The following is a 144,179-nucleotide window of genomic DNA, read 5'->3' as shown; positions in this document are numbered from 1 at the left end:
TATCACAGCCAGATGCAACATCAAATCTCAAGTCTTGATCAAAAAGTGTCAGAAGTCTCATCTCAACCTCTCCTCCCTGACTGATGCTTTCCCCAACTCATTAGCATCAGCACAGTATGGTCCCTGACTGGCTAGCTGTCAAATGTGTCTTGGTCACCCCTGGACATTGGCCTAAGTATTTAGTCTTGTAGGTTGACATAGTGATAGAAAGCTAAGTGTCAGTAGAACAGTAAAATCACTGAAATCCTTTCCACATTGTTACCCTCTCTTGTGGACCAATAGAGAGATGGGATGTTCAGCATGCAGCTTGATATGAAGTGGGCAAAACATAAGTGAAACTGTTGGTTACATTCATAAACTGTGCTGTGAGTAAAGTAGCACCAACCATGTAAAATGGTGTTAACACTGACAATAATGGTCCATACAGTTCAAGGCTTCCACATGAAACATCTTCAGCCAGTCTCCAACCAAGATGACATAAAGTTGACATTTTTAAAGGCGATGCAGGAAATTGAGAGGTTCTACTTGTTCTGGGCTGAGTTTTGTCACTGGTTTTAATGAGAAAGGTTGTGAAGGCCCAATAATCAGGTGGACGTGAAGGAAGGTATTGAACAGCAAGTTTAGGGACTGAAGAGCCTAGGAGACCACAAGCCTAATAATTATTTATTCCAACTTGGTGTTTTCTTTGGCATGCTTACAGAATTACTGTGGCCTCCTACTGAACATTCAAAGCTGGAGAACTCCCCATCTGTTGCTGTTAGCTGTGGTCCCAACTGTTCACATTTTCAGGAGTGTGCCAAAGCATTGAGTCACTCATTTATTATCTCCAGCATACTGTTTTCAAAAGCGTTTAGGGAGCTCAGTCTCACAAAGTCATTGCTTAGGCTAGTCCTTGATACTGAAGACTTAAAAAGGGAAGTTTGGAATTTTTTGTTGTTATTTATCTTTGTAGGAGGTGATATAGCTATGCGTAAGTCAGGTTTACACAAATTATGTTTTCATCCTTTATAATGAATTTATTTTATCTTGCCAAGCACTTCATCTGGAACTTGTCTTCTCATTTTAGTTAGTTGTCCTCAGCAAACAGTCTCTTTGGACTATCATTGAATATCACAAATTGCAATTTATATTAATTATATGTTTATGATATTGCCAACAGATACAAAGCATGAGACACTGTGCAAACAAATGTAAGATGCAACACCAAAGAGTTGCAAGCTAAATAGACCATTGATTTGCTGTTTGTTCTTGACTACATTACTCAATCTCTTGCAGCATTTTTGGTCTATTTGTTATAGAGTTCCTTAAAGTCTAGCTTCTTTAAACCTGGCACGTACTAACAGGTCAGTGACCTAAAGTGTGTACTGTGTCTCACAAGTGTACCTGCAAGATCCATTATCCTTACACAAGATAGAGGCATATAATCCAAGCAGACATGCAAATGTATGTTTCAAATACTCAAATTCACTCATACGGCCAGCTACCAATACCTCAAAAATAATTTGAATCAAAATTACATGTATATGATAGGATAAAACAAGCAGCACCTTTCAGGAATCTTTCTTCATTTCAGAAGAGATCAGAATCTATTCCCTTCTAATCCAGTTCAGGCTAACACTACTTGATGCATAGATATATAACATTTTGCTTGCTTTCATCTGTGAAGGGTGGTGAAAAGATCCCTGTACCAAGGAAGATCAAGGCAGACCAAGGGTCTCAGCCTATATGGTACCATTCAAACATAATATGGACATCCAACCAAGATCTGAAGGCAGAGTATGCCATCTGACACTTTATCCAAATCAACAGGCCATCTCAGCTTGGATGTGCATTTATGCAAAAAGAGATACAGGGCTTCTAGATCTCAGCTGGCTCATGCAGGGCCAATTTGGATTTGCTTTCGCTGCACTTCAGAAGGTTACTGTATACACATAACCTTGGACAGTGGAGTGGGAATACCTTATTTTAAGAGTATTTATGTGTCATTACAATAATATATGCAGACTTCAACCTTTAATTAAGCAAACACATTCTTGCTTTTCTGTAACTGAAGAACTAAGGCACTGGGTGGTTCTGTGACTTAAGTCCAGTAGGCTTGAAGTTAGTGCCTAACATCAGCTACTGGCTGATCACACGATACTTCTCCTGCCCATATACCTTTACAAGAAAAATTAAAATTTACATGACAACATGAACCATTCCAGGTAGTTTGGCAAAGGCTATCAAGTATGATTTCTTTTGCATATGAAAATTTTCCATTTGTTACAAAGGAACTATTTCATCCATATAACCATCAAGTACTTACAAATTTGATTAATATTTTATATGAGAGTAGCAGCATTGAAGCCAATAAAGTTATCAGAAATATGCCATTATGCACATCTGCAGGATTCGTCACAAACTCTACAAGCAATAAATCCTACTCTTCTCCAAAAAATTCCATGGGCAATGGCAATTAGTGTTAATACCATCATGTCACAGTCCTGCCTCAGTTCCTTGCCACAGACACCATGCCAGATGTCCTTGTCTGACATGGTACCTGTCTAAAATGTCATGATTGTGGCCTCCCTGTCTCCCATTTACATTGGGATACATCTAGCCCACATGATCCATGAGAACTCATGTGAGAAAAAAAAAAAGTCAAAAGATTCAGGACTGTAACAGTAAAGCCCAGATAATGTGGTGAGTATGGAAACAATGGGCGTGTATTCTAAATCAGTTACTGTCATAGCATGAAGTGAATGGCATATGGAACACACAAGATTTTGACAAAATTAACACCTATCCCTCCCCTCAGTGTAGGACTTGGACCTCAAAGGCTGCTTCCACAAGATGCAGGCAAAAGAATAATTTGATTTAACTTGTTGCCACTACCATAGTTCTTTCACATCACTACCCCATCAGCTAAACTTGTGTGAAATCACCTGATGGAGTCACACAAATAAAGCATTAGTCTGAATAATACACCGTAATTCTGGTACTGTCTGCTATTGCCCAAAGCAAAAAAAAAGTGTTTGATCTCTATTACCTTAGTTACTTCTATTACCTTAGTTCCTAAATAAAGTACTGAAGAATTTCCCTCTGCAGATTCTTTTTATTTCTAGGTAAAGCATATTTCTGTGCATGATTCAAAACGACATGGCAGGAATTTTGCTAGGACCTTGCACTAAAATGCTGTTGTCTTAACTCTTTAGTCAAATAGCGATACAGCCAAAATCTTTAGGATGAGATGCCTGCCTGAGCAAAGAGTGGGAACTGGGGGATGAGGGAACAGGAAAGTCTGCTATCCAGCAGTGATGGACAAAGGCTCTCAACCCACAGGGCTCTCTATTCCATACCACAGAGGGGTCATTACCCTCCATACTAGGTAATCAGCTACTTTCAATTGCTCATAATCCATCAAGACTTTCTGCTGAATTCAGAGACAAGACGATTTTTCCTGCTAAGGATCTGGCTTTAATTCAACTAAAAGAAAACAGGAGTTTTTAAACAAGTTCTCTGATGTTATAACTGGATAACACATAACTGTAAGAGACAAGTGCTTCATTCTAAACTCAAATTGCGCTTCTGTGCAGTGGAGTGAGAATACTGCCTTTGTTCCAGGACAAATACAGGCCTAGATGCAGAAGCTTCCATAGCAGGGCTTGTATCTTCTAACATTGTAATTCTAACTTGTTTCTTACAAGTTTCTAGTTTTGGAGGTCACATATAATTGCCAGTCTCATGTGCATGTAAAGTATCTCTACTTTAGTTATAATTAGCATAAATAATTATAGGTACATAAAAAGGCAAGGAACAAAAATATTTCATAAGAAAGTATTCTTTGTGCCATATGTTCCCGTACACCAAACTGATTTTCAGTTCACACAACCTCTTTCATTTCTCCAATTACCAACCTTAGCTTAATTTGGAGCAAACATACACAGCGGGTGAAGATGAGAAAAGGGCACTTGCTTCTGACAAACATTGTGAATCTCCCTTTTTTTTTTTAATACTGAACCATAATCTGCACAGATGATCAGGTAATTAAAGCATAATGGAATGTAGGGTAAATTATAATGACTGGTATGGCTTAGGAAAAAGATGCTTTGGAGGAACATATTAATGCCTGAGAACAGGAGACAGTTATTATGCCTTACCAGGCCACTGACAGATGGCTACAAATTATAAACTGTTAAGGAATTTTCAAACTGAATTGGGCATAGTAATCTTCATAAAAGAACCATCAAGAAAATTCTTTATCCTAATTAGAACAAAGGTAGACTTGTGCCTCAAACTGCAAGATGTAATTGTCTAGTCATGGGGAAAAATGTATTATTCATCTTCTCCCAAGGCACTGAATCCCTTCCTAAATATGATCCTCTGTATACGCAAGCATATACCAGTTGCTTTAGGTTAATCCCTGTCATGGCGGCCATTAAATTTCAAATTAGTCTTAAACAGTCATCCTTTTCCTAAACTCTACAATGATCCAGAGCAAACAGCCTGTGACAAATCAACACTGCATGAGACAAAACAGGGGAGCCAATGTGTGTATATTGGCAATGCTGTTGCTGTCTCAAGCCCTTATGCAGACTGAGAGGTGACCATATCAAACGCTAAATGCATCCTCTGAGAGGAGGCTTTTAGAATAAGCACAGAAGATTTCAGTTTAGTGAACCTAATGGTGGAATAAAGGCTTGGGAAGCGGACAAGAGTTAATGCATCTGTCCGTTTTTACTCATTTAAAAGCTATGGCTAAATGAAGAGCTCCACAAAATGGTTGCAGATATGCATAATTGAGTCTAATAAATGTTTTAGTGTTTTATTAGTAATTCTTAGAGTAGGACTTCACTGTAATGTAATATTACAGACAATCTTTACTATATAATCTCTCCCAGTAAAATTTAGCTGACAATCCTATTTCATTTCTTCCTTTGGCATCTTGTTTAGATTTCCATCTTAAGTAGGGCTTTAAGATACACTTTGGCAGAAAGCTTCCCTGCAGAGAACGTCCCATTTAAAAATTAATACCTTGCTGCCTCCACTAATCAAAACTGTAAGAGTTTACATTAGTGTTTTAAGACCAGAGTGCATGGTTCATTAAAACGCGACTTCACTGGGCTTAAATCAGAGGTGAATGCAAATGGGTGCAAGGGAGGCTGAGCTGCTATTACTTTTATTTCTTTCCTACTCCCACAGAATCTGGTCCATACAGGTTGCAACCTTTACACGTGACCTTTGTAATTTGGCCCACTACATGTAGGAAAAAAGTTATCTCTGCTGTTCTATATTTTATATTATCCCATGCTAAAGGAGAATGCAAGTAACTCAGGGACCATTCTTTTAAATTAATGCCATTGTGCTTTGACTATCTCACACCATTCTGCTAGACTCTGAAAAAGTAAATTCTAAAACCCTAGTGTTCATTTCAAAAATGCTATAAAACAAGATTGTAATATACATAGCTTAAGAGATGCAGATTATATACTAGAGAATGTTATGAAGATATACATTCCCCTACTTAAACTTCAACAGATCATCTCTGAATTTGGCTTATGAATCCAGAAATATCACACTCATAATGTATAGATCTATCATTCTACTTTCACCACTGTAGATTATCATGATATTTCTTCCCCATATTTCTAACTCGCTACATGAAACTTCAGTCTATGTACACTAAAGATGAAATAATTATTCTTTGCAAGTATGTTGTCAGCATTGACAAAGGGCTCAGTTGACCTATCTAGAGATTTCCTCTGAAAACAAAATCAGCTCAAACCATGGATATTTAGGACTCAAATTTACCTCTGTGAGAAGAGTTATTTACTACACAGTCCTTGTCCATCCTGCAAACATTTCATCCCTCTAAGGCAGAACTAAATTTCCTAAACAAGGGTCTCAATTCAAGTCACTGTACACTGTTCAGCACCTCAGAGCTGCCTCCACTTCCAATCTGTCACCACCCTGTAGGTGCCTCAGCTATGCAGATTTACTTATGAGACAAAATTCCTTCAGAATAAGTGGACACTCCCTCAAGAGAGAGAAGCCTCTTTCTCTGCTCTACTCCAACTAGAATGAGATTAGACAGGGCTCACGCAACATCTGTTATACCAGATGGATTCATCACTGGCCAGGGAGAATAAAGTTATTGAAAACACTGCAGGAATCAAGTAGTGCATTTACTGCTCAGAGGCTAGATCTGACTTCCTAGTTTACCTTGACATGTCCTAGCAGAAAGAATTCATGAGGTCCAGGAGCACCAGTGATGGAAAATTTTCTTAAAATCACCTTCCTTTGCATAGGTTTTCATCTTAATTTGTCTACGGAATGTGTTAATTTTCTAAACATCTCTTCATTTTATTAGTTAATGCATTGATACTGATTAAAATAATTAAAGAACTATATGCTTAGTTATGGAAATTGTCTTCACCAAGCTGATGTCAACACATCAACTTGTTGCTATGTCAATACTCACCTTGCAACTTTCCATATGAAACAATTTTAACAAAATCAAATACAAATATATTGGGTTTGTCTTTAACTAAGGCTGCCACCTTATTCTAGAAGACAAAATTACTTCTGTGCCAGCATACCTAGTATGCAACTCATTTACATCAGCTGTGTTTCTTAAGTCTACTTTTTTCCTGACTGTATGTCTGTAGAGTTAAGGGTTGAGTTTCTCATTTAAGCTCCCTGATTCAATTGGACAGATTGTGATATAGATTGGAAAGACCCTTTGCCAGGTGAACATTTGATGCTTTTGGTAGCCATCACAAACAAAACCATTTTATTACTCCAAATGCAAAACAAATTCTTACCTAAAATATTCCAAACCTTGCATAACTGAACTTCAAATGGTGTCTATTCCATCTGTGGCTGGTGGAGGGTTCTCTCCAGTGGAACCTGTCCACTTTGAAAGCTCCAAAAGCTGTGATCCTCTTCTTTTCCATTAAAAAAACAATGCTCAAGGTTTGTGCTGCCATCCAGAGGGACCTTCACAGGGTGAAGAAATGGGCTGAAAGAAACCTCATGAAGATCAACAGAGGGAAGTACAAAGTCCTGCAGCTGTGGAGAAACAACCACAGGCACCAGTGTATGCTGGGGAACCACCAGCAGGAAAGGAGCCTTACAGAAAAGGACCTGGGGGACATGGTGGACACCATGTTGAACACAAGCCAGCAATGTGCCATTGCGGCAAAGAAGGCTAATGGTATTCTGAGCTGCATTAGGAGGAATGCTATCAGCAGGTCATTGGAAGTGATCCTTCCCCTCAACTCAGCACTGATGAGGCCACACCTGGAGTGCTGTGTTCAGTTCTGGGCTGCCCAGTACAAGAGAGATATGGACATACGGGAGAGAGTCCAGCAAATGATCACAAAGATGATGAAGGTACTGGAGCATCTCTCCTGAGGAATAGCTGACAGAGGTGACACTTCAGCCTGAAGAAGAGAAGCTTCAGGGGGGATCTCCTAAATACCTGCAGGAAGGGTGTACAGAAGATGGAGTCAGGCTCTTTTCAGTGGTGCCCAGTGACAGGACAAGAGGCAATAGGCACAAATTGAAACACAGGAAGTTCCCTCCGAACATCAGGAAACACTTCTTCTATGAGGGTGACCGAACACTGGCACAGGTTGCCCAGCGAGGTTGTGGGGTCTCCCACTACAGAGATATTCAAAAGCCATCTGGACATGGTCCTGGGTAACTGGCTTTGGGTGGTCCTGCTTGAGCAGGGATGTTGGATCAGATGACCTCCAGAGGTCCTTTCCAACCTCAACCATCCTATGATTCTATGAAAAAAAGTTTCAATAACAGCTTCCCTAGCTGCTCAGACTTCAAACTAGATTTCCACATATGGTCATGACAAACTGATAGAGAGGTAAGACTAAGAGCTTTTTTCCAGGACAGCAAGTTCTGTCTCCAGCTACTAAAGGCAACAAAATGTTTTTAAAGGAATCTATGAGATTAGTCTGTGTGGTGGGTTAGCCTTGGTTAACAGCCAAACTCCTACCCAGCTGCTCATTCTTCCCTTTCCCCTCTCCATTCAGACAGGGGAAGAAAAGGCAAACAGGAATGAGAAATGTCATGGGTTGAGATAAAGGCAGGGAGATTGCTTACTATTTACCAAGACAGGTAAAACAGACTCAGTGCAGGGAAAATTACTTTATTGCCAACTAAAATAACCATTTAATTATTGATTCAGGTAATGAGAAACAAACAGAAACATTAAAACAACACCTTCCCCCTACCCTCCCTCTTCCCAGGCTCAGCTTCATTCCTTCACTCTATAGCAGGTGCACCCATCCTGACAGAGATGGGTCTTCCTGGCTGTTGAGACATAGTGGCTGCTGGTTCCTTTTTTGTGTCCTCATTCTCAGGTGTTTACAATAATTGGGCCCTTGGCCAATGGGCACTGATATTGACCACAGATCAGATTCAGCTTGGGTACAAATGGAGTCCCTTGGGGGGAGCCATTTTGAGCTAGTCCCCTTTAGAGCAGCATGGCTGCAGTCAAGGGTGCTCCTCTTGGGTTGGGATGCTGCCCAAAACAAACTCCTTGAGGTTAAGAGCCCTTAGGTGAGTGATTGAACATTTTAGATTGTGGTTAAATCCTAGAAATGTATTGAATTGATTGTGAAGTAATATTTTTTTTTTCCTCCCATGGACATTCAGATCTGCTGTTTATGAATAATTGCTGGAGTGCCAACTGAATATTTGGAGTGCAATTTGTGAGCCTCCACAACACACTCTCAACAATTTTACCTTCCCCTCACCCTGAGTAGTGCAGGGGGATGGGGAATGGGTGTCGGAGTCAGCCCATAACAGCTCTTCTTGGCCACTCCTTCCTCCTCACTCTTCTCTACTACAGCATAGGGTTCTCCATGGGCTGTAGCCTTGATATCTGCTCTGCCATAGAGTGCCTCTTCTTCCTCTGACCTTGTTTTCTCTCCTCCTCCTCTCCCTGTGGAATTTTCTGCCCTTCCTTAAAGACATTTTCCCCGAGGCACCACCCCCTTGGCCGGGGGGCTCAGCCGTGCCCTGCTGTGGGTGGGTTGGAGCCGGCTGGAACCGGCTGTGTCCGGCACGGGGCAGCCCCGGCCGCTCCTCACAGAGGCCGCCCTGCAGCCCCGCTGCCAGCGCATGGGCACCTGCACCCAACACAGCCTGGCATAATCTATCTCATTTTGGAAAACTATGTTGCATTTTACCCCTTTTCACCTCCAACTCTTCAGTTATTGTTTTCATCAGAATTACTGCCTTTCTTCAATAATAAAAGTTCAAAAGCATTGAGAGAATTAGTTATGGAATAGCTGTAAGTAACAAGGTACAGAAATATCAGTTACAAGGGGATAGTCTTACAAAGCTCAGATACCAGTCATGGTACCATCTTAAGAAGCTAGGATAGATGCCCAGTGTGTAAGTACAGAGGATCAGCACTGCTTATCATTAGACATACTCCTCTAGGTGCATAAGTAAATCATAAATAATCCCATGCAGATAAAACAACCCATTAGAGATGGATGTTGATTAACTGTATAATACAGGAGGAGAAAGGACAGTTCTCTGTTGCAGGAAGAGATTAATTCTTTGGAAACTGACAGCTATTATTATTGAATGCCTTAGTTTCACTTTATAGTAGTCTTGCAAAAGTCAATAGAACTATTTGCACAGGAAAATGAGCAAATTTTGTTATTAAATCTCATTCTCTGGTTCATGTCTCACTCATTTTTTTTTATCTGTCAGTATATATATATATTTTTTTTCCCTAAATACAGAATTCCAGGGCTCTGAACATTCTACAAGTTACCAAAGTCATTAATCTGCTTGAACAAGATTAACAGTGAAAAGAAATTAGTAAAAGTTGGAAACACGACCTTTTGGTTTTGTGTTATAGATATCACTTGTCATGTGGCACTTGTCAAAGGCATTTCTTTTTCTTTTTTAATCAATGTGGACAAAGAGTGTTGGTATTCCTGCAAATGGACTGCAAATGATTGTTGTATTTTGATTAGACTGTTAAAGTATTCACTGGCCTAAGAATAAATTCTTAGTTCAAGTTATATATATGCATATACATATATATATATGTATGCATGTACGTATAATGTGTTCCCTTTTGGCCGTAAAAAGATTTTGAGTGCATCATCTGCTGCTTCTTGCCTGGGAGAGCTTTCTGTCAGCTGTTGGCCATAAGTGATGTTATTTCAGTTTCCTGACTGCTTCTGTGAAACACACCTTCACGAGGGCAGTAGTCTGCTACAGGCACCAGACACAAAAACTCTAGCCTAAATGAATTACCTGTAACCACTTGGGAAGGCTCCAAATTAAGGAGGAATTGAACTGAGATCATGTCTGTGCTCAACATAAATTCACCCTAACTGTCAGAGTGGTATTTCTGCATGGTACTTTTTATTCCTGGGGCTTCTAAGGCACTTCACCTATGAAATCTGCATGTTAATTATTCATTAAATTCTAGGTTCATCTTCCTGATCTTTGAAACACAGTAGTTATTCTACAGGACACAGCAACAGAGAACAGAGAGCGTGGGTGGAGAAGTAAATTGTTAATTACATGAAAAGTGAATCATCAGGCAGAACATAGTTACACAGATGAATGTATTATTTCCCAGCTCAAAACCAGCACCTTCAGCAACATAACACCTGTGAAATTGTCCCATGTATCAATTTGTTAATAAAAAAGTGTGTCCTATTGAATCACTGACACTTTTTACAGCACATTGTACTTGACGGCCATAAAGCTCTAAAGGGGGCATGAACTACCAGTAAAACCCTTGCAATGAAAACAATCTTTCCCTTAGATTAATTCATAATGAAACCCTTCTATTTTGACATTTTGAAGTAATTTTGATAGCTGGAATAGGGAACTAACTAAAACTTTCTCAGAGGCCACAAATTTCCATTAAAGAGACAAATATTCAAGAACAGTAATGAGTCCTTGGCATTTAGTACAACAGCATTTTAGTATGACTGGTCATGCCCTGGGAGAAGAAAAATATCATTTCTCCCTCCTCAGTTGGAAGAAAAATGATGAAGGAGAAAGCTGCAAAAGAAGCCACAACACAAGCTTTGTCAGGGAAAATTTACATGTCTACAGTTTTAATGCAAAAGGCTTTCTGCATTCTTCTGTTTGCAGATTTTCGTGTCTGAGCTGGCAATTTGCCTGAAGGACTGCTCCTCTGACAGAATTATTGTCAGGGAGGTCAGCTGTAAATTTCAATCAGTCAGTGAGGGGCACAAGGAAAACATTGTCATGAATATTTCCCTGCAGCTTGGCATCAGATAGAAACACTGACTGTATGGCTCTAAGCATAAATCTTCAAATAATAATTCACCCTGGAAATTCCTAATTTTAAACAGCCTGCTACTTAGGTGCAAATTCTCCACTGATAGCTGCTTTTCTCTGCTACGGAGAAGAATTTTGACGCATTTACTGGAGCCAATGAACTTCTTAGAAGAGAGAAAGCAAACATTATTTTATTACAGATATTAAACCCCAGGAATTACTGTGATAATCACTTGCTAAGCAATCAATTAGGAGGAACTATGATTATAGACATAAGAATTATATTGTACATCCATATAAATTATATCTGAAATAAGACTAAATTACAATATGTGCATCCAATTTTTGGTGTTGCCAGCTCATAGATTTTAATCATGGGCCTTTATCTTAAAAACTTTAGATTTGACATTGTCTGTACACACCAGACCATTACTACCAATTTACATTAAGTTTAAAAAGCAAAGCCAGAAAAAAGTCAGGAAAAAAACCCCTTCTGGTTACAGGGAAAAGCTTGAAAATGAGCCACAAATCCAGAAGGGTCAAGAGGATATTGTCAGAAGGCATAGATCTGAATGTGTTATTACACATCTAAATGTATCATGATAAGTAACTCCTATTATCAAACTCATGACATGATTTTGAGTCCTGACTCACAGCTTTTAAGGCCTTGAAGGAACAGTTTGGGAATTTTAGTCCTCACATGGCTTGGCAGTATTCAGCCCTAAAATATTATTTCAGGCCCATCCTTTCATATCAGCTTCCAAATTATGACCAGATTCAAACTGAGTTATGTAGGCAAATTGAGAAATGACATCATTTTCTTTAAAATCCTGCTTTGTTGAAAAATATCCTCCCAGAGATCCCACTTTGCTTTGGAGGTGGGAAGCAGCTTTCAAAATTCAAACGCAAGATAGTGGGGTGTAAAATGGGAGTGAAGGCCATTGCAAGGGTAGGGGTAGCTACTTCCACCTCACTCAGCAATTGAGCCCATCATCTCTGTGCATCTCAAGCCTCAAATTGATAGCAATTGAAGACAATGCAAGCTCTGCTGAACTCGGTCTAGTTTATTGATGTCTGTCTTGTACTGGGGTGCTCAAACCTGCCCACAGTATTTCAGATGTGATATAACAAGTGCTGAGTAGAGGAAGACAATGCATTGCTCAACTTATTGGCTGTGCTCCTAGTGTTACAGCCCTGGATGCTGTTGGCCCTCACTGCTGCCAGGGCCACTGCTGGCTTACCTTCAGCTCACCGCCCACCAGCACCCCCAGGACCTTTCCTGCACAGCTGCTCCCCAGCCAGGTAACTCCAGACTGTGTCATAGCAAGGGGCACTTCCTTCTCAGGTGCAGGACTTGGCTGAATTTCATTAAGTCATTATTGTACCATTCCTCCAGCTTGTCTACATCCCTCTGGATGGCAGCCATGCCCTTGAACGTTTCAACTAGTGTCACCCAAGTCTGGCGTCATCTACAAATTTTATGAGTGCTCAGTCACTTCCTCCAGGGTGATAGATAAAGGTATTAAACAGATGAGTCCCATCCTGCTTTCTGCAGGTTTTCAGACACCTTTGGTGCAAACCATTGTGTGCTGGCTGCACTAGGACTTCGGTTCAACCATGTAGGTTCTTCTGTATGTCTTTTGAGAAGACACAACCTGAAACAGGGGAAGTGGGATTAACAATTCTGGGTCAAGCTGGCAGAGAATTTGGCACAAAACTTACTAGGTTGTTCTCCCATGACAGTTACACAAGCCCTGAATTATGATGTGAGTGAGGAACAAGGCCTTGACTCATAGCACAGCCCCCACTACGGGCAGCAGTATATCACTCTGACCCCTGTAACTTTGAGGGTACAGCCATCAGCTTTTAGCCAGTTTTGCATATTCTCGCTTAAAGACTGAAAGGGCGAGCATCTTGGGCAGAAAGCTAAAGACAGTATACGTAAATCCTCACAGATAGTTTCAAACACAGCCCTCCCAGTGCAAGGGAGCTCAGAAGCAGGTTCACACAAGGTCTGAATGTCAATGTTTGGAAGACGTTCTCATAGTTCTCATATGGATTCTCACAGTGCTGTTTAGTTAACTTCAGTCCTGCTCTGCTGACACAAACCCAAGGCTTATGTTAACAGGATAAGCCAAACTGTTTTCACTTCTACTTATCACTTAAGACAAAAATAACTTGTGTGGTTCATTCTGTCCTCTGGGTACAAATGTCCTGTCTTGCTTGGTGGTTTGAGGATTCAGGAAACAGAAACTGAAAGGGAAAGGCTGTTGCTATTGTAGTAAATGATCTTTTACATCCTTCTCTGCTGCTCTCTAAAAAATAATCAGCTATTGTTGGATATATACAAGAGCTAGGACAAAAGCTAAGGATCAAAGTTTCCCTATACCAACAAAGGATGGCTGGACAGAGTGGAAAAAAGAGACATCTTCCTTAAGGATCATCCTCCTGTTTCATAGGGACATGGAGGGGACTTTGCAGTGTTGGGCCAGGATCTTCAATTGGCCAAAACCTTGACGTGAAATTATGCCCCTTCTTCCACTTGTTAGGACACAATTAACATAAATCATATAACTATTAATAGCGAAAATCCATCTACAGAGGGAAAAAAATATTTTCTTCAGACTGTTAACAAACGTATTCCCTGCCAACAACATATTTACATGGAGAGCATGAACTGCAGGGTCCCCACATAGTCTCTCTCAGCCCATCCTGCCCTACACTACAGCGTGTTCTCTGGGAGCGCATGGCCCAAGCTGTTCTTGAGAAAAGCACATGCTACCTTTTCTCCCCTTTTTAGGGTTCCCATTTGAAGCAGGCTGCAGCAGCAAAATGTCTTTTTCTCCCCCAGGTACACAGACCTTTTTTTTTCTGTAAACAAAACATATAGGAGTTCTTGCCATCACAAGAAAACATACGGAAACAAGAAGAGCTGGCACCTCTCACAGGAGGAGCTGGGAGGGAGATAGAGGGGTCCCAAATAATTAGTCTCATGCTGGTTCCCAGACTCGGGATATTTTTTAAGTGGAGCAAGAGTCCATTTTTTACAGCAGCATGCTATGGATTGCTGTGAGAATATTGCTATATGCATTACTTGAATTAGGAACTAGAAATAAATTAAACAGCCTCACCCTTTGTATGACAGAGCTCATGAAAAATCACTGAAAAGGCTATCAGGAAGCAGGCAAATTTTTGAAAAATGCTTTCCCTGTGCTTGCAAGGTGGAAGCAAGCTTCGTACCAAAATAATGTTTATATTGTTTTCTTTCTGCTGAAGGGCTCAATTATTAATGTTGTGCTAATAAAGCCCACTTCAACCATCTGAATAGTCTCATAATAAATCAATTAAAGGACCAATTTATCACAGTGTCATTTTGACACTTGGCCAATAGTCAAGAGGAGACAAAGGAATGTTAGCGAATAACAGGAAAAATCTATAGTGTCGACTCCTTTTTGTTTCTTTTGTATGACTATAAGTAAGACTTCTTGTATTTTGAATTAAATTAATTTTAAACAATTTTCTCTCTTCTCCTTACCTTAAGTGTTGAGTGGTTGTGATGAGGTTAAATGCCTGAAGTGCAAGATGAGGTTCTGCTGTTAAACACTAGCACGCTATTCAAGCAGCCAGGGATGCACAGGTTGTCATTTACTAGTAAAGGGCTACCTGAAAAATAGGTTACCTTGAACCAAATATGATTTGCAGAAAGGATTCAAGCCTACAGTGTTCATTCCTCCTTCAACAGTAAACAGATCGGACAGAAAAAGAGATCTAGCAGGCTACATCTACATTGAAAAGTAGTGCTGCACAATGGGAGAGATTTGTAGAGACAAATATTTGGTGCTGAGAACATGGTATGTGTGCACAGTATTTTTATTTTGAAGGTTTTCATGCAGATTACCTCTGGTCTGGTCCAATAGACTGAACATTCCCTAGTGGCTGGAGCACATTAGCTTTGCCTCTGGAGCACACCTTAGATTTCATTTCAGTTCACACAGTCTGAAACTTCTCCACAGTCAGTGCAACTCAAAGCATGGAAAGTAGAAACAGTCAGAAGATTCACATCAAAAGCATGTTCCTGAATTGAACTTAAACATTAATATAGTTGTCTCCGTATAGTCTGTCAACTAAGAGGTTCTGGCATGCAAGAGAATTTCTTGGCCATCTTCAGTAGCATAGCCAACGATACTTTCTATTTGGAAACTAGGCTTCCTACTCTGTTGTGATTAAGGGATATTGAAAGACTGTGCTTGCGAAGACCAAAAGTAGGTTTCTGCATCTGTGCAACAGATTATTTTCCTGAAAAAGAGAAGTTAAAATCAGAGCTATAAGAATGTAATGCAGAACAGGTTTACCTGAAGGCAAGCTTGCATCCTATGTAAGTGCAGATGAGCTGAAGATTTAAACCATTTAAACCAGTTTGACTACTGTGCCTAAAACAAGTCGACATCAGAATATCAGTTCTGGAATATACTGTAACAGCTGTCTCTGTGTTGTTATCTATCTGCAGTCAGAAAGAAAGTATGATTTTTTTTTTCCCCCTCGCTCTAGACCTATGCACAACTAGCCATACCTTTGCTATCTTTCAGGTGAAGTGCTGAAGAGAGTCTAGTGAGTCTATGGCTACATCTGGAGTCTGTTTACCTTTTAAAATACTGTGCCATGAAACCCCTTTACACCATAGACAGATTTGCAATAGGTAAACTCATTTTCAAACAAATTGTAATACTGTTTAAATGTGATTGAGTTGCATGTTCTGACATGGAGGACAGGACAGCTAAGGAACCCCAGACGAAACCTTTGAAAAAGCAAAGAAATGGGTCTGCTGGCAAAAGTATCCCCAACAGTAGGACTGGTTCACCCCCACTCTGAGAAAAATTTCAATAGCCATTGTAATGTTTGAAAAGCTCATAAGTTTCCTGTTCAGCTGATAAGTTAAACTACAGATATTCACAAGGACGTCTTATCTTTGTTTATTTTACACTACTTGCTTTATGGAATAGTTGTATCCAGTGTTCTGAAAATCTAGAATATTATTTTAGACAGTGAAATAAACAAACAAATATTTAAAAAAAATACTACTTTTGGGAAAATATAAGTCATGAACTTGTGGGGTTACAGATATAGCTGAGAAATTTAGTCATTTTAAAGTTTAAAGAAACTATTAGACTGTAAACACAATTTCAATATTTTTAAATGTAAGAAAATATAAAGACAGATAAAATATTTTAGAAATTAAATGAATTGTTCAAAAGTTGGAAAAAATTGTATGTTCTCTGTAGTGTTTCTAAGATCTATGCTGAAAAAAAAGTACGTATTTTTAAATACCACCTTCAAAAGAATTTGCTAGATGCTTTTATTAAACTTTCTAAGATAATAGGAAAAAAAAAGGCTGCACCAAAACAAGGATTCAAGCATAAGGTATCTGCCTATTGGACCTATGTGCTGGTCCTTGCTCTAAAAAACAGATCGGCTTTCCTTTTTGCCTGAAACATTTTTTTTTCTGTCCCAAAGTGCAGGTCTCAGCATTCAGAGTCAGATCACTTAATCACAATAATTCAATTAAATATTTTTACTTCTGCAGTTTTACATTGCCAGTCATTTCCTATTTCTGCCCACACAACTCCCCTCCTACATGCTGCACGTCTTGCTTTTGAATGCTCCTATAAATCTCCAGTTAATTTATTCATCGTTAATAGTACTGTATATGTCTTCAGTTTTAAAATGCACTTAAGACTCAAAATTTAATTTGAATCTGTCTTAATCTTGTTATCTGTGAGTTTTATAACCAATCCACAGAGTAAAGCCATAACTAAATTTTCTCTATCTTAACATAATAGAGAAGACTCCTACACCTGTGTCTGCCAATGAGGTCCCTTCTTCCCTTCTCTTCTCCCCACTGCTGTCACAAAAATGATGGTGTCTCTTTCTGAGAACCTCTTTTCATGCATAGTTGCTACAGTTGGGTCATATAGGAGCAGGATTTGGCACATAAGTGTATAATTAGTTTAGCTTACACAACATGCATGGATATGTAAAGAATAGAATTTTGAGGTTACCACATTCACACTTCAATCATTTGCATGTAGTTCCTCCATTTCTTTTTGATCCATAAGAAACTGTGGAGTTTTGGCCACTGAAGGTCATCAGGAATGAAAAAAGCTGTAAGAAATAGTTTATCTCACCCTTGAATCAGAGGATAGATAAGGTGACCCTTCAAGTTTCCTTCCAGCACACATTCTATGGCCATTACAGATTTGCACTGAATACTCCGTTCTGGAATAGTTGCCATTATTGACATCTTATCAATACAAGTCCAAGGGGAGTTTAATTATTACTCAATAGTAAACAACTCCTGTTCTAAACTGTTGGAGAGGGAGAAGCCGGAATTTCTTTTGTTCATTGGAAGGGATTTGAAAGAGGGAGCCCAAACTATCACATTAATGTCTTTTATTGTATCACATACTTTAGCACTTTTTTAGAGATGTATTGCCTAGATTGATAGTTTAAAAGGAAGCTGTTTACAAATATGAAGAAAGATACATCTGCAAATATTTCTTCTCAACCACACTGATACAATATCTCATTTGGAATTTGTGAACGGTTTATACATCAAATTTTTGTTCATATGAAGGCTTAAAAAAAGTATTGAAGAGTACTTCTGTTCATTAAAAGAATAAAGGGGTAAAAGAACAAAGCTATATTAAAAAACCCTTATCACCATGGTAACTAAACACAGGCTAAATTTGTAACCAAATTCTTCTGGAAGGGCAGAATAGTTCACTATCTCTATATCACCTAATCAAATATTCAAAAAAAGCACCAAAAAAAATTTATAATTTCTCAATAACTAATAAACACCTGAATACAGAATTTTACAAAAAGTAATGAAAAGCCATAATTTCAAACATGTTTCACAGAATTACAGAATCATCTAGGTTGAAAAGGACCTTGAAGATCGTCCAGTCCAACCGTTAACCTAGCACTGACAGGTCCCAACTACACCGTATCTCTAAGCACTATGTCAACCCGACTCTTAAACACCTCCAGGGATGGGGACTCCACCACCTCCCTGGGCAGCCCATTCCAACACCTAACAACCCGTTCTGTAAAGAAATACTTCCTAATATCTAGTCTAAACCTTCCCTGGTGCAACTTGAGGCCATTACCTCTTGTCCTATTGCTTATTACTTGGTTAAAGAGACTCATCCCCAGTTCTCTGCAACCTCCTTTCAGGTAGCTGTAGAGGGCGATGAGGTCTCCCCTCAGCCTCCTCTTCTCCAGACTAAACAACCCCAGTTCCCTCAGCCGTTCCTCGTACGACATGTGCTCCAGACCCTTCACCAGCTTCGTTGCCCTTCTCTGGACACGCTCGAGTAATTCAATGTCCTTTTTGTAGTGAGGGGCCCAAAACTGAACACAGTAATCGAGGTGCGGCCTCACCAGTGCCAAGTACAGGGGTAAGATCCCTTCCCTGTCCCTGCTGGCCACGCTATTGCTGATCCAAGCCAGGATGCCATTGGCCTTCTTGGCCACCTGGGCACACTGCTGGCTCATGTTCAGCCGGCTGTCAATCAACACCCCCAGGTCCCTCTCTGACTAGCAGACAGAATCAATGATATTTACATGATATCATCAAACATTTTCAGACAAGCACCTTTGTTTTAAACCTTTCACAGGCTATTTGTGAAGAAGAAAAATATATTAAGTTAATGATTACATTACTTTCAAATAACAGTGTAACTAAAGGCTAACTACCTGTGCTATATAAAATACTTCCCAAAAATTGTTTATAGAGGATCAAAACTGTTATCAGTGTTTTATACTAAGAAAAAAGTAGCAGATGTGTTTGATTGGCAGAAATGTATAATGAGTGATTAGTTGCTCACCTTACCTACGCACCACCTACCAGTGATCCAAATATATGAGAAGTTATGGTGGACATGAATTTTTTGAAATGCCACAGAGTGCAAATGCCTCTGATCAGTAAAGAGAGAAAAAGATCTATCAGACTAATTACTACCAAAAGGCAAGAAAGAGATACTAGATTAATTTCTTTGTCCATTTAGGATTTGACCTTTCAGCTGAAGGTCAACAAAGGCTTCCATCTAATGGCAATTTCAGTGGCAGTCTCTGTGACATGCCCATCCATCTGTGGCCTTCTACCACTTGCATCTTCCCAGTAACTGAATACCCACTTTATTACTAGGACCTGGATTGAACTGAGCAACACATTTTAATGAGTTACTACCTATTCGGCACTCAGAAAAGGCTGAACTTCTCTACTTCACTGAAATATATTGCCTGCTGCCCTGTACTTTATGCATCAAATATTAATGTGGAGCATAACAATTTCCCCACAAAAATAAATTAGTTTGGTACTCATCACTTCATGGCACACTGGAAATGTCACTATTTCTAGGTGCTATTTAATATGCAGAGTCTGTTTTTTAGTTCTGGTACTGACCAAGCAGTTATGAATGAAAACTTTTTTTTATGGTCCCATTGGGCCTAATATAATGGAAATAAGTTACTCATCTTACATTGTAACAGATCTGTATTAGTTCAAATTCCTAACAAAACCCCAGAAAGAAATTTCTCAATAGCACTGGTGGCAAGTTTTCTTTCAGTACTTCCTAACAATCAGCTGATTATACCTCATGCCAGATGTTGGACCTTCTTTCCTCAGGGTCAGTGTAGAAGTTCCTTCATTTTAACTTCATGCAGGCTAAGATGTTACTTCATATATGGTCAGATACCTTTCCACTTACTAATGAATATTTCAGTATTTCATATTAAGTATTTATTGGAGCAGGAAACAAAAAGATGATGTTTTCCTTCCCTAGTGGGTCCCCTAACTGCTAGCCTGTACAGAACCAGTCTGTTCTGCTTTCTGTCTTTCACTCAATGAATATTTAAGTAGTGTGTACAAAGTGGATTTATTACAAGACAATAAAACTTCAGGACTAGTGGAAAAACATTGTACACACTGATTCTTAAATCAATGGTCTCTAAAAGAGGAAGGGGAGGGAAGACATACACTTAATCATGTTAGATGACATCTAAATATGTATCAGAACCTATCTCTTCCAAAAGCAAATGTCTGTTTTGTCAATACTGACAAGACTTTTAAATAAGATAGGAACTAAGTGACTTGAAACTACCAGAATTTAGGCAGTGATGAGTAAAATTTAGTTGCAGAGTCAGCTTCAGTGACTGCAAGTCTAATGGATATTCTGTGAACATTAGCAAGAGCTAAATGTTATACTGAGGCACTTAGAGGAACATATGAGTACATCTTCTTTTTGATGTATCCACAACAGGGTGTCTAGACTCAACAGGATTTATCTGATTGCTACAGAGACAGCAAATAGGTTTCTGTTTCTTAATGATCCTCAGTATAAAAGACATCCTCAGGAGCACCGTGGAATTAATTCTCACCTTTCACTCATTCTTTTATGGGTGATTTCCAACTCCAGATAAAGTGCAGGTAAGTGAGGGCTAAGGAAATATTTTGAAGGAAATGTTCTGAGCTCTTGAATGGAAAAGAATTTTCTCTGGTTTTAATTATTTCTAATTTTGATGAGAAAAATAATGTCAAGTGAAGCATGTTAAGAATTCAAAATCATTTAATCAGAATGCACTACCATAATTCAAATCCACACCATGAAACAATGTATAATCTCAGATTACAACAGCAAGTTATTTTAGCACAGCATTTCAGAGGTTCTATTACGACCTCCAGGAAGCAGTAAACTTCTTGAAGCAAATTTCATTAAGATTTTGTTTTCAAAAGTGCAAAAGGAAATAAAGTTCTTAGAAGACAGGCTCACTGTCACTATCTATGACATCAAGAAGATGAAGACCTGAATTTGTTCTGCCACTGCAGTCTCACCTCACTGGATAAGGGTAAAGCAACACAGTCAGGATAGGGAACACTCCATTTTCTTTAGTGCATGACTGAAACATAGAGCTGGAAGAGAGCCTGTCCAGAGTCAAAACTACTCTGTATATGATAAGGAGCTATATGATAAGGAGACAGTGAGGCAGGTGAAGTAGCTTGAAGAAACTCAGACTCCTGAGAAAGAGGAAGCGCCTGTGGAATTATCACACAAATTTACTGAAGCCTGATATGGGACTGAGTAACTGCTAGTTATGCTAAAAGCCTACTTGGTTGTCAAGCTGCCATAAGGAATATACAGTGATGGACAGGTAAAACTTGACGGACAGAAGGTCATGGAAAAGCCTTCACATATTTGAAAAGACAGTCTTGCAAAAAGTCAGTCCTCCTCAGTACCAATTTTATATTGAGAAATTACTGTGTGAAATATCACTATCAATAGCCAGGAGGCAGGCCTCTCGAGAAGTCAAAGATAGCAAACACCTTATTCTCTACTGCTGCATAAAACCATATGCATGGGAAGTATCTACTCATTAACAGAAAATATGGCACTAGTAATAAAATGGACAAAAGAAAGCCTCAGACAGAGCCCACACACTGAGTAAACAACTTTCATTAAAAATTTACCTTTTCCTGATTGAACAATAGAGAAAAGAAGAATATGTATTCCAAGTGCAGATATTTGGCATTCTAATGCCATTGTTTTTTATAAGGAAAACAAAGAAAAGACAATTTAAAGTAGCTTTTCTCCCTAGAAATCAAAAGATGTGGGTCTGAAAAGAAAGCTACAGGTCTAAGCAAGTCTCAGGGAATAGAAAAAGGTGGTCATCAGGCAGATTCAGTTCTCAGCTGCTATGAAAGGAAAAGATTAAATGGTGTCTCATCAACTCAGATACCCTTGCCTGGAATGCCCAATTAACCTGTCTGGAACAAACAGCATCCAGAAAGAGAAAGGATGGGGAAGGAGTCTTGCAGAAAAGAACTAGACACTGTACATTCTGTTCTTGCTTTCCTTGGACACAGAGGCAAACTTTCCCTGTGAGGAGCATGTCAAAACATGAAGTGCAATCTCTCCACACTCAGGTAAAAAGGTTTGTTGTCCCATGAATTCCTCTATTTTTGACAGTCAAGGACTGGAGAAGTTCTCTTGGATCTATACCAGGCTTCTATCACACCTTTTGGCTAGCTGCAAGAATATGGCCCTTTTAGAACACTATATATTTTAATTTTAAAAATGCTACTTATAGATTATTCCTGCTATATTAGACTGAAGACATGTTAGTTGAATCCAAGTTAACACTGCAATCGATCTACTCCTACAAATTATTAAAAAAAGGTGTAGCCATCTTCTAAAATATTCAGCCAAGTAAGGTTTTTATTTACTGCTGTTGGTTAAGTTCCATAGTTGGGATTCATAACTAAAATACTGCTTTCCCTAGCTCTCAGCCTAAAAGCCATTTAAATCTTCCTGCATACTTTTAAGTTTTTATATGACTGAAAGACCTTTCTCATTCCCTCTCCCATTCAGGTATCCCTAATAAAGCATTCAAAAAAGTAATCAAACAAACCTTATAGAAAAATCTACAGATGACAGCTCTCCTTAGATGTCTATACAGATAGGAAATATGTATATTCCACTTTTCAAAAATATATTTAAATGAAAGGAATTTTCTTTCTGGCACCTTCCTCATCTGGACTATCCAAGTATTCTTAAAAGTGCACACACATGCAAACAAGCAAAGAATTTTTTTTCTTTTGAGTGTCAGTAAATGAAACAGAAAACAAAAAAGGGAGATGGAGGAGGAATTATGATGTAAAATAAAAGGATGTGCAAGCTCTTAAAATCTTTCTGATTTTGTACTTGTGAATAGGAGTGACTCTTACAAGTAGTGCAGTCAATACAAGACTTTATGCTGATGAGATTAGGGGGCAAACAGAAAATATTTGAAGGTTGATAGAGTTTATAGTGGTGGTGGTGGTACCTTTCTTCCTCAGGATAGCTTGCTGTTGTGTGCCAGGGCTTGAATCTTCTCTCTAATTACTTGCTGACCCAGTGAACAAAACACATTGGTCACACATCCAAGTCTTACGCGTTGTGATTTACTCTGCTTTGGAGCACTATGCTATGCCATTAGACAAATTATCCATAGCACTTTCTAAAACCATGAGTCAATGAGTTGGATTACTGCCAATTCAGAAAGTCCTGCTAAAACTAGCTGTTAAAAGTTATTCAGTGGAGCTCCTGAATTTTCTAAAATTATCTGGACCTGAATTGAAAGGTTCCATTTCATTTAGAATGTGCTTTGGTACCCTTTTTGAAAACAAACAAACAAAAATATCATACTTTTTAAATAACTGATTGCAAAAACCTATTATAAGAGATGTTTGCTACATATAAAGCATCCCCCTTCTCATGACAGAAGTTATAATTTTTACTTGCAAACAAGACCATCTGTAACTCTTGACCTTAAGACCAGCCAATAAATCACAGTTTAGCTCTTTGGAGAGGTTATCTTATACAGTTTTCTTATATTTTATTTATTTTAATGAGTTTAACTTTCTGTATATACCCTAAATTAAAATCTGATTTCTCAAAGTACAGAATACCTTATTGTTCCCACAGGAGTTAGAGGAGTTGATTGGTTCTGCATATACATATACTGATAGGGATCCCTCAATGTCAGCCAGCCAATTAAAAAAACCCAAACATCATCATCATCATGAAATGGTAAAATAAACACACTGAACTGTACTGGTTTATGGTTTAGATGCCACCATGACACTTTCAGCTGTGGCCGCATGCACTGTAGCATGAACTTTGTAGGCTGTGTCAGCTTCCTGTGTTGCTGGGGTGAGTACGTGCAGTAGCTCCATTCAGGACATACAACACTTGCAAATTTTGCATCTCCTTAAACTGGTAGCTTTGAACAACATAGAAATTTCTCCAGGATTAAAAATACAATCAAAGAAGATATATGTTATAGAAGAGAATATTAGAGATTCTTCCATTCCTCAGAGAAAAAAAAAAAAAAAGCTTTCTCAGGACTCCTAAGAAAAAAGGTGTAGGAGTTAGCTTATTGAGAAGGGAGCTTCAAAAAGAAAGACTTCTGTTTTCTCGGAACAATCTAACCTTTCACATTGAACAGTAATTTTTAACAAAATCTAAGACAGACAGCTGAGTACCAGATTAGAATTTACAAACATCTTGTGTCCAGAATTGGAACAGCTGAAGAATAAGTAATTGTCTTCCCAAATACATAACTAAATGAGTATACAATTCCCATATCACTATTATTTCAATTTCAATTCTTGCTGCCCTCACATTTCTAATTTTATTTATCAACCAGGACTTTACAGAAGGATTAAAGAAATCTACAGACAGAGCCATAATCAAAAACATCCTGCTGACTGATTCGATAGCCACAGGTTCTCCAAGCCAGACATTACTGAAAAGTGGAAGTTCTTTTCTTTATGTAGGTGGTTTACTCGGATGCAACCACTTCAGATAGAGATACTGTGTTCTGATTCATGAAATTCCAAAAAGGAATTCCAAGAGATAAAACAGCCAAGGAATTTCTAGAACTTTTAAGAAAAAACATAACAAATATTTCTTCCTGATTAATGTTCACTTTTTTGGCCTGTTTGATTGCTAATGGAGCAGGGAAGGAGACAGATAATTTAGATGTGCCTACATGAACTACTCAGGCTATAAAAGGAAATCTTGGCTTATTTAACATGGCTTGATCATTGCAAGTGCTCAAACAGTCTTTTGAGAAGAAAAATTATTAATTTATTCTATACAGATCACTTATTTCAATTTTTAAAAAAATCCAGAACTTTTGAAGACTCAAGTGGTATTCAGTAAAAAGGATTGGTTCCTCAGAGAGTCAATACTCTTCCTAACATTCAGAAATTCTGGTGCAATAATGGAGATATGAAATATGGCTGAAGGCCCAAAGATCCAAACCTGTGATAGAAAAACAAAGCCAGGTTATTCTTTTTTATATAAATAAGTGGTAGTTTAGACTGAAACAATACTCTCAATAGAAAAGGAAGCACTGGAGAGAATTCTTTAACTCAGTATTCAGGTAGACTTCTTCAGCATGACAATAGTCCTCTCACATGTGGCTTCTATGGAGCTGTTACAAATAGATTTTTGTGAAGTACCACATTTTAGAATCACTACCACTGAATACCTTAAAAACCCAATTGTATCATTAAAACCTTAATCTAAAGCCCATAATAAGCTATAATAATGAAGGATGTGAACAAGGTAGGAAAAAAATGTTTAAATAACAAGTGTGTCGTTTATTTAATAGTGACCAAATATAAGCGGGCTTCAGCTTAATTTTTACTTGAAAATAATAAAAGTCCCTGCACTGTGGGACTGAGTAATATAGGAGCAGAAACCATTTGTCTATGCTACAGGAATCCTGAGAGATGTAGATCATGATTGGATTCCATTATTGCTGACATTTCACAAAGCCATTAAAACAGAGAGCTCTTATTCCTAGCACTTACAGTCAACCATCAGGTAAATCTAGTTACAGGTGAAGAGTGCAAATTTAGAATGAGATGAGGACAGGAAGGCTGTGGGAGCATTTGGGCCAGCATGTAAGCATTTGTAACAGCTAACACATACAGGAATACATATATGTGTGCGTATATATAAATGTATATATACACACACACACATACAAGCATAAAGGCACTTGTCATGAGCATTTCACAGCTAGCCATGGGTTCCTAATTTATTTTGTCAAGGTCACTAAGGAAGAGTTGACATTGAAAATGAAGACATTAGCACCTAAGGAGACCATTTATCTCGAGTAGAGGATAAAACATGAGACTGACCAGATGATGAATCGAACCGAAAGTGAGAACTGACAGAATGTGAGCAGACAAAAGAAAGGAGGAGTTTTCAAGAACCTTACTACTAAGCAGAAAAGGGTCAGAAATATGAAGATGGTAGTCATTTTCTGTGAAAGAGGTTTGTGGATTATAGCAATTGTGGATTGATTTTCACAGAATGGACTAAACCACCACACTAAGGTAAAAAGGGAGCTCTGGAGGCCACCTGGTCGAACCCCCTGCTCAAGCAGGTCCACCTAGAGCCAGTTGCCCAGGACCATATCCAGATGACTCCTGAATATCTCCAAGGAGGGAAACTCCACAAACTCTCTGGGCAAAATGTGTGCCAGTGCTTGCTCACCCTCACAGTGAAAAGTGTTCCCTGATGTTCAGAGGGAACCTCCCATTTTTCAGTTTGTGCCCATTGCCTCTTGTGTTGTCACTGGGCACCACTGAAAAAAGCCTGACTCTGCCTTCTTTGCAACCTCCCTTCAGGTATTTCTATACATTGAGGAGATCCCCCCTGAGGTTTCTCTTCTCCAGACTGAACAGGGTCAGCTCTCTCAGAATTTCTTCATATGAAAGGGGCTGCAGTCCCTTAATAATCTTCATGGTCCTTCAGCCATGTGGCCACTTCAATCATTAGTGTTTATTTTTAAGTTTTTCTGTACTTTTTTCAAATACTGGGATTTTTTATCTTTCTCCTTTTGAAGACTGAAGCATTTTGGCCATTGAAATTGCTATGCTATTTTCCAGTTATATGATCAAGGAAAACTATCTTAAATTACAGATGTTTCAATGATTTGTTGTCTTGTGATATACAACATCCCTTCCCAAACTGATCTGAAGTGGACTATGAAATACAATTATTCAATAGTCCTCTTACTTCAAAGCCCTGTCCAAAAGCCAGTGTACATATATGAGCTCAAGTACATAGTACTTCCAAGCTCCTCCAAGGAGGAGCGGGGGTTTACTTTTGCATCTAGAAACTACAGCAGAAACAGCTGATGGGAGTTGCATTTCATTTGCAGCAGATTCCCACATGAGCTCTATGTAGAATAATGCTGCATGACATTTTAAGATTGCTGTGAATCTTTGAATCAGACCAGAGCCTTCAGGAAAAGAAGACTCAGGAGACACAAAAGCCAGGCTTATTTTCTCTTCCCATAGTAATAATTTGGTATTGTCATTACCACTTTCTAAGAGAAATAAGGTTGGCCTGTTGTCCTAACCCCTCAGTCAACATTTTCTGGAATCAAAACACTATCTTCCTACCTATTTCAATAAAATGGGATTCCAAGAAGAAGTGAAAGGTTGTTAAAAATATAGTCTTCTGCTGTTCATGAATTCCTATGGTAACAGGAATTGAGCATGTTTGACAGTTTTTCGGTATAATGAAAGAGTGCAAAAATTTTAGCTGTAACACCCATTCAAACAAAGCAAATAATACTAGCCTTCAGAGTGAATCTTCACAGAACAAGAAAGAAGATTTAATGAGATTGTTATTAGTCATCCTGCACAAACACTTTAAGGAACAGAACTTATAAAGAAAGTGCTGTGTATGAGCCATGGCTTTAAAATGAACAGTTGGATCTACATTTGCAGTAATGAAATTCAATACAAATAAAAGAAAGTATGACAACTACTGTTTTTCATCCCTCATAGCTTCAGCAACTCAGAATAAAGGGTTAAATCATTCTGCAGCATCCAGCAGCACTTGAGACACAGGGATGGTCAGGCTGCCATGGCAAAACAGGCTGCATTTTTTCTGATATTTAATTTCTGCATTGTTGATTCTGACCTTCCAGTAAATGATGCTCTGAAATTAGAGTGCTGGGAGCTGCAACAAAAGGATGTGGCCACTCGTCCGTTTCTTCACAAACACGTAAAATCCTTAATGGTGCAGTCCAGAGATTTAAGTCATGATATTCAAGCATTCCTGCACCAAGTATAAGGTGTAGATTTACACAGTGTTGAATTATGTACTTTGGCTCCTTGCAAAGCAAATAGGGATAGCAGCTTAAGAAGGAGGCACACAGCTGCCTACTTTCTGACTAGGGTCAAGGAAGGTATCCATAAGAAGTGCCAAAGTCAGTCATACACAACATAATTTCTTCCTGAAAACTTAGGGTGCCCATGGGAAACAGTTTCAGAACATGACACACTTTAATTAAGACACACAAAAATATTTTAGCCACATACAACCTAGGGCAAAAGAGAAAGTATTTGCATCATCATGATAAGGTAATAAATTAATTCAGGCAGGATACAGCAGACAAGGGGTCAGTTCTTTCCTTGGCTGAAGGCCTTTTCCCAACATACCGCTTCCTGGGCAGTCCTCTAAACTCAGCACTATAGCATAACTGATCAGGGTTAAGGGAGAATCACTTCTTGTCCCTCCTGTTGGCAGTAAGACACCATGCAGCAAATATTTAGATATAGATAGCTAAAAACACAGCTAAAGGCTGCTTTTAAGCCCCACAGATTCTTGGAGCCTGATCCCAGAGAGGTTCAGAACAGGCCAAACACCAGCTGTTTCACCCCACAGGTGAAAAGGCCAGGGATATTTTATTGCCAGCACATTTTACCACACAGTCATTGCACAATATGTTCTATTGCCACCCAGTTCACTATGTTTGCACCAACACCAGCCCCTTTAGGTACTTCACAGGTATCAGACCTCTCAGAAATGACAACTCATTTTTATCATTGATTCCAAAGACAAAGGATGCAAAGAGGTTACTTTGCCAGTATGGATCCATTTCTTGACCATCCCACTTACTGTGTTTTAGTTCACACTGCAGAACAGTCTTGGCACGTACAAACTGTAATTTTTTCTGAATGAAACAAAACCAGAAGATGCTCATTCTGAGTGAACCTCATGAACTCCAACCACAAACAGTCTAGAGGATTGTAACTGCTTTAAACAAACTCTTCCAAAATGCAACACAAGGGTCTTCACAGTAGCCACTAATGCAGACAGTCAAAAGAGGAGGACTCAGTCTTTTGGTTCATGAAGATTGATCCAGAGTTAGTTTTTGCTATAGAAGCATCTGATCTGAACTCTTTCTTTCAACCAAGTCCAGTAAAAATTAGATTGGAACAGAAACTTCAGGGATGCTCTTGTGAATCTTGGAGGAAATTTAATGCTGCCAGAAATTGGGAAGAAAATATAGTCAAAACATGAATTGAAGTCATAGAAAATTGTACTCAGTTCTTCTCTCAGACTTCCTTTATAGCTTCACTTTTGTTTAAGGATGATAATACATAATTTTTTAGGTAATTAAGCACTTAGAATCTTCAACCCCTTACAAAATGCCCATATTCTCCACACAAAACATGCACAGAAACAGACACAACTGTGTGATGTTCACAGGCAACGAGTTACACAGAGCTAACATAGATGGCAACTAAGGAGAACGAAAAGATCCATTCAAGTATTAATTAGTGTACTGAGTCTGGCTGTGATGGAGTTAACTTTGTTCATAGCAGAGAGTATGATACCGTGTTTTGCATTTGTGACTAACAGAGCATTAATAACATCCCAGTGTTTTGGCTGCTGCTGTGCAGTGCTTGCACAGCATCAAGGCCATCTCCATTTCTCAGGCTGCTCCCCAGTGAGTAGGCTTGGGGTGGGCAAAAATTTGGGAGCGGACAGCCAGGGCAGCTGACCCCAACTGACCAAAGGGATATCCCATACCATATGACAATGTGCTCCACAATAAAACCTTGGGGAGAAGAGGAGGCAGGGAGAACATTCAGAGTTATGGCATTTGTCTTCCCAAGTAACCATTATGCACAATGAAGCTCTGCTGTCCAGGAAGCAGCTAAACATCTGCCTGCTGATAGGAAGTAATGAAGAAATTCCTTATTTTGCTTTGCTTGGATGCACAGATTTGTTTCACCTGTTAAACTGTCTTTATCTTAAGCCACAAGTTTTCTTGGTTTTTCTCTTCTGATTCTCTCCCCCATCCTGCCGCAGGATGGTGAGGGGAGTAAGTGAACAACTGGGTGGGTGTTTATTTGCTAGCCATGGTCAATCCACTACAGCTAGGCTAGAAAGAATGATCTTCAGTATAAGTGGCCAAGCACACTACTAAAAGAGACAAATGTAAACCCTTCCTTTAGTAAATATTTATTTTAATAGAGTAGAACAACCTCAGATAGCAGAGGCTGAAATGCTGGCTAAGACTGCCACCAGCCTGAAAGACAGAACACACAACTGGGATATCTGAGGACAAGGCTATGGCTGAAATCAGACCAAAAGGAAATCCAAAACCAAACCTTACACGTGAGGACTTCACCTACAGTCATCATACCTAATCTATATTTCCATGTGTCTCTTTCTCCACTTACCGTTACTCATGTCTAAACAGTAGATGAGGTTATAACAACGCTTAATCTGTCTAGGCTGTAAACCAACCAAATGTGATACAGCTACATTGGACTGGCATTGTGTCCAAGCCAATAAAACTAGGGGATGTGAAGAGAAGGAAAAGAAAAAGAAAAAAACCAAGCCTTCCATCATGGTGTAGGGACTACTTTAGAGCAGCAAACCAGGCAGATGAGAGGAATAAGGATTTTTTTTTCATACCTATTGAAATATTCTGAAGTGCTCAATATGGTGATAATTTAGTACTTAGACCTTCTTTGTTGAAACAGAGTAAAGTTTCTTCATCAGTGTCTTAGAGTGAAAAATAGTAGACCACCTCTTCCAAGTTGGAGAAAACAAAAAGAGGAAGATTTTCCTATAGTTGGATTCATATAAATTGGAAAAAAGTTAGTTGAAAAGGTGACAGTAAGAGGCAAACTTGTACACAAGTGATTACAGAATGATACTGCTAATGCATTTTTCGTTAGGCAATGAAGGAGAAGCAGAGATTTTTAAGAATGCAGTTTTCAAAACTAATTTGCTAGCTAGGAGACAAGGATAAGATTAAGGTGGAGAGGGGAGACATTTTTCCAGTTCTTAAAGAATGATAGTAAAAGCACAGAGGAAAAGAATTCTTGAGCAAATAAAGGACAAGAACTCATGAGCTGTTCAGCAGCTTAAAATTTGAAAAAGCAGCACATGAAAAGAAAATGCATTCAAATGAGAGTCAAATGAGAAAGTCCAGTGCAAAATGAGATATATGTTGTTCCTTGCTAATAATCACAAAGAATTTTCCATACATATGACAGTCACAAGAGAAAGAGCAGAGAAAGTCAAAAAACAAATGAGGCGAGAATTCTGGATGGAAACAGAGAGAAAAGGCAAGACCCAAATGAACGAGTGGATATTGAGAAAATGTTTCAGAAAGCATCACTACACATTTGTCATATTTTTATCTCATTCCCTGAGCTTTCAGAAGCCTGGACGAGACAGATGTTTGGTCTGACCCACACTACAGCTATCTTTGTGTTCTTTATCTAATATACTAGAACTCATGAAGATCAGGGCCATGAAGAGAAGAAACTCCAGAAAAGATGAAAAAGGTCATTATCTGTCTTTCATAGGGGTACAACAAGGAGTCAAAAATCATAAAATAGCTTAAAGTCAGTTCCCAAGAAAAGACTGGAATGTATAAGCAATCTTATTTGTAAGCAATGCACAGACAGCTGAGGTGAATGTTTATCCTGTCAAGACTAAGTCATCAAATCAGTTGCATTTTCTTCTACAACAATTTTCTACGTTTTTTTTTTTACACTTTCTTCTATGAATAACATTTTCTTGCTATCCTTAACTGAACAGCTCTTGTTATCAGTGTCCCAATGTGAAAACAGGAACACAAGTGCTCTCTAACAGGGGGGTGAGGAGGGAGAGGGAAGGTATATCACTTAAGTGCAGCATATTATCACATTTTCATTTTCTCTATTTGCTTAACTTTCAGAAATTCTGTCCCCAGTCAGCTTGGTTCCATTAGCAATTTTATGTCACTAAAATAGATTTACAGATTTTCAGAGATCTATTTTTTTGTCCCAATTTATCTTCATTGCTCAGCAGTCACCAGCAGTGGATATTCAGCCTTGGTCTTCCCTCTTAAAGAGATATCAGTTGAAGCCAGAGTTGCAACTTTACCTGCTCCTTGACAAGATTTGAAAAAAACATGAATTACTTGTTGTACAAACCACTATAGTGGGGGATTAACTTCAGATGGGCCACTTCTTCCTATAGTGTGAATTCAGCCTCTGGAACACCCATAACCTGGGACACCTATAACTACTTTAAATCAACATGGAAATACCACAATGCTATAAAATGTAGTCCAACACCCCTGCCTTCATTCTCCTCACTGACTCTCACCTTTGGGAAGTAACAGATAGACTACCAGAAAATCTTGAATAGCAGGTTAAAAGCATTGTCCACCAACAAGAGGATTTCGGAAGACAGATGTTAATTAGAGGTATAGGCTATAAAGCGTGCTGGTTAGTACAACTGCAAGACTTTCTTTAACAGTTTAAGCACATGGAAACATAATGCAGGATCTTGCAGCTTCTTGACATAGTTAAGACAGGCACTTTCCTTCCAAACAAAGAACAGGCTAGACAAAGATCTCCCCTGACTCACTCTATAACTTTCCTAAACAACAAATTCCAATACTTCACTGTTCTTGTCATTAGAGTTCTCAGTTCATCCAGCCTGTCCCTGTAACTCATACTTTGACACCTAATCATTCCTGTCACCCTCCCAAGAACTTTCTCCCATTTACTTACATGCTTCTGAAATGCAGTACACAGAGCAGCAGGAAGTATTCCAGGTCAATCTGAACAATGATTTCACAGCTCTTGCAAGTCAGCTATTCATTTATGTGTTGCCATCAATTTGTTAAGGGATGAAAAAGATAGTAGCCACAAGCTCTGCTTGTTAAGCTTGTAATGCACAGTAATTTCCAGAGCCTTTTCTACACGAGAAATGGTAGCCGCTTGTTCTTCACTTCACTTGTTTCATTTTGGCTTTCTGCCTGATCACATCACCCGTTCCTGTCATTTGTTGGGACATTTAAATTTTATTATTTTATTCTACAGTGCTTCCACTCCTCCCCAGACTTAAACTATTTGCAAGTTTCTTAAATCTACCCTCCATTCTATCATCCAGGTCCATCCATAATGTTACTATCATATAACACCAGATCCAGGAGAGACACATTTTTCCTAGTTTATTAATGATCAGTTAATATCTTCCAAGTACAGTTCTCCAATTACTTCTGCATTTACCCACTAGTTTCCTGAGGTTTCCTGAGATCACTTATCAGAATCCCATCAGGACTGTCAAAATGCTTTCTAAGGCCAGAACTTTCTTCTCTGCCCACAATGCTCTATCAATTGCTACTTATCTGCTGGCAAGCTTCCAGGTACTTACCAATTATTCAACTATTTCTCTTGAAATCTGACAGGGTTAAACTTTTCTGACTACTACTACTAGTTTCAGCTCTCCAGGTGAAAGAAACACTAGTCTTGCTCTTTTTTTCAGTGTTCTGACACATCATCACTGAATTCCCAAAAATAAATGAAAGGGTCTGACATCTCATCAGTCTTTTTTTTTTTTTTTTTTTTTTTTGAGGAGGGGATGGGGGGGTTGGATGAGAGGGCATAAGGGCTGAAGCAGGGAGGAATGTTTTATTTTAGGATAAAGTTCAACAGGCTTAACCAATCTTAAAGTATCTTACTGAAGTATCTTCTTAATCTGTTCAATCTTTATTCAAAGCTACATTTTACCATTTCATGACTGGATTAATTCTTTCAGCCACCAGCCCACAGGAGTCAGCCATATGACCCTTTCAGTGAAGCCTGGCACAATAAAAATCTAGTAAGTCCTCTGATGGACCCACTCTGAGTCATAGAGGAGTCCTTTCCCATTCTCCTACTGATGTTTATAGGATTACCTTTTACTGTAAAGTCTTTCACCTTTGTCTCAAAGATGATTCTGGGCTCCTTCCTGGGGCATGAAATTCAGCCTGACTTACTCCATAGCTAGCTGTAGGCGCAGCTGCTCAAGCACTGCAAACGCATTTACTTTCTAAGGAACAGGCGGGTGATGAGGAGCCGGATCTCTGTCTGATCAGTTCCTTGTAGACCCTCAAGGAGCAAGCGTTCACTGCAGTGCCTCAGCAGTCCAAGAAGTCTTTTGAGGTGACCTGTCAAAAAGCTTGGCTTCTGTCCCTGTGGGTGACAGCTGTTCCCTAGTTCATTCAAGTCTGTTGCTCTTTGGATACCTGAACCACATGCAAGGTAGCTGGGTATTTCTAAGGCATACCAGAGATCTGCTTCACCTTTGTGTGAAAAATGTCACATTATCAACTTGTTCACCTTTGTATGAAAAATATCATGTTATCAACTTGCTGTTTAAACCACACTTAATTCAAGTCATGGTAGTGCAAAACACTCAAAGATGTATTATTTGTTTAAAAAAAAAAAAAAGGTTAAAAAAAAGACACTATGTACTACCAGTTCGGATGTAAAGATTAAGATTAGGGTGTGATAAAAGCCAGAGGTAGAAAAAGGGAAGGGATGAGGAAAGGAGCCCTTGGCGACCATACTTCCCTAGCACATAGGTCTGCTTTAGCTAGATAAGAGACCTCCAGAGTGGCTAGAAGAGCATCATACCACTTTAATATCCAAGTCTGCAACCCTGACATGGACCTTCCTAATTTCTGGTAGCGTACATTAGTTCTTACAGCTGTCTTTCTGGAGTCTTCCAAGGATGGATAATCTTCCAGAGACTTTCGATGTGATCCAATGAACAATTTGCTGGCTGTCCTGAGAAGGTCAGTCACTATCCCTCCCCAGCTTTTTCCCTCCACTCCAGTCATGCAGTTCTCATCCCTCCTAGTCTCTGCTAGCTTTGCTATTACAGTAGCAAACTGAATCAGCTCACAAACAGATTAGCCAAGCACCAGATTCAGCAGAAATACACAGAGGGGGCTCCTTTTGCAGCAAGATATTAAAGCAGTTCAACATAACTCACTTTCATCCTCATCCTATTCCTTCCTTACCTAAGGGACAATCTGTGGTGTTCTTAATTCAAATGGGCACTGTTTCACTTCTATAGATACATATTTTTGTATTTCACTGGTAAAAAAAATATTCTGATTCATGAGTGAGAACTCCCTGTTTCTGATAACTTTCACTTGTGATAACTCGAAGCATGGTATAATGCAAAATAATTTACACTAAACATTATATGCTGCATTAAATTATATATTAATAAAATGTTATAGAAGTATCCACATTATGACAAATACACTTAACATTCCTATCTCTGGGGCAAGATGAGCCATAACAAAAGTAATTTTAATACTTTGGGGCTAGAGCTTCCACCCTAGGATCTTTTTAAAATCAAACTTACATCATTGCTCTAGAAGAGAGTTTTTCATAACTAAGAACAAATCATATGAACATATAGATGCAAACAACATGACTCATTACTAGCTCTTGAGAGACTAGCACAAAGGGAAAAACAAACAACTAGAAGTGCTTTAAGCATAGTTAAAAACTCAATATGGCTTGCTGGGGCTGGGCAACTTCAGAGATACTCCCAACTGCCAAACTCCCCACTGGAGGACATAAGATAGGTTTTGGTTTTTTCTTCATATTGATGACAGACACTGCAGGTGACTACAGAGCAGGATCCACTTCAGAACAGCAGGAACACGAGCAGCTAGCTGAATCCATTACAGTATGGAGAATAGCTCTCATCCAGCATGAAATTTAATAGTCAAGTCCAATATGTAAAGTTTTATAACTGAAAATGCTCACAGAGGAGCATTACAGATTTGAAAGTACTGGCATATTTCAAAAAATAATGATGCTGTATGAGCTGTGGTAAAATGTAAAGGAAAAAAAGTACATCTGCCAACTAGCAGCATAATCTTTGCAGTTAAAGAGCTGAGGATTTGCAAAAGAATCACTGAGAACAGTTTTGGAAAGAGTCCAAACAATACACCCATGTCAGAGAGCAACAATGGGGCACTAGGTACAGCGAGAGCATGTAGTTTGTTTTATCCATTAGCGGATCATGACTTCGGAGAACTCAAGCAAATTACATAAATGCAACTCCAACACTACCTTGAGGATAAATTTTGCAACATGACTATACAAAATGAGTGGATTCCTCAAAGTACTTGGAGATCATTTGCCCACAGGACTGATGACAATCTGGAAAAAGCATTTTAAAAAATAAGTTGAAAAACAAAGGCAAAAATCACAAACCTAAAAAATTGTCATTGGAGAACAGTGAAGGAAGTCCTAGGTTTAATTTAAAATGAATAGGTAAATCTACATAAGGCCCTTCAGAAACAGATGGAGTAAGATTAAAAGTAATACTATCAGGAGTGATATGGTAGCTATTTTATGAGACAAGTTCTTCAGTTCAAAACATCCCCATCGTATCAGACAACTCAGAGTTGATGCTACAGAGATTTGTTCAGTCACTTGCCTAAAACAGGACGCTAATATGGAAACATTTCTATTTAGAGTACATTCCATAAGACAAATTCACGTACGTGAAGAGCAGCCCTTCTCCACGTACTCATCCAGCCCAACCATAGATTTGCCAAGTCTGAATGACGTACTTATCACTGTGTCTTTGGCAGGGGACCTGGGAGCCTTACTGGGAACTGTGAAGACACATCCAGCAAGCCTGTCAAAACAGGGACTGTTCACACATAGCAAAGAGGATGAGACAGAACCATCCTCATACGACTTCTGTGGTTGCACCAGAAATCTACGGGAACAGTAGAAAAGCATTAAAACAGCTCCTTGCTCCACTGTAGGAGGATGACAGCTTGTCAGGACGCTGATCTTAAGTTTTTTCTAAAGCACAAAGTAGATGTGCTTCATCTCTGAAAGAAGGCAGCGCTCCTGTTGGTGGGATGTGGATTCCTACTGTTACCACTTAGAGCTGGCACCATTTGTCTGCTCAGCAAGTCTTGCACTTCGATGCTGGTTCCACACACATCACATGGGTAGCACTGGTTCCACAGCATGATAAATCCTTTGTTCAGCAGGACAACATGGCAGGATGAGGGATGAATGAGTGCTCTTTTGCTTGATTATGTTATGATGCAGCTTTTTTCAAGCCTGTATACCACTCTAGCTACTCTTGGAATACCTCCAAGACGACAAAAATTATAAATTTGCTGCCAGCCAGGCACACGACCACTCTTGGCTTGTGGACACACCACAGAGCAGTTGGCTATAGAAGCTGGTGATTCTGCTTTTCTCTCTTCGATGACAACAGATGTTTAGAAGTCTGCAATACATCAAGTTCAACAGCAGGGATATAGAGTTCTCCCTCAGTGTGGTGATGAGGATTCTTTACCAGGTGTGAAAACAAAAGTTTGTTCAATTCAAATTGAGGATGGTGTCATGATCTACCAGTACTGGGCAGGTATTGCAGTCAGCTGGTTGTCTGCATGAAGTGGGTAGTCCCAGCTGTATTTCAAGCAGTGTAAGTCAGACTTTAGGCACATCTTCAGAGAATAACATCTCTGAACACCTTAATTGCAGATATCTAGAAAGCCTGGTAGCCCAAATCATGCATTAGTAGTTTTTAAAAATACCTGGGATTAGTCTGTTTAAAATGAGATGGCTCAGAGAGTACTTGCTCAGACTAAGTTCTGCCCACATCTGTTGCATTCATAGCAAAGGTTGATTAAAACAATTCAAGTGCCAGGTCTAAAAATCTAGGCTCAGCCCCTAACCAGCTTCCACCAAATGTTCATCTCTTTGGTACATTCCCAAATAGGCAATACAGATCTTGAGATCTAACTCATCAAGAGAATGATTCTACAAATGGTTTGGGTTGGAAGGGACCTTTAAAGGTTGTCTAGTCCAACCTCCCCTGCAATGAGCAGGGACATCTTCAACTAGATCAGCTGTCCTCTCGTAGTAGAGAAATCTGATTCCCTGCCAGCAGTGAAAGCCTCTTTATAGATCAAACTTAGGAACTACACACCAGGTTTATGTTGTGCACACCTGTAACCGACAAGCACCTTTTTAGTACTCTAGTTTTGCACGCACCATCCTGCAGCATAAACTCTCCTCATGATGAGAATTAGCCTAGAGTGAAGCAGCATCAAACCTTCAGATACCAGATTGTCTAAAATCTGGGTAGTGTTGAGCTCTATGGTGCAAGCTGTAAATTATTCTGTGCATCTAGCACAGGGAAGAGTCTTTTCTCTCAACCTTTGTCTTGTCTGTGAAAAATTGCTGCTTCAAACATGCTCTTTTCTGAGATGTCAGCATCTCACAGCATATTGTCAGATAGCATTTGGACAGGCTTTAAATAGCACAGGGCCAAGAGTCACATATTAAAAATAGTATCTACAAAAAAAAAAAAGTGTCCTCTATCATTAAGTCTCCTAACACTGTGCTCAAAGCTAGTTCAGGAAAGATGCAATCCAGCTTCTGACAGTACCCTTCTGCTCCCTATCAGAACTGGGGACATGACTAGTTAAGCCTGAAAACCATTCTACAATAATGGCATTGATCAACTATTAATTTTTCAGGAGTGCATTTTCAAATACATAAAAACTGCTGACATGTTCAACTCCATTCATAAAAAGGATTTTTTAATTTTATTTTTTTTTAATTCCTTCATGAACTGGGAAGGAAAACTGTTTGTTTTGTACTTGTCCTAAGTACTTTAAGCACAAACCAGCATGTTCCAAGTCACCTAGGACCTGAAGTCCCTGCAGTTTTTAGCAGGAACTACACCCCTTATTTTTGAAAATCCTACCCTAAAATAATCCTTTTATCAGTGTCTACACAACTTAAAAGGCATATTTTTCTAGTCAAGGATATTAGTAAAACTAACATTATTTCTTCAAGGTCAATTTCTGAGAAAAGTAAAGTACCTGCTTCATCATTGGGAAAATGAGGATTCCTCTGGAGTTGACATTTTATAATTGTGATACTTTTTCTCCATGCACTAAAGAGATATGTCCATTGTTAAGAACTTAACTTTCAGGTTCAAATAAGCAGCTGTTCTACATTCAGGACTATGCACGTCAGAACAGAGGAGAACACTTTTTACAATAAATTGAATTTTTCTTCTCTGGCCCATTCTAAAAGAATATTCCATGCAAATTAGATAAACCTGCCGTCAGCTCTTGATCATTTCTGTTTGGAAAGGATGCAAAGTCAGCAGGCAATAAACATGCAGATTTGCACTGTTCCAACTTAAAAGTTTAGAGAAGAAAAAGTACAACTCAGAAGTTAAAGACCTGTAGACGCGGTGCTTAAGGACATGGAGTAGTGGTGGACGTGGCAGTGTTAGGTTTACTGTTGGACTTGATCTTAATGGTCTTTTCCAACCTAAATGATTCTTTGATTCTAAGTTTAGAATATAAGTGTATAATAATAATATATTGTATATAAAATTATACATTAAATGTCAGAAACATTTCAGTCCCAGGACATTCCTCCTTCAAGTGCTTAATACAGCACTAAGTCCATGGGTTGCAAGTTTAGGGTGGAGGGAAGACATCATAGACATTCACATTGTTAGAAGTTCTTGCTGTCCTGACTCTGAAGTACTCTCAGTTGAAGTGATACGCTTACTACTCAGGAGAATTTTCAAACTCTATGTAGCTCACAGTAACATCGTGATTTATGTTTAAGCAGCTTCGCAGAAGCAGAGGCGCTAATAAATCTGTATTTTACTTCCTTACAGGAGGTTCAATACATTCTGGTGAAAAGCCCCATATCCATACTTGAATTTCAGCAGGAACTACATACATGTTCAGCTTCACATTTGCTTTAAATATTCTCATAGTCTCTACCTTTACACAAGACATTTGAATTCTCATGATAAGGATTTTGACATCATTCTTGAAAACTGCTGAAAAAATTTAAGTTGCATGTTTTGCAAGCTACCTCCATATTTTCCCTGGAGAAAAAGCTTGAAGTGGATTGAGAGCAGCCCTGCAGAGAACTTCAGGGTATTTAGCAGATGGAAAATTGCTGAGAGCCAGCAATGTGCACTCACAGCCCAGAAAGCCAACCGCATCCTGGGCTGCATCAAGACAAGTGTGGCCAGCAGGTTGATTCTCCCCTTGTACTCTGGTCTCATGAGACCGCACCTCCAGCGGTGTCCAGCTCTGGGGCCCCCAACATTAGAAGGACACAGACCTGCTTGAGGGGGTCCAAAGGAAGCCACAAAGATGATCAGGGGGCTGGAGCACTTCTTACAAGGACAGGCTGAGATATAGGGGTTCAGCCTAGAGAAAAGACGCCTCCCGGGAGCCCTTAGAGCAGCCTTCCAGTACTTAAAGGGGGCCTACAGGAAAGATGGGGAGGGACTCTTAGGGAGTGATGGGACGAGGGGTAATGGTTTTAAACTGAAAGAGGGTAGATTTAGATCTAAGGAAGAAGTTCTTCCCTGTGAGGGTGGTGAGACACTGGCACAGGTTGCCCAGAGAAGCTGTGGCTGCCCCCTCCCTGGAAGCGTTCAAGGCCAGGTTGGACGGGGCTTTGAGCAACCTGGTCTAGTGGAAGGTGTCCCTGACCATGGCAGGGGGGTTGGAACTAGGTGATCTTTAAGGTCCCTTCCAACCCAAGTGATTCTATGAAAAAAGCAGATATGTTTATAACAAGCAAAATTAAGATTCAACATTAATCAGCTGTTATAAGGGAGGGCCCCACATGTCCTTCTGGGTGAACACAGGAGGATCAGGAAACTTAGCAGATCTATGTGGCTTACCTCTAAGATCAGTCCTTGAGAAACAAAAATTCTGACTGAACCTCTAAATATATCACCCTTTTCCTAGAGGTGAGTCTGGAAGGAAGCTATAAATATGGTTTTGTTAATGTGCTTAAATTATCTGTTTATTTCAAAGAAATAATCCTCTTTATAACTATAAATTTGATTGAAGTGCTATCAGTCATGCAATCTCTCTGAATAGGAGGATGTTAAAATTAGTCCAACTTCCAGATAATTTCTGTAACAACCACAACTCACTAAAGCTGGTCAAGAACACTAGAATTTGATTCATTTAATTATCCAGAATTGGCAAGTATCTTAATTTAGAAGCAGAATTTGTTTTAAAATTTAGACTAAGAGAAAATGATATCTTACCACAATCAAAACAAGGCTTTTATTTCTTTTGAGAAGTACAGTCAAAATACACATTTAGAGGGGAAAAAAGTGATTCTCAGTTTCATTTCATTGCTTTATCTGCAAGAAAGCTGACTCTACAGAATGTTGCAAAAGAACAGATCTACACTGATGTAAGATGAACTTATATATGAATATATATGAACTATATTCTTCAACCTAAGAGCCTGAAAAATGTTACAGCTTAAGTATTTCAAATTATTTTCAACAATTTTAGAAAGGAATGAATCTTCTTCCTGTGCCTAATCTCACAAGCAGTGCTTTATTTCCCTATCCATACCTAGAACTGTTTCAGTGCTGTCACAATGAGTTGACTATCTACTTATACAAGTTACCTTCCACAATTAATCAGTTTCCTTAAACACTTCAACTCTTAAGTCTGCTACACACACCAGTAGTTACCAGTATTTTAGGATAAATCACATAGTAGTTTCTACACAGGGGTAATGTTTTTCAAAATGCTGTTGTAGGCCACCATCCAATTCAGGAACTCATGTTGAGAGTCAAACAAAAAAACAGCTGTAAGCCCAAGAAATACAGTTTCTAAGCAGTAGAAAACGTCTCAAAGAATCTGAAGAGTTATGTCTACACTGATTATTCAGAAGCAAAAACAGGAGCATTGAAAGGATTCATTAGTTTCTAACTTAAATTGTCACATTATCTGAGCATGAAGTTACCATTCTATGTGGCATGACTCCGGTACAGGTACACTCAAACTAGTAGATTCCTGTTTTCAGTGTAAAATCTCAAGTCAACACTGAAATCTTTTGCTGAAGTCAAAGCAGAAAATACAAAAGGCAGCTGATGTTTCTCTGCACTCTTTCCCAGGAAAGGCTTTTCACCTGTTTCTGACAATCAGTAGGAGATCTGTAGCACACTGTTAGCTTTCAGCTAAGAAACAAAACAGACAGGCTTTATTGTATTTATGATCTGTAACTCCAGATAAACTACCAATCACTGTAAAACAAGCAGCAAGATGAGAAGCCATTTGACACATGTGGTTGCTGAATTCTATTAAACATATTTCTGGTGACCACAGTTTATGCCTGATGTGTCAGCAAGATTTAAGGCTCACTAGTTTCTAAATGTTCATCAGCCTCCAGCATGGTAGAAGCTGACTAGAAAAGTACAACAATAACAACAAAAAAAATCTAACTTAAGCCAACTCTGACAATAGCACTACACCTGTTCAGAAGTTTTGAAAGCTCACACTACAGAGATGGATTTGGAATATCATTCATATAATCAAAGCAGTGAAACATTTCTGATGCCTTTTTAAGTGACTTTAGTCTAGAAAATTGAGATCTGTGAAGACTCAGTTGAGGATGTTAGATGTTTGTTTATAAGGTAGAATACTGTATTATAACATGACTGCAAAGTTCAAACTTGCTCTGAAACCTACAGAAAACTCTGGACTAACAGCTAAATGAGTGAACTACTTCAATCATACAAGTGCAGCCACAGCAGGGATAACTTTGTGGAAGTAATTCATTTTTTTTTATTTGCAAGTATTTTATGGAAGACAGCACAAGAGACAGATAGAAAACAATATACTGGAAGTTTTGATTCTTAAGTTCCTGCAAGCATCGATCAAAGTCAAGTATTTTAAGCCAGGGCTATCTTAAATTTCACTGCCAGTTTTCTTCATTGAGTGATACTGGATGGCCAAATCCAGTTGGTGACTTCATCACTCATTAAACTTCAAAAACACCTCTAGTTCATTTTAAAGGCACAATACAGTTAAAAATGTGTCAGGTTTCCATCACATGAAGTGTTAAAGGTGAATTCTTGAGTGTATATTCATTACAAGTGCTCTAGTACATACAAAAATCTTTTAAAACCTTGTCAGTCAAATGGTTCATTGAACTCCTGAGAAACTTTAGTGAGGATGTGGAAAGAAGAATAATTCTGATAAATGCTGACAGTTATTTACTACTTGTATGACAGAAGGTGACAGTAAATGTCTGAAAACTTTTGAACTCTCATGCAGAAGCCTGCTTCTTGCTGTCTGCAACTAGCAATGGGCTGGCTGGAAATCTGGTGACTGGCTGGCTAAAGTGGTACTTAGTGAATCCTCCAATTAAATAAACACGAGACAAAGCCACCAATTCAAAGGCAGATCATTGTATTTCTGCACAGACTGTTTAAACAGGAAGCAGGACTGGATTGGGAAGAACCTGGAAATTAAAAAAAGCCTGGAAACAGGGGAGACCTACAGAAACATATACCTAGGGACTGGCCAGGCATCTTGGCCAGTGACACCTAAGCCTACATGCAACATGCAAGCAGCTAACGTGGCACAAAACCAACACCTTCCTCCCAATCTTCCCCAGACAAGCAGCAATCTCCCCAGTGAGAATTTAAGATAGAATGGATACAACTCTGCAAAACTGGGTATCACAGTTCAATCTTACACCCAGAAACATTAACAAAACTGTACATGATACAGCCAAAGAAGAAAGTGATAATTATCACTGATAAAGCTGAAGATGAAATATGAACAAGACCCACAAAAAAAGGAGAAAATCCAAGCAGTTAATGTAAGTTTTCCATCAGGGCACCCACAAAGAAGAATACTCTAACTTCTTGATATCTTCTGGATGCAGCTTCCAGCCAGTCAACATCAGGTTCCACCTTCCATTTGCGTTACTTGAACTTCTTATAAATAATTCCTTGCAAGCTTCCCCAACAGTCATGTTTAAATAGTGTTGAGCTAATTCTAGTCAAAAGGGATCTCAGACTCCCTAGTCAAGTTTCAGTACCTACTATCAGTGTTTGAATACATTTCTGTCCTTTCAAATGTCTCACTGGTAGCAAACCAACTGACTGCTATTAGTTGAGCAGACTTCACTGCATATTTGCAGATTGTGATCAAGCTACATCAGACATTCTTCCAGGTTGCCACATAAACATGTATATTATTGGAGCAGCTGGCACAGAAGGCTTTTTAAAAGACTTCAGTTTCGTTTGTTCCTGTAAGATCCCCAACACCAGTTCCTTGTGTTCATACATTAACTACGCAACTCACCTAAGACTTCTTGAAATACCAGAACTAAATTAAAATTCCGAAGTTCCTGAGAGCCTGCTGCTCTTAAATACTCCAGGAAGCAGACTGTTTTTGAAATAACTGAATGAAAAACTGTCAGTTTTAAGAGCTTACAAACATGTGAGTAGGACATTATATTAATAATTCCCCTACATTTCAATAATTATTTAACAATGAGTCTTATAAAAAGATTACCTAAGTTACATTTCCATGTGTTTGCATGGACTATAATTTCTCTCAGGTAGCATTAGAAGTTTAAAAACGTGTACTTGTAAACATTTTCTTTCAGAGTCTGTCAAAGAATATCTGGAGATATCTTTCAGCCTTAGAAATATAGCTCAGTAACTATATAGTTAAAATAACATTACTTTACAAAGACAACACAAATGACAAAAATATTTATGAACTGTGTTTATATAAACATATTGGCTTGTAAACAAGTTGACCACATTTACATTAAATATTGAAAGAAAACTTCAAACTAGACAATTTGCATTAACGAGAAAAATAAGTTAAAAATTAATCACATCTTAATTATTCTGTTGGTTATTACTAAGTCAGGCACCTGGCAGTTTCAGAACTGATCTGTACTAAAACACTGCAACAATGCTGAATATTGTCATTTACACTAATTATTTCCTTTGATAGAGCAAAAGCCACCTCATAGTTGAGGATTCCCATGGTAACTCAGTGGGGATAACAGTATGAAAATGACTTACTCTTCACAGACTGGGAACTCACCACTCAAGTGGATGTTTCTGGCATACTTACAGGACAGTCTCTTGTTAACTATAGCTTTATATGGGAATCCCAGAAATGCCAGCAAAAATAAATGCAAAAGTTAAGTCACATCCTTATGAAAGTGAAAACCTCATCCAAATCTTTCTGGTAATGTTTGCACCAGCTGTTTTGCAGGATTTCAGCTAGTTTTATTTCTGAGCTTGAATAAAAAAAGTCCTACAAGTTAGGCATGACAGTATTTAAGAAAACCTAAGTTAACAGAAAAGCATCATGAATTATGAAATAGTTACAATAGTTCATCAAATTATACATCAGAAAGTTACATATACATTTAATCATAAAACAATATTTTCTATATATTATTCAAACCCAACTTCAATATTTGTTCTGATATAACAGTGATACTCAAAAAGTGATATTCAGTTTTTTACCCCTTTAAGTGAGTACACTTATTTCCTCTATTTTTATAGGTGCAAGGATGCTTATTTGGATACCAATTCCACATTGGTATGACTTTCAACATAACTTTAAATTACATTTTTCCATCTTGAATGCAAAAGGCTATCAACGGTAATAAACAGACAGTTCATCATCACTCATGTCTGAATCATCTTCATCCACTTCACCTTCAATGACTGATTTCTTGCCTTTGCAGCATGAAACAATTAATCCAATTAAGAAGACCTGCAAATTTAAAATAAGTAAAAGTTACCTTTACTCAATTAAGGGGCATACAAGGGCAATATATGTAAAATGAAATGGCAGTGTGGTGATGCAAATGATTCAATGACAACTACTGTAAATCATCCATCCTGATTCAGGGATCTTTATAATCAAAGTACTTACTGCAATGAACGCCCAGTTCCCAAAGTAATAGGCAGCACTGAAGAACCAAAATTTATGAAGGAAGAGGTATGTCCGAGTAACAATACACTGATCTAGAAGGAAAGCAAATAGTGCTGATTAACACAGAACAAACAAAAATCAGTTAATTCCAATTTGTAAGATAATAATTCAACAGTTTTGGAGACTATTCAGCTCTGCAGAACAATTACATTTCATTAAATCAAATTTACTCTCCTCTACAAAGGAGGTATAGAAGAGGGATATTTGTTATTATGGGAGAGAATGTGAAAACAGGTAACACTGAGCCAAGAGTTACAGATAACCCCATTACTATTGGGTGCAATTTCTCCTACAGATGTGTCAGTTATTGCCTATTCTGACAGATCCTACTCACTTCCCATTTTAGATCAACTGTAGCTAAGGAGATACAAAGCAGATTCTGTATTAAAAACCACATTTCAGTACTTAGAAAAAAATGTCTCCACCAGCATTGCATAACTTTGGTAAAAATCAAAGTCAATTACAATGTTGGGTCATGTAAGCAAAAAACCCCACCACATACTGGGCCTTTTGTGACCCAAATGGCAGAGGACGTATTTGTACCCGACCCAAAACCTGACAGTACTGGTTAAATCTTAAGAGGAGTAACATCATAAATAAGACTACTCAAGTATTCTTCTCCATTATGACATGGCAGATTTTAACAGAATTAAGATTCAAATTGTCAAAGCATTTTTAAGACTGCAGACAGGTAGCATAAAGGCTTGTGTGAGACACTGAGCCTGTAACATTCGAGATTATGTCAGAGGGCAGCCAGCAGGACACGTGAGCCACTTGATGGATCTCTCCAGTGCAAGGAGAGCTGCACTGAGTTCATGCTAAGGGTGTAACACAATCCACTGTTTTTATAATTTACTATGCTTCAAAGCTCATTTCAGAGCAGAAGTTGGTTATCTAAACAATTTGAACACTAGAGAAAGCAAGCAACCCAGAATTTGCCCGTTCTTCCCTCATTTCTGACCCGAGGTTTGGAAATACCCACTAACTGCAGTTGAAGTACAGACTTCCCATCTCCTGAAGCTGGGAGTGACACACAGCTGCTTATATAGTTTAACCTTTATCAGCCATCTAACAAGCTAGCAAACTGACAATCATCAGTTTCTGAAGGTTAATATTTAAAGATTCAACTTCCACATTAGGTAACAAGCTGCTTTAATAATACCACATATTATAGCACACTGTTTCTTGGGGAGAGAAGAGTTAGGAATTAAGGACATGTCTTTCAGGAAGGTCTGCTGCTTGACCTTGCCAAGATGATCCCCCCAAACCAAATCCCTATAGTGTCTTAAATGATTGTATCCAGATAGAGAAACATCTCCATTCCTTCAATGGTTCTCCAATGAGTTACACTTTATAAAACTAACAGAACAATTATAAATACTACGTTAATACTAGTTTATGCAGCAGACTGATTTCTGGAATCTATTACACAGTATCAGCAGACAAAAAAGAAGTTAAACTGGGATTTCACAACTACTAGACATAAGGGATAGAACACACAAACAGGCACATTCTGTAGATAATTAAAGTGCAAAACAGCTTAATTAGAGAAAGCATGTTTCTCCACTAACACATACAGAGTGAAAGTACAAGGAAGGAATTTGGCTAAACTAATCCTTCCTGGTTTTTCAGACTAGATCACAGTTATGCAGAGAAATCTGTTTTTTCACCTTCCCTTTAACACCAGCCAGTAGTACTTACCCTACAAAATGGGAAAAAAAATTGTCAAGTAGCACACCACTCAAAACATTCCTTTATTCACTAGCATGACATGTCCATAGAAAAGGTGAAGTTTGAGAAGAAAGAAAGAAATGGCGGCAAAGTGAAGATGCTTCATAATTGCAGATAGTATTGTCAACACCATCTGCAGCATTCCAGCTGGTTACTTGAATTAAAAAACAGCTAAGAGACTTTCAGATGGCTCTCTACAGTAATTGGATTAAATAGATGATGGTAAATATTTTAGAACAGTTTGACCTTGAGAAAGCATTTCTATGGAATATGTCATAAGTTCAGCTAACTAAATTTTAGTTATTTCTTCTGAACTAAGATTTTACTAAATAGGCTGACATAACACAACGTTTTTAATCAACATATTCTGCCATATAACATAATCTAGCATGTTAGATATTGACAGAATAATGAATAACCTGAATTAAGATAACTATTTGTTATTCAGAATGGATCACTGCAAATATTACTGACATCTCCTGATCATTTAGAACAAAAGTGTATACATGGAAAGCTACCAAGCCTCTGATAGATAACTGCCACCACTTTAAGAATACAGTATATTATGTAGTGCAGACCAAAGCCAAACAGTCAGGATTCCAGACAAAGCAATTTTTTAAACAAAGGATGACAAGCGCTAATAGCCACAACTACCTGAAGAGTCAACTATATTTTACTTCAAGTCCACTGATGAAGTTTTTAATTCCAGTGAGTTAGAAAACCCTTAGACTCAATGTACTAATATTTTCAAACAAAGGCTTCTTCTGAGAAGTGAATTAGCTAGTTTTAGATGAATTACAAGGATAAACACATCTGTTGATAAACAAATCTTAAAGCCTAAAAAGTCATTTCATGCACTGAAAACTCAAATTATGAGAACTTATTTACAGATAATGCGGTCTGTCTTTTCTGTATCTCAAAATATAGTAAGCTTTCACAGAAGCACACAGAAGGAAAGTTTCTTAGAGTTTTCGAAGAGTTACAAACTGTTGTGAAGAACATAGTTTAAACACACTGGCATTCTTTGAAAGTCAATACCAAGGTGCACACTTGTTGTACCTCTTCATTAATCAACTGGACAATGAAACAGATTATATCCTCTGTAAGTGTGTAGATCAAACTGGGGAGAAGTGAGGAGCAGAGGCACAACACACTAGATGGTAAGATTCAGAGGAAGCCTATTTTTCCAGCTCCTTGAAACAGTCCTCCAACTTCAAGAGGCAGAAGTCCCGCACCTGGAACAGTGACACCATGCAACGGTGCAGGCTGAAGGCTGAACAGATACAAAGCAACTTTGTAGAAAGTGACCTCATGTCCCAGTAGACAAGCAGAATGTGTAGTTACCAGTGTTCACCCTGCAACTCAAAAGTTTAACTGAATACCAGGCTTCACTAACAGCCAGCAGGTCCAGGGAAGCGATCGCTTCCTTCTACTCCGACTGGAACTGCATTTGCAATAGCGCCACTTTGGGCTCCTCAGTAAAGAAGCAGCACTAACGTACTGGAGCAACTCCAGCAGAGAACCACTGCAACAGCTGGAGCATATAGTGTACAATGAAGATGCATTTGTTCAGCTTGAGGTAAAGGTGTTGGCAGATGTGTGACACCTCTGCTATCTAGTGGGGGCCTACAAAATACAGGGCAAGATTCTTCCTAGACCTGCACCAAAGGACCACAGATGACAGTTGCAGCAAGAAATAGTCCTATTAGATAATAGGAGAAGCTTCCCCATCATAGTTAAGGATTCAAGAAGGCTACTCAAAGCAGTTTGAGTCTACATCTGTGAAGACATTCACAACTGGATAGACCTGAGCAATCTGCATTCCTTGACCCTGCTGGGAGGTTGTAACAGACTACCTCTTGAGGTCCTGTGTGTGCTCAGAATCACTGCAATTCATATTACATGAAGGCAGATGTAGAGACAACACAGATAGATCTAACACTAAACATGGTATTTTGGATGGAAAACCCCAACTGATAATGAAGTTTACATGCCCATTTCAGTAGAAACTAGTTTTGCTTAAAATACACTCAAAACTACTTCCAAAGAAAAACCTGCAGCTTTACTGTGCTAGAATGTATAGGCATTGCATATTTCAAATCCTAAAAGCACTGAAGGCACAGCTTCAGGTATCCAAGAACAGCCTTGCTGCCAATCATTCAAAAGCTGTGCTGCAAAAGCAGCTGCTGCTTGCAGTCCAGCTTGCAACATAAGCTTCAAGAAAGTGTTTGGTGTGTTTCCAAACTTATACATCAAGTTCCAGAAGGTTTGAGATTTCACCTGGGGAAGTGTATTTAAGGGAAAACCTGCATGTCTTCTGTACAAGCATTACTTCTGGGCTTTCATCTGGCCTCAGTTTAAATCTAACTTGGACAGGAACATTTATATGGGATGGTGGTTAATGCACATCTCTGGTACCTTAGATCCAGAAGAACTTAAACAGTTGTGACATCTTCAACACATTCTTTCTAGGGTTTTGTTGATTTCCAGTATTTCTTACTGTGCTACAATGACACACCTATTTTACTATTTACTGACACCCCTGTATGCTTCACTTGAGTTATATGACTTAAGACAACCAGCATGTTGTATTACAGAACAAACAACATTCCCATAGGCCAAAGCAGTTCGACATTACAATAAAACAAGTCAACTGCCTCTAAGTTGTTTTTAAAGAGGCTCATGTTTTCTTACTATAGCTTTCCTGCAACAACGCTAAAATGCATTTTATAAATACAGTAAATAACCACAGCAAGAACAGTTGGCTTCAGATGCTGTAACTCGTGGAACACAGCTGGACAGACCACTCCCAAACACCTCCTTAAAGCTTATCTGGCACCTACAAGTAGTATCAATATTAAATGTTTCTCTGCCACAGTGTATCAGTATTTTAAAGGAAGCGAGAAAAACACTAGGATTCCGATGAACTAGGCAGGTACAGGGCAAAGATTTCAGGCTTGAAAACAGCCACAGAGAAACTTGCCTTTACTTAGCAGAAACAGCAGAAGATGAAGCAGCCTTTGGTTTATTTTACTTGAAAGATCTATGATAGTAAACATTTTACTGGATGGTAGAATGATTCCCAGATAGGTATGCCCCTTAACCAACTCACGAAGGTAAACTATGGGCTCTGACAAAGCCTTGTTATTTTTATAACAGCAACATTTTCTTTGCAGTGATGTATGTAATGCTTTCTCAAACTTCAAAATAAAAGGAATTTCTTAACTGGATATCTCATCTTGGACAAGAGAAGTACTGTAACTCAAACCACTTATGAAAGACTACAGAAGTGTGTAAGACCCTTGTATTGGCTATAGAGTACACAGAATAAGAGTCCTATTACTTAATTTTGTCTTGCAAGTCAACATTTCATTAGGGAAACCATGCAAAGAGTTATAGCCAATTTATAGTAATCAAACTGACCAAAAAAGTTAAGTAACTTTGCCCATACAAAGCAACTGTACAAGGAATGTAATGGCCCACAAAAACATATGACACCAGCTAGGTAAGAAACCAAGTGACATCTAATGGTCTAAGACCCATACAGCCATATTCTACATTCATCACTGCATAATGTCCAATTAATTTTTGTCTCAAAAAGCAGTGACACTTCCACTTCTAGCATAAATACCTGTTGAGTGATCAGAATCCCTTTAGACCATTGAGAGGAAGGAATGCTTCAGTAAGCAATCTGTTTCTTTGGAAGCGGCTGTAACAGCTGCCCCCAACCACAAATGCAGTATTTTTCTTTTCTTGTTGGCTAAGTAGGACAAATGACTATGCTCTTAGTTGCCTGTTACTCAGCAGTTTCTGTACATCACCACTTATTCCATATTCTTCTCTGCTGCGATACATATATACAAACACACAAAATTCATACTAGCCCCATTCAGCTGTTGAGCCTGCCTTTGCACTTCACAATCCAGCCCCTCTGCTGCTGCTGCTTCTCTGGTTTCGCTAGCTAAAAATCCATCTGCTATTATACAAAGCTTTTACAACTTTTAGTTTGTGGCATCCCATACCAGTTACCTCTTTTCCTCAGCTAACTTCTTACAGAAATTGCTTAAACTCTTTGTCCCTCACTCAGCTTTCACAATGCAAGTACTACAGAGCTTCACCACTGCTTGCCTCAAGGTTAACCTTGCAACAAACTTACACCTTTGATCCCTTATCTGACTGCCACTCATGTTGGAAAACATACTACTGGAATTGGATCATTCATATAGCAAGGATCTGAAAACATTTCCCAACTGGTTGTATGTAGCTACAACAGCTCCCCATTTAAAGCGATGTGAATCACTAAGCTTCCAACATTTCAAGCTGACAGCACTTTGAAGTACTAGAATGCACTACAGAAGCGTATCACACACTCAGATGTAAAACAATAGTTTGCAGCTATCTACAAGCTTTTTAAATACAGATCTAACATGCAAGCACAAAAAGCTGTCTACTGTTTCATCCCAGTTGTTTGGTTTTGCCTTTTTTTTTTGCTTAGCTGGAAGTGGTAGTGAGATGGCACCTAAGAGACCTGTAGAAACCAAAAGTTTAGCTGGATAATAGTCTAAAAGCCTACCTTATTCAACAAGAGCTGCTCAGTAATTTGGAATCAAATCCTGCCAAAGGAAAAGATTTAGCATACTAAGGAGAAGACAGGAACTTGGAAACCAGGGACTAATGAGGAACCTGGAAAAACTTATCTGGCACAAGCTATCATAGAAGGGAAACTCTGCTTTTTCCAGTGACCCAAATTACGGATAAGGTGCATCTGTATGCATATGTAGGCATATTGCATATCCGCAAATCAAACCCAACCTGATGTAAACCTAGATAGCCAGAAAATTATGTAATCAATGTGAATCAGCCTGATTTTATAACAAATGGTCAGATCTGATTTTGTAACGAGTTACAAATCTGGATAACTGGTACCTATTTGCAGTTACTGTGCAGTACATTAACTACTGAAGCAGTCATACAAGTTCTTGATTATAACTACACACTATGAACGTTTACATTAAATGGTTCAAGAATCTGCAAGTCCCCCCAGTGCTAGCAGGACTTCATAGCATAAGGAGGCTTCCAGTAAGATCCTCCAATGTTTTGTGCTGAAAACCGAAGAAAGAAGTCACTTGTCAAAGTTTCTGAATGTTAAATAACGAGAACAGAGTCCTGTTGAGTGATCTGGGTCACATAAACATTTTTTCCAAGAGTCAAATATAAATAGAGTGGCATGGATGAACAGGAAATGCAGGATTTAGTTGCAGAAGGAGGGTACTAGATCTTACAAACATGCGCAAACAAGCTTAGCTAAACATAGGCAAGAGTTCGCACCACTTCCCTCTATACATTCAAAGAGCCTAGCAGTCCTCTTTTTGCCATTTTAGATTTGAAGTTCATTCTAGCACAGCTATGGCATTACAATGGAAAATTGCACACAGCTATAAGGTTTCTATTTTAGTTTGGTTACAGAGAATCTGTGAGGGTGCCAAGATCTGCATGTATTAACTGACTAGAGAAAAACCATTTAATGAGATTCAAAGAGCTAAACCTGTTAATCTCATTTTTTGTAAGTTTAAAGGATGACTGGATTTTAATATTTATTAAATACCTTTGAGTGAAGAAAATACTAATACTACAAGGCCATGTGTATAGTGCATTAACAGCATTAACCAACAACTAAAATCTGAAGTCATGTTAATTACAAAGAGAAATAACGTCCTTTTTCTACAGGGAAGCAATAAACCACTGTATTAACCTGCAGAGGGAAAGTGTTCTGTGTTTGTTGAAACTAGATTACCTTTTGAAACACTGTACAGTTTCGGTTATCTACAAACACTGGCCAGATGAATTTGAACACAAGTAATGTAATCGCTACTTCTTGCCTTTAAATCTGACTTAAATTTGAACTTCTGCAAGAGATGTTTTCTGCATCTCCCTTGAACATCTTATTTTTAAGTAACTAAAGGCAAGCAATTCTTAAAGACATAGCTATTAAAAAAACTTGGAAGGCAACACCCTAGGGATGAACATGAATGCAAGATTCCAGAAAGCAAGTAGGCAATGGACAGCATAATTTTCATTCTAATCAAAACACTTGCCATTAGCTGTCTACCACATTTTACAGTATCAGCTCGATACAAGCCTAAATCTGCAGTTCAAACTTCTCCTTGAAGCTACGTTACATCACTTGACCTTCAATGTTAACCTCATTTTTGTTGTGCCCTTTCTACTTGCCTCATACTGTCTTCAGCTGACCACTTAAGAAGGATGTCTGTCCTGTGTGAGAATTCATTGTTTTCCCCATCCTGAGATCATGCTACATGGAAAAGAACTTGGAGAATGGGAAAGATGATATTTTAACAGATTGATTTTGACCCCTTAATATCCCTACATGGACTACCTCATATTCTGTCTGTAGACAGAAGTATTTATAGTCAGTTAACACTCACAGAAGCATTTGACAAAAGGAGGGCAACTTTCAGTGCTGGAAAGTCTTGCTTATTGTCTGGAAAACAAAGTCACTTATAACCATCATTAGAGTCAAACTTAGAAGACCCAATGCCATTTTTAAAATAAGTTGGATGTGTTATTAGTGATTTTCTTATTAATGATGCTCTGAAAACAATGGCTTCCTTCTCATCCTTTCCCATCTTCTGCCTCCTTCAGACATATAATTTATGTTAGATATGATTGTAATCCAGTCAGGTTTCTCTCACAGTTCAGATAGGATTTGCCCAGCCCAATGCAATTCATCCAACCTTAGCTGCAGGACATGTCTTAGTGACAAATACCATCTTCATGAATTGATCCTTTCTAATTCTATTGGGCAAGCCATATTTGAGGCTAGACAGGAAACAGCTGTATGTAGCTTCACCAGCTGTAGTTACAGGCTGCTGTCCAAGCTTTCTGCATGACTGTTCTTGAGCATGTTATATAGTGAATTTATCACCTGTCTGTACTAAGATAAAAAGATGATTACACCAGCAGAAGTAGCTTCCAACATTTCATCAAAAATATTTTCAATACATGTTGTAAATTAACATTTCTCAGTGATGAAAAGATTTGGTGGCATTGCTACTTATAGAGGGATCAAATATGATGTCTTCTTCTGGTAAGGATCATTTTGTAGACAAAATGTTGGTAGGTTTCTTACTCAAAGGGGTTCTTACACTTAGTTCATTATTTCCTTTTAAGAATGGGCGCATACCCCTCAATCCTTTGCAAGAAGCTTCAACTCTTATTCCAGAGTACTGATAATACCAGGGAATCTCACTTTACTGTTGGGCTTAAATCCAACACGCAATAGAATCACAGAATTGTCTAGGTTGGAAAAGACCTAGAAGATCATCCAGTCCAACCATTAACCTAACACTGACAGTTCTCAACTACTCCACATCCCTAAGCGCTATGTTGACTCTACTCTTAAACACCTCCAGGGATGGGGACTCCACCACCTCCCTGGGCAGCCCATTCCAACGCCTAACAACTCGTTCTGTAAAGAAATACTTCCTAATATCCAGTCTAAACCTTCCCTGGAGCAACTTGAGGCCATTCCCTCTTGTCCTATCGCTTATTACTTGGTTAGAGAGACTCATCCCCAGCTCTCTGCAACCTCCTTTCAGGTAGATGTAGAGGGCGATGAGGTCTCCCCTCAGCCTCCTCTTCTCCAGACTAAACAACCCCAGTTCCCTCAGCCGTTCCTCATACGACATGTGCTCCAGACCCTTCACCAGCTTCGTTTCCCTTCTCTGGACACGCTCAAGTAATTCAATGTCCTTTTTGTAGTGAGAGGCCCAAAACTGAACACAGTAATTGAGGTGCGGCCTCACCAGTGCCGAGTACAGGGGTAAGATCCCTTCCCTGTCCCTGCTGGCCACGCTATTTCTGATCCAAGCCAGGATGCCATTGGCCTTCTTGGCCACCTGGGCACACTGCTGGCTCATGTTCACCCGGCTGTCAATCAACACCCCCAGGTCCCTCTCTGACTGGCAGCTCTCCAGCCACTCCTCCCCAAGCCTGTAGCACTGCTGGGGGTTGTTGTGGCTGAAGTGCAGCACCCGGCATTTGGCCTTATTGAAGGTCATACAGTTGGCCTTAGCCCATTGATCCAGCCTGTCCAGATCTCTCTGCAGAGCCTCCCTACCCTCAAGCAGATCAACACTCCCACCCAACTTGGTGTCATCTGCAAATTTACTGAGTTTAGAATGTTGATCCACAAAGAAAATATGCAATTGCTTTACTGCTAAACTCCATTTAACATTTCAGAGTATTTAGTAAATGCAGCCTCTTCTCTCTCCAGTTACAATCTCTTGGAGGAAGAGGAGGGGTAGTTCAGAGCAGCTCATTTCTCCACAGTGGTAGGGAGAGAAAAGAAATGTAGGAAATGATGCTTCTGCAACTGCGCATCCACAAACAATGTACTGCAGAAAGATTTATGGCACTCTTAGCTACTCATACTATTTACAGATGTCAAACACGGCTTTCTGCAGTCAAACATGCACTATTGTGCTTATTTATATTGAGTTCTCGTGATTATAGAGGACTTAAATTGTGTTAGGTATACGCAGAGATTCAGAGTAAAGTACTAGTAATGTCAGTCAGTAAAGTAACAGGACAATAGATAAAGTTCTCACTAAAATCCTCATTTAGGCTTTTTCTAAGGCGTTTTACAACCGTGCAAATTAATTCATTTAAAACAACCATGTGGAAGTGGTAATCTATGGCCATAAGACACATAATACAAAATTACTGATTTAATACGAAATCACTAATATTGAAGGTTCTGAGCAACTTGCTTGTGCTTTCGTTTTGCATGCCTCCTGGATTTCTCTGATGGAGAAAACAAATACACTCCTGTTTTGACATTCATATTTGGGGTTCCTTTTCAGCTTGAGTAATGTCTACATATAGCCTTTATTCAGCATAAAGTCTGAAGTCTTGCACTTGTCAGCTGAAAGTCAACAAGACAGGTCTATAAGGCACAGAAATAACTAGCACAGTAAGTCCTGCTCAGTTCAGAGTCTTAGACATGAAGATAACCTTTTTTCTTTCCTACTTTACATGCAGTTGGAGTCTATGCAAAAGACCCAGCAGATAGACTGTACCCAGCACTTCACAGGCCTTGGGCAAGGCTCATTTCACCAATTAAGGAAATGAGACAATCCAAGGGGGATTCATAGCACATTATGCATTTAAAGTGAAAGATGCTTAAAAAACAACTTTCACAGTTTTCTGATCTAGAAAGAGGCAGACAGTGTTTATCAGATCTCATAATTAAGCTTGGGAAAAGTCTTCTATACAGGCTTGCAGCTGAGTTATTTACATTAATCTCATTAACCTGTTTAGCTAAACCTATACCAAGTTTTCAATGCATTAGTCCAGCTGCAAGAGTCTTAATCCCATAATTGAACTCCTTTGCTTTACCTTATGCTCAACTGAACTGTGGACCCAACAGTTCAGCTGGCGTTATCCTTGAAAACAATGATCAAATGAGGTCTTTGCCCAACTGTATTGAACACTGAAAACTATTTTTACCTATAACAAATATATTAAATTTCCTGCTCCAAAAGACTATTTAAGAAGCTTTTAAAAAGTTTGTTAACCAGCACACGAGCCTTTTGTGAAAGATATATTTAAATATAACTAAGAAAAGGTACTTCACTGAGTTAGAAGATGTAGCCTGCTCTATTACTTTTCGGCTTCTGTTCTGTTTCATGTAGTCATGCTATTACAGCCTCTGGCATTCAGTATAAAGCAGATATACCTCCTGCATACCAGGAGTAAAAAGACAAGCTTTGCTGCATGGAAGCAGACAAAATAATGCTAAAATCCCACAAATTATATATTTAATCATACATACTTAATCTTATAAAAACCACACTTTTAACTGCCTTATGTTTCTCCCAAAACTGTAATTGTACTTTTCATCAAGCAAAACACTTGCTTAAAAAGCATATATAGAAAACACTAGCCTATTAAATCCTGAAGTTCTAATAATACTGAAGCTTTTGAGAGTATTAGTTACTACAACAAGGTCAGATCAGATCTCTTCTACTATCTCCGAAAGAAAAAATGGACTTAGTTACAGTAAGAGATCATATCTACAACATCTGAGTATTCAGTAAGACAGAGCAGATTGCTATAAGCTTATCTATCAGCACAGCCATTAAAAGGTTTGTTTTAGGTTTAAGGAAAAACACCTGTTAGAATTAATTCAGTTTAAATAATACAAAAAAGTGCTGAGAAGACAAATCAATATTTGCATTTAGTTCCAGTTGAGTGGTTTACATAAGATAAAATCCTAGCACCAGAGAAGTCAATAAAAACTACAAGTGCTTGGCCAACCTTTATCTTAATTTGAAGTTAGTCACATCTACTTTTGCTCTATATCTTGTATCCTTAAAAACAATAGAACTTGTATTAAAAAAACCTAGCTTCTACCTTTGAAAGACGTTTCACTTGTAAACATGTTCTAGCTGATCACAGGGCTTAAGAGCAGCATCTACAACAGTTATTTTCATTATCAGGTATTAAAAATGGCAGATATTCCAAGGCAAGCATTACATTTCCACTTTCTAAAACTGACTAGATGAAATAGTGAATGAAGTGTTTTCACTAATGCAACTTTCTTTTAAAGTTGAGCATTACAAAAGAAACTTTTCTTTCATTTATAAAAACACTTTAATGGCCTGACTGTATCTCTAGTTAACAGAACTGCACTATAGCCTTTTGATCATATTAACGTTCACATTTAAGAAATATCCATCTATCTACTACTTACATTAGGCTAGCATAGGACAGCTTATCAATACCTTCTCCACCTCTTCCCTATTAAGAAAGGAGAACATGACTCAAAGATACTCATGTGCAACAACACATTAATGATGACAAACCAAAGCCATCATTTACACAGGCCAGCTCTTGTGTTCAGCACATCAGAAACACTAGTTTTAAGCATCAACTATATTGTTTCCATGGATCAAAGCAAATTAGGGGAAAAAAAAAATCACTCAGTGTTCAAAGTACTCAAAATATCATCAAGCATAGGTGGAATTTAGGTAGTTTCAGTCAAACCCCAGTTCCTATGATTAAGCAAAGTCTGAGGAAATCAGACTATTTTAATTTCTCCCAGAAAAATCAAGACTAATGAGCTTATCAATGCCAGTGAGTATATTCTTCTCCCAGCAAATACTAGGCAAGCCAAGAAACTGTTTACAAGAAACAAAGATCTGTACAACCTGCTCATTTTGAAAGATGACAGGTTTTGCTCTTCTAAACTGCCACAGAAGAGTTTCTATTTTTAATCACAAAAATATGTCAGCTTAAATACGATTTGAACAATTACATTTGTCAAAATATCAAAACACTTAAAACCGCATTAAGTCTAAAAATAGCCATCAAAAATAAAGGTGGATGAATGATTTAAATATGGGGGAGAGGAGAAAAAAACCATCCCCCTTGGGAAACAATATGAACCACCAGGAACAAGACTAACACCTACATACTAAATTTGAAGAAGAGTTTAAATACAAGGGAAACACCTTGCAAAAAGAGACCACAGCCTGATAGACTGGGAACAAAGAACTAGTGATCCAGTTTTCTCCACTAGCATTTAAATTGTTTAAAATTAAATATTATTTTTCCCAATAACACAAGTAGAAAGAAAACCCGGGAGCTGCTAAGATCTTCTGGAAGCATAGTCAGAACTCAGTAGATACAGAATACTGATAAGATGAGAACACAGGACAACTATTTATCTTTTCTATCAATTAACAAACACTGTCAAGCCTTTTTATAACTATATAAATGCATATATAATTCAACTCCTTTATACAGAGGAGCTGAAAGTTTGCCAGAGTGAGAACAATTCAGAGCTTCAGCCTGAAAAAATCTGGACCATTCTGAAGGCCATAAATCTTTCGCTGAGATCAATTTTTTTTAAACAAGAGACCAAAGCAATCGATAAAATTGATGGTGACCTTAAACAGCAGCATTAGTATTGCAATGGCTAGTGCAATTTAAACTGCGCAAAAATTGTCTATATGCAGAGAAAAAGGAAGGGGAAAGGCAACAATGTAAAAACCAAATTCAGCATGATTTCAATTAGCTTGCTTTTTAATGAAACCAGGCTAAGACTCATTCCAAGCTTTAGTCAACCTTCACAGAAGAAGAAGACTACATAAATTGTTACCCTTCTCTCAAAAAACCTCAACGTTAAGGCCTGCATAGATGGAAATTCAAGGAAAGCTCCACAGTTAACCATCTGCTTGCTAGTCACTACTCATAGCTCCAGAATACCCACAATATATCTTCTGCCCAAATAACTGGTCAAAAAGGGATTATTAATAACACAGATGAGCAAGACTTATACTGATGTTATAGGGAATTATAAATTAAGAGGATTACAGGAATATAGCCTAAAATGTCTAGTTCCACTGGTATTAATGTTCATGGAACAGCCCATATTCACATCTTAAAAACTGCAGAATTCTCTTATCTGTAAAGTTACACCGAAGTTCAGATTTTTGTTTTCTTGAGTACATTGTGAAATTTAATAGAATACTTCTCTGCATGTTTATATGATAAACATATACACTGAAGTGACACTTCAGATGCTAAACTATTCACCAGCTAGGATTTATTTTTAAGATCTTCTACATACATGTTAAAGCAAATGGGAGATTTTAAAGTTAACTGGAATGCATTGTTACACATGGTTTCTACCAAAAATAGTCATTTCTTCAAATGAATTAAATAAGCTGTAAGCAAGCTGTTTTCTAGACATAGCTATATAGCAAAGCTTCATATGAGACTAAAGCAAATCAAAGCTATGAAGAGACTGAGCTGCTTATTACAGCTGAGCATGCACATATCACATCGGGAATACAAGAAAATGTCTTACCTTCAGGCGCATCTGCATCACAGTCTTTAGATACAAATGTCACATTCCTTGGCTGACCATCAATTGTCTTATTACTCTGCATTATAAAAACAGAAAATTAGTACACTGGTCTACCAGCAATGTTCTTTCATACACAGTGATAGCCCCAGAAACAAACACATCTCCCAGTAAGTTAATGTTATATAAAAGGCTTTGACAAACCTCTTAGAATATTCAAAAGGATTAAGATTGGTTTTGAACAGTATATGCAGAGTAAGCTGTAAGTGGTACAACATGAACATTTCTAAATGTGCTTTCATTTAGAAAAAATTAGTAGCTTGTGTTCTTTTTGAAGACTCATGAAAAAATAAAAACTTCACCTCTAAAATGAAAACTGTGCATAAAATGAATTTAGAATTCAACTTTAGTGATGAAGACAACATGGAAGTGTTAGTCTTGCACAATGATACATAATACAGTTTACTACTGGTCTAAAAGCCAGATGATAGTATCCAATATACATAGATAGCCAGAGCAGAAGACGACAGATTATGCTGAACTATTGAAAACCCAAATATTCCTTTTTAAATATCTGAAGTCTTTGGAAAACTGACCCTTTCAGAGACTACTGAACTCTTTATGTACCCCACTTACTTTTCAATAGTCAGTAAATAATTTCAGTAGAGTCCAATGCACATCCTTTGTACTACGTTGATTTCTTCATACACTAATTCAGTTCAAAGGGTCTCATATCTACTGTACTTACTTTCACCCTCTGGATTTCCTAAACGGAAAGCCCTCTAAAGAAATCAGTAAGGGTCAACACCTTTTCTCCTACATGCTGAAGAAAATACATCCCCTAAAACCTACCAGAAATCAGTACAAGCTGGCACATAAGACTAAGTGTTTCTCTGACAACTTCATTGATAAAGTTTATCAATATTCAGTAAATACAGCTTTCACTCTGAACATTCAAAAGAAACAAACAAGTGCCTATCTTAAACAGCAGCAGTTTGAGCAGTTAACTTTGTTTCATGCAAACACATGGAAGTGTGGAGACCACTACTGCCTTAGAAAAAACGGATCCAAAAGAAGTATGATTAATCAGGAACTAAAGTGGAACCAAAAGATAGGAACAATAGGACAAGAACAGATGACATGAAATTTCAATTATTCAGTATACATTTAGAGTGGTCCATCTTCAGGAAGTATTCCAGCTGGCTGTCACCATTACAGCTTGTACTCTATGACTGAGCAGCATTTCTTTCAAAAGAACAGTATTGTACAACTATAGAGGCATACAAAAAGCACAGAACAATCAGTATAAAAATTTTCTTCCTTATCTTTATTCATTCTAATGTTTAAATAGCATGAATTTAAAATACAACATACAACAATAGCTAGACCTGCGGGTTTCCTTTGATAACATCAATGATTTTTTCCAGCTCTAATAACATTCTTGTTCTCCATGAACACTCCTGTAATTTAAAACTTCTGACATATCTGGGTTCAACTCTAAATGCTTTCCACAAGCTCAAGGCACTGGGGTGTACCTTGAAGTCATAAAACCAGCCTCTCTTGCCCTAGCAATCCTTTCTTCTCTCCTACACAAGGTAAAACCTTGTAAAGGTCCACGGAACGTTTTCGATCTTTTCACAAGACAGACAAAAAGTGAAATGTATTCCAAAACAGAGAGATAAAGTAAAGCATTTCATAGTATTAACACTTCTTAATAAAAATTAAGAACCACATTTGCTATGCTAAGAGGAATCATTAACTCATTAAATCACCTGAACACCATTTTTATGTAGCTAGAATCTAGCATTCAAATTTAAGCTTCTTTAATATTGTTGGAAGTGTGCGAAAACCAGCAAAAAAACTGCAAAACACACATTTCCCTAACACATGGTGCCCACAACAAACACAGGACAGGATGGAGATCCAGTGATTTGTGTTGCCACAGCACCAAGGAGGAATGCGAGGTGGAAGCCACACACTCTTCCACTTTTCAAGGAATATTTGACATGACTATGCAGATTTATTTCCTGCTATTCCCCTTCTCTTAAGGACTATTTTGCAGAACTCTGAACCTTATCTCTCATTCTTCCTCTTTTCCCACAAAACCAGCGCACACCTTGCACCAAGGAATGTGCTGTGTCGATACTCAAGAAACGATGGCTTGGCCACAGCCCCACCCACTCACATATACATACTTCGATAAGTACTACCCCAAATTTGTATCTAACTCAGAGGGATGATAATCCGATACCAAATCGGAGGAACAGATCAACAGGTTTGTGCTCCTCACCCCCCAGAAGGGATGCTTTTGGTTAAGATTTGGGCCCTCAGCTCTGCCAAGTGAATACCTGGAAATTAAGTGTGTGTGATTGCAATCATTTTTTGTGTGCAGTGCTATATAACCAACCTGCAGTTTGTGCATTTATCATAGGCAATCTCAAAAAATCTGTAGATGTTGCATAAGAATAAACCATATTATTCATGAACCTGACTGCTTCTCTTGAATGCAATCAGACCTACAGCATATGGGCTGCTCATGCATATGGTGTCAGGCCTATAGTTACAGCCATAATTGGCATATCTATTAAGAGATAAATCCAGCTGCCCCTTACCCCCCTAATCTGAGGACTAGCTAGAATGCAAGGGGATTAACCTCTTACCAAATTAATTCATTATCTTAAATGCAACAAATATAAGTAATACTACACAAAGCAAACTACACAAGTATTAAATGAAGCTAAAGTAGTCTTACACAAAGCTAACTCACACAGAAGTGTTGGAAGTTATTTCTTATAATAAAGGATTAACTAAAACCCAACAGTATTTATAGTAAGACTCAACAAGAGTTCAGCATCACTTCAACCAGTGAAAGAAGTTAAATAAAAAAAAAGTCACACCTTTGCCAGCACAGAATTGGTTTCTACCTGCTAGAACTCTTCCAAGCAGGTCCCTGAACAAGCCAAAATCTGCTCTCTGGAGTCCAGGGCTGTGATCCTGCTATTTTCCCTGTTCCTTCCTCTTAGGATTCTGAACCTTTACCATCCACGCTCACTGCAGCCAAGACTGCTCTTGACCACTTCCTTGTTTTCAGCACCAGGCCAAAGACAGCATCTCCCTACTTCAGCTCCTAAATTGCCTGCATCATGAAGTTGTCATCAGTGCACTCCAAAAGCCTCCTGGATTGCTTGTGCCCAACTATATTGCTTCTCCAGCAGATACCTGGAGTGGCTCGAGCCTCCTATGAGGACTAAGGACTGTGAACATTAAGTTACTTACACAATCATCTGCTACTTCCTCCTGATCAGGCAGCCTGTAGCAGACAATATCACCCATGCTAATCTGAACCTCTAATCCTAACACATAAGCACTTCCCTGGTTTATCCATCTCAAGGCAAAACTCCACACATTCCTGCTGCTCTCACATAAAGGTCAACTCTCACTACCAGCCATCCTAGCCTGTCGCTCCTCAAGCCCACACCCAGCCATGGCAGCACTCCACTTGTGTGAGCTACTTCACCACATCTCCGATCCCAGTGATACTGTAGACCCTAAACTGCATGCAAACTTCCAACTCCTCCTTTGTTTTCCCTGCTGCATGCATTAGTATTTAGGCACTTCAGAGGCACCCAAATTGTGCTGATTTCCCAAAAAAGGTATGAGAGCTTTGCCCTTAATGCTGTCATCTCAACACTTTTGTATTGGCATATATACACTTGAGGTAGAGCCCCTTTTGCCCTGCAGTTACAGAGAAAATGACTGGACATGGAAAAGATGGTTAAGTGACAGCAGAGGTGTCTCCAGAACAATTCCTCAAAGTAATTTACTTAGCATTATGCAACAGAGTACTCAAATCTTAGACATTTTTAGTGTGAGTACTGTCAGAGTAAAACTCTAGTGTTCCAGTTACCACATCTAGTCCAAAGCTGAAATCAGGATGCCTCAGGGACAAGCAGGAGACAAACCCAAGTACAGTAACTCAGTGTGTGTGCTTCAAGAGCTGACACTTTGGACACTTAAAATTGCAAGCTATCATAAAAAGGGTTAAGTTACAGACTGTTACACTTAGATAATTTGTTTCTGCTTACATTCAGGATCAAGAACTTAAAAAGATCTGTTTGCATACTTGGCCATCTAAGGGATACTTCTGGATTCCTGCTGATGACAATGGAGACACTGTGTCCTGCAGCTTAGCTGCACTCCTCCAAGTTATCTATGTGAAGGCTAAGGAAGGAAAGTGACTGCTGCTGTTCTGGCCCTCAACTGGGGAAAAGTGTCAGTGTCACCTATAGCAAATGCTGGCCTTTTAATTCCTGTCTGGGCCAGTCAAGTCTTACAGGTCCACTAAGTAGAAACATCAGCAAGCAGTGGTCTTTCTTTCAGACAAATGGAAAACACCTTGGCCTCATTGAACAGAAATAGCAATTACACTTCCAGTATGGATAAAGTTATGTTTTTGCTACAAAGCTGAGAAGGCAGCCTCATTGTGGCTAGAACTCTATCTTTGATATAGACTAGAAGGAGACTCATGGCTGTTTAGCAGATGTTACAGAGGTTGTCTTAAAAGATGAAACAAAGGTGTTCCTCAGTGTTTGAAGAGCTATGCAAGTTGACCAAAGCCCTACCCAGGGCCTCAGTTGGTATGGATAGTGTATCCAAAATAAACTTTCAGAAGTTTCCTACAGATATCACAGCTGAAGACACTTCTGACTAACTGGGGACCCATGCTTTGAACACCCCAATAGTCAAAGAGTTAAATGAAGTAGTAGCCCAGGACTAACTAACATTGCCTCACAAGAGCTCCATTTTCCTACACATATTCAATTATCAGGAAAAGTCGATAGCACTTCAAAGTTAAAAGGTCTTGTCAAGACCAACAGTCTCCAAAGGAAACAGTTCAAGATTCAAACAGGATTCTAACCTATGCATCACTATAGATTTGGGTTACAAATTAGTTTGATAGTTACTAGATTGGAAGTTACTGTAGAGCACAACAAAGGGCAAAATGCTCCTTTTACACACTGTCTTTCTGTGAACTGACAGATTGACATACATGTTTATCAGTCCACTCATCCACTAAACTGACCTGGAATATTGTATAGAACCAAGCAATAAATAAGCAGTGTGGGTTACCAGCGGTGTTACTTTAACTGATGAAGTTGACTGTGGTGTTTGTGAACAATGAAAGTCTACACTGTCCCAGCAAACTGGTGCATACAGCTTCCATCAGCAGGAATTTTGCCATATGCACAAAATGTATTCCACTTACCCAGTTTCTGTGTATGTTCCTGTCCACCCCTCAGTTCCATAACAACCAAATCATAACTCTTGAGAACCTCTTTCACTGCTAACACACCACAAAAAAAAAATCTGTCACTCCTCTTCATTCCCAGCCACCATCTCTCCTCATTTCAAGATACAAAAATTTAACATCCAGTTATCAGGGTAGTCAGACACAGAAAATGTACATTCTGAAAGATTCTTTAAGAGGATGCTGTCTGAAAACCTTGTATTTACTTGGTATGCCAGAGAACTCCAGATGTATTTTACCATCACACTCTATGCTTCATGTTATTTTAACAATAAAACTAGTTTGTACGCAAGTTTTTATGCACTTTAACCACAGCTTTTTGAAACAGGACATAAGAAGCTAAAGACCCAGGATGGCTATCTTGACCATAACACTTTTTTAATCCTTTAAAAGAAGAGTTGTAGTTCTACTCAACCATTCCAGATAATCCTCCTTGCAGTGCTGAGCAGGATTGTATGTCAATAGCTGTTTGAATGACTTAAGAGCCTCCCTACTGCTATGCTCCATTCTCTTGACCCTTTGTTACCAATTATATCTACACTCAGATACTATTTGTCATAAACAGCCAACATGCAAGTGTTTAACTCCCAATCCTTCTGCCCTGCTCATTATACACACATTTTACTGAAACATTGCCATTTTATTCATAAAGCAAAACAAACTGCTAGCTACAGTCTTTATTATTTGCTTTTCTCTTCAATTTTCCATGTTATCTGCAAGTTTTATCATGAAGGAATTTTTTTTTGGGTCACTGAAGGGCTTAAAGACTAGCTTGGCAGGATCCTTTATGAAATCATCCTTCCCACCCTTCCACACACAATGGTTATGCACTGTAATTAGAGACATACAGTCAGTCTACAATACAAAAAAACCCAACAAACTGCCTTTTGCAGGGACTTGAGCTTATAACTAATTCAGATATAGCTATATGATGTTGTAGTAATCATGCCAGTAGTTTATGTAAACTCACCATAGAAGCAAACCACTTTCCTAAACTGATTTTCAGCTTAACTTCTTGCTGCTACTATCCTAATTCTGACAAGTGGAGCCAATTTAGAGATGCCCAGGCATGTTTATTTTGTATTACTTATATCTAGCATAAAATCTAATAAAAATGCATTAAACTTCCTAAATACCAAATATTCAAGTCCCCTACAGCAATTCTATTATTGTGCTTGGATTGATATCAGGATGATCAACCTCCCGTTACCAGACACAATTCAGATGTAAAGACAGCAGAAAAGTAGCATTTATTGAACACTTCGCTTCCTGCAGTGACAGTTGTACCACATCCACTCAGCACATTTAAGTTGATGGGGTCCCTCTTTTCTAGCATGTTTTACACTACTTCAATTTCTCCTTGTAATCCTTTTGCTCAAAGTATTCTGCATCTACTCTGTTAAAACTGAAAAAATTGATAGTGAGAAGTTAGAGATTTTATTAAATATTTTCAGCTGAAGAATGTTGGTGTGTGATTTTTTTTTAAAAGCAGTGTGTTCTCCTCCCAGAGGCACAAACTCCTGGAAAACTAACAGAAGTATTTCAAGTGCTCAAAGCAGCACCCAGTTACTCCAGTCTCATTTAAATCTCTTCTCCCAACCACTCTGGCTCAATTGCTCTGTCTCTGTGAAACTCATACTTAAACCCTAAACCTCACACCAAGAGATGTGGACTTGATTGTGCCTGAATATGAGCTATCAGTTCAGGACCTGGTTAGTTGTCTACATTTGTAAGATCAGATCTAACAAAGCCTACCCCTGTATGATATCAGATCTTGGTAAACAGCTGCCCATAAAACCTCTCAAGATGCATACAATGTGTTAACTTTGAACTTCCCCATAAATATGTAGGCTTCCACTCAAACTAAGATGAAATACAAGAATAAAAGCCGTCAGGTACAGAAGATGAAAGAGTAGAAAACCAAAACCTAAAGTACACTAAAAGTGCAGTAACAATAGTAGAGACTAGTGTTAACTACTTAATTCTGTAGAAGACTTTATATAACAGAACTGCAATGAGTTTCCTGAAGCTGGACAGTCTGAAGTGTCTGAAATGTGATTAATCAGCACACTCAGCTTAATTCTGATTATTACCCTCTACTGTATCAAGTTATCTTCATAATTTCTCACAAATATGTACATAAACTATCAAATGCAGAAGAAAAACAACTTCACTTTGAGTCTATAGACAGCCTTACACACTGAAACCAATCCTCATTCCAGTCACTTGGCAACCTAAGCATACCAGTACAAAATCTAGTGGAAGCTAGCAGCTGTCTTATCAAAAGAAGTAAAGCAATACTCAAAGTTGTACACTGTCTGAAGATGATCTAGGAATTAAGTTATGTTATATATAGTACATACAGTTTTTGGCTTGTGTATTATCAAAATACCTACTAGTAGTTAAACCCTGCTCAGAAGAGTTTTCAAAACTGAGAATGGGCCTCGCTTTAAAAGTCACTGGAAACAGTACATTTTTGATACAGAAGGTAAGATTTATTTATTTTTAAAAAAGTATCACATCTTACCTGTACTAGGTATTTTTGGCTTCCATACATGACATACTGAGGGGCAAGACTGTAGATCATGTAACTTGTATGAAGAACTATCAACAGAAGTATCATACAGAGGAACAGGAGTGCTTGAGGTCGAGTTTTTCCTCGTCTGATTTTATAAAGCTAAAACCAGAAAACATACAAATATTAACATAATGAATTTTTTTTTCTGAATACATTTAAAATCCTCTTTAATTCAAGTAACAGCTTTAAATCTACTGACAGAAGTGGGAGCTGCTAAAATTATCCTCTGGCAACTTAATTCCATGAGTCAAAGTTTTCAGGTGTATTTACCTGAATTTCAAAGCACAGCTATTTAATCAAATTAATTGTTTGTATTAATGACCCAGAACATTTATAAACCAGCAGTAAGTAGCAAGATTTAAATGGTGTTGCCTATCATTGATAACAAACTGTGCCTTGGTTTGTCAAGAATATTGTGTCCTTCAGTCAAGGTGAGGTGTCATCTATCACTACACCTCTAATCAGATCGAGAAACAGAGGAGGGAGTTATGAGAGAGTATTCCCAGTCTCAGAAAACTTGCACACCATATGGTGGCATCTTCTCCACTTTTCACTGCAAGGAATAGTATAATCCCTCATCACCCTGTAGATACCACTTCATTCTATAATCCCCAAAGAGTCAACCTAAGTGCCACATTAGGGTAAAGAGGCTGACAGCTGAGGAATAAATGATGAAGACCAAAACAAACAGCCATTCTCAATTCACTGCAAGGACTCAGGGTCACTCTCCACAATTTTGGGGTGTCACCACATGAAAGGGTGACAGTATTAAAGGGAAAGCAGGTACCAAAGCAGGGAAATACTTAACCAAGCATCATAAGCATAAATGGCATACTGTTGGACACAAATATGCCTTTGCCAACACAGCAATATATTATTTGCATCATATTTAGATGTGTCATATCATCACTGTACTGTTGTATCTCTTATCAAGCTAGATAAACTTGCTTGCCACCTAAAATGCAAGTCAAAGACTACTGACTGCATGCACATTTCAGATTTTGACCATAAAATTCACTAATTCTTTCGATACATCAGAATTATACGGCTTTAACTCACAAAAGTCAGAAGTCAAAGTGCCATTGATTAAACACTTGAGTCAGCTGACTGTATTGCTTAAACTAAAACATCAGGTTTGGTCTGATAACTTAGAACAAAAGCTATACAAATTGTACAATAGGCTTCTAACACTCAGACATACAGACAGGGATATTTGCAACATACAGTATTTATGAAGCAGTACATAATGACTATGTATTAAATATATTCAATATCCCATATTTGTTAAACATCTTACTGCGTATTGTAGCCTGAACTCTTAAGTCATATTTACCCTTATCCAGAAGAACCATATACCCATATTTCGAATCCCTGCCATTGAAGTGAAGATAAAGTACATAACAATAGTTGTAATAAGAATATAATCAAGTGGAAAAACCTGAAACAAGAAGAACACAAGTTAAGACAACAAGAAAACGTTTGAACTAGAAAACAAGCTCTTCCCCCACTTAAAAGCTAAATAAGTAGTTTCTACTTATAGCATCTGAGGTAGTAACAGTCCTTCCATTTAAGAGTTTTACATAACTGCCTCCAAATATAGCTAATATATCTTGCTGCTAATAAAGCTTATACAATTCGTTTAGGAAGGCAACTGAGCATTTTTCTTTAATCTTGCTTTAATTTTGAAGTGTTCTGCATTTTTAGGCCAAGAAATACTTAATTTAATTCTGAGAGTACATTTAAAAGAAAGTCCTCAGTGGCAACAATCATTTTAGGACTGCACAGGCATTCTACCTGTGAATATTTCTGAACATATTTGCTGATTTTTATATTTATATTAATAACAACTTGAGATAATAATGCTGCTGAACACTGCCTTTTTTCAGTAAACTGCAAGCTTAGGTATTCAATAGTTTTAGAAACCATAGGGAAGCAACGCATTGTGCCGACCCACTACACCAAGAATATGGAAAGAACTCAGCTAGGGGAGAACAAAACACTCACTTACGTTAAAGCCTTTTCTTTTTCTTAGCTTACCCATGACCGATTGCCAAATTCGTATGTGGTCTTGTTGCGTTCCAACCCCACTGAAGTTACAGATGTTTGTTCTTATGTAGGATTTGTTTCAAAGACTAACGCATTACTATAACATACATTACTGCACGCAGTGTAATATATCTTTCAAGATGCAATAAATATTAAAAAGTGAAAAGGTGCATTTACTTAAGGGGGAGCAACTATCACTATAAGGTAGGTAGGGTATGGGAGGAAGTTGCTTTTATTTTGTGCATGATAACTACAAGTGATGTCATTCTTCATTGCCACTATGTTCTCAGATGAAAGCTAGTTTCAAGCACCACCTTCCTCCAGCAACTGGCTGCCATCCACCCAAGTTTTTCATATCTGTAGCTAATAACTAGAAGACTGTTACCAAGGAAGTTGCCTTGCTTTTACAGAACAGACATCTAGAAAGTTTTGTTTTAACAGATGACTTGAGTACAAATGTAGTTCACCTTTTGACAGCTCACCAGAAAACAGATAGGAACATCCTTACATACGTATATCACCAATTTTTTACTTACTGTTTGAAGAACAGGTAACAGCATATTCAATGGATTGGTCAGATTAGTTCCTAAAATTATAAATCCCGAGTCGAAGCCAGCCGAATGCAGAGCTTTGTCCAGACTGCAGTAATTAAGAAAAACTTGTTAAGTACTATGGTTCTCCCAGAGCTTTTTGTCTTCAGTTTAGTTTAAAAGGGCAGCTCAAAAAAAGCTGAACTAAGCCCAGAGGCTGACAGCTTTTTCATATCTATATAGATACATGCTTTGTTTTACCACACTCATTGCACTTGTCCTAGGAAAAGGTATATTGATTTCTGCATTTCCTTGGCATTTTAGCTTTTCCTTAGTTTGGGTCATAGAACTTACTTGCCCCGTCTGAAAAATTAAAAATGCCAACATTGAGACCTCTGGCTTGTGTCAGTCTTCATTGAAACCCACCTGATTTGCAGCCAGCTATATTGCTTTCAACACCATGAAACAGTTACAGTGTAGTGCACATCATAATGGATTATATGTGTCACTTACTGCAAGAATTTAAGCACCAGTTACCCAGCCCAAGAAGTACCTACATGCATGAAGATTCATTCAAGCAAATCAGAGTACTTCTGTAGTCTGAATTAAACTGCCTTAACATATATGCTTAACTTCTCTGCTGAATCAGAACTGTTTTCAGCAGCAGTGAATCAAACTGAACCATGTCCTTTTTCGAATCTGTTTTCGCACACTTTGCTCAGTTTCAATATACATTATTATAACGAGAAATGCAGCTCTAGTTACAGAAATGTAACATAGGAAAGTGGGGTGACTTGAAGCAAACCACCCCAATTTTGATGTTAAGAGCAGAAACTATATAGTTTAATGGTTAAGCAAAATGCTCAAATGTACTTACTTTGACAAGAACAGGGAGACAGTGAAGAGCAGTGCCACTATGATGAAGAAAACTCCCCACACAATCTAGAAATAAAGATTTATTACAATTTAACTGAACGTGCTTGCAGTCAATACAGAAGTGAAGACTTGTCTAAGTTTCAATAAAGTACTAGTGATCTTGGACCACCTCAGAGTTCAAACACACCTGAAACAATAACTTTTCGGTAAATACTAGAGAGAAGTGCTAACAAAATGCTTACTCTGTTAAACAGGGTTTATGCCAAACATTTAAAAAGTTGATCATCTAAGATGAAAACCACCTCTGTCTGGTGGATACACTAAGCTCAGAATCAAGTGCCGAAGTACATCATGTGCTACAGTGCAATATAGAAGTCTACCTGTAAGTCAAAAGTGTCATTAAGGACACAGATGAGATGTTATATTGAATGAACACAGCATTTAGCAGAATTCACAACCTCTACTTGCTATATTATATGGAAAACCTTAACTATATACATGCATTTGGGTTTAATTAAGGGAAATAGGAGTTTATTATCCTTGGCCACCACACCTGTGTGCTCACTTTCCAAAAGGAGGCAACCTGTGCACAGCTTACAAGGAACATCTCACCTTTCCCATGCGAGAACTCTTCTGCAGTGCTACTCAAACATGCAGTGACCAAATCATTTGGAGGGACTGATGTAAAACGCAAGTTACCAAGCCCAAATACCAGGTCTACTTTTTTCTTGCTTCTGCCTGCAAGTCCTCTCAGTTACTCATCGGTATTGAGCATTTCAAACCAATTTTCAAGGTTCAAGTTATAGAAATTAACTTTACAAAGTATTTTGACCCAAAGGTTTAAGTTGCCTAGGAAATTTAACTTTGAAGCGATGTGAAGACTTGAGAATGGACTAGTAGAAAAAAAAGAGATGCTTATAAATACTAAGGTAGTAGGAAAAATACTTGCGTTCCAAGAAAATTTAAGTGAGTGCTACTTAAATACTATTATTTTAAAACACTATCTACCCACAAGTGATTAAAGTAAGATGAGATTACTACAACCACATCACAACTGCTAGATAAAGGCCTCTTCTGGAGAAGGTTCCAGAAAAGCTTCCATACCCCTTTAGCTACACTAGGTGAGTCATTTACCCTGAAATCTTCCTCTGGAATACATACCCTATTCAAGAATTTGAAACCAAAAAGTGTAACAGCTGTGGTTATTTAGCCAGCAAGTCAGAGCATAGATAAGTACAGGTAAAAATTAAGGACCACTATAACTAAATCAGATATTGCTATTGTTTTTAAAATCAGCAATAGCAAGCTTTTTTGTAAGCTTTTGGACAGTAATATGGAACTGCCTGACATACAAAGTAAGAACAGAATTTCTTGGCTAAGCCAAGGTGGCATATGAAACACTAAATTAAGTTTACCAGGACTAAATGAAGACTTTGTAGACCAACGATATAAGCAGTTAAACTGGGTTTATGCATTCAGGCTTTTCAGGTTTTAAAGGCTAGACTAAAATAAGCAAACAGCTTAAAAAAAACCCCTTTGAATATAGTCGAGGTATGAAAAGTTTGAGTTTAAACAGGAAGAATTCAGGAAGCTTAGCAGTAAGTTTAGAGAACTGAAAGCAGTGTTCTGATAACTGTACATTCTGTTTTCCCCATTTACTTCTCTTTAGATTTTCTTTCTGTTCTATGAATGGTCTGAATCAAGTAGATTCAGAGAAATAATGTTGTTCCTTAAGATCTTAAAGTGGTTTTATTATGCCTACCAAATACAGCACTTGAGTCAGGGACTTTGTTCTCCAAGCTGTCCTCAGTAAGAATACCTCCTATTGTTTTTTCCTGGGCTATAAGCTAGCTCAGGAAATAATTTCTCCACTTTGGCAGGTTTTCTCCCTTACAATCTTTTTTTTTTTTTTTTTTTGGGGGGGGGGGGGGGGGGGGGGGGGGGGCGGGGCGTGTTAGAGGATGACCCACGGAAGTGAGCCCAGATAGCAAACCCATTCAAGTTACAGCTCCAACAGGTTCACATTATTTTCCTAGAAACTGAAGTCACAGAATATGCTCAAATACTTCGGCTGAACTTCCCAAAAGAATAATGTTCTCACATTGTCAGACATGAGACAACCTAGACTTATTTCCAAATTCTATATGCAGAAACATAATGCATGGCCTTCCACATGAATGAGGGAGTTCCATAGTTTCAATTATTTTGTTAACCTTAAAACTTGGCACACAGTCATCTTGAAAAGGTTAAGAACTTTATTGCAGCTGGTCATTAAAGATATTCAGAGTTACAATGCTATTATTGTACATTAAATTCTGAACGTAAGCTTCCATCTGCAAACTCAAACACAGTATTAGAACACTGCTTATAAAACAACTCAAATTATGTAGGCCTTATTAGGTATAGATTTAGAGATGAATATCAAGGTAAGTATTAACTTGTGCATTTCCACATATATAAGTGTACTAAATTTTTACCTCTCCACAGCAAACTCCCACTAGGTATTAGCCATATAGGAAACATTTAAAAACAATTGAGACCAAGAGTCTGAACTGTGCATTACTTCATTACCTTCTGCCAACTAGGACCAGTAGACAGTTACCCATAGCTCTTCTGGAATATATCTGTCTTCTGAAGTGATGCATAACACTCTTGGAAGTAGATAAGTAGTTAAGAAAGCCCTCCTTTTCCCATTTTAACCCCAAGGGCTGCCCCGTTAAATAAGAGATTGAAAAGGCCAATATTAAAGACCTTCATTCTACATTATTTCTACCTTATGTTGTATTTCCACAGTGCCATTAAGACTACTGAACCCTAAATTATTTGCAGTTAACATCAACCTATGTTTACACAACTTCAGAGCATCAGTTGCCTTAGGCCTTTCACAGAAGGGATCCTTGTGTTTTTATCTAGATTCTCCTGGTACTTCAGCTGATTACAGACCAATCTACATCTCATTTCTAGTCTATTAACCAGCACTTGGCCAACAACTAAGAGAATACCAACACTCAGACTAGTAGTTGAGTTTGCAACTTACACAGTCCAGCTGAGCCTTATCAAGTGGTAACAACCTCACTTAAGTTAAAAGCATGTCTCCAGTTGGGTATCATTTGGTATCTGGCTAAAGGAAAGAATACTGCCTTGCCTTTCCCCTGCATAAAGCCTAAGGGTAGGCTAGAAAAACACTGCAGTAGGAATTATACACTCACTCTTGCCTTTTACTTACCACCTATAGCAAAGGACAAATCTGTCATCCACAATCTTATTGGGACACTGCTGTTTACAAGCTTTAAAACAACTACAGTATCTTCAAAGATCCCAGACACACTTAGCCATGAAAATTTACAAAATAGTTTTGTTTTGTGTCACAGCATAAATGAGAAGGAATCCAAGCCCCTGAAAACATGAGTTCAACTTCAGAGTAAAGGACAGTGCTTAACCAAAACCTCTTGTTCTCATAGAAGCACTGGTGCTTTATCAACTGATGCTGAAAAGCTTTTCGTACTAGAACAAGTGAAAACAAAAAGCCTGGGTTTCAGCCAAACACACAGAAGTTTAGTAAGGTTATTAAAAGAACCAAGCAACTCTTGATCTACATTAAGAGAAGTCTAACTTTCAATTCAAGACAATCTTGTTTCTTGCTCCCTAGTCCTTTTGAAAGCAGGACCTGAATGGAACCATACTTCAAGCTATGTTACCTCCTCCAATACAATCAGTTTGAACTGCTCTATTTCCAGGCCACTTCCTCAGATACCTCAGCTACAAAACACAGACCCCATACCCACCTGTACTCACTCATTTGTTACAGAACAGGTTTCAGAGCTGCTGCCTTGCACTTATATCACTTCGATCACCAATAAGTGTCTGCCTGGGTCTTTACATTCTGTTGGGCAATCTAGCATACATACAAGTAACTGACAGAAAACAGTGAGCCATGTTTTTATACAAGACTGCAGATATTACAAAAACAAGGACTTGAAATAATGCCTACTAATACAACTTACACTGCTGCCTGAAATGAGTTCTTTTAGCATCCTAATAGAAAGACTCTACATGGGCAAGTAAGGAAGCAGCTAAAGCAGAAGGCAGTAAGAACTGGATTACTTAAAGCTTTTTTTTTTACATTTGAACATGTGTGATTAAAAGACATGGCTAAGCAAAAACCAAGACAAAAACATCAATATAGACATTTCTCAACAGTAAAAATGGAAGCATGCTACTTCTACGTCATAGTGGAAAGTTGACTTGTACTTCGGTTTAGTAAGCCAGGCCAAATAAATTTGGAAATATTCAATTGATTAGTTTATTTTTCCACTGCTACTGCACATAATCAAGTCACAAGCTGATAAGTTTTTTCTGACATTATTCATGTTCTGCTTACATAGTTTTCCCTGGTACCTCCCTTCAACTTCCTAAACATTTCTCTGACCCCTACATCATCCTTGTTTGAGTTATTCAGAGAGCTCTTTGCCTCCTATCCCTGCTCCCAGACCTCAGTCAAGCTGAATTGTTTAATCTATGGATAATTCTGAAGTGATATTAAGACAATAATGGAATTTAAGACTTAATTTATTCTGAGCAGGAATGAGCACATGATCCACAAACTTAAGTGGTACTTCTTTAAAAAGCCTCAAAATTAACTTCCAAAAATTGTTAATATTTGCCCTCCAAAAAGCTAAAAGAATACTCACCTGCTCAACTGAGTCCTACAGCGATACATACCAACAAAAAAAGAAACTGTGATTCTGCTTAGGACAACTATTTCATGACTGAACCAACACTGAAGCAACACAAAAATTTAAAGGAGCAGTCATCCTCTCAGGGCTGGTATCTATTAACAGAGTAAAGAAAACTGGTGGCACATTATAGAACAATTATACTGACCAAGAAGCAAAGCTGGATTCCCCATGGGAAACACCTACTATTTGTATTGGGTTTACATGGCAAGGTTTTGGTAGCAGGGGGGCTCTAGGGGTGTCCTCTCTGAGGAGAGGCCAGAGACTAGCCTGTGCTGGACACAACCACTTCCAGTTGTCTCCAAATGACCCACTGCTGGCCAAACCTAAGCCCAACAGCCAAGCTGCTGGCCCCTCTGGGAAAACACATCTATGAAAAGGGAAAATACCAGACAGCAAAGAGGAGTGAGAGAAAAAAGTGATAAACAACCCTGTAGATACCAAGTTCAGAGGAGATGGTGCTGCTCCAGGCAATGGAGCAGACATCCCGCCCCAGGCTGTTAACAGCACCATGGTGGAGCAGATAATCACACTCAGCCCATGAAGGATTCCACACCAGAACAAGTGGATGTTTTCTGAAAGAAGCTGCAGTCTATAGAGATCCCACATGCTGAAGCAGGTTCTTCTAACAAGAACTACAGCCCGTGGAGTAGACCCATGGTGGAACAAGGATAAAGTGTGAGGAAGAAGCAGCAGCAGGCAAGAGGTCTTATGGACTGATGGCAACTCCCTACTCCCCATCCCCACTGTGCCACTCCAGAGTCAGGACTAAAGGAGTGAAGTCAAGCCTAGGAAAGAGTGGGTGGGAGGCAGGAGGTGTTTTAAATGGTCTTTTTTTACCATTCAAAAATCAATTTTAATTGGCAATTTTCTTCAACTCTGTTTTGCCCATGACAGTAACTGGTAAATGATTGCCCTGTTTATCTCAACCCACACATTTTTCCATCTTATTTTCTCCCCCATCCCGTTGATGGGGAATGAGAGAGCAACTGGGTGGGCATTTAGCAGTCAGCCAAGTCAACCCACAGCACTACGGCCTGTCATGACCTACTTTCCAGGAAGTTCCAGGTAAGCTGGTAAACATGGGTTAAAAATGATTGTTAGATGAAGCAATTAACACTAAGTTATCACTATGTAAACTTAGGACTTTAAATATTCACATCTCTTGCTTGTCATGCTGCCAACCTCCCTGATGTAGAAGATGCAGCTGTGAACACAGGAAGAAAGTCTGTCAGTTTAGCTACACCACCTCTGAGGCAACTAAACTGACTCCTGACAGCACCTACTGTCTGCACTAACACTCTGCTAGCATGGCTGTTATTCAAGCAATTGCTTACAGTTTCCCTTCTTTCAGCTCTCTCCAGAGGAGGAGTGTGGGGCGGGGGAAGGGAATCGAAAGCCCATTGAAAAGAAGAAAAAAAAATTAGAGTAATACCCTCCATCCTCAAGACAGCATTAACTGTACCTATGCTTCTCTGAAGGACTTCAGCAGCAGGTGGAGACTGACATCTATACAGAGTCCTCATTATCCTTAATATTAGATAGGAGAAAACCTGAACTCTAGCAAGGGAGAGATAAAGTGTACTACTACTTATCAAGACAATACCGGTCTGAATCTTCAAAACAGTGCACTTAATTTTCATATATTGCTCACCTTAGGCATCTCTTCAGTTGGTTCACAACTGTTTTGAAGTACCCCATGAAAAACTGATGCAGTACTCCCAACTTACCATTGTTGAATAGACTTCCATGTTTCTCAACCTACAGTCTTGTTCATATACTGAGCAAACATAACTGTGCTCTGGAGGTTTTTTTCCCTAAGCAGTTTTTATACTTATCTCTAGAGTATACCACATGTCTCTTGCTGCAGAAAGTATCAGATGAAAGTGTGTGGAAACCATAATAAAGGAAGAAGCAGTAGATTGCTACCTATAGGAAAGGTTACATTTTGTAGAAAGAAATTAGACTACTTTGACATTACTTGACAATCACATGATGACCATTACCCATTTCCTTGGGATCTTCCAGATGTGTTGCTTTTGACTAAATTGAAAAATTAACAGCTTCATCTTTTAGTTCACTTTCACCTTCATTCAAAAATTAACAGCTTCAGCTTTGAGTAAAACAATTGTTCTCAAAATTTACTTTATTCCATATCAAAGAAAACATACTCTTCAGAGAAAAAAAAAGTTTTGGCTTTGTTTAACCAGTCACGCTAATAGATATTTAGCAGTAACAAAATGATTAAAGCAAGACTATAGGAGGGCACTATGCAAAGACAATATCATTATAGAAGTGTGAACGTAGACACTGCAAAAGACCTCCAAGACTAAGAGCTATTCCTGAACACGTTCTGCTCTGTCAGACCCTGTAAGTCTGCAACTCCCATAAACCTGACCATCCCAAACACAAAGCAGAAGTAGCATTCTCCATATCTAGTACTTGCCTCACAACAAATGGAATTTCTCTTGAAGTCTGAGAAACAGCCACATGCTTGAACAATAATATACAAGTTGCACTAAAGACAGAAGCATTGTAAAGCACTAAGCAAAGCTCCAAGTTATCTCCTGCACTTCTCTGTGGATCAGAAGTAGTATATATGGAAATTAAAAGATTTCCTTCATGAAGTCAACCATTCAATTAGTGGCTAAGATACATGTGAAAGACAACTCAAATGCTATTAAAGTAACAGTAAAACAGACCTGCAAGAGTATGTTATTAAGTGATCGACATCTTCCACAGGACAGCTCAAAAGTTAAAGTAAATGAGTTTTGTAACATGCTTCATATCATGATCCTGTTCCAAGAAAAAATCTGTCAGGAAAAATTACCAATCTGCAACTCCCCTTTAGTCTGCAATTTTTAAGTCAACAATTCACAGTGACTGTCACAGTTACTGAGAGAATAAAAAGCATTCAAACCACAAGAACAAAGAGACACTGGAATACCATCCTGACCATAAGTGATAATCTGTGACTAACTAATAATATTGTACACTATCCTATGAGAACACAATGAACTGAAAAATTCTACAGACAATAGGTATAGCAAATACATTTCTCAAAATCAAAGTTAACGTGAAAAGTTAAATAAACTACACAAGCTATTCTGAATCAAAGGAAGCATCCAAACTGCTGAAGTGAATAGTTAGGGATATTTATCTTTTAAATGAAAAAACTAAGTCTAGATTTCTAACATATCATAGCAAGGTAACTCCAGTAAGATTTTCACACTGAAAGCCTTTGTTCAACTGCAATTTCAGCCCATTTCTGTTGGTACTCAGCATTTACAGTAGCAATGATGTTAGAGGTAATTGCTTATAGTCCCCCCATAGCTTTTCAAAGTTCAAGCCTACAGTTTAAAGTAATGCTAAAAATTTCTTCCTACACCTAGCTGGCAAAAAATAATTTATACGGCAATACTGTTCCATAAAAGTATCTATTAAAATCAAAATCCTAAGATCAAGAAGAGACCAAGATCAAAGTTTTGCCCCACTAACAGTCTCCTCTGCACTGGTAAAGTATCAAGATGTAAGTTCTATGCAGCTAGCTTGCTATATTGCTCGATTACTTGACAAGATGCTCATTCCAAATGCATATATTCTCAAAGTTATCTCTCACTTTTGCTAGCTACATGTGATTTACAGTAACCTAAACTACCTGACAGCTATAGAATTATTTCTTCTCTTTACCCCGTTTTCACCTGCCTGAGAAAATATTCACATTTTCTATGGCAGTGGCACTATAGCAGATCAGCTAGGACTTGCTCCTTCTCAATCTTAATTATATCTTAGGCAAAGTAAAAGGTTTTCCATGAGCTCAGAGCTTGCTATAGGGCTGTTATTGTGCAGCATAGTAGTAATTAAGAAAATAAGCAGCTGATATGCAGGATGGTAATTGATAAGCTTGACCTATGATTTATATGGGAAGAAGATAGATAGAAATTATTTCAAGTCTCAAAAAGTGATGAAAAGTCTTACCTTTAGAGGTCGGATAGCTTCACAGAACTTCGTCCACCAGCTCTTCTCAATAGACTCCAGATGCCTCTCTCTTCTTCGCAGTGTCCTTAGTCTCTCTTCTAGTTGTTGTACAGTCCGTCTATCCCTTGACGACAGAGGCCGACCATCTCTACACTGGGTACCAAAAAACATTGCAAAAGATCAAAGGACATTAGAGTAGATGTAGCTCATTAAAGTAGATGTCTATTTTCTCGATTCAAAGACTTTGTAATATTAAACTCGCACTGTTTCTATGCATAGCAACAGGGTGAAGTGCAAAAGTCACAAGCTATAACAAGGGGGGGGAATTCCTATCAGGTGGTAGAAAACACTCTTGACAACAACGATGTTAAACTTCAACAGGGTGGGCAGTCTCCATGGCTAGAAACGCTTAAAATGCCCAGATGTGATCTGAATAACCTGATCTAATCTGAAAGAGGTTCTTGCTTTGTGTAGAGGGTTGAATCCGACTTTCAGAGGTCCCTTCCAGTTAAATTCCATGACTAAACCAATATACAAAGCTCAGCACCTGTATTTTCTTGCCAGCATTCCACTACAGATACTCAGCTATGTTCTTGTACTTGCAAGAGCAAGATGACTTGATGTTCCAAAAATTAACCTCACAGAAATGCAAACAAGAGGCACTATCACCCCAAGAATTAGTTGAGTGTACCAGATAACTGTTTGATGATTATGTTTAAGAATGTACTTTAATTCTGAGCCTCTAAAAAGTGAGCAGGCACCATTGCACTCTGTTGTAAATCTAGTAGCACGTCCTTAAACCTCAGTTCTATGCTAATAAGCAAAAGCAACAAAATAGGCATTAGGTAGCTGAAGCAAAATTTTTTTCTAACATTGTTGCTACTGTATAAGAAACTGATCCTTAGATAAAAAAATCTTATCGTTTAATACATCTCCTACTATATGTTTTTAAATTTTGAAATTCCCTATTCATTTTTTTCCCTCTTAAAATAGAGCCTTCCTGCAAATAGTGAAACACTTCACACCTAGTGAAGTTACAGTGAATCTATTTTAGAGAAATTTCTCAAAAAGGTTACAAGACTAAGACCACATTCTAGGAACATGTAACACGTGAATTAGAGATCAGAATGTACTTTTAACAGGAACACATATTCTCCATACCCTGTACAGCACCTCAGTGACTTGAAAAACACTTTTTGAAAACAGTCTAAGCTCTTAAGCTGCAAGGGCAAGCTTCAATTGTTTAAGACTAATGAAATACAGCTACCAGGTGTACTAATAGCAGAAGACCATGCTACATACTGAATCTTTTCATTATATTAAGTAACATACTTTCATACTTTTAGTTTTCACTGTACATTAGTCTCAGTAACACTCACTTTCTTCACAACTTCAAGCAAATGCAACTGAAGAACTAGTATTTCAATTACACACTGAAGCAGAACCTTGCCCATAATCCATAACTCAAGGAAAATTAGTTTATACAAATGGTCACATTAAAATACAGACATAACTTAGACTTTATACTTTTTGATCCTACTTGTTTGCTAGATTGAACAAGACCAGTTGCTTGCAAGCTCGTAATCCAACAATCTTCTTTAGTAAGTACTGCTTCATTTTTCAGGGTTTCTCATTTTTCTCACATTGATTTCAGTAATACAGATGCCTTTGTTGTAGTAGCACTCTGTACAAAACCAAAACTTTACACTTCAAGCTGGGGGAGACTACTTTTTAGGTTTCATTATGCAATAAGATTTCTAGAACACTGAAGGTGCCCACACTGTGTAGAGGTAGCCAAGTATCAAATGAAGACTGTTGGAATTGTTTCAACACTGCTGAGGTCTACTGTCACAAAGCACACAACAGCACAGATGGACTGCCAGGATGGAAGTGATGCATCTGAATGTCCCCTTCCCCCCACTCAGGCTGTGAAAACACTGGTCAAACCATTATCTGAAATGCGTTGGGATTATCCCTGACATCTTGTATATAAAGGATAAATCTTATCCTCTTTTGGCTTGTGCTCTTAGGTTGTTAAAAGTCTCCTGCTTACATGAGGCACAGCATTTCAGTGAGCTGCAAAGCCATAATGGCTTTACAAATAGTGTTAACATCCTAGGGATGTTTAGGATTCAGAACAGATTTCCATATGTAAACTTTTCATGAAGAAATGATTTATAACAGTAAGGTACATTAACTGAGAAGCAAGAATATCTGGGGCTCTTATTTATTCATAAAGATGATTAATTGTTTGATGAATCTAACTCATGACAGCTCCATGTGGCAAGTATCCAGTGTTGATAACTACATTAAGTATCAACAAATTGGATGCCATCTCTGGTAGCAGACTAAGTGAAGTTAATATTTCTAATTTCTAGAAAGTATCTCTTCCATATACCCAAGCAGGCCTTGGAGAAGTTTTGAGCATAGCTTGTCAGAACCACTATTAGCTAGACAGAAGTAATTACTGCTGCAGGACTGAAAGAAAACCTGATTGCTATTACAAGTGACCATACTTGTTTCCAAATAACTCAAATAACTGCAAGCTAGTGACTTCTGACTTCCTATTCCTTCTTGAACAAAAACTCTCAACAGCATGACCACAAACTAGTAAGCAAGCAAAAAAAAAAAATTAAGAAAGTGAGAACAGTGAAGACCATACCTTTGATTTAATCCTTAATAAATGTTGCTCCACTTCTTCAATATCTTCAGTGTTCTCTAAACGTTCATAAGCCGCACTGGTAGTTCCCTTAATTAAGTTTAGAGGCAAGGCTGACATACCATAAGCCTAAAATGAAAAAGAAGCATACATACTCAAATTTTCTGCCATACATTTTCATCTGATAAGGCTGCTGTTATGTTGTAGCTATAAGGTATCACTGCTGACTTTTTTCTTCCTCAACCTCCTTCTACAGACTCTTATGGCAATCAATTGTTTTCTTTTGGGTTTTTTGAGTAAAACATAAGAAACATGCTATGCAGATTTCAGAGTCCTGCATTGTTCCAAAAGTCCTTAAGTGTCTCAATCACTGAGACAACAGCATATGTTAAGACTTCATATAAGCATAGCCCACTGAAGATTTATCAAGCTAGTCCTTGGGTTTTTCATCAAATCATTTAGCTTCCCAAAACCTTAAATTTCCCACTTGAGATTATAATCAAAACAATGTGTAAAGGAATTTCTAGACATTGAACTTAAATAGTTTTAGAGGCAAAGTACAAACAATTTCTTTGTAGTCAGTAGTCTTCAACTTACTTTTAAAATGAAATTGCATAGAAAGCACCGATTTACTAAAAAAAAAGTGGTAAAAAAGACAACAGAAGCTACGTGAACACCTAAACTCAGTTACATTCCAAGACTGCTTAGATACCCATTCACATTTTGTTGGCATTTACTCCTAGTTATAAATCCCATATCATTCAAAGTGTTTGCCAGCTTCTACATCAACACTATGCCCAGATTTTCCAATGGAAAGTCTGTAAGCTTTTCATTAACATAAGAAGAAACAGATATTTGATGCAAGGTGAACAAGAAAATGCCACTGTTTCCTCCCTGCTACCCTATGAGTCCTAGAAATCCAGGCCAAAGTCAGAAATTTCTCCAAGCAGTTTAGAGACAGTGATAGGCTTTTTGTTTTACTGGGTGTGGGAGGCTGTTGGTGATAGGCTGTTCTTGGTGCAGAGCTCAGCAGGAAGGTTTTTCTTTTCTTTCTCCTAATCACAATTAACACATGCAGTTTAGCTAGAGAGCTTGATACCGAACATTCACTAACTTCAGAAATGAGCACTTTCCTAGATTTTTCACAGGAATACCACTCCCTCCTTCAAGCACAGCTTTACATTTCATACTGAGAATAGATTTAACACAAACACTAGTATAAGTGTCACCATACATGCTGTCAGGTCACATGAGCTTTCTGTACACAAGACTTGATTTGACCTGCTTAAGAAATTGCTTAGACATACTAATATCTCATGCATTGTACTCTAAGCATGACACTGTTCATTTCATTGGTGTATTTTTCAACATGCCATATACCCTGCCATTAACACCCACTTCTAAGCCACTTTAACAAAGGGGTCATATTAACTATTGTTGTAGCTCAAAACTACATTAACTATTTAAAATAACCATTTCAATATAAGTATCTGACACTGAGCCCAAAAACTTCAGTTTCACTCTGCAAGTGACAGTATTCCATGATTTCAAGAAACATTCCTCCAAGTACCAGGCTCTAAAAGCATGAAACAGAAGTTTAGCACTCTGACAGCCTTGTCCACTTACTGTGGAATTAGGTTTCTTATGTTCAGAGTGACAATTACCAGTAAATTGTTAGAACAGTGTCAGTTAAGTTCAACAAGCAGACAGCACACATGTCTTAACAGGCTTCAAATCCAAGGAAACAGTGGTACCTGTTAAATCACTTTAAAGCATTTAAGCAAGGGTAGGAGAAAAGTATTTTCCCTCAAATATTTCTTGAAGTATGTATTATCAGAGAACACATTCAGCTAGGTATTTGACAATTTGCACTACATGACTTTTTTTGGGTAGCTATAAAGTATTAGAGTTAGTATTACCATAAACTCCTGGAGAATAAGGTAGGCTACTATCTATCTGCTCAGCATTTCAGGACTTCAGAGCTGACAGCCTCATTTGTCACCCAAAAATACTGCTAAAAGGTATTTGAAACAGTCTGTAAACAGTGCTGTAAATAAAGTTAAACTCCATTTTTTTAGCTACAAAAGGTAACTGACAATTCCAGTCCCTACGTTAGAGTTTTTTGGTATAAAAGCTATACAAAGGAGACATCTCATCATAGGCTAGTGATAGCAACAAAATTTCATACTTTCCAAGACATTCTAGAAGTTCTGGTTTGAACACAGGTATACAACCACAGAAAGGCCTACCTACAAGATTAAGTACTTTAGGTAAGGAAAAGAATTTAGCTTAGGCTGGACTTTACAACTCTGTCTGTAAACTGACTCAGTTCTCCCTTTAGAATATCTCATTTGAGAGCATTAAGCTACTTTGCTATTTACAGGGGCTAAAAAGTAGTCTCCCCCAATCCTCCTCTTCTCTAGACTTAAGAAAGAAGTCCTTCAACCTTTATGGGTTGCATTCTCCAACCCTCTAATCACTTTCACAAGCCTCCACTGGAATCTCTACAGTTTTCCAATTTCTTAAGCTGGGGGACCAAAACCAGACATGGTATTCCCAGGTGTGGCTTTGGAAGTGCCATATATAGTGGAATAATCATATCCCTTGAACTATTGGCTATGCTCCTGCTGATGCAAGCCCAGGACAGTGTTTGCCTTTCTGGTGCAGGACATATTGCTGGCTTGTGCACAACATGCTGTCCACTAGGACTAACAGGTCCTTTTTAGCAGAACCATCCCCCAGGCAGTCAGACACCAGCATGAACTGTTGCTTGAATCACAGAATCGTCTAGGTTGGAAAAGACCTTGAAGATCATCCAGTCCAACCATTAACCTAACACTGACAGTTCCCAACTACACCATATCCCTCAGCGCTTTGTTGACCCGACTCTTAAATACCTCCAGGGATGGGGACTCCACCACCTCCCTGGGCAGCCCATTCCAACGCCTAACAACCCATTCTGTAAAGAAATGCTTCCTAATATCCAGTCTAAACCTTCCCTGGAGCAACTTGAGGCCATTACCTCTTGTCCTATCACTCATTACTTGAAGAGACCCATCCCCAGCTCTCTGCAACCTCCTTTCAGGTAGTTGTAGAGGGCGATGAGGTCTCCCCTCAGCCTCCTCTTCTCCAGACTAAACAACCCCAGTTCCCTCAGCCGTTCCTCGTACGACATGTGCTCCAGACCCTTCACCAGCTTCGCTGCCCTTCTTTGGACATGCTGGAGTAATTCAGTGTCCTTTTTGGCGTGAGGGGCCCAAAACTGAACACAGTAATCGAGGTGCGGCCTCACCAGTGCCGAGTACAGGGGTAAGAATTGGAATTAATCCATTCCAAGAGAAGGCCTTAACATCTGCTAAACCTGATGCCATTCTTGTTAGCCCAATATTTCCACCTGTCAATGTGTCTGTAGTGGCTCTTCATTCTACTGTATTTACTTCCCCCAGTTTGATATCATTCTCAAACTATATGACTATATACTGAATCCCATCATCCAGATCATTTACGAAGACTGAATAGTGCTGGACCCATATTGACCCTGAAGAGCTCACTCAGGTCTGGCTGCTAGTAGCATAACTCCAGAATTTAGGTGAAAGTATAAACACCATCCAATTTCATAACTAGAATGAATGCTGCAATCTAACCAAGGTCCCTCTGTGGTACACAAACATTTCCAGCCAGAGCCAAAGACATTCAATATTTAGAAACACACGTAATAATGAGAGATTGCTATGACAACAGGCCTACACAATTTTACAAACCTAAGCTTATAGGCAATTAGATTTCACCATTAAGCAGAGGCTTCCACCTGTTCCTCAAACAGCTACCATCAACTAACAGATATCAAGTATTTACTCAACAGAAATAGTTAAGGAATAAGATTCAGAGTTCTAAATCTTCAAAATTTAAGTTTCTACAAAGCAAACTGCAACTCTTAGTGATGCACTGTTTTGCTGGTTTTGCAGATGTGAATTACACACGTGAATGTCAAGCTTGCTCTAGTGATAGAGGCAGTCTAAGTCCTTTCTTGAATACAAAAAGATGCTAATAGTGAGATGATTATGCAACAGCCTCCCATCATCAGTGGGGGGAAAAGCCACAGTGGTCCTTCAAGGTAAGAGTGTATAGAATGAAGGACAGAAAGATGAGTAATCTCATGTGATGTCACAGGTCTGAACAGAAGCTGCACTAGCTCAGTTTCAGGGCTGCATTTCCCTTCAGGCTGATACAGAAGTTTAAGGCTGCCCTGAACAAAGTTTTAATTTGAGGGAGTAGCAGGAGTTTTTTCGGTAGCAGGAGAGGTGGCTACAGCAGTGGCCACCCGTGAGCACATAGCATTTGCCACATCTAGTGGTTGGAAATATATGCTATCCTGAGACTGGGTTAGTGCAAGTGTTAAGTTATTCATGGGCTATTATTTTGAGTATCTGCAACTCAAGAGGCAAGCAATGTATTGAAGACAGTACAGGAAAACCAAGTACACTAGTACACTAAAGCCAAGAGAGGGTTCAGTCATGAAACAAATTGGTTCAAAGTTTAGAATATGAATAAAAACAGATCAGAAGAGCCTTTTAAGTAGTTAAGACAAGTTAATTTATAGACATTAATTCTGATGAAAAGTAATTAAGTCTTGACATATTTATACCACTGAAACAACAGTTTCCAGGAGTTATTTTTAGCTAACCTTTGCCTACAAGTGTTAAGTCAGATAAGAGGCACTGCACTGAAGAGCAAAAACAGTCATCCAAATGTAACAGGCAATTAAAGCATACATGGCTGTTTTTTCCACATAGGTTCTTCAAAATGAACTGAATCTAGTACTAAACACTAACTGTTCAGGCTAGTATCATTGATAATACATGCTGCAAGGTTAGGTCTTTAAAGTCTCAAGCTGCTATCTCTACTGTTATTGAATATCTCAGCCTCCCTGAAACCTCATTTTACAGCAGGAAAAAATAAAACTAAGTTTACAGTTAAAACAACTTACTTTAGAAAAGATTCTCTTCTCCTGAATCCCCACACATGATCCATATAAGAGATCACCCCCTATCAGTTAGCTTAAGGGTTGGAAAGCCAAACCCTAAGAGCTTACTACCTAGTAAGTACAAGTTAGAGGCATCATCTGTGAGAGGCTGTCTCATTCTGATTTGAGACTCTGCCTACAGGCAGTACAGGTCATATCTCTGGATGGACGAAGTTCATATTTATACTTCATAGATTTTTTTTTTTGACTAGGTGGCCTTCTACTCTAAAGAGGAAGAGAAAAATCCCACCAGAACTCAAGCAAAGCAACAGAAAACCCAGCTTACCTATCCTATAAAAAGAACAGTCTAAACAGAGCTCTTAAGACTTCTTCCTTATTTGTTAATCACAAAAGTGGTAGCTAAGCCTGAGACAGCCATCAGTAGAGCAGGAGCCTGTAACTCATGAAAGCAACAATTAGTTCAATACTGTTTATGCAGTAACAACAGGCATTGAAGAACAGTGAGAAGCATACTCTAGCTGTTCTCTCAGCATGCCACCGAACCCAAATATACTCTGTGCTCCAGACAGAGCACTAAAATACCTCAGAGATTACATTATATTAATCTTCACTTCTCCTGTGTCCCTTTCCTTCCCATCCTGTCTGTAGCAGATCCACTTATTCTCCTGTCATTCCACAGTTAAGATTTAGAAGGAAGAGTCTGTTGTTTTAATCCTTTGGTCTCTTGCAGATTCTGCATTTTACATTTTGACAAATTCAGATAGCACATGGCTAGATAAGGGAATAGTCTTTTTTAGTAGTTGTCTGGTATGTTAATAGTCACTCATAAGCAGAAAATAGAAAACAACTGAAGGTGAGAAGTTGTAAAAAACAAAAATAAATTAAAAAAATCACATTTTACAGAAGTTGCAGCAAGCAACTATGTCAGAGAAACTCCTGAGCATTAAAAAGATCCAGAAAGGTTTTCCATTGGGAACCATAACCAGTAGTTTAACATTAAATTGCATAAGCTACCAAAGACTTCCATTGAAAAGGGTGAATTAAGATGGGAACACCTAATAATCAACCACATCAGCCATAAGCACATAGATCAGTCATGAGGAACACAGAACTACACTAAAAGTAATACAGTAAATGCCTTTAGAAAAGAGTTAAAGCTAACTTCGAACAGCTACTGCAAAAATCCTGAAGCCAGCAGGCATTATAGTTTAAACTGGAAGTCGAGTACGTTTCACTTTCTTTATCTGTTCAGATAATAAGATATGGTCTAATGATTAATGTGGCCCAGACAGGATAACCTCTCCTTATTAGAAATCAAACAGAACATGCAAGTTGTTTCTGAGCAGTTTGGTACACCACCAGCACTGTAACTGAAGTTAGTTTACCAAGTTTTTCTGGTTAAAAATATTTGTAAGAATTTAACTTTTGATTTCAAGAAGTTATCAGAAAGTACTTGTGTAGCATAGCAGAAAGACTCCCCATTCTATTTTTAGAGGTCAACATATCAAGCAGATGCAGCTTTTAAGTGCTATCACTGAGATGTTTTAAAAGGTGTGTATATAATCTTGTGCAAGAAGTGCAGAATCCTGACAAACATTTCTTGCATAGCACTGCCCTCTAGCGAAGTCACATGAAACAGACAAATAAGAGAACTCTATTATAATTACATCACTTTTATAAAGGCATAAGAAATGCCCACAGCTTTAAATATACAAACATTCAAATTCCTTTTTTCTCACAACAACTTGTTTCAAGGCTTCACCTGAAATTGTGACCATGAAAGACAAAGTGTTCAATTCTACCAACTAGAGTGTGATCAAAAATGCACCTATTCAGTTAACCTCCAGTTTAGGATACACAGTGCTTTAAAAAGAAATACAAGTCAAGTATGAGCTAGTTTGTTTCAATATGAGTGTCCCACAAAACCCCCCTTCATTTCAAGAACATTTTAGTATAGAAAAGATTTTCTGTCTCCATAGCCTAATTAGCTTTTTATTTGCATTATGTCAAGCAAGAAGGAAGTCATAATATCATTTATCCCTCAGCAATTTATACAGTTTAGTTGCCTATACTGAACACTATTTCATATGGATACCATGCATCCTTGTCAGCACTGCTTCTGATGGAACAGGTAAGCTAGTCCAATTAAGTAGTCTCAAGTGTGGTGCACTTCTGTATGTCATATCAATACAGGCAACACATCTGAACTTGTGTAAGAGGAACTAGGACTCCACCTTTCTTGAAAGTGTACCTTTCTTCTCTGTGCAAATAGACTGCATGGTTTTCTTCAAAAGTAATCTGACTCTACAAGTAATAGTAATCTACTTTCACACATTAAAGAAATCTGTTTCCATCTCTGGCTATCTATACATACTACAACTCTAAAGATAAAAATTGGAATTCAAGAATCTTATTTTCAGAACACCATTAAGCATGGGAAATGGTGACAGTGGTTCACACATCCTCCCTAAATTGTGAAGAGTAAAGAAGCCTTCTAAATGCATCTGAAGATGGCAGACCATCTCATGGACAGTTGGGTTAGTAGTTTGTTGGTTTTGTTTGGGTTTTTTTGAAAAAGCTCGTGTCATACAGCTTGGAAAAATCATTCAATATGTTAACTAGTAAAATCTCAGTTCTTTCATGGGAAGTTTTAGTATCCCATCTTCAGCTGCTATAAAAGAGCACAAATTTTTTAATAACATTGCTATAAAAGTCTCAAACCATGGAACAGACTAACTGAACTGAACCAGTATGTTCAGTATGGCATTTCTTGTGCCATCTGTTGTACACAACACGAAGTGTGCATTGAGTACTTGTTTATCTATTTTTCTAACATTCATCACTACAGTATCTTGCTACACATTCACCTTCATTTTTCATATTAATGATTTCTCTTCAAACAGATTCAAAGATTGTTGCACTTATTTGTCAATGTTGAAGTCGACAAAAAAATGCAGTCAAAGTTTCTAAGATGCAGAAAGCAAGTATGACAGCCTCTACGCTATGGTTGTTCTAGTATGCACAGTGAACTTGTGCTTGCTGGACGTATCTGTAAAAAGTTAACTCTGACTCAGCTGTAATACTGAACGTAACTATTTTGCCCAGTTTCCGTCTTCCGCATTGCTCCATCAGGCTTAGAAGAGCATTGACAACCAAATAGAAGATTAACCTTCTTTCAAGCTGCAACTCTAAAGTCACAAAACTATCATTGATCCAGCAGTTTAATATCTACAAATTCTCCAAGAGTGTAGTAGGAATCACGCTGTTAAGGAACACTCAAATTGGTTTGCTATTTCAGTTATTTACTGCTTCATGGAGAAGTGAACATAATCAAATATCTACATTTATTTTATTTTTAAGAATTCACACTGAAGTGATTAATTGGCAATGACAATAAACGCTACTAACTTCTGAATTTTTCAATACCTGTTTGATGTCTACTTAAAAGAAAATCAGTAGTAAAGGAATGATTTTAAGGTTAGACAGATAAGAGGTTTCAAGCTTTCTGGCTGTTAATAAGTCAACTGGAAAGTAAAGCATTCTGAAAAAAATTAGGTGTGAAAAGGTCATTATATTTGTCAGTAGACAAACTGAGCTTTGTAATATATCTTTTTCATGATGGAGGAAAAGGGATCACTTTACAGTTTCATAGGAAATCAAATAATGCTTATTAAATGTTTTGGAAAAACTACAGAGCCAATTATAATCATCCTTCAAGGACATGCTAAATGAGACGCACAAGATCACTCAATTAATCCGCCTATCATTGTGCAAGTAATACGTTATTTTGCCTTGAATTTAAATACCAATCTGGAGCTGACAACAACTATTACATTAATACCTAAGGCAAAGTAAAACCATTTCAATGCAAAACACATTAATGAAAGAATAGATGCAAACTACATCTGTGAAACTGTTTCAAACAAGGCACTGCAGCCCCTAATTTATCTTTTTCTTGTTATATTCGATGTTTATAGAAATGGAAAGCTGTCAGTATAAATCATCAAGGTCATGGATTTGCAGAGCCTCCCCGAGGATAACTTGTTCACATTTCTTACAAAACAATTTTAAATATCAAGTGCTGTACTTGAGTATTACACATTACTTAACACCAAAAAAAGTAGACTTGTGTTATTAAAGCCTTAAACCAGAAAAACAACTACCAATTCAAGATTAAGGTAAAAAATTGAGCCATACCAAGAAATAAGTTTAAACAATGTTACTCATTTAAACATTACATGTACTTCTGAAAAAAGGACATCTATAGTTATGCTCTTGTCAGTAGCATTAACGTATCTATCACGAACATTTGTACACTGTTGATAAACCCACTATTCTATTATTTACCCTTAAGAAGTTAAAAATTTAGAATGCATACCTTCCCCAGTTGCAACTTTCTCCCCTTCCCAGTCTTCCAAAGTATCAAGAATAGACTATTCTTCAGTGTATTCACCAAGGAAACGCAACAAGGGTGAGGTTTAGTATTACATTCTAGAAGACCACGCTATTAAGGATCCAGCTCAAAGCTAGTCACAAGAAACAAACTGCAGCTTCTGTGTTTAAAAAATACTTTTGTATTTTTACATGCATTCACAGAAGCATGCAAGTTAAATACTTGGTTGTACAAGAAGCAAAAGTTACAGAACGATGGGAAAAGTAACATGCATTGCTTAGATTAAGTATTAAATGCTTGTTGGAGGTTTCTCCCTTCTACTTACACAAGATGCATCTGAAAATTGCCACCTAAAAAACTATTTAAAGGTTATTACTATCCTCTGACATACGATAGTCTTGCAAGAGTTAGTAGTTACTAAAACACAGAACTACCTACTTTTCTGAAGATGTTGCATATTGTTTTTCAACAAAGTGCCCACTGCACTTTTTTGAACATGTTGTATTGAGATGAATAAATAATAGTAAGAATCTCTAATAAACCATTTTCTCACAAAATAACAGCTGTGATGCAACAAAAAGTTGTCCCTGAGTTAAATGAGGTTATAACAGTAAAACCAGTATTGTGGAATTAAAATTAATCCAGTAAAGAACCTCTTACTGTCAATCACTGTTCTCTCAAGCTGTCCTCTCTGGCTCTAGCCTATGGAAATCTCATACCATGAGGTACACCAGTGTCACCCATTGGTACTACTGCTAAATCCTGCACATAGTAGACAGACTGCAGAACCATTGAGGTTGGAAGAAACCTCTGCAAGTCATCTGGTCCAACACCTCTGCGCAAGCAGGGTCATCTAGAGCTGCTTGCCCAGGACCATGTCCAGATGGCTCGAATATCTCCAAGGAAGTAGACTCCACAACGTCTGAGCAACTTGTGCCAGTGATCAGTAACAGTGAAAAAGCATTTCCCGATTTCCAGATGGTACTGCCTGTGTTTTAGTTTTTGCCTTTTGTCTCTGGTCCCATTGCTGGGCACCACTGAAAAAAGCCTGGCTCCATGCTCTGCACCCTCCCTTCAGATATTTGTACACATTGGTAAGACTTTCCCTCTTCTGTAGGCTAAACAGTGATAGCTCTCAACCTTTCTTCACAAGAGGAAAGTCCCTTAATCACCTCTGTGGCCCTTCACTGGACCCCCTCCTGTAGTTCCATGTCTCTCCTGTACTGGGCAGCCAGAACTGCACACAGCACTCCAGGTGTGGCCTCACCGAGGCTGAGTAGAGAGGAAGGATCACCTTCAACAACCTGCTGGCAATACTTCTCCTAATGCAGCCCAGGATACCACTAGCCTTCTCTGCAGCAAAGGCACATTGCTGGCTCATGGTTAACTTGGTGTCCACCAAAACCCCCACATCCTTCTCCGCAAAGCTGCTTTCCTGCTGGGTGGTCCCCTGCATATATTGGTGTCTAGGTTTATTCCTCCCCAGCTGCAGGACTTTGCAGTTCCCCTTGCTGAACTTCATAGTGTTCTTGTCAGCCCATTTCTCCAGCCTGTCCAGGTCCCTCTGGATGTCAGCACAACCCTCTGGAGTACCAGCCATTCTTCCTAGTTTTGTGTTACCTGCAAGCTTGCTGAGGGTACTTCGTCCCATCATCCTGATCATTAATGAAGATGTTGAACAGGACTAGGCCCAGTATATACCTCTGGCGTATAACACTAGTGACTGGCCTTCAACTAGACTTCATGCCACTGATCACCATCCACTGGGCCCAGTCATTCAGCCAGTTTTCAATCTACCTGTCTGCTCATCCAGCCCATACTCCATAACCTTCTTGATGAGGATCTTATTGGAGACCCTCAATGTGGGCTAAGTTGGGCTTCCCAATAGGAATTTGGAAAATGCACATCACTGATAAGAGATGTTAGGATGTTACAATAGTATAGTAGTGTGACAAGAACTGAAGGCTGAAGTGGGAAGCATTACTCTGAAAACAGTTTAGTTCAAATGTGTTCTTCAGAATAACACTTTTGAAGCTTCAAGAGTTAAGTGCTATGCATATCTGTCCATAAACTTGCTTTCAGAATTTTGATTTATTTTTTTAAAAATGGTACTGTAGCAATATGAACAAGGAGTAGAAACGGTACTCACCTAAGCTGTTGTTACAGTCAATTTCAAAGAAATCATGCTGTTAAAACAACATGTATTCTGCTTTACCACACATCTAATCAAGTTGGTTTTTTTGGTCCTAACCTGTGAGTTTGCTGCACTCCGTAAAAAGTTAAGTTTTTGGAAAAACTAGATAATTCAATTCTGTGCCCGCTTCCTAATAAAACAAGTAACTTGGAAGAAAAACTGCTCATTGGAATGGCTATAGTAAAAAAACAAAACCAAAGCTAATAGAACAAAAGTTTATAGGGCAAATGTAAGAGGCAATTTGAGAATTTACTGTTATGGACTTTTTAATAACGTGAGAGACTTGTCAAATACAATTAAGATGTCTGTTCTAGCTTACCCTTACACACTACCTTCAAAATGTTTAGCCTCATGCTAGACACCTTTCATATTCCTTTGCAAACAAGTGTTGAGAAGCTCTGTTTCTCATACAGAAGGCTAACACTACTGAAAGGTTCAGACTCAAGAACCACAGTCCACAGCCAGAAACTGTTATAGGTCCAGAGAAGCCACAGCTGCCACATTCTGCAGGATTGTCCCAAATGTCATCACTTGGAAGAAGCAAATTTATTTTCCACTTCAAGTGTGGAGTTCAGATCGTCTCTCTAAGCACTCCTTTTACTTCTCCTCAATCATCTTCCTCTCATCTCATTTCTATTCTCATATGATTGGCATGGTGTTAAAAAATGCCATAAAACATTTAATTTGCTCCTTTATACAAATGTTAGCTCTTGACTCCTGAAGATATTTCATACCAAGTGTAAAACATGAATTCAAATCTAATTCTTAGATTAACTCTTGCTTTTAACCAAGAGCATCTGCAAAAACATACACCATCTTCTGTATTAAGTCATCACTGAAAGTAGTTCTGAGGAAGCCCTGATCTTCCCTAGGAGAAGCAACTCCTACATTAACTCCTTAAGCTGGTAATTTTTATGTTAGTACCCTTCCAGTGAATTACCTTCAGGGATGACATGCTTTCAGGTTCAATAAACATTACTAATCCTTCTCCAAATTCATAACTAGTGTTTCACAGAAATTGAGGAACTCAGGAATTTTTCATACCAAATAACTTTAATTTCTCTAGCATCTTTGGCTTTAACAGTGTATTTCATGCTACTCCATTCAGAAGCTGGGGAGAAGCTTGCAACTCAGTGAAATTCTGCATTTTTCTTCAAACTATGAGAAAAGCTCTTCTCTGTATGTATCACTAGGTCAAATTTGGTGACCTGATTTTGATTTTTGAAGCTGTAGAAAATGAAAACCAGCAAGCTAATATAGTGACAACCACATCAAACTGCAGTGTTATGTACCTTTCTACGACACTCAGTAACACAAGTCCTCAGTTGTCAACATCCAGCACAATGCTTCAATTTGTGTTGTCACCCATGCACATACTCCCCCCGAAGAAAACCAAACATACCAAATGTTACAACATTGTGTGGCCTGATAAGAAGTCTGTTCTTTGTTGCATGAATAGCTCACCATGTATTTCAGAGTAATACATTAACTCAAGCTGGGCCTTAACAGAGGCCCAGAACACTGGATCAATAGACAGTACTCCTTGAAAAATAGATTTTAACTAAATTGGTCATTGGGGTAAATTTGTTAGTTCCGTAGTTTAAACTGCAGCCATTTACAATCTAAAGAACATCAACCCTCTGTATCCCTCCCCATGCAGAAGCAGGAGAATATGTTTTCATAAAGCCTAGGAGCATACACATGTAGAAGTGATCTTTTCCTCTCAGTATCTACTTAAATTCAAGGCTGCCTGCTGCCAGTGCCAAAGCCTCTATTCCCCAACTTCTCGTAGTATTGTATATTACCACAATGCAGGAGTGCAATTTTAGAACAGCCATAACCTAATTCTTCACACTGAAAGCTACACAAAGCAGTATTGTTAGCCTATGTCTGACTAATTGTAGAATGGATAAATTGTATTCCAAGCAACTTAAATAGAATCACTTGATTCATCTGTTTCATGGTATTCTTCCACAAATAACATTTTAAGATTAAATCAGTCAACTGCAGTCAGTGCAGGCACAGCATTCCTAATTACTTGTACTATTTTGTGTTATAGTAGTAGGCATTCAATGTAAAACCATTCTTAATTAGGTATGAAAGCATTTGCTAACATATCACTTATAATACAACCTTCAGGAAATGTTCATTCAAAATAGATTTTTTTTTCTTTAGAGTAAGAAGGTGAATATGAGTATACAGAAAACCAGATACACCTGTTCTAAGCTTCCTTTTAACAATACAATTGCAACACTGGCAATGGAACAGACTGAGGATATTCAGAAGTCAGAGAAACATCAAAAAATGCAGTTATGTCTGTACTACAAATCCTCAACTCTTCACTAGTATAAACCAAAGAGCTGAGATCACCTCTGTTCAGAGACAAGGGACCTCAGATACCACATATCATGTCTCCATCTATTCTCTACCCTTTTTTCCATCATCTGCTAAGCATTTGAGGAGAATTTTGAAGTAGCTGTCTTTGTTCCTGTGTTCACCCTTATATAAAGGTATTCTCTTTTTGTGCTTAAAAAAAGGTCACCATTCATTATCAAACAGTGGTTTGATGACTAAGCACAAAGGCCTCCCACCTTTAGAAACTGGGACAAACAATTTGATAGGCATGCAAAAGGCTGGCTGAAAAATATAGGAGCTTAACTACTTGTCAGATGTCTAACAGAGGCAAGAGTTACAAACAATGCCTTACAGACTTGCTTGTGCACTAATGCCTTTGTTTTATCTAGAGGTGATTTTTTCTATACAAGACTAACACAGCAATAAAACTCGCAATGCAGAGAAGTGGGAAGTTACCAAAAGAAAAACAGTTACTCCTTTCAGAATCATCTTCTCTTCCCAAATGGAAGGAGAGGGGGAATCCAAACTAGTAAAGATTGAGAGGCTATACTCTGGGCCAACCTCTTCCTGAAGTTTCAGGAAACGTGACAGCCCAGGAACTTTTCACTGCTGAAGTAACTTTTGCATTAAGTCACACCACTGGGAAAAGCTCAGCCCACAATATAAACTGGAATGCAGTTACATGGCATCCACATATGATCAAGGTCACACTTGCAATTCACTCTTCAGATCATGAGAACTGCACTGCCCATGCTGTTGCAGGTGGAAATTGCTTACATATGGAAGCTTGACCATCACTGGCAGTAGGCAAAGTGTTATAACAGCACTAGAGCATTAAAAAGTCTATTCCTGCTCAACTTTAAGAATGCACATCTTCTAATAAGTGGTTTTCATTAACTGTGACACATTTTTACCTCAGCCTACCCATGTATCAAAGCCAGCACACTGTTTCAGCATAAGATTCTACAATTGCCTGCAAACAATGACAAAAAACACTGAGGTGGACAACCACCACCTCCTCTGTGAGCTTATCCCTAAAACTTCTGTGAAACAGATGCTCCATTTCTCCCACCCTGCCTTAACACCTACTGTAAAACAGAATAGATAGTTTCAGAAGGATCAAATACAGAAGTTAAGACCAAATTAAATAGTAATTCCATGCTCCGGGCATTTGCCTGGACAGATAAGTGGGAGTTTTCAAAGCAACAAATTAGCCTAAAATCTCATTAATTAAGGTATTCAGAGAAGACTGTTTTCGTTATCATACTTGATGTTTCACCTTACTTCCCACCCAATATTGTAGCACAAGTCCTAAATACAGTAAGACTAAGGCAACAACATTGAGGACTGAGGTATTGTCTTCATCTGAGAAACCAAAGACAACCCAGAACACTGAAGTTATTGAACATTAAATGGAATTCACATATTTCCAGGTTCAGCTAGTTCTGAGGACAGAAGCATATTGTGATACTCTGCTGAATGGTGTCTACAATTGATCTGTGCTCAAAAATAAATAGGGAAATAACATCAGAAGCAAGGAACATTAGTAAAACTTCCAAATGCTACTTTTAAAAATATCAGTTACATTTCAGTCAGCAATAAATTTGTGCTAAATAAAAGTCTTGCATTTTAGATGCTTATAGATGTTTACTAACAGTTATAAAAACCATACTCAAGTAGCTGTTTGAAAAAAACACAACACTGAGGATACTCTCCCAGCTAATGAGTTTGTTCTTAATGTCATCTCATGGAGGTTAAAAAACACATGTGCTCTGCAGTAGTGTAATTGAACAAGAGATTAATCTTCCCTTCCATAATTAAGGGAAACAAATTTAAAAGCTGACATGTTATTACAGGCTAAGCAAAGGTCTGGATCTTTTTTGACCAGCACATGATCTAGATGTCAGCAATATAGCCAGAATGATTTAGTGAACCATGTCAGTCAGAAAAGGCTTAAAGTAATAAAATTTATGATTTGGGTCACGGTAAAGCACCTCATGGGGCTGAAAGCAATTCAGATCACTTGAGATACCTACTAGCTGACCCACCAAACTGCTCTCCTACCTTACTGCACAGAGCCTGATTGCTGAACTGCCAGTGTTCTGACATTTACATCTAAGAACCTGTACTGAATTGCCTCCCATAATCCTGCTGTAACTTACACCTGCTGAAGTCACTAGTATAAAGAGAAAGAAAATCAGCCATGCTTGTTATTCAATTTAGATTTGTTTAAGAGTCTAAAGGTAGCATTTAGCAGATATTTTACCCCCTTACCCAGTTATGATTAAAACACACTTTCCTCTTTCTTAATAAAATTATTCTAGAACAAAGATATCTATCTATCCTTTGCCTGACAAGCTACCACAAAACACTTCCTTAGCTAGCAATGCTTCGAAATAACTTATTGTATGAACTATTGTTATGGAGTCACTTAAAATTCACTAGCGAAGTTATGTGGGAACAACTTTACTGTGTCAGAGCCAGGCTGCAATGGAAGAGAAAGTTATTTTAGCAAGGACATTACCTTAAAGATTAAAAACTATCAGGAAAACACTGACTCCTCAGAAGTTTTAAAGCTTTGTCTGCAGTCATCTTAGGCTTCAAAGCTTCATTTTTGTTGCAAAATTTTACCTTGATGACAAGTTAATACATGTAGCATTAAAAACAGGCTGATTATTCAGTGACTGAAGAAATAGAACAGATTGGAAAAAAGCAAGTGACCACATGAACACCAAGTGTTGGCCAAAGCTACTAAGTTAAAGTGGTTCCTTACCTTTCCACCTAAAAGCAAGAGTCAAGCAGTTCAATTAACATAGCCTTAACTGTATGATTTACAATCAGTTACAGAATGAACACTCTCAAACCCTTCTAAGCAACAGAAAGGACTGCAATGGTTTAGTTGCATGCTTAGGGCTAATCAGAATATTCCTGAGGCTTTAGAAAACAAGCCTCTGAACAGTTTCAAACTATTTGCTTTTAACTTTTTAGCTGTTCTTGATTTAAGGCACACATCACAGAAGATGCTACAGATTCTTACAGCTAAAACTGAATCCCAACCTGCACAGATATCTACCCTTACTCAAATTCTAGAAATACAGCACTGTGAAGCAATACTCTGTTAAAGACACAGCTTTTTCATTTATTGAGGAACAGCCCTTTACAAAAAGAAACAGTTATGATAGAGCATATTATGCATACTTTTTTATAGTTATTCTTCCAGACTTTACAATGAAGAGTTCTGTAGAGATAAAAACATCAACATAGAAAAGTTGTAGTAAATTCAGTATTATAGACTGATGTCCCATCCCAGTTTCTTGGTACGACAACTCAGATTTGCCGATTCCCAGGTTAGAATTAAGGTGAAACAAGACCAAAGATTCTTCAATTCACACCACTATTTTTATTTGCACACAACGGATAATGGCATGAAACTTTGTCAGTAAGCCTTGCAACCTCTGCAACAAGTGGTAAACCTCATAACACACCAACAAACTTACAACATACACAGACTAGCAGCAGATCTTATAACATGTCCCAACAAGCTGCAAACATGCCTGGACAAGCCCTGCCTTAACATGCAGGGATACAGGGATATAGAATGAGAGAGAAAAGGAGAGAAAGAAAGAGTAAAAGAGAGCAAGAGAACAAGACAAAGAAGAAATATTTCACCAGTCCTGGTTCCAGCATTGGTCTAGCCAGCCTAGGGGTCCTGTTCTGGAGGGGCACAGCCACCTAGGGCTTTGAGTCACATCCTCTCATAATTCCTTGCCCCTCCTCCAGGTGGGCACTTGGACTCATTAGGCTACTCAGGCATCATGAACACCTTAGGCTTCTCAAATTCTTGCTTTGGTGCATACATAGTTTGTACATTCAGATTCTTCTGGAAATGGGTCAGTGGGGGAGCTTGGGGAGCCACTGGGGAGTTACTCCCCCCTCTCAGCAAGTATGACCATTTTCTGACCTTTCTTCTTGACGCATGTGTTGTGAAAATGGCTTCTTTATTGGCTCTTTATAGAGTTGCTCAAGATAGTGAAGTTCAGCCTCAGAAATGTGTGGTCCCACCTCCGCAGGACCCCTTCCTCTCGCTGCATCTTCCCACCATTACCTGTACAGTCCTGGCGTTTCCATAGAAACAGTTTCCTTTAACAAACTTTATCAAATGTTTGAGACATTAATTATGGTTTCATCAGACCATCACAACTGACCAGATCAAGTCTAGGTTACACCATAGTTCAATCAGTAAAGCAGTATTTAGTTCTCCACTGCTGGAGGGACAGAAAGAGACAGAAAGCTTAGAAACACGAGGAGCCAGTAAATGTGTTACAAGCCATAAGGAATAATGTGACCTCCTGTTGCAGAAAAACATTGAAATTAAGTCTGATCTGTGCTCAAGTACTGAAACAGTGGTTCTTAAGTGTGCAGTAAAAAAGTTATTCCTCTCATTCCAAGAACTCAGAAGTAGTGTTTCAAACCATGAAAACCCAGAGCTAGAAGACACTGTTGAAACTATTTAGCATGATAACCGTTTCCTGTACAGGTATAGCCTGTAATAACTGCTAGTATCATGAACGTAAAGGGCTGAAATATTTGCATTACAACTTACTGTGTAAGTGATAGCTGCCAACATTCCAATCACAGTCAAGGAACTAATGGAAAACGAAAGAGCAGTCAAACCATCTGCAAAAAAAAAGACTGTTGAAAATTCCTACAGTGGAGGTATAAGAACATTTCTTCCTGAATTGTTTTCCTGAAGACATTTAAGTTCATTAAGTAATAGAAAAAAAAATGGAGACATAGTTACCAGCCATAACAACTCAGATGAAAAATTCACATAGCATAGCTTTGTCAGCAGTAGATCCTCCTCCAATACTGCAAGAAGCAGGACAGCCATCTCACCCCTGCTGCAAGTTCACAGATGTTGCATTCAGTCAAGTGGTTGACTAGGCACTAACAAACTTGCTCGCACAGCTGCCTAATGTCTCTTCAAGACTTATTTCTGGCCTCCACAGGGTGCTGTGGTAATTTTACACATGCATTCTGGATGGTTATCTTGGTTTTGTTTGTTATCACCTGTTTTCTCATCATAAAGCACTAATCAGAATCAAGCAAACACTGATCCTTCAAACAACCAAACAAGCCAGACTGCAGGCCTCAGCTTCACTCAGACCACATACAGCCAGATATATAAACTGGAAAAAGGTCGGGGGACTAAGGAGTTGCTGTAGCCTTACTACCACTCTAGAAATGAAAAGGGATAAATAGAAGTCCCACCAAGCTCATCCCCAAAGGCAAATGCCCTGAATCCTACATAATTTTTCACAACAGACCTGTCTCTACACTCACTATGCAGGACATAACATGGCAAGCTTTTTTGGTTAAATAGTAGCATAGGAACTTATAGGAGCAATCATCCAAATTAACTTTAAGCAATCAATTTGAAGTTTGCACCCAGTCATAAGAACTAAGCTACTATTTAGGGTTCTCCCCAATGTCTTCCCCTCCCCTCTAGTTAATTAAGCAATTTACAGCACAATAGCTTTCTTACTCACCCAGAATTATTAGCCAGTTTCCATTCTTTTTTCTTGAACATAACATCAAATATTCAGAGAAATACTGTTATAGTTATCCTCTGAGAAACTGAATCCTTCCTCTGACAAACCCTACAGGCCTCCTTCCAAAAATACCAAAAACTAATTGGATAGCACAACTAAATCCAACTTCACAGCTCAAACCTTTACTTTGCTATTTTTCATAGAATCATCTAGGTTGGAAAAGACCTTGAAGATCATCTAGTTCAACCATTTTTGCTAGATAATACCGAATAACTTCCCTAAAGCTAACAACAGTATGTATGTAAGTTTCAAATACTACAGCTATGTTTAAAACTGAAAATAAAAAAACAAACCCAGCACTATTTCCCCTTCAATACTTGTGAAAATTTTACCTATGTTCTGAAGTTTAGGGGAAAAACCCCACACATAAGTGACCCCTTTTTATAACATATCACACAACATACTTAAGACACCGTATTTGATGATCCTTCTGTACATGTATTTGAAACCAACATTTAATATCCATTTTGAAAGTTTAAATTATGTTCAATGGAACATTAAGAAACTATCTGACTGAAAAATTGATAATTGTATACCAGAAGTATATTATCAGGTTCTGCCTCAGTGGGTGAGTTTGCATTCCTTTTATAATCCCACTACAACTGAATGGACATAGAACAAACATCCAAAATTAAGATCTTTGTTTTTCTTGGGTTAACTGCAGAAAGACAAAGGAAAAGGATAAGTTAATATAAGAACAGGACAACAGGTTGAAGTAAAGACAACAGGAAAGGATTTTGTCCTCATTTCTCCAGTATCTGGAACACAAAATAACCTTTTGCAACCATACTGACTGGGGACTTGATGGCTGTAGAATAGCTCTACAAAAACCCAGGGGGGGGTCTTGAAAGACAGCAATCCGAAGATAAACCAGTGTACTGTGGCAGCACAGAAGTCCAACAGCATCCTGGACTGTATCAACAGGAGCATGTCCATCTATTAAGGGAACGGACCATACAGCGAATAGCACAACCAGTTTTGAGGTCCCCACTACTGTCAAAATTGATAAATCTGAGCAAGTTAAGGGAGAGTTAAATTGGTCAGAGGTTGGAGCACATACTATGCAGACATGTTGAGGGAGTCAGGCTTGTTCAGGCTGGAACAGACAGCTTTCGAGAGACCTAATATAGCCTGTCTGTTTATCAAAGAGGTGGAGACCAGCCTCTTCAGTGCTGCACAGGAGCTGAGTGTAATGCAATCATGCCCATGCTGGATAAGAGGATAATTTTTTTTTTTCACCATGAGATCAAAGTCTCCATTCCTAGGGGTTTTTCAAGAGCCAGCTGATAAAGCCCTAGGCAACCTGGTCTGACCTTACACCTTCTTCCTTCGTGCAGGACATTGGACTAGGTGACCTGAGGTCTCTTTAGTCTGAACTATCCTATGAGATTAAAAGTTACGAGAGAATGCTGGTAGAGTCAGAAATCAAAAACAGACTTCCACAGCCAAATCTAGCATCTTAATGATTAAATCCTCCTAGAAAAAAACATCAGCTATATACTACACTTGCATAGCAAAGACATGTACAGAGCTGAATATTTAATTGACAGCCATATCAAGGTGGCCTAGAAAAATTACCTTACATCTCAACTACTGTCACTACCTGTATAAAGAGTTAAAGCAACATTTTATTCTACGCTGTCAGTTAGAATTTTTGTGAAGCAAGAGAAACACAAACAAGCAGACAGCTGAAATTCTGAAAGAGCTATGGACTTGCCATCCCTGTCTCCTATGCTTGCAAGCACAGCTTACTGCACAGCACATATGATGAAAGACTCTGCAAGGATGTCAAAGGCAACAAGGGCTTCTTCAAGTAGTGGCAAAAGGAAAACGAGGCAAAATGTGGGTGTGTTGCTGAGTGAGGCAAGGGCCCTGGTGACACAGGACATGGCTTCAGTAAAGGCAAATCACGCCTGACAAGTTTGGCTGCCTTCTACAATGGGGTTACAGCATTAGTGGATAAGAGAAGAGCAACTGATATCATCTATCCAGATTTGTGGAAAGCATCTGACACTGTCCTGCATGACATCCTTGTCTTTGAATTGGAGAGAGACACGGATTGGATGGATGGACCATTCTGTGGATAAGGAATTGGCTGGATGACCATAACTCACTCAGTTCAACCAATGGCTTGATGTCTTAGTGGAGAGCAGTGGCAAGTGGCATTCCTAAGGGGTCAGTATTGGGACTGGTGCTATTTGACATCTTTGTTGGCAATATGGACAGTGGGATTAAGTGCACCCTCAGCAAGTTTGCTGATGACACCAAGCTGTGTGATGTGGACAACACACTGGAGGGAAGGGATGCCATCCAGACGGACCCAGGTAGGCTCAAGAAGCAGGCCCGTGCAAACCTCATGAAGTTCAGCAAGGTCAAGTGCAAGATCCTGCACATAGGTCAAGGCAATCCCAAACACAAATACAGGCTGGCCAGTCAGTGGATTGACAGCAGCCCTGTGGAGAAGGACTTGAGGGTATTGGTGGATGAAAAACTTAGCATGAGCCAGCAATGTGTGCTCACAGCCCAGAAAACCAACTATATCCTGGGCTGCATCAAGAGAAGTGTGGCCAGCAGGTCAAGGGAGGTGATTCTTCCCCTCTACTCCCCTCCTGTGAGACTCCACCTGGAGTACTGTGTCCAGTTCTGAGGCCCCCAACATAAGGGCATGGACCTGCTTGAATGGGTCCAGAAGAGGCCATGAAGATCATCAGGGGGCTGGAGTACCTCCTTTATGAGGACAGGCTAAGAGAGTTAGGGTTGTTCAGCCTGGAGAACCTCTGAGGAGACCTTATAGCAGCCTTCCAGTACTTAAAGGGGGCCTACAGGAAAGATGGGAAGGGACTATCAGGGAGGGTAGTGACAGGACAAGGGGTAACAGTTTTCAACTGAAAGAGTAGATTTAGATTAGGTGTAAGGAGGAAATTCTTCACTGTGAGGGTGGTGAGACACTGGAACAGGTTGCCCAGAGAAGCTGTGGCTGCTCCCTCCCTGGAAGTGTTCAAGGCCAGGTTGGACAGGGCTTTGGGCAACCTGGTCTAGAGGAAGGTGTCCCTGCCCATGGCAGGGGGGTTGGAACTAGATGATCTTTAAGGTCCCTTCCAACCGAAACCATTCTATGATTCTACAAAAAGGCTGAAGTACTGAATGTCTTGACTCAGTCTTTATCAGCAATACCAGACTTCAGGAAACAGGCCTGACAGACCAGGGGAAAGGTTGTAAGGAAGATGCACCCTTGATGGAAGAGGATTAGGTTAGAGAAACTGGACATACAAAGTTGATCAGTGTATCCCTTCAGGACCAAGTGTTGACAGAGCTGGCAAATGTCATAGCAGGAAATTTTTAGTCAGTACAAAATTCCTAGAATAATGCAGGATACTACTCGACCAAGGCTCATAGCATTATCCTCTAAAACATTCAGACAGAAGCCAATACTCTGAATCATAGCAAGAATGAGGCACAAATATTAGCATACTTATGCATTTGGATTAATGTTTGGTAAGTAACTTTCAATTACCATTTTTCTGGGTACATTTGGAAAGTGACATCAAGTCTGTCTTAGCTCACTTATAAAACACTTTCTTCATATCTTTGCTCTGAAAATACACCCTGGCTAAATACATGAACTGCATAAGCTAAACATGAAATAGAACTTCATGGAGTTTGGCTTTCAGAATAGTTCTTTATCTCCCTAGCATAAAAAGTATAACAAATGCAAACAAAACAATTTTAGAAGAGGTAAATACTAGGAGAACAAAGGGAAAAAAAATCATAAGACCCATAGGATTTTCCTGTCTAAATAGACAAAACCACTTATGAAAGTCTCATGTGATATTGCTGTGAACAGCAGCATCACATTAAATAGGTAAGCACTTGAAAAACATCATACGATAAGATACACACTCACCATACTGAAGTTCACCGATTTTAGGATATCCAACTAACATTTAAAAGCTGTGTTGAGTGAAGACTCCATGGAAGTACCTTCCCCTCCCCACCATTAATATCATTAGAATCCTGCTGTCAAATGGGGACGGTAATGAAAGCAGACACTGGCTGTGTCTCCTCTCTGTACTTGAAAGACAGTTCTCATTGTTTGAGCAAAAAGAGAACAATATTACTGCAAAGGTAAGCAGTTAAGAGTTAGAAAACTGTCACCAAGAAAGTAAGTTTTCTTGTTCAACGATGAGTATGCCAAAATAAGTCAGCAACAAGTTATACAAAGCTCAGAACAAATCTCAAACTTACGACTACTTCCAAATTCTTCAAACAGGAGCTTCACTTTCTCCCACTCTGTGGAATTCTTCTTGTTGGGAATATCCAAAGGAACGAAAGCACTGTAACGAAGCAAAAGTCATGTCGCCCTAATTAATCCAGTATCAGAAGAATTCTACTTCCAAGTTAAGAAAACAGAAATCCATTTATTCCTGAAGAAAAACTGTATGACATCAGGTTTAAAAAATTCTGAAGGCAATGTTTCATTTTATTCACATTCCCCTCAAAGACTGTACTAGGTCAGCAGAGTACGTGTGTGTGTGCAGAATCAGGTCTGAGGTCAATGAAGAAGTGATTTTCTATTTACCAGTCCTAACCAAGGTAAGGATCCCACACTCAAACGTCATTAGAAGATGTATTAATCTGATTTACTATCCTAGTTTGACTCACATACAGAGGAGTAAAGACTTTAAGCATCAACTGAGACAAATTATCTTAGAAATCCACACTTCAAAACAATTAATGATTCCCACACCAAGCATTAAAGGGACATGTTTATCTTCCATTATTACAACTAAAATAACACATTTGCTGCATTCCTTTCCTTGTTCTGTAGCTGGCCCAGAGAACAGAACTGCAGAGAAATTCATCAAATATTTCTGACCTTCCAATAAGCAGAGACAAGAAAGAGTGCTCAGAAGAATGTCAGGTACAACAGCCTTCTGGGGAGGCAAAAGCTTCCTGCTGTCACTCTCCCCATCTAAAGTCCACCACCTTCATAGACAAAACATTTAGTTTTGTAACAACTGGAAAACCAGTACCTCCACACCAATGCGAAATCATAGCTTCCAGACATAAAAACAGAATGCCTACAAGTCACAAGGAAATCAGATTTGGAGGGAAGCTTTTTAGGCAAGGAATGCAAGAACCTGACCAAAGTCCATAAAAAAAAAAAAATACATTCACAAGTATCTTTTGGACTTCTGTAAGAAAGAGTACGCAATCAGATCCCTGCTTGAAGTCCCAATAAACAAATGAATAACAAATATGCATCTTCCAGTAGCATGCCTCAAACTTCAAGTATGGAGCATAAGCATGTGTTTCAAAGGTAAGCGTTAAACTAACTACATGCACTTATAATCATCTCATCAAAACCAAAACCAAGCTGGTACTCTGCAAACAAAGTTGAAACTTTAAAAATTAAGCTCTTAACTTTTAAAAAAGTTTGATTTTCAGCTTCTTGACTGTGCAAGAGGTAGATTAAGGCTAGCATTTACTTAAGTTGATGCATGCTTGCTGACTTTAGGTTTTGTTCTTATATCTGCCTCTAGCAGGAATTCTTTCTGTAAAATAGCATTCAGGCAAAAATTAAGACAGGTATTAACACAGGCAAAATTTCTACTTTCAAGAGATAACAAATATCTGCATGTTTACTTGCTAAAAAAGGGTTAAAATAGGAGACTGGGAAACTACATGAGCTCAAGCCCTTTTATTTTAGGATCAGTATGAATTTGCTATCTGTGGACCACATGCAGGGAACAAATGATAGAAGAACATCTTAGGATATTTATAGTTTGCTTGAATTTCCCCCCCCCCCCTCCAAGAGCAATAAGGTTAAAATTATTTTCTAAGACTACCTACAACCAGCATGTCAAAGGACACCAATCAGAGCAGAATCCCATTATATACATTCTTCAGTTAGTACTCAGCTATATCTTGACTGGAGGAGATGGACATCTGATACTGCTCCTGTGCAAGCTCCATGCAACAAGGGCTTCAAAGGAATGCAGAAGCTCTAAATTGACACACCTTAGACCCAGGCAAGCAGGAATCTTATTCCCCTCCCTGCCCCCAAACTAGTAGCAAACTAGCCAGAAGGCTAACTAGCCCACTTGAACAGAATTTTGGCCTTAACAGACCACAAGAAGAATAAGACAGAGTTAGCATGCCTAGCCATCTACAGACCTGCATCCAGTCCACATTCCCAAAGGATCTCTGAAACACAGCCCATCCCTTGCACTAGCACAGCACACTGCAGTTTAGGCCTATTCTTCATGCACACTAAGCAAGAAGAAATTTGACAAAAGTCTGGGCTATTTTGCTATGTCGACTAAATGGTCAACACAGCCTGAGGACCACAGTAGCCATCAAAAGAATAAGTTTCCATGCTAAATAACTCCATTCACTGTCATCACTGTGATGCAGTACAAGTCAGTCCATTGACAGTGAGCGAGCAGAGTACAAGTGCCAGTGTTGGGTTTTATAGGTGTAGCCGAGAATTCAGTTAATGCAGCTTTGTTTCCCAAAACAGTTGCACAGAACTCTAATGGAGCAATGTAAACATAGAGGTAAGAATAAGATATAACTAAACTTCAAGATTAATATAGCTTTTATGGTTTCTTTGAGGACTGCTGACCAGGAAAGAAGTAGGGACCTCTTGTCTAGATCTATCTTCAAAGGAACCAAGCTATTGACCTGTTTTAATTATACAGATTACTTTTAAGTCTATCAGAACACAGGTTGTCTTGATGAGACACCAGTTATGTAAGCACAAAAAGATCAACTATTTGCTAGGCACTTCACAGAAAATATTCCAACCCCTCTTGCTCTTGTAAACTGTGGGCATGACTATTCTAGTCCATTAAGCCAGCCTCCTAAAATTAAATCCCGTACATAAAATTTCAGTCTGTTTTAGTGTTGGTCTGATCCTGACCACCAGCAAGAAAATCTCCTGCTACTGCCAGATATAGGCAGCAGTACTTCAAGACTGCTTCTTCACTATCACATTCAGTTGAGCCCCTCATGTAGAAGCTTCAGCTCCAACACTTGTATCTCTTTCCCATCACACTGGGACTTCTGAGGCTGCTCTTTGCCCTTGCTGTGTAGACAGCTGACTAACTTTAAGACAGGTAAGTTCTCTAACGATGTACATAAACACTGAGACACCCACTTTTTAAATATATATGTATATAACTATACTAGAATCAAAGTTCACGTTTTTCTTCAGCACAGTCACCTAATTTGCTTCCTAAACTGAGCTGTTCAGTCTTGTAGTTTCTCTTAAAGGGAACAGACAAGAACTATATTCTTCTGTAGCAGCATCTTAAGTAGCAAGGATGCTTTTCCATTCCAAGGGCATTAGGATGACACTACTACTTAATCATTATCATCTTAAAAGAAAGCAAGAAACCTCATACATATAATAGCAGAAAAACTGTTCCAATTAGAATCCAGAAATACTAAAACTATCAGTATCTAAAGAAGTTCTGCCTCTCTGCAGCAGATACTCCTGCTGTTTAGATCAGTGGGTTTCAAGTCTGCACCTATGGAGAAGCACTGTTCAGTAACTTAGTCCCAGGCCAAGTACTACAGCTGTCTGATTTGCAAGTCAATGTCACTGTCATATGGCACAGTGTTGAGGGACATCATGGAAGCTGCTGTAATTTACAAGTTGTGAAAACTTTAAAGAACAAGCCTAGGAACACAGAGGACAATTCAGAAGTCAAGAACCAAGTTCCATCTTACTGGAAGAGAGGAACAAACATGCTTACAGCTACTGAGGATTCAGCTGACAACTACTAGAGACACTGCAAAATTTTCTAAACTGGATATATTTGTTATACAGTACACATGATGTATGCCTATGATGTGAGCCAACAGTCAGAGAAATACATTTTGTCAGAAGCTTTAGTAGTATTTCTAGACCATGATTAAGCTAACTCAAACTCCTTTAGTCTCTCACAATAGCAAATTTGTCACTTTCAATTAAAAGCACAGACTTCTTAGAAGTGTACCTTAAGCATTTATCAAAACTAAACCAATAATCTAATAAGATGGTATACAATTAGAAGTGTTAATTTCAGTCTAGTTTCTACTTGACACTCCAGTATTTAGATAGGGATCATTTATCATACATTTTGTGATTTTTACCAACTTTATTACTGCAGTCAAAATGCTAAAAAGCTCATGACACAGCATACATGAGAAACATCCAATACTGGTGTGCATGTCATGCTTAATGGTGATCTTAAATTGAATTTGTAATAGTGCTTGGAGTTTCAGAATAACAGCACTTGCTGCAAACAAGTTAACCATTTCAGTAATGTCTGCCTTCCAAACAAAGGCCAGCAAAACCCTGATCATACAAGGTACAGCTATGTCAAGTGTAACACCACATTATACTTGTCCTCCACAGAACACTTCCATTTAGGAAAGTACTAAGCACTTAACACCTACTCATATTCCTAAAAAGCTGTTTTGGCATATCTATGAAAGCATGTGGTAAGAGGCAGAAAACAGGAAGATGACAAATATTTTACTGCCTGTTGTACACTGAGATATCAATACAGTTGTAAACGTCATAGCTATCATGTCCTTCATGGATGTTCACACTGCACAAACAGGCAGAACTTGGAAGCACACATACCTCCACAATTAAAGTAAACCATTTTAGCTTCTAGTAAAACTCTTACTTTTCAGGTATCTAATTCTCAGGATATTTAAACCCTATTAGATGTTAAGATAGATATTCATTATATGCATCAAGTGCACCATAATCTGCCTTTTTAATCTTGCACAGAACAAAGTTCTATTTGGGCTTCTATTTAGTATATGCCCTGTTAATGTTCAATACAGATACTTACCCAATTAAGAGAAGAACTGCACAAATTGTGATGAATCCCAGAGTATATTTGAATGCAGTTTTAACCTGCTGTATATTAAAGAGAAAGTTAACATACTAAGATAACATAAATCCAAATGGATTTATCCAACAAGTTATAGCAAAGCATACTTAGCATAACAGGTGTTCTACAAAAGGACCTCCACATAAAACATGAGCTGTTTTAGATACAAGTCAGAAGTACACATTCTTGAAGAGTCTCATAGCTTCAGAACTACAAACAATGACATTGAATTATGCTTCCATCATAAACTATGCACTTGAGCAGCTGTGGCCAGAAGCCAGCATACAATTCGTCCAGTGTAAATACACTCAAAGAAAATTCTTATTACCAATGCTTTATTTTGTATCTATGACTAGAAGTCTTTTCCTCATGTTAAGGTTACAACTGAATAGAGAGGCAAATGATCATGATCAATCATTAAAAGATTCTTTAAGAACAGCATTTTAATTTGAGACATTAGCACCTTACTGGCATGTATCTATTTTATTCCCTGGAATGTCAAACATGTCAAGAATCTTCAGTGTGTTACAAAAATAACCAAGTGCTAACTTCAGGTAAATTACTACTGCCTACTTCAAGAAAAAAATGCAAATGCTACAAGGAGGAAGGTACTCAAATTGTTTATCTCAGAATCAGTATATTCTTCCTGTCTTCTACTTTAAAATCTGTTCATACATGTTTTCTATTCTAAGGAAAAAAATCTCACATAAGAAGTTTTAACTTCCCGTATATGAAATCAGGCTCAAAGAAATTTGTATGAAGCATAAAGAATTCATGGCAATCAGATGTTAATTACTTATCTCACTAAAGTTTCATTTCATGTGAGATCACAGTGCTTAGAATAGACTGTCAGACTAAGTGTTATTAAGAGCTGCCTCAGTATTTCAAAGGAACTGTAGTAATTGACTTAGAAATGCTATTAACATTGTAGTATTCAAGTTAGACAATCGTTCTTGCTTTCATTTTTGCCCATATTCATTTGTCTTTTCCCTGCTTGGTGCATTTGCTAGAGTGAACTTACTGAGCACGTGTTGCCATCATCTTCTTCCTTCTCCTCATAATAGAAATAGACAAAGGGAATCCACAGAAACACGCAGAACAGTATGATGGAGTACAAAGCTAGGAGAAAGAATTTAATTAAGTGAAGAGACAAAGTTACATTGGTACTTCATTTACTGCACAGTAATTCAAAGGAAAGAATCAAACATTAGTTTCCTCTCATTCTAGCTCTTACTAATTCCAAGCACTGAAAAGTTAATAAAATTCACTAGCCAGCGTATGAACTACTACTGTTTTGTGAACTCCAAAGGACTTATGGCACCAACCCTCTCAAAGGATTTCAGTTCCACCTTCAATTCAGCAACAATAAAAAGACTAAAAGTAATCATCTGCATGCAAGTGATATACAGGACTAGCACGCTAGGGAAGAGGTAGCATAGCAAATAGTGAATAAAAGCAAGCTATGCCACCTAATAACTGAAGTTATTCACAGAAAATATATATACAAAAAAGTAACAAATTTAAAGATATTTTGATCACTGGACTCCATTTCAGGGGATGTTCTACTATTAATGTAAGTACATTATAGATGGAAGGCGTGGTTCTATTATTGATAACCTAAATTTAAAAAATAGAACAAGACATCACAATAAGTATCATCACTTAACATCCCTTTCTAGAAGGCAGCACTAATTGGAGGTTGCAACCAACATTTATCTGAGTGGTCCCTAAATTGAAACAGTCATACTGTCATATGACTTAGATGCACAGGTGATCTGGAGAGACATTAAACCAGCTAGTTTAACATAGTGAAGGGTTAAACTAACACACCAGTCTTCACAAATACTATCTGGCAAGTTTGAAGACCTTAAGAAAGCTAGTCAAAATCAACTGGACTGATCAGCCAGTGATGTGAATGGAGGAGACCAATTTCAGATCAAAATTTTCCAGTTTAAGTCTTCAGTTCTCTATTGTAAGAAGTTACATAATTTTAGGACATAATTATTTAGCAAAATCCTTCAATACTTCAAAATATCTTATACTATGAACATTTCAAAAGTCTATTAGGAAACTAAAAACTGTCAAGCAGTATGTTACAGCATTTGCACCCCACAAGAAAGGAATTCTAGAATAGTTAGCCAAACCCTCAAAATGTTAGAAGTACCACACAACCAAGCACAAAACCACCCCTTTGAGCCAGTAAGTCAAGACACCCAGGACCACACAAATCCTGTGATTTTGCCTCATTTCGCATAACTAATTAGTGCCCTTCCCACCACTAACCAATATAATCGTCTCTAACTTAAGTTTGTGGCCTCTTATCTTGGTTAGTGCTCTCTTTACAGTATCCATGCGCTTCCGAGAAATCTACCATTTTTACTGAAGGTGGTGTAGAAGCCAAACAAAGCGTCAACACCTAGAACCTAAATCTAAATAACAAATTATTTCTAAACATAATCTATTCTTTGGAAAAATATTTCAAGGTGTTAAAGTATCTACTTTTTACAGTGCTGATTTAATGTGGCAGCATAATAAACAGAACAAGTTCTTGGTTAGTTCATAAGTTTTCTCACATTTCCAAGAGCATAAAATTCAGGGCTCTAAGACACCTTAAAACTTCAAACTCTGAAATGTAGCATTCTTAGACTTCTAGAGCAGTACTCAAACTGCTTCAATATCATGAATGCTTTCAGAAATCAAGCCTCTAATCTAAAAATCTGGGGATTTTTTGGACTAGACTACACTGTGCCAGTGAATTAGGCAAGTTACACGCATCATTAATCAAAGATCAGACTATTCAGCCCACAGAAATCACTGCAAGAACATAAAACATCCTCACTTCCAAGTTTATGTCACAGAATCATCTAGGTTGGAAAGGACCTTGAAGATCATCCAGTCCAACCATTAACCTAACACTGACAGATCCCAACTACACCATATCCCCAAGCGCCACGTCAACCCAACTCTTAAACACCTCCAGGGATGGGGACTCCACCACCTCCCTGGGCAGCCCATTCCAACACCTAACAACTCCTTCTGTAAAGAAATGCTTCCTAATATCCAGTCTAAACCTTCCCTGGTGCAACTTGAGGCCATTCCCTCTTGTCCTATCGCTTGTTACTTCATTAAAGAGACTCATCCCCAGCTCTCTGCAGCCTCCTTTCAGGTAGTTGTAGAGGGCGATGAGGTCTCCCCTCAGCCTCCTCTTCTCCAGACCAAACAACCCCAGTTCCCTCAGCCGCTCCTCGTACGACATGTGCTCCAGACCCTTCACCAGCTTCGTTGCCCTTCTCTGGACACGCTCGAGTAATTCAATGTCCTTTTTGTAGTGAGGGGCCCGAATATTACACCATATTAACCTCAGCATACCTTACTCATATGAGGTACACCCATAGCTCATTAGCTAATGTGACTGATCCATGTTTCTTCCAAGGGGATAAAGGAAGAGATACTTGAATTCAAGAGAGTATCTGAACTGTGTGAAATAAGGCTACCATTTACCACTACACCAATCAAATACTGGTACTACCTGAATGCTATTAATCAGTAGCTTAATTCAGTTTTAAGAGAACAGCTCAGGCTTCTGACACTAAACTTAGCTTTTTGTATTTAAGCTGCTGGTATTCCATTACTAAATACATAGCTTATCTAGATCTGGAATTTGTTTCATATATTATGTTTTATGGTCATATTATAGAACTATAAATCCTTTGCTTTCTGAAAACTGTTTCCTGACACTTTCCTGTAACTCTTCATACTAGTGTCCAGTTTTCTGTTTTTCTGGTCTGTGACAATATATTAGCAGAGGACTACTCCCAATGACTACTAAGTCAGCTACACTTATCAACTGAACTTTTTGTTGAATTGTCTTATTTAATTGAATTGAGGCTGTTGAATCAATGTATAGTTTGTCCAGCCTTAACCAGGTTTTAAAAAAGCCATTCACAGCATAAGCATCTGAAGAACACACAGTAAGTCAAGTAAGCAAAGTTTAGTTAACTAAACCTATGGTTTAGTCTCATTTCAGATCATCAAATTAATGCCTTTCACATAGAACTCCATCAGCTCAGGCCCTACGCCTTCTTAAAAAACCAGAAAACTACACTGGCTATTAAACTAGTAGAAAAATCTATTAAGGTGTATTTCTGCAAGACTTTACTAATAGAACATCCTTCCATTTCTGCAGTTCTCAATACAAATTTGGAAAAAACACAACAATCCTGTAAAAATCAGTGTGGAATGCAAAACTGGAGTCAAACCAATGGTTCATCAAGCTCAGTATCATCCTCTCCATGGTGTCAGAAGGAGAATATATTTAGAAAAAGTATGCAAGCCTGGTCACTTACTGCAGTTTCAGCTTTTAGGACTCCCATCACTGCAGCATCCTGGCCTATTCCCTTTTCCTACTCAAAATGAGTCCATTTTAAGTAGGCAAGTGACATCAAAAAGCTAGCAGCAAGGCCAATGCTGTTGTGCTACTGATAAGCAACTACAGTATGCTTCGAGCAGTAATAAGTGTAAGTGGATACTGAAGACTCATCTGATCTTGCTTGGTCAACTATTTCTGTGGAAAAGCTTTCAATTTCCACCCTGATCTAAGAAATATGGTTAGGTCAGATTTTTCTTTATCACATTTGGCTTGGTCTTTACCTAAACTAAATCCCTCAAGCTGCAGGTGAAGTATACCATAAGACTTGCTTCTAGATTCAAGTCTTCTCTACCCCACAAACCATTCATGACTCCTAAAGCATGGACAATAGCCACACTACAGAGCTAGATCAAGTTAAACACATGGGTATTAACTAGGAGTTCAAGACTGGATAGGTGTATCTAAAGTATTCAGCCATAACTGTTTACTTCTAAACATAGGCACCTGAGAAGCAGACCATAAAACACATCAGCATTCCACACCAATAACTAAAGAAAAAACAGAAACTTATTTACTTGACCATAGCAGTCAGATGCTGAAATGCTTTCTTCAGTGAGCATTAAGAGGCAAGTCATATCTGATCCAAGGAGGGGTCCTACTTCCCCCTCTCCACCATCTACCTGGCCTATTAAAATTCTTCGCACCAGCTCCAGCATTTGCTAGACCTTGTGCTGGGTCACCTTAACTTAACACACTGGCAGAAAAGAGCCTCAAATCTAGCAATCTTGCAGCATTGGTGGCCAACAGCACCTTGGACTGCACTAGGAAGAGTTGTCACCACTAGATGGAGGAAGGTAGTTACTGCTCTTAACTCAATGTGGTCTCACCAGTACTTCAGAATTGGAGTGCCATGTCCAGTTCTGGGCTCCTCAGTACAGGAGACCACATACTGGACAGTCCCAAGAGCAACAATGATTAAGGGCTTGAGCATCAGAGAGCTGGGACCGTTCAACGTGAACAGGCGGCTTTGGGATGCGTATAAATGCTTGTGTGGGACTGAAGACTGTGGCAGACTTGTGGTGCCAGTGGTGCCCAGGGAAAGGATAAAAAGGGAATGAGCACAAACTATGGAAATTTCCATTTAAACAAGAACTTTTAGTCTGTCTGCAGTCAGAAACTGGAACAGGCTACTCAAAGACATAGTAGAGTCTCCATTCTTGGAGATATTCAAAATCCAGCTGGAGACTGGCATAAATGAGCTACTGTGAATGGGAAGTATATGGAACTAGATTATCTCCAGAGTTTTATTTTCAACCTCAGCACTTCTGAGTCAAAGTAAGTGTTCACCATTTTTGAAGTTTGGGTTAGCACACCACAAGCATTCATCAAATGCCAGTAATGGTTCAAGCAGGGGGGCAAAAAGCACACTAGCATGTGGCTGGAAACAGGACCCCTTCTAGCACAAATTGTGCACTTTCATTTCAAGAGAGCATCTACGTTTAATACTGAAGTGATAGCTTAAATAGTGAGAAGTATCAACTACCAAAATTGAGCCAAGTTAATTCCAGGTGCAGCTAAAGCTTTGTTTCTGCCAACACAATTGTTGAAGTCACCAGACCTGTACAGTTACAATGGTTCTCCTTGGGGGTTCTTCAGGGAAGACCCTGGGAAATCCCCAAGTAGAAACTAATACATACCTTCAGGCAGTTCACAAGCCTGTCAGGTAGTCACTTCCACCTAAAATGAGGAACAATCAACTTCGGTTGCAGTTCTATCTCAAACATTATTTGAAATCATTAAATAGTCACAATTCCTTCAAAGTTATTCTTTACTAAAAGAACTGCAGTTCTCAGCCAATGCTGACTTGTAACTGATGTTTTGTATTAAAAACCTTAAACTCTTATAGCATATTCTGTATCAACTCTGAGACAGGATCTGCATACACAACAAGATTCAGCATGAGACTCATTCCAGAATTTTCCATCCATCACAAATGCTCTGCTGGCACTTAGACCTTAATCTCACCTTGAATATGCTCTCTAGAAGTTACGGGCTTTCAATGCATTTTAAGGTAAGATTTAATATTACAATTTGATGGTAAATTTATTTACATGTAGTAGCATAAACTCCAACATACACTTAATGTTGCAACAGTTCTGCTAGTTCCTCTGTTGAAAAACCTTGTTACCATAGTAATTTTATAAGACTGTAAGACAGAAAAAAATAATTTGAAAGCAGCTTTGCATTTGCTTTTCCCAAGCAAAATCATTCCAAGACAGACCTTTTTGTTCATCCATCAGAAGATGTCTTAAAACTGCCTATGAGAATTTAGTTAGAACTGAAAATTAAATTTATAGCTCACACTGCTAAAGCAATAAAACATTGTTCCTATTATACTACAAAGGAAACTTTAAAAGATTTGGCAAAGTTCCTGTCAACAAGACAAGAGACTGATCATCTGGTTTTTGAATTTTATTTTTCAGAACTTATGAAAAAGGAAGGCTCATCCAAGTTAGCTACCCAAGGGCAAGCATGTAATTGCCTGTTGTTCTACCCACTAAAAAGGTTGTTTAATCCCTGGAAAGCTAACCTTCGAACTCAAAGGTCTTGCAGCAGCAAACAGCCCATCAACCAAGTGACAAAGACATTCCCTTCCCCCTAACTCCCCTGTGACCTTGTGGCATGACAGACTGTCTCAGCTTTCATTATTGCACTTCTGTGGACTTTAGTTTTAAATCAGGGACTGCTCTTTGCTCTGGTTCAGAGCTCCAACCTTTGTTTCAAAACACGTTTCTGGGGTGTATCAGAAGCCTGAAGCACTACCACTGGAAGTGCTCCACTATATGGTCAGTACAACAATGGTTCCTGCCACAGTCTAAGCAATCTTCAGCAAGAATTCCTTGGTAATGTCTGTTTGTTTTAAACATGTTTCTCGGAGAGCAATTCTTATCTCAAAATTACTCGTTTTCTGCTGTTTTGCACACAAAGACACCTAAACTATGAGAAATGTAGACCTGGTAGTAGTCTTCAAGTACATTATAGCAATGGTCCCTTCATTATGTTTTGACTTGGTTTTTTGTTATCCTAGTAGTATCCAAGGGCAACTAGGAACAACATCAGGAACAAAGAATAGCAAAATGAAGTAGGTAGAAAGAACCAAAATATCTTCAAGAACTGGGAAGATTTCAAGCAGAGTATGTAAGATGAACATAGTCCCTCAAATCCCTTTGAAGGTCTACAGGCAGCTCAAGAATATTATATGACCAGAAGTCTCTTCCATCACACAGAAGGGTCTTCCTGAGGGTATCATATACCAGTGCATTGCATAACATCAATAACACTAAGTTGCTTAAAACAATGTTTTGTTATATACTCCCTCATTTCTCCTGCTGAGAAATCACAAGCTACTTCAGAAAAACCTAAGATGAGTGTTTCTTCCCAAATATATTATTCTTACATCTAATAAACTTCTTTAAACATTTTTTCATCAAGACTGTAAAAACAGACATCTTGTTTTCCCCAGTGAAAGTTAAGGAATACAACACAGTAGTGAATTTCAAGTCATCATCAGACACTTGTTTGAAACAGGATAGTTAAGCAGTTCACCACAGCAGGTGTCAATACTGTAACAGACTTTCAACTTATGTTCTGGCACACTGCTTCTCAAAAAAAAAAGAAAAAATCACACTTATTAGGAGAGTGTTCCTACAGATGTAACTCCACAGTACTCATCAAGTACAGCTATGCAAGTCTTCCACAGTATTTAGCATGTCTTCCCCTTACACCAGACCATTAAAACATGTAGCTGCATTTGACTTGCACCTAATTCCTTGTGTCAATGACTCTGTATCAAACACTTGCAGTAAGCAGACAAAACTCCATGCAAAAACGATCCAAGTTATATCAAGTACTGTTTTGGATAAATTCTTACTCAAGACCTTTTTTAACCTAGGAACCACCATACAATAAACTATTGTTGACTTAAGAAAATACTTCTATTTAAGAAGAAAGAAATGAAGAATTGGAAGTGTAGCATAGACTTTAAAGCACACCCAAAATGATCCCAATAGAATTTCGCAGACAGTCTTTGCCACACTACAGTTGGGAGACACTTAACACATGGTCAGAGGTCAAGAAATCTAGGTCTACCTCACAAGAAGACTGGGATCTACCAATGGCATCCTTTCACCATTCACAAAACTTTACCAAAGTACACTGAACATCAGGCTGACTCAAACAGGTAAGATTTACTTAGTAGAGGGAGAAGAGCTACAGAATACAGCTCCAGGTTACTGTCAGTTGTTTCAGACTGATTCCTTGTACAGAGGAAATTGCAGTTGAGAGTTTCCAATTATAAACCTTTCTGAAAAGGGTTTCCCTTCCAAACACAAGCTGACATGCTGTTTTAAAGCATCTGCCAACTACTGATCATTCTTCAATCACTCAAATACTGGCAGACATTCTACTACAGTTGGTTTTATGAGAATTAACACACTAAGCCACTACAGCTTCAAAGTAATCAAGTAGACTGGTTTCCTAAATTTTTAGGCTACTGAAGTCCCACTTCAAAATACAGTTATTTCAAGTTTCATTCTGAAAGCTACCTCATTTACCATTCTACTAGTACAAAGCCATTCTACTTTTCTATCAGTCTAGCCAAGAAACCAGCTGGGTATGAGAAAGAACATTGTTCATGGAGACTAACAACTCTGTAAAAAAAAAACCTTCTCTACATGTAGCAACAGCTTTCTTGGGAAATTGCAGTAAAAGTAGTAAAGTAATCCTTAATATTCTAAAACATCAGTTAAACCACAGCCTCCTATTTCTTGCTACAATTAGAAGTGACTTTGATGGAAGTACAATGACCTAAGTGTACCAATTATTCATACTATAAGTTGCCAGTATAGCTACAGGAGGCAAGTAAGATCCATACAGTTATCACTGCATTTTCAGGGTAGATAAGAACGTACTGGTATTCATGTCTGTTGTGGATTAAACACAGCTGGCAGCCAAACACCCCACAGCCGCTCACTCACCCTCCCCCAGCCCCAGGGCATGGGGTAGAGAGTTAGAGGGGTAAGGAGACTCATAGGTTGAGATAAAAACAGTTTAATAATGGAAATAAAATTAGAATAATGATAAGACTAATAGTAATAATAGAAAATACAAATTAGTAATGCACAATGCGATTGCTCACCACCTGTCTACTGATGCCCAGTCCATTCCCTTCCCAGCTAGTGATCCCAGAAAAGAGAATCCCAAAACCACAATCCCAGAAGTGAGAGCAGCTTCCTGAGCAACCCTCATCTATATACTGACACTGTATGATATGGAATATTCCACTGGCCAATTTGGGTTCATTGCTCTGGCTCTGCTCCCTCCCAGCTTCTTGTGCACCTGCGCACTTGCAGCACACAGGAGGTTGAAGAGTCCTTGGTTTCTTAGCAAAAACTAAACAGATCAGCGCACTATCATTCTTCTCATATCAAAACCCATACTGAATCCAAAACACAGCACTATTCTAGCTATTAAGAAGGAAAAAAAAAATAGCTCTATCCCAGCCAAAACCAAGACACTGTCCTTGAGTACAAAAGGAGATTTCAGTTCTGTTCATCCTGTTTACTTAAAAAAACAAACCATGCCAAGACTAAATACTTTTACAAAAAGATACACATAGAAAAAAAAGAATATTACAAGATTGAAAGAGATGTTTAACATACTGTCTCAGCTTTCATGTCACTACGCTATACAACAGCAGCAGGGGACTAGACCTAATGATGCAGGAGAGGCATTAAGTTCTGGTTTTATATACAAATGGTGGAGACTTCTGAAAAATAAGTTACCTATTACTGTTCACCTCAGTGTAGCTCTAGTTATGAAAATGTGCATCATTCTTCAAGATCACAAAAGAAAAACACTTTTAAAACCATCTTTAAATCTCTACCACCATCTGGAGGATATGCTATGGAATAAAACATTAGTCCTATAATATTTCAAGTAGACCTGTCCAGACAGGCCAAAAACAAAAGAAGGTTTTCAGGTTTAAGCTCAGATGTGTTCCATAAATTATTTCAGGATTTACCAAAAGACATTTTGCTTTAAAAAGACTCAGTTGGCCCAAAACATCTTACAGAAATTCATCCATCAGTCTCACAAATCTATAGGAAATGGTCCACAGAAGAGTTTGAGAACTGTTCCACATTAGGAGTTGTGAAATGCTTGGGCTGTTAAACAAGACCCTGGCAACCTAAAAAGAGTAGAAAGCAAATATAAAGCAATTCCACTATTCTATAGTGAAGAATCTTTGTGGAAAATAAACTAGTATTTGGAAAGGTCTTTTGAAAACACAAGTTTCTTAATACTTTTCACTTCACTCAACATGAAACTGCACATTCTAGTTTCTGTCACTATCACTGGCAGGCAAAAAGTACTCTGCAACTTAACCAAAAAGTTCACTATTTAGAACGAATTATTTTCTGATCTAAAAAAATATATTCAAAAGAGCCAACCCATAGTCTTCAAAGAGGAAAAACTTCAAGTCTTAGGAAGTGGGATGAAAAGCAGGCAGCTACCTGAGTTCGTATCACTGACCGAGGCAGGCATTTCACTCAAACTGTGGTAAGTATCACTCTTCTATACCTACTTCTTACATATATTCTTCATTAGGAGGACTTTCATAAGGACTAAAATGAACTGATCTAAAACTACACACAGGTTTGGTGAACAGTTATTTCATTAGATTTGATTTCAGTTCATTTTTTGCTTCAGTTTTGTTTAGGATTATCACTCTTGATTCAACTCCTTTATGCTCCTTTACAGTAGCTCTTACTTTGAATATGGTAGTTGCTGAATCTGAACACTTAAAACACAAGAGTTACGCTCACAGTTGCATGAACTTTATATACAGTAGACTAGTTTCATACTGCTGCATATGTTAAGTGCCATAAAAGTTACAGCAAAACCACGTGTTTCCCTTAATGGACCTCCAAATACACACACAGGAAACACGTTAACAGGAGATAATATGACTGAAGCTATTAACATTTTCATGGATTGGCCTTCAGTATACTTGCATTTTTAGGAGGCTCTTAAACATAAAAAAAATTCACTGAAGGTCACTAAGTGTAAGGCTAATGTTTAACCAAAAAGGGATAATCCAGTATGACCCCTAAAAGCTTCATGCCTTTACTCAGAGGTCCTATTAATTGAAAAAAAAGTTAAAAATACTTACTGTAGTATCCATAAAGTACAGTGTCTTCAATTTGTCTTGAAACATTAGCATCAGCCCAGTCCTAGTAATAAAGGATAGAAGCATTTAACATCAAATGAAACTAAAGAACACTTCGTTCAAAAGCATTCTCATAGAACTGAAAAAACTGCTTGTATCAAATCCTTAAAGAAAAGCATTAAGAACCCAGTTTACCCATTTTAAGTGTTGGGATTTAAGTTAGAGCAAATTCACTTAACAAAGACGATTAAGGAGCGTGCTGCATTTCAGGGGACAAACACTGCAGCAGTATCCCCACTGCTTATTCTCACTTTGGCTGTTAGCCTCCTACTTAGAGTGCTCTTTTTTTTTCCAGCTGAAGAATCCTTAGTTACCATGCATTATATTGTCAACACACAGCTGAAATAAAATTATTAGTGAATACCGTTTTTAGCAGCTAACAATTTACTTTTGTCCTGTACTTAGTATTTAAATGGCACTCTAAATACCTATTTTTATGAAACTGATGTTTGTTTTCTACATGTCAGACAATGCAGCTACAGTCCGAAGCTCAATCTGAACATTTTTTCAAAATGTTTTGTAAAAGACAAGGTATGGTTATTTGCAGTTCTAGCCCTTTTTTTCTGGACTCTGAGCACTGCAGTAGACACTAAACTTCAAAGTCAAGTCTTTACAGGGACAAAGCTCCTCAGGATGAGTTTTCTACAAAACCCTATATATGATAGGCTTGGAAGCAGTGTGGTATATTACAAAAGACTGCACAGACAACTAAGCTGTATGAGTTGCCCAGCCCAGTAGTTGGATGTGTGGGATTTAATTTTATAATTAACACATTTACATCTGCTTTGCAACTCTTCAGTAAATATGTACGTGCAAAGCATTAATGGGGGGACCCAATCAAGTCAAGGATGCACTCATTTTGAAGTCAATACCTCTCAATCAAAAAAAGCACTAGTTTTATATCAGTGAAGCTGACACTGGGAATTGCTAAAAGAGCACCCCCAAAACCCCACTTGAGGCTGATACCCACATTACTCAATTTCAGTCACAGAAATGGTACCACAAACTAGAGTTTAGGAACACCTAGAAAGAAAAGTCTGATAATGAAGATAGAAGTGTTTTCTAGATGCAACTCAACAGAAAAAGCAGAGTCAAATTTGGTAAGTAGAATTTGCTTTCTTAAGACTTTGAATCAGGAAGAAAAATTAATTCTAAACAGATGGCCCTTTCTAAGGTATCAAACATCTATTTCTCAAGCATGTGAGTCTAGATATGAATGGTATATAAAGACCTACATTCTTATGAAAATCTCTATAGTACTTCACTTCCTGTTACTACCGTATTTAGTAACGCAAGAGAATCACTCATTAAACAACACAAATACATAGAGAGATAGATATTTTAAAAATGCTACTTACAAAAACTTACTGTGTACTGAGTGGTAGCAAGGGTGCAAATGACTGGGCATACAGGAATAAGCATAGGGCAGTTTCATAAAAGGAAGACCAGAAAGAACATTGAGTAGTTTTGGCAGCTCCCAAGTGAGTTGTGCTAATTCCCACAATACCTTGATAACAGGGTTTAAGATCATCATAGAACAGTTCGGGTTGGAAAGAACCTTAAAGATCATATAGTTCCAACTCCCCTGCCACAGGCAGGGACACCTTCCACTAGACCAGGTTGCTCAAAGCCCCGTCCAACCTGGCCTTCAACACTTCCATGGAGAGAGCAGCCACAGCTTCTCTGGGCAACCTGTTCCAGTGTCTCACCACGCTCACTGTAAAAAAAAAACTTCATGTCCAATCTAAATCTACCCTCTTTCAGTTTAAAACTTGCCCTGCCACTACAGGCCCTGGGCAAAAGCGTTTTTCCACCTTTCTTATAAGCCCTCTCTGTATATTCAGAGACTGCAATAAGGTCTCCTCGAAGCCTTCTCTTCTCCAGGTTGAAACACCCCAACTGTTTCAGCCTTTCTTTACAGGAGAGGTGCTCCAGCCCCCTGACCATTTTTGTGTCCCTGCTCTAACAGCTCCATGTGTTTCTTGTACTGTGGGCCAGAGCTGGACACAGTATGCAGTGCACAGAATGCACACAGAATTTCTATCACAGAATAGCTATGACTAAAATTTATATATACAGATGCAATGATACTTCGACATAAGAATGGCAAATAGCTTACTATGCTCAGTTGTAGCTTACAAACGTCTATTTTTTATTAGCTATCCACACAGTTTAAGCCATCATCTCCCTTTTCAGAAGTATGAGCCTTTACTTTTTAGTTTGACCAAGACTTGAATTATATGAATATTCAAGTTAGCTTAAAAAAAAAAGTAGTATCCTAAACCAGGTATTAGAAAAAAGTTATTGAGTTACTTGATACTATGCACACTAGCAGAGCTGAGACACTAACTATGCCAGTCTTGGGTTTCTGGCCTAAGGACTGAAGTTCTTTACATAACACCAAAGGGCAGACTGTTTTCCTGAAATTCCTATTCAAAAAATGACATTCTGATAAAGAAACCTTAATTCTTATTAGTAGAGTAACATATCTCAAATCTTACCACATAACTGAAGGAGATTCATCCATGAGTTTTAGAATTGAGATCCTACAACTCCCAGTGTAACAGCATTGATATCCCTTATTTGCGCAAAAATTGATCTTTTTCAGAACTGTGCTACCCAGTCCTGGGGAATTGTTCAAAGAATGGAAGTGAAAATACAACTCTAACTACATTGATAACTTCACCCAGCCAGAAGGCTGAAGCCAAGTTCCTGCCCATATCCCTTTCTTCTTCTCCTTGAGAGGACCTATTGGTTTAAGAAAGCTAAATGTTTTGTAACATGATTGTTGGCAGCCAAACTAAGGATTGATTCCAGAGGTCCAAGCCTGCCTGTACAGCTTAAACATATTCCAGAATTGTTCAAGTCTTGTGGGATCCACTCCACATGCAGTCAAGAAAGTAGTTATCCAGAAACAAAATTCTTCAAAAGCTGCAATTTTGGAGACACACCAACATAACTCAATTAGTGACAAAATAAAAGATGCAGTACTGTCAAAGCTGCTTTCAATTTCTATGTGTAGGCTTTTTTCAAACTAGTAAGCTCAGACCCTTTCAGTTGTTATAAAGAAACATGCACTAATCACAGAGCATATGAAAAATGCAAGTGAGCATACTCCTTAGACTGCACATGATAAGTCTTAAAGTTTAACACTTGCGTTATCAGTTCTCTCAGAACTGCCTAAACTCTCATGGAATATGGGCTTGATGACATACCATAAACACTTCGTTTTTCTATTATCTCAAAATCAGCACCATCTTTTCCTTTGTGTTAATATATTAAGACTTTCAGTAGGCCACTTTAAGCTTTTAAAGCTCACTGTCTTAAATAGATTATCATCCAACTGGAATTTGAGTAGAAAAGTATACATGCATTTTGTCATCTACTCAGCAAAAAGAAAGGTTGAAAAGTTTTTTAGCAGAAGGGACGGAAGCAACACCTTAAGTGTCTGTCAGGTACACAGTAAGCCCAATCTTTGAAGACTGTCAGGCTCAAACTCCACAGCATTTCGACTGAAAAGTTTCTAGGCATTTATATGAACACCATGAAAGAATTTGATCATAATAAGTTAAGAATACATACACAGAACATTAAAGTGTTTAAATTGCCTAGTGTTATAAATTAAGGAAATGCATTGCTTTAATTATGCCTAAGGGAAAAGCAAGACTGAACTGCACAGGTGGCACTATTTACTTCCAAATAAGTATTTGAAAAATGTCTCTCCTATGAGCAATGAAGACATTCAAAACCCACACCAACCATGAATAAGCAAGAAAAGCAACAGTAAGACCCAAAGTTTAAGTGGTAGCTAGTAATTGAAATACAACAGGGCTTAACTGCCAAAAAGCTGCTTCTCCTCCAACTCCAGAAAAGCATTAAAGTTCTACATCTGTGTCCTATTACAAATGTTAAAACACTGTAATTGCCTTTCATTTTGTTGCTCAAAGTAGGTTGTGTACAGGACCAGAGTAATATACCAGGAAACACACATTACGACATATTAAACTATTGAGATTTTATCTTACACAAAAAGATGTAAACAAAGATGTGTGCATTTCACCACTGTACATGTGCCCAAACTTACAGACTTTGCATTACTCTACACAAGAAGAATCTGTAATACAAGAAATTTAATAGTATATCCTAACAGCTTTCAGTTAGCTGCTGAAGCCCCGCATTTACACAAACTAAGGAGGTAAAAACCCTTATTCTAACTGGCAAATTATCCATATGCACACATCAGCAGCAGCTCAAAAGCAGTAACCAGTTCATGTGAGCCATTTCAAAAGCTAGTGTCAGCAGCACTGTCTCATCAAAAGCAAGAAGCACTACTACCTACTGAGTGTCAGAGCCCTGACATTCTCAGCAACAGTGCTGATATATCAAATTGGTACATATATGAATCTACTGGACAATACATCCAGAGAACTCATCTGGACAACCTCTAGATCTACTCTGTTTTCTTCTCCATCCATTATAGTCCAAGCTTACAACATACATAGCAAATACCTTAGAAGCACAATAGATTAGGATCATGAGAATTCATTACTACCTTTAACATCAAGTTAAGATGTGAAAATGTGACCACAAATTCTCTTACGATCCACAGAATTCAGACACTCTGTACTGTTCTGCTGTACTTCAATCTGACCCATGTATTTTAGCAAGCGTACATCATATCACCTTTAAAATACCTGTAACAATGCATTGTATTGACAGATAAGGGAATCAACAAATGGCAAGGATATGTGCAATGAGTATGATGGCCTACATTAAGTTATTATTCTTAAGTATTCCTTTACACAAGCCATGTTGAAGGATTCGGGAAACTGAAATACAGTTAAAGTGTAAAAAGTAAATAGATTAGTAAAATGTTGCTACATAAGTAAGGATATAAAAAAGGCAGTTTAAGACACTTCCAGTTTACCTAAATGCTAAAACCAAAGCAAAGCTCCCTCAAAAGATTCATATTATAACTACATTCATAGAAAATTAATTATGAAGAACAGCTGCTTCCCCCAGTAATCATTGAGCAGAGTCTGCCTTCTACCAGCAACCATGTCCAGTTAGTGACTTATGTTAACATATTTCAACAGAACAGTACTATTCAAACTGTACAGATAACCTCCCCAAACAAAAGCAGTACAAGCTAATGGGACATTTTTGAGCTTCCCCCCTTTTTGGTGAGGGAATGACCATGAATTTAATTCTTTGGTCCCCATTAAAGGGAACATTCCTACTGTCACTACTGAACTGTGCAAGGATTTCATGAGTAGTCAGTGAAGATGGCTCTCACTCTCCACAATGTATCTTAATTGAGCTTGAAGTGGTATAACACTCCAGTCTTTAGTATTTGTGATGTTTCATCAAATGTAGATGAAGCAGTCATTCTACTGATTAGCCTCTCCCAAAGCTTAGCCAACAAAAGAAAGATACGGTACCAAAGACTGGAGAGTGGGTCATAGCATGGTTAGATATAAAGAAATTTCATATCTAGGTCTTGGATCTTCCAGCCTGTTACCTCCAAAATGAGACAGAGTCAGGATTTTGACTGTCAGATGGAGAGTAACATCCAGAAACATGCATCTCAGCCACATCAGGGTACCATGAATATTATAGCCAAGTATTGTTACTTCACAAGTAGTAATTCCTACTCAGGACAGGAAACATGGTCCAAGTCAATAATGATTTCTCAGCTAACACCTTTCTAAAATAAAAAAAAAATCTGACATTTCTAGTGGTTCTGTATTCTGAGCAGCTACATAATGAGTTTCCCCCCAAGAGGCAAAAAATCTTATTAGAAAGATCTGCAGAAAGGATCTCCCATTAAACACATACTACTCCTTGAATTATTAAGGAGACAACTGGCTTTTAACATATCAGGCAGACACCCACAGTTTGTGAGGTGTTCTGTCTAACCAGACTGAAAGAAATGCCACTGGCTTTTAACTTCACGTAGAAGTAAGAATACGTATAGTTCAAAAAGAACTGTTCTCATGACCTTCCCTGCCTTCTGCTGCATCAACAGTAGAGTAGAAAAGACAGCATGGTGATGGTACTAACATCCTTGTTTCAAACAGTCTTCCTGCTGCAAGATAGCATCAGCTATGTTTTAAATATTTATGAGACTTGCAGGTCAGACCCAGAGGTCTTGGGTTCTGGCAGCAATCTTAAGTCTTTAGGTGAGGTTTTCTGTTCCTAAGTGCTTGTTATAAATCAAACAAGCTTTCAGATCAAACATATGCACTGTCAATGCAAACAGTCAAAGCCTTCAAGATAAAAATAGCGCCAGTGAATACTATCAGGACTTCACTTGGAAGGTAATACTCAAGTTCTTTTGATTAGTACTAGAACCAAAAGCCTGCTTTCCTACTTATCAGCACTATGAATCAAAGCAATCCCAGCCTCCCGAAAAGGTGGTGTTGCAATGAATTCTATTGTACATAGGAATAATGACCACCCAAGTCCATGCACCACTGCTTCTTTCCTAAAGGACTACACAACTACTGTGCAAAGCTTTCTAATACCAAAACTGTTCAATTCACTCACTATAAAAGCTTTAAGATAGTATTTGATAGGTCTCACAAAATATGGTGACACACACCAACAGGTACCAAATGCCACAAGCCACTTATTTATAGTAGAGAATAACTTGTCTTAACCAAAAGATGTACAAACAGTTTGTTAAGTTTAACAGTCCTGTTGAAATGGAAAAAACCTCAAAGTTAACAAAGACTGATCTAGGTAGAGTATATGGCCCTGGTCAAGCAAGACACCTCAGAGTACATGATGGAAAAGGGCTACACAACACTGTTTTAAGTTAATTCCTCCAGAAAGCAGCATCACTTTGACAGCCTTTAGATAAGGGTAATCTGCCTGGGTACTACACTTCAGACAATTAAGCCAACCCTTGTAGCCAGGACACATACCTTCAAATGCCTCTGAACACACAATCCACAATAAGAACTCTGAACCACCAGACTATGCCTTCAATTTAACCTCTGCTATTAGTGTAACATGCCTCTCCCCAAGTTCGCTACAAGTTCGTTCACAGGAAAACCTCAAGAATATCTACAAGTTGATAGTAGGGTCAGATGCATTAAAAATGAACTGAAAGTTCACAGATAGTATTTCTTCCTTGTAAGCTGAGCATCCTTGATTTTCTCATCTCTAACACTGACACTGGGAATTACAGTTGGGAGGTAGAGGAAAAGAGCACGTACAGCAAAAAAAATGTTTACCTAGGATCTGGATAACTGCCAATACTCTTTTGGCATAAGCTCTGAAATCATCAAGTCGGAAGCTTTTTGATGAACTAATGTTTTATCTACAGAGAATATTATCCACATCTGCTACCTGGATCTGTCTCAAAAATTCACTGAAGAAGAATCTAGTGAAGACTTAACTCACTCTGGCCATCCAAAACAACACAGGATTCTTGCCAGAGTCATAGTCCTTCAGACCCCAGCATCAGATATATGGCCTTACAGGTGCTGGGTTTGAAAGAACGGTCCAGAGGAAAGGCAGTAGTCTCTTGGAAATTCTCTGAACCAATCCAGTCTGTCCTAGTTGTAAAACAGTAGCAGAAACACAGCGCATTAAAGCTTTTAACACTGGGTAACGCTTCATGAAGATGTCACATTAAGATGCTGTCAACCTCCTCACTTGACATTACTCCTAAATTGAAATAGCCAAATCAATAAAGCTGTCGGTTTACGTATAGGTTTGCATGTTATGACTTCAGACCCACTCACCTTTATCAGGAAGGCCGTATTAGTATTTCTGTATCATAATTTCACACTTGTGTTAGATCAAATGTTTTAATATCATGGTCATATTATTGCTGCAAAGCTAGAAACTCATTCAGCTGAGCCTTAAAAGAGAAGGAAGAATTCTTCTGCAAGGCAGTATGGAGCAATTTTTCAACAGGCCACCAGCAGCATCTAGAACTAAGCAGGACCAAGAAGCCTCAGAAGCATATACAAAGGTACTTGAAAGATGTAAAAGCTTTACCACAAGAATGAAAGCTTGCTTTCAGATACAGTTTTCAACAGAATCTATCCACCCCATCATATCACAGCATGGGGCTGTTAAGAAAGAAATCTAGCTCAAGAAAAGCAGTATTTTAAGTATAGTAATTTTCCTTCTATTAATCATACTTCCTTAAATAAGACTGTAGTGACTGCATGATGACATTTGGTCTCCTCCTCACAGGTGTGTTTCTCAAATCAGGGAATGCATATATTAACAAAGTAGGTCTCCTTTGCAACAGAAAATTCTGCTTTGTCTCCAGATGTGCATTTTTCAGCTGGGCCTAGTTACATCATTGTTATTTCTCTACCTTGTCAGGCTCAACATACTTCTTAATACTCCGTATTATTCTCACTGAACTGCTAGTATCATGATATATGAAAGCTCTCTTCCACCGTCTATATCCATTTTAATTCTGAACAAGCAAGGTCTAAAGACACAAACTTTGAACAATAACAATGAAAATAGCTTAACTTACTCTGTATTACCACTGAGTGATAAACACAACAAAAATCACGACACAGCTCAATTCTAAAGGCTTCTTATGACTTGCATTTACATGAGCACCAGCCAAAAGGCACTGCACTGGCTGCAAGCTAGTTCTCATGCATTACCAAGGATCTGGCAAGGACCTAGGTTTGCCTTTGGAAGCAGGGCTAGAAGGAAATACAGTCTAAGACTAGTGTGCAGGCATTTACCATCTGCCCACTCTCCCATTCATTTCAGGATCTCTTTTACTATAGATCCAGGTAGGCTCCAAACCAAACTAAGTTATTTAAATTATTAATATACCCTAGTTTGACCCATTTCTAACAATAGCATCCTCACAAAGACACCAGGTCACTACCTTCAAGAAGCCTCCTTGAAAATTAAAAAGACCAGTGTTTTAAGCACTGGGAAGAACTCTTACAGTAATGCTTAGAGCAGACTGCAGTGAGTACTCATCTCATTAAGAACCCATTTTACATAGGAACCCCCTACAGTTTAAGTTTATAAAGACAGTAGTTCAGTTGAGGCAGTATCAGCCAAGAAGAGATACTACTGTATTCCCCACCCCAAGAGTTTCTCCAGCTTTCCCACTTTAAAAAAAAGTGCCTATTAACTCCGGCTGTACATTATAGGTAGCTTAACACAGTACATATTTGTAAGTTTTAATGTTTCAGTACCAGAATAAGAGAATGATGGCAAAAGAGACAATCATAATAATCTTAAACTGCAAATGGGTAATACAGTCTGTTTTTGAACAAAGGGCCAGTAAAGTCCATTCTATAATGCCCCATTATGATGCACTAAAAAGCAACATTTAAGAGATTTCTTGGCATCTTCAGGATGGCATACACACTCCTTTTAGCACAACAGAAGGAATGAGTGTTTGGAAATGAGTATCAAAAATAAAGAAGTGAAAACTGAAATTCAGTTCCAATAACAAACAGAGCTCAGTGTTGTATTCACAGTACTAGCTGCCACCTTTCCATAAAACTCAGGCACTAGAACAGGTATTAGTACTGGTTTTAAACACTTTGACAACCCAAGAATATCTTCTTTCAACACAAGTGTTTCTTTTGAAGAGGCAGTTAACATTTTTAAAAGCCCATACCTTAAATGTACCATTTTGATTTTTCATATATGAAACCAAGAAGATGTCCACTGGTAGTAGCGCAGATGAGATAAGAGCAACTGCCAACGCAAAGATAGCTGTTATGGTAGAAATCACTTCACTCTCCCGCCGACTCTGATACTTGCGCACATAAACCCAGCAGAATATGAGAATAGCCTGAAATACACAGGGAAAAATAATTAGAGTTGCGTAACAAGGACGTCAAAAAGCAGGTACTCAAGTTCGACTCTGTATCTTGGTACAGATGACCAGCACAGCATCAACCCAGTTTGCACCGGAGCCCTAAGCATCAGTGTTGCATTCACCACTCACAGTTCACTCTTTGTACCGTCGCCAAGAGCTGCCCGAGCAACAACAGGAGCAGCGCTCACACGCGGAACAGGCTGAAACACAGCCAAGCCGCGGTGGGTAGCCGGGCAGGAAGGCAAAGCAGCCCCGCACCCGCGGCTCTGGGCTCTGCTGTGTCCGGCGGCGTCGGCAGGGGGGCGCTCGCTGCCGGGGCGGGCTGGGGGACACAACCCGAGCGAGGAGGCCAGGCAGGAAGCCGGGCGCTGAAAGGGCGAGGGGCCGAGGAAGGAGGCGCAGACGGCCCGGCCGGGGCTAGCGGAGGGGCGGACAGGGGTGCCGCCTGCCCGGGGGAGAGGTGGGGAGGCGGGGGGGTGTGCCCGGGGCAGCCGCCGCTCACCAGCAGCGCCAGGCCGAAGAGACACCATCCCGTCAGCAGCTCTGAGGCGGCCGCAGCCATCTTCGCTTCCGTCAGCACCGGCGAACCCGCCCCCTGAGGCGGGGACTTTTAACGGGGCGGGCACACGGCACCCTGGGGATCGTACCTATCAGCTGCCAGGCGCGCCGCCGGGCGTGACGTCATGGGCCTGTGGCGGTGACAGCTCTCGCTTTAGTTAGCAGCTGGAGGCTCCTGCCCCTGCCTGGCGTGTCCCGTGTCGGCGCAGCAGGCAGCAGGAAGGGGCTGGCAGCCAGGGGCTCGCTGCGCGGGGACTGTCCGCCGCGATAGTTTGTGACGCGAGAGAGGCGCGGCCGGAGGGGAAAGGTGACGAGAGCCCCTCCCCCGGCCGGGGTTCGCCGCCGTGCCGCGACCGAAGGCAGGACCGGGGGCGTTGGGGCGCATCAGGGTGATCCCCCGACCCGCTGGGTGGGCGGTGCCGCTACCGGGCGCCCTCAGCCCCTGCTCCCGCGTGGCGCTCGTCTGTCCTTCCCCACCCAGGCCGGGGGCAGAGGCGGGGGGGGGGGGCTCGGCCCGTGGGGACTCCTGCCAGCAGGGTGCCCAGGTGGCCAAGAAGGCCAATGGCATCCGGGCTTGTGTCAGAAATAGCGTGGCCAGCAGGGACAGGGAAGGGATCTTACCCCTGTACTCGGCACTGGTGAGGCCGCACCTCGATTACTGTGTTTAGTTTTGGGCCCCTCACGCCAAAAAGGACACTGAATTACTCCAGCATGTCCAGAGAAGGGCAACGAAGGTGGTGCAGGGTCTGGAGCACATGTCGTACGAGGAGTGGCTGAGGGAACTGGGGTTGTTTAGTCTGGAGAAGAGGAGGCTGAGGGGAGACCTCATCGCCCTCTACAACTACCTGAAAGGAGGTTACAGAGAGCTGGGGATGAGTCTCTTTAACCAAGTAATAAGTGATAGGACAAGAGGTAATGGCCTCAAGTTGTACCAGGGAAGGTTTAGACTGGATATTAGGAAGCATTTCTTTACAGAACAGGTTGTTAGGCGTTGGAATGGGCTGCCCAGGGGGGTGGTGGAGTCCCCATCCCTGGAGGTATTTAAGAGTCCGGTCGACAAAGCGCTGAGGGATATGGTGTATTTGGGAACTGTCAGTGTTAGGTTAATGGTTGGACTGGATGATCTTCAAGGTCTTTTCCAACCTTGATGATTCTGTGATTCTGCTCAGTGGGGCAGTGGGGGAGGGGAAAGGGGGGCTGGGGAAATGTAAAAAAATGCACTAAGAGGTATGGACTACTCTCAGTTTTCTCGCCATTGCCCCTCTCTGTACCAGCTCCTACAGTACCTCCTCCGTCACGCACAGCTCCCTGCAGGCGCCTGGCACGTGTGCAGGCTTCGGTAGTGCCGTTCCGGCAGGAGGGCAGGAGTGCACGAGCTTGGGGGGTGGAGCCGCGAGGGCAGGAAGGTCACCCAGCGGGCTCACGTGAGGGGTGGTGTGCACCAGGACTGGTGCGTGCGGGGCGGGGTGGGGTGAGCCGCGCGCCCTGGCGCCTTTGCCCAGGACTGGATTTCACTGCTGTGGCGCCGAGGCGCAAAGAGCGGCATGTGGCGGGCAGGTTTGTACCGTCAGTGGTGGCAGGCGGCCTCACCCTGGGGCAACTTGCTCCTCTGGGAGGTGTACAGGTGGCGTGAGGTGCCCGTGAGTGAAGCGGAGGGTGCTGGGGGAGGCTCGGAGCCTACCGAGAGGGTACGTGGGGCAGCAGGGCTGGGCTGCCACAGTCTGTGAGGGTGGCGTGGGGTGGCATACACGATCTCAGGGCGAGATCCTGGTCTCGCCAGAAGCCTTGCGTCAGAGCGGGGGCCACTAACAGGCGGTGCAAGGGTGGCCTTGGGGAGGGAGTCGATGTGTGGTTTGGTGGTGCTTAGGGGAGTTGGTAGCCTTGAGAGTGTGGATTTGTTGGCCTGAGGAGTGGGAGAGGCTCACCTTAAAGGTGCTGAGTCTTGTCTTAGTCTTTACTTTGCTGTGAGTGCTTCAGGCAGGTCAGGTGCAAAGGAGACTACAGGAGTGCCCAAGGGGTTGGATTGGGAGCCTTGTTCTGGAGCATGGATGGTTGTGCTGGGTTTTTGTTTGGTGTGCAGGTGGTTCAGGGGTAAAAATGTGCATGAGCTTTGTTAGTTCATCAGCCTTGGTACTGGGGTTCACAGAGCTGCTGGAAGGGACCTGTCAGAGTGCGGGGGTAGCTACATTCTCATCCTGAAGCAGTAGATACCTTTGCTAAGTTTCCATTTGCTGTGAGAGCAAAGGTACTCATGAGCCAAGTAAGAGGTTGGTTGAGATTCAGGCCATTTTGTAGCCTTGTGAGAAGAGACCATTTGGGGCAGGGGGAGCTTGGCAAGCTTCCAGTTGCTGTGAGGCCGGTGTGGGTGACAGGAACTTGTGGTGGCAACAGTGCTCATGAACTGAGTGTGAGGTCAGGGGAGAGATGGCACTTTTCATGGGCACATAGCCTTGAGAGAAGGGATCTGTTGGTAAAGGGGTTGTGAGAGCCTCACCCCAGACTGGTTTTTGCCTTTGCTGAACCTTAATTTATTATGAGGGCTGTATATGAGACAGTGGTGTGTGGTGGTGCTCATGAGCTATATCTGGGGCATCCAAGGTGTGTGCTCAGGAGGACTCATTCTCTAGAAAAAAGGTATCTGGTGGTATGTGTGATGGAACAGCTTTGCCATGAAGTGGTTGACACCTTTGGGCTTCAGTTTACTCTCAGAGTGTTGTGACGGAACTCACAAGCTATGCATGGGGTGGTTGGGGGCAGCAGGAGTTCAGATGGGCTTGCAGCTTTGCAAGAAGGGACCTGTGTTTGGGAGGACAAGAGAATTGGGCTCACTCACTGCTCAGAGCAGTGGACACATGCTCAGGGCAGTGTGGAGGGCACTGGCATGTGGCAGCATTCATGAACCAAGTGATAATGGAGGTGAGGAGGGTTCTGGAGAGCTTGTAAACCTTGCAGGTAGGTACCTGCAGTGGGTGTGTTGGCTCATGGAGGGAAATGTTGCTTGCAGAGGCAAATAGCTGTACCATGTGTTAACTTACTGTGAGGGCAGTGCAGGTGGAAGCAGAGTGCAGTGGTTATTCACAAGCTGCTTGGCTCATGGTGCAGTTTTTGGGTGAGTTTGTAGTGTTGCAAGAAAGGGCCTGCTGGTGGAGAAGTAGATCTGTTAGGGAGGCTGATTCTGGAGGGGCAGATGCTTGTGCTGGGTTTCCGTTTGGTGTGAGGACACAGGCAGCAGGCAGGTGGCTGTGCGGTGGCTGTGGTGCTCATGAGCCAAGTGAAGGACAGCTTATAGCAATCCAGGTGGGCTCACAGTCCGATGAGAAGAGCAGCAGATGCTATATAATTAGTTACAAGTCAGCAAGCAGATAACTATGTTGTTGTGTATGTCCTCTTAGATTATTTTTTTTATATCTATATTACTGTTAATGTGTATGTATTATGTCCACCACAGAAAATATTTCCCTGGATGTCATTACTATTAAATATGTATGTTATAATTCAAAATTGCCCCAGAACCCATGAAGAATTAAAAACTTAAAGAACAGCATTAAAAATAAACTATTCCCAAGTGGGAAGGGAAGTAATTTGCCCTTGGAGTATATAAAGATTTAATGTTTTGTACAACACTGAATACTTTTATCAATAAAACATTGAAATACCAAACATCAGAGACCTGTAACTAGTTAAGAATTAAGGCTGCTGTAAAAAAAAAAAAAAAAAAAAAAAAAAAGAAATGCTATAGCTATATCCTACCACAAATCTTTTTGTTTTGACTGAAATGGTTATGTAAATATTTAAATTGCTTTAGTAAATAAGCCATAACAGTAACTTCAGCATGATCAAAAAATCTTTTCCATTCTAAACAGTTAGGAGTTTATATAGTTTAACAAACAGTAAAAAAAAAAAAGAAAGAGAAAACAAAATTATATATTTCCCCCTAACAGAAAAATGCAATCTTTGAGTCTTTTGTTAAAATCTTCCTATATTTTTGCAGTAAATGGTTATTTTGGAGAAATTAGCATTGCGCTGTCAGCTGTTTTCCTCTTTGGTAGGTATGGTTGCTAACCTAGTCTTAATTGGGTAACAGGCAAGGTTTTCGAGGTTCCAGTGAAAAATTTTTCATCTCCCTGTGTGTAAAATGGTTACTGTAATTCGTAGTTTAAAGGAAGAACTTCAGTTTTTGTCAGAATGGAAGTAATGGTTTTATGTACAGTGTAGGTAAAACAGAAGTTCAATGCCATGTTACCACTAGCTATCTGAATGTATTTTCTTTATTTCCTAAAATTCAGAGTTTATAAATTCAGAGCATTTTATCCCTTATTCTAATAACATCAGCAGATCTTTATCTGAAGAATGATCTACAAACAGAATTCAAAGGATCCATTTTTTTACTGTTGGGTAGGACACAGCGGGTGTCAAATACATGCAAAAACGTGAAAAAAACCCCACAGTTTAATAGCAAAGTTAGTATTTTTGTAATTATTCAAATAGTGACCTTTCTCCTATGCATTGTGCCAACATAAGTCCTGTAAACTTCAGTCTTAGAAATGGTGTTCAGCCAATGTGTTGACTTTTGTGATACCTTTTGGAGACAAATTTCATCCCTTGTTTAGTATTCCTGGGGAACCTAAGACTAACATTTTTCATGACTGTATTCATGCAGCTCTGCCTATAAGAGGGTGTTCATGGATAAATTTGAGGTCAGATTTCTGAGTATTCACAATGTCTACTGACAGGACCACCCTTGAGGATATGTTGGTTAGATGTTTCTTGGTACACCAGGGCTATGTTTGTCTTTCACAGTCACTGTAGACAACTTCTAGGACAGCTACTGTTTGCAGTGTCCCAAGTCCACCTGCACTTTGCTCAATTGTGGTGTTATGTCATGGGGTAAAAATGAGCAAGCACAGAACAAAACTCCGTAAGTCACATTGGTCATTAAGCCTAATTAATGAGAGACCATGGGTCAAGAAATAAGAGATGAGGCAATTGGTCACCAGTGCAGAAGTAGCATCTTCACTCTGCACAAACAGAAGAGGAGGCCAGAAGAACTGATGTATTTTTTGCAGAGGGTTATTGCTTGAGAGAAGGTAGGGGGTTGTGGTATGAGCTAGCCAGTGAAGTGGCCTCATTCATACCAAAGTTACTGATCGCCTCCCAGCTGAAAGATAGCGTGGTGCCACATGAGTGTTTGGGACCCTCATGATCAGTAGATCTAGTCTTGGCTGCAGAGGTGTAGAGCAGGGATGTGTTTCCAACAGCCAGGTTAAGCTAGCATGGCTTACAAGATGAGCCTAGTAGTTGTCTCTGTGGTGCTGTTCTCCCCTATGCCCCAGTAGTGGATGTGCCTCTCTTCCTGCCAAGACTCAGAGATTTGTCTTGTCCTCTTTCACGCTTCTCTGCTCTTACAAGTAAAAGCTTGTCATCAAGATGCCATGATGTGCAGCAAGATCAGTGAATGCACTAAAGAGTGGCAGTGGACAGAAGTACTTGTGTAGGGCATCTTGTATGGGGTCAGAGGGTGAGAGTAGTACAAAAAGTGGGCCTGTACAAAAAGAGAAATTATTTCTGAAAAGGTTTTGTTGGATGTGTTTGTAGCTAGGGTTGATAACTGCAAACTAATAATTAACTGACTCTAAAAATTGCACACAGAAAAAACAAAAAGTAGGGATTTCTATAGATCACTGACAGAATGTGTGAATTAAAATAGAATGAGTGAGTCTGAAGAGGAAAAAAAACCCTGACATGCATTGTGGCAGTAGCAGTTGTAGTGTGGAAAAATAAAGAATGATATCAGTGGCCTTCCCTAAATACCATCCTCATTTTCCCAGGCAAGACAGTTGCACAGTGCCAAAAAAAAGAAGACTGCAAAAATTTTGTCTTATAAAGAAAAGAAACTTTAAAATAAATTTGAAATTTATATTCTTTATCTAAAAAGAACCATTATAGTAATTCTTTTGTATAGTGACAAATAAGTCCAAACTGTGAAAAATGTCTTAGATGCTCCTTAAAAGTAAATTCCACAAGTTTGTTATCAATAAAGTATTCATTTGGTAAAAAGACGGAGAATGAAGAGGAGTGATATTGTAGAAACTAAAGTCTATGAAACAAGATACAGTCTTCATTTTGACCAGGACAAGGGATTAGTATCATACTTGAACTCGATAGTGTACATACCAGAAGGGAGCAGGTGCACCTTCTTGCTTGCCTGAGCTGCTCTTGTCACCACTTGATAATCCCACAAGTTTCAAGGGGGCTGAAAGCATGTGGGCTAATGGCAATGCTGTATTTTAAAATTCTCGGATTAACTCTACTTTTTCTATATTTATTTTTTTCTCATCTTAGAAGAGAAGGTAGTGAAACTGGGTTTAGCAGTATTTGACAGAGCATGTCATGGTCTTGTACTTGAAGGTGTACTGATTCTTTGTGTTGTGTGGCTTAGAATCCAGTAAAATCTGTAAGCCCTACAGCACAGAACACACTGGACGTGGTACTGTGCAAGTACGCATAATAAACCATTGGCAATAATAACAAATTTGTTCTTTTTTTTAAGTCCTTAAACTTATGTGAAGAAAATTGACTGTAACTTCTTGAAATTTGTTCCATTTGATTTAATGCTGTAGTTCACTTACCATTACTGCAGACCAAACTAGGTTTCTGAGTTTGGCTTGTCATACTGTATTATGTCAACGCAGGCATCTTTCCTTCCATCACTGTAGTTCAGTGCTTAGCCTTATTTAACCAGAAGCACAGCTTCGGTTTTCTTCTTAAACACTATTAAGAGTTAATTTTCATTCTGTGAATAAGACTTTCCACTGTATCATGCATAGCCAAAAAAAAAAAAAAAAAAAAAAAAAGAACAGACAAAAATTGAATCTGTCAGTCTGCATGATAATTAACAAATATTTTAGAAGGCATTCAGAAAATTAACTTGGACATTATTTATCACTAGCTTAATAGAGAACATCGTGATGTGTCCTTTACATCTTTGGTCCTTGTATTGTTTCTTTATCCTAAAATGTTACCTTGTTTCAAGCTCCTCAGTCATGCTGATCTCTTGGAGTGCTTGGCTTTAGTGCTGTCTGTCATGCCTTTTCACTGAGAGAAACCTCATTTTCCCTTTCAACCTTATTCATTATCAGTAGTTTGTACTGTTGTATCAGTGACTGAACATTTACATGAAAAATAGGGACAAGGCATAGTTTTATGAACCTCATAAAAATTCCAGTCTGACCTTAACTTGGTTTAAGTCACCTCAGTTCTATTTTGGGTAAACATGGGGAGGAGAACAGTTTAAAAGAAGTAATGAGGAAAAACAAATGGTCCCATTGGGTTGGAAAAAAGGTTTTCTCAATATTTAGTGGAATTTAGGGAAAGCCTGTATGAAGCAGGTAAGCATACAGTGGTGGTCCTCCCAGTACACTCATCCCCGCTGGCAAGCTGTTCTTCAGGGAACTCAAGTCAAAGGCTGAATCATCATTTTTTGAAAGTAAAGCTAGTGTGCCATCAATTTGTCAAAACACTTTTAGTGCCTATTTATCATGTCATTCTTAACAATATTTTTAATAATAGATTCCACAAAACAATTTATATGAATCAATTTGTATAATTGATATACATAGTAATTGGTGTACTTAAAATGGATTATTGTATTAGGCAAAGCCCCGTCCCTAGAACATGGGAGTTTCTAACATGCAAAGAGAAATCTGGCATAGTTTGGGACTAGTAAACTCTTTATGAAAAAATAGAACTGTAACAAGGTGGAGAGGAATAGCTAATCTGTGCATTAGGATGTGTGTGTCTTTTATTGCTGGGGTATTATTGAAGTAGGGGAAAAGGGTTTTGGTTGTTTTAATTTGGAACAGAGATCTTATATTAAAAGGTTGCAACATGATAAATAAAAATTAATAGTTGAGTTAGAAATTTAGAATTAATCTATAGAAGAATTTAGAGTGGTTGTTCTTTTAATACATTACTAACAACTGCATAGTAATGTTTATGGAGGTTCTTTTCTGTTCTGTTCCTTGGTTTGTTTACTTCAACAAACCCAGAATTTTAAAAAAGAAGTCTCAGGGCAGAAGAGATGATTCATTTCTCTAGGAGATGGAGAATGTAGGTCAGTAACATTTTCTTTCATGAGGGCTGTAAAAATGATTAGGAGCCTTCAAGGTCAATTTCTTTCTAATTTTTTTTTTGTTTAATTCAAAAAAACAATTGAAAGCTTTCTGTATGTAAATTACAGTTCTGTATGAGCTGATAAAAATGAAAACAATGTGAACTTCCACAATAGAAATGTGTGAACATTCCCACAACAAAAATGATTGTGGACTGCTGTGAAACTTTCTGCCTGATTTTTTCAGTCAGAATAAAAAGAGATTTCCCCATAGTACTAGTTAAATAATGAACTGACTGCTTGATCATATTAGATCATCCAAAGTACTGTTTTCTGCATATTTGTCCTAAATTATTAGAGATACTTCTAGTCTTCTGTACATGGGAAAACTGCAACCAAGGCATAAACTTGGAAGGAACATGTCTGGAGATTTTCCCAGGATGGGCTGAGGAAACTAGATAGAGAGAAGGAAAACAATGGATTAAATTCTGACCCCCTGAATTTAATGGCAAAGCTGCCAGTAAGTTTAGCTTTTAACAAAATTAATCTTCAGAGATAGTTAAAAAGGCAGATAATGATACGAATCGTCATTATGCTTCATGAACAGTGAGCTGTTTTGACATCCATGTCAAAAAGAGATACAGAATTTCTGATTGGTCATGCTTGCCTTCCTCTAAACTAAGTAAGGAATAACTTCTGTGCACAGAAAAAAGCAAATAATTTGGAATCTCCATCTTGAAAAAGATGCTACTCAAGGAGAAATGATAGAATTTTAAAAGTTCTGACTGGCACAAGGAACAGTGAATAGAGAACGATTAGTCATGGTCATATCAAGAATATCGGGCACGAAGTAGATTAACAAGCAGCAGACTTAGAAGGGAACTGTTTCATACAATTTAAAGAATAGATATCCTTACCTTAGGATGATTTGAATACCAAGAGTATGCATGTGTTAAAAATTAATAGAGAAATTCATGGCTGAGAGGTCTGTCAAGCAGTATTAAGCACTCTGATAGAGAAGCAACCTCCAGCTCAGAAGGTCCTTAATCAGGGGAGTGAGAGAAATGGGCAGAATTTGCAAGAGAAGCTTCTTCAGCTTTCGCTGTTTTCCAAAGGGTTTGCTGTTGGCACTGAAATGTTGATATAGGAAGCTGCACAGTCTTTCAATCACTCCAGTTACTGTCTTTCAGTTAGTCCAGCCCAGCATACCTGTTCTTAGGATGTCAACAATGGCTAGGTTTTTGATGATTTGATACAGTTAGAGGGTAATCTTCATGATAAAGGTGAATTTCTTTTGGTTAGAAGACTCATTCAAAGCTATTTATATTATATATATACTAGCATATGGATTGCATAAAGAATCCTGAATATTAAGGGCTGTCTAGAAGCACAGGAGAGGTGATACTATATTATAGTGAGTGACTGAGCCTCATCTCTAACCAACAAAATAGGCTTTAAACTCATACCCAGGAGCACAGAAGTTCCCTTTTGTTTCAGAATGAGAAAAAATGTAGCCTTAATGCTTCCATGTGAAAAGAAAGAGTTGACAAATCTGATTTCCTCGGTTCAAGATATACATTGATAAACTGGAGCGAGGTCAGGGGAGGGTCACTGGGATGGCTGGGTCTGGAGCACTTGCTTTGTGAAGAGAGATGGGGGAGCTGGGCTTGTTGATCCCAGGGAAGAGATGGCTTTGGGGCCCTAACAGCAGGCTGGCGGGCTGGCAGCGAGGTTGTCTAGATGATGGAGTTGGTAGTACATGGTAGGAGGAGAGACAGCAGCCATAAATTGGAATAGGACAATGTGACTGGATATATGGAAATAAAAAACAAGTGTAAGGATAATTAAGCAGTGGAGCAGATAGCCCAGATAGGTTTTGTAACCTCCGTTCTTGTCAGTTTACAAGACTCGACTGATAAAACCTTGAACAATCTGGTCTGGATTCATTGTGACCCTGCTTTGAGCAGGAGGTTGGACAAGAAAGGTCCCGAGAGTCACTTCCTACCTGAAGGAGTCGGTGACTAATTCCACTCACACAACAGCTGTATTTAGAAAGAGCATAATATTTTGGAGAATGCAAAGGAAATCATTATTCTCAGCAATTGCATCAGGAATTGAATAGTAGGGCAGTAACACAAAGCAGTGTCACAGAGATTATGGCTGCTGACTTTGAAGTTTTATCATTTAGGCCCTTTTGATCAGTAGTGGCATAGCAGCAGTTACATCTATAGTTTTGATTTCACAGAAGAGCAAATTATTTTACCTTCTGCTATTTCTATCTTTTCTTAAATGTATAATCTTTAACTATGTGGATCATGTATCACTTGGTTGTCAGTGGATATGGATACAACCAAATACCAATCTCTTTGCCTGTATCCTGGGACAAAAAGATTTTTAAACATACGGAGACACTGAGTATATGCAA

The 144,179-nt window shown here is 38.8% G+C and overlaps 1 protein-coding gene across 2 annotated transcripts; it reads right to left on the bottom strand.

Moving 5' to 3' along the window:
* Positions 1 to 44,574: 44,574 nt before the first annotated feature.
* Positions 44,575 to 133,670, bottom strand: LMBRD1 (LMBR1 domain containing 1). 2 transcript variants are annotated; one of them, XM_074819818.1, is made up of 16 exons: positions 133,589 to 133,670; positions 132,883 to 133,059; positions 123,198 to 123,258; positions 112,619 to 112,716; positions 111,556 to 111,623; positions 106,946 to 107,034; positions 101,692 to 101,765; positions 83,166 to 83,291; positions 80,504 to 80,656; positions 71,791 to 71,855; positions 70,920 to 71,022; positions 69,671 to 69,775; positions 68,287 to 68,436; positions 60,455 to 60,530; positions 45,766 to 45,857; positions 44,575 to 45,603 (listed from the first exon to the last, which is right to left on the bottom strand). In XM_074819818.1, the coding sequence occupies exons 1-16, from the start codon at positions 133,646 to 133,648 to the stop codon at positions 45,484 to 45,486; spliced, it is 1,617 nt and encodes a 538-aa protein (XP_074675919.1). In that variant the 5' UTR covers positions 133,649 to 133,670; the 3' UTR covers positions 44,575 to 45,483. The 2 variants fall into 2 exon arrangements, with proteins under 2 accessions (XP_074675919.1, XP_074675921.1); XM_074819820.1 differs by having other exon boundaries at positions 111,556 to 111,620.
* Positions 133,671 to 144,179: the final 10,509 nt, after the last annotated feature.

The sequence above is a fragment of the Strix aluco genome, chromosome 3 (assembly GCF_031877795.1).
Source record: "Strix aluco isolate bStrAlu1 chromosome 3, bStrAlu1.hap1, whole genome shotgun sequence".
NCBI lineage: Eukaryota > Metazoa > Chordata > Aves > Strigiformes > Strigidae > Strix > Strix aluco.
Note: the sequence above shows the minus strand (reverse complement) of the source record. Positions and strands in the feature narration are given on the sequence as shown.

Coding starts and splice junctions, on each gene's coding strand:
- LMBRD1 (XM_074819818.1), bottom strand. CDS start 133,648: ATGGCTGCGGCCGCCTCAGAGCTGCTGACGGGATGGTGTCTCTTCGGC. Junction 107,035..111,555: donor GCAGTTCTTCTCTTAATTGG/GTAAGTATCTGT, acceptor GCTTCGTTACAG/TGCTTTCGTTCCTTTGGATA. Junction 71,023..71,790: donor GTCTCCCTGTTCTTGTCAAA/GTAAGTACATTT, acceptor TAATTACTGCAG/TCTGGACAAAGCTCTGCATT.